Source organism: Sapajus apella, unplaced genomic scaffold (genome assembly GCF_009761245.1).
Source record: "Sapajus apella isolate SASKATOON/1434 unplaced genomic scaffold, GSC_monkey_1.0 scaffold4, whole genome shotgun sequence".
NCBI classification, from domain to species: Eukaryota; Metazoa; Chordata; class Mammalia; order Primates; family Cebidae; genus Sapajus; species Sapajus apella.
Window position 1 is genome coordinate 19,514,426 of NW_022436944.1, and position 144,179 is coordinate 19,658,604.

At 35.4% G+C, this 144,179-nt stretch overlaps 2 long non-coding RNA genes across 2 annotated transcripts; one reads left to right on the forward strand and one right to left on the reverse strand.

Annotated features, from left to right (window-relative positions):
* Positions 1-43,360: 43,360 nt before the first annotated feature.
* LOC116540382 lies at positions 43,361-50,139 on the reverse strand. The gene is made up of 3 exons (XR_004264413.1): positions 49,818-50,139; positions 44,904-44,976; positions 43,361-43,598 (listed from the first exon to the last, which is right to left on the reverse strand). It is a non-coding gene; the product is annotated as an uncharacterized LOC116540382 (long non-coding RNA).
* Positions 43,593-112,549, forward strand: LOC116540376. Its single transcript, XR_004264411.1, has 3 exons — positions 43,593-44,560; positions 45,118-45,199; positions 111,091-112,549. It is a non-coding gene; the product is annotated as an uncharacterized LOC116540376 (long non-coding RNA).
* The last annotated feature ends 31,630 nt before the right edge of the window (positions 112,550-144,179 follow it).

Below are 144,179 nucleotides of genomic sequence, written 5' to 3' on the forward strand. Positions count from 1 at the left end.
TCAGGGAATATCAAAATGCATGTTCTCTGAGTTTTAATGAGGCAAGAAAGAGCTGTAATCTCTGCAAGAAGGGCAAGTGACAGAGGATATTATGAGAACAACATGCTCTGTACTTGAGTAATGCTACAGAAATATTGCCTTCTTGTCATAGACTCTGAATTGCTGTTTATACAGGAAATAGGATTAAAATACATGCTGGCCATCTACACTGCACATGTAAACTCATTTCAACTCAAGATGATTAATTATTACAATAAAATATTATTTTGTATATAAGCAAAGGAAATTTCTTTTTCTCCATAATTACATTTAGGCACTTAAACATGGCAAGTTTCAATTATAAAAGGAAGAGTTCAACCATTTCTATCTCATTTGGAACTGTGTTGTTATTTTAGTAGTATTTTATTCTGGCAACTAAACAAATGGAGACAGTTGTGTGCTCACTAAGTGGAGACAAACAAATTTTGTGTATAATATTTCAGAGTACTTTTGAGACATGAGTTATTGTGCTAACCACATAACGTGCTGTTTTACCACAGAATAAGATAGTTATCTTCCCTACACGATGCCAGTTAGGGCAATAGAAACTTTACATTGCTTTGAATTATATGTTGAAAAAATATGTGTGTGTGTCTTTTAAATAATAGGTAGGTAAAATCCAAATGAATAAAAATGTTATAAGTAAGCATGTAAATAATGATGTTTTAATTTCAACACTTCAGGGTAGAATACTCGCTCCTGATAAAATTTCTGTTGGCTTTTGCCATTGGAAACACAGATCATGAGTGTTTTCCTTTAAACAGTTTAAATTTTTAACAAGTTTACTTGAATGACTGAAATGCAATAGGAGTTTTGAGGATCTTGACTATTTGGGATGTCTGAGGGCAGACTGAACTTTTGAGCAAATTCTAAAAAGGGCATTGAACCTGTGTTCTGTAGAAGTTTCTTATCAAATAATTAGGCTTTTTTTGTCCTCAATGGTTTACGTTAGTATCAACCAGTTTCTTAAGCCAAGTGAGAAATCACAGTGACATTTAACTATGTTTTATGTTCAAATTAGTAAATATTAAAATAATTTTGGTGAGATGATTTGAAGTGATACTTTCATTTGTTGGTAACACATAAACTAATGTATTAGACCTTTTATGCTGCTATAATAGAATACCTGAGACTGGGTAATTTATATTGAATAGAAGTTTGCTGGCTCACAGTTCTGGAGGCTGGAAAGTCTAAGATCAAGGTGCCACCATCTGAGGACGGCCTTCTTGCTGGGCATGGTGGTGCGTGCCTGTAATCCCATGGCAGAAGGCAAGAAAGCAAGAGCAGACCACACTAGACCTTGTCTATGAGCACCAATTTCATCTCTGAGAGTGGAGCCCATATGGCCTAATCACCTCTTAAAGTTTTCACCTCTTAATACTGTTACAATGGCAATTAAATTTGAACATGAGTTTTGGAGGGGACAACATAACAACTGGTGTAAACTTTATCAAAATCAATTTGGTAACAAAAAAAGGAGGCTTAAAAATATTTGTACCCTTTTATTTATTTGTTGTGCTTTTCATAATCTAACCTAAGATAAAATCATAAACATAAAAAAATTTAAGGCAGAAAAATGGCAGAAAAGTTGGGTTAAAAAAATTGAGCACTGCTAAAGTAAACTGTTGCATAGCCAATTTGTAATGCATTATGAACCCATGTAAAGGAAGTTTATGAACAACCATGTACTAACATTGAAACAACCTAAATAATTAAAATAGCATAAAAAGATTTAAACAGGCCAGGTGCGGTGGCTCACGCCTGTAATCCCAGCACTTTGGGAGGCCGGGGTGGGTGGATCACAAGGTCAAGAGATTGAGACCATCCTGGTCAACATGGCGAAACCCCATCTCTACTAAAAATACAAAAAATTAGCTGGGCATGGTGGTGCGTGCCTGTAATCCCAGCTGCTCAGGAGGCTGAGGCAGGAGAATTGCCTGAACCCAGGAGGCGGAGGTTGTGGTGAGCCGAGATCGTGCCATTGCACTCCAGCCTGGGTAACAAAAGCGAAACTCAGTCTCAAAAAAAAAAAAAGTGCAATTAACTCTTCCCCAATCCCCCAAAAAATAATAAACAGGAAAGAAGATTAATAAACACTGACATAATAATAACTGTCTCTGGATAGTGGGAGTATATATGATTAGGTTTTACATTATTCTGTATTTTCTGACTTATATATAATGGGGATATGTTATTTCATAACAAAACAAGTCTCTTTGAACCCTGTTTTAGATAGAAAAATCCAAATCAACACCATGTTAAAACAACACAGAAAGTTTGCAAGGTTTTTGATATTGTATTGATATAATATGATTTCAAAATGATGAACCACTAAGTATATGCAAGAAAAAATGTTTATTTTATATATTTAGATTATGCTCTTTTTCCTATCGGATGCTAGACTATTTTTTCCTCACACTGCTTAGTTTGCATTTGCCAGAAATGGGGAAATGGTTGATGGTAGTCCTGTGTGTAAACCATTCAGCTAATCCAGCGTACACTGAAATTTACGAGTCCCATGAGATGAAAATTTGTCTTTAAACTTACCAATGACTAACATTTTCAGCAATGGTTGCATTTTATAACATAGATTTTTTTGTTTTCATGTTCACAAAATGTTCTGGGATGAGTTTCTGATATTGAATTTCCCCCAACAGCTATGAATGGAAACTTAAATTCGGCGTCAAGAAGTTGTTCTCTTTTATATTCCAAATGACACTAAATATCATTTCAGTGACCATGATGACCTACTTGTATCTATAGCTCTTAAAAGCTATGGTTTTTTGTTCTTGTTCTAATGTTTCCTGTGTTTGCTGTCAAGAGCAACCAGGTTGATAAATTGCCTTTAAACATTCAAATGGGAAAACAGGGAGAAAAAGAAATAGTTGTTTATGGAAGAGGAAGAAGAAAGTATCTTGTTAAGTACACTGCAGTAAAGGTAACATGAAAGTACCACTTTCAAATTATATATCATTTGGAGATATTTGTTTTACACTAAGGAGAGGAAAAGGCAAGTAAGTTTAGATTAAATCAATACTGAAGAGTCTATAAATTTAAAATGAAGAACCAACAAGATGCATTTGAACCAAATTAAATTTGACTCTCAAATACTCTAAGCATATAATTTTCAATAAACATGGTTTTCAGTCATGTGTATAGCACCACAATAACAACTGTTAATAACATTTAACTGAAGCTAACATTAAGATGAGCTTCAAAATCCAAAGAACTTGTGAAATAACCAATGGTAGAAGAGGCAGAATAAGAATTATATTCTCTATAGAAGCATAGAGAAATCAACATGGGAGTAGAAATTGGGAGGCAACTGAGAGTTTAACAGGATATTTTCTAAAGGTTATCCTAGATATAATATGGTTGACATCAGTAAAGCATTCATAGGTCTCCATTTACCATTTAAAATCTAAGCCTACACTAGGCGCATAAAAACACTGGGCGCGGTGGCTCACCCTTGTAATCTCAGCACTTTGGGAGGCCGAGGTGGGTGGATCACAAGGTCAGGAGATCAAGGCCAACACGCTGAAACCCCATCTCTACTAAAAATACAAAAATTAGCTCGGTGTGGTGGTGTGCACCTGTAATCCCAGTTACCTGGGAGGCTGAGGGGGGAGAATTGCTCGAACCCAGGAGGTGGAGATTGTAGTGAGCTGAGATCGCGCTATTGTACTCCAGCCTAGCAACAGAGCAAGATTCAGTCTCAAGGAAAAAAAAAAATCTGAGCCTATTAAAATATATTGGGCACGTTATTTTTCTTTGTCTTTTCTTTATCACATATCAACATCTTCCTTTCTTAGTTCTATTCTACCCAAATGTGTCCCTGTAATGCAATTTTTGTATAACTTCTTGCTAGATGGGTTGGCCTAAGTTACTATTCGAAAGGCTTCTAAACTATCCTGCATTGACCACCTGAAATTTTCCTTTGTAATGGCACTTTACTTGAAAATATGATCAAAACATAATTTTAGTTAATTTTTCTTAAAATGTAGATGTAGTTGAATGTTATCGCTTATTTAAATTTTAACGTAAATTTTAAAAATCAGATGTCCTGTTGGTCTAAACTTTTGAAATTGAAGTTTAATATACACAGAGTCAAACTGCAGAGATCTTATATATATAAGTTGCTATCTTTTCAAAGTGAATTTACATATTTAAAGCCCCAAATTTCCCTCTAAGTACTGCTTTGGCTGCATTCCACACATTTTGATTGGTCATATTTACATTATTGATTTCAAAGAATTTTCTAGTTCTCACGGCAATTTCTTTTTTGCTCCAAGATTATATGTGTAGCTTATTCCAAATTTTTTTTCTTGTTGATTTATAGCTTATTCTACTGAAGCCAGAGAATATATTCTGTATGACTTCAATCTTTTGAGATTTGTTAAGACTTGTTTCATGGTCCAGATTATTTCTTCTAGTGAATGTTCCATGTTCACTTGAAAAAAATGCTTCTTTTATGTTACGAGGGTTGTGTTGGTGGCATCTCCTCTATTTTTTTCTGTTTGTTGACTTGTGCAACATCCTTGACCAGTGGGTGTCTCTGTGATAAAGGAGGTTCAAGAGGCTGTACTTTCCAGGTGATATTCTATAGGAGTGTTTAATTTCTTTCTGCTCCATCTAGTTCTTGCATTTGAAGCAAAGGCATTACTTTGTAATTTGCCCTGTTATTTGATCTAAATTTGAAGGGTTTAGAGTTTTTGACCTGATCTGTAGAGCAGGGAGGTTGAAAGCACTTAAAACTCTTCTTCAGTTCCTACATTGCCTTACTGCCTGAATATCTGTCTCTTTTCCATAAACTTTTCTTTTCAGTTCATGTAGCTCTTCAATAGAAAGCTACTATTATGTATATTGAAATTTATGAAGGCGGCTGGAGGGTCACAGCTTTACCTGTGACAGGTTTTGCCCAAGGTTTTAGTAAATGTCCTTCAGGGTATCTCAAAGTAAGTTGTTCTCCCACTATTTTCCTTTCCCTGTGCCCTAGCATTCCTTTTACAATGCTGTGAAAATGTTCTGCTTCTCAGATGAATGGGTACTATCTGTTTTGTTTCTAAATGGCCAACTCTGAGGATAAAATGGGAAGATATAATTGCTTCTTTTATACCTATTTGTACACTCTGGTGGGAGGGAGTCCTTATATTTATGTACACGCTCATGGAAGGGAGTCCTTATATTTAGTTTCAAAATATATTACTTTCTTGGATTTTCTTCCTAACTTTTTCTAAGTTTGGGTCCAGTTTTTTTTCATTGCCTCCTTTCCCAGGCAGCTCTATTCTTGCAGAGCCATGGCAGGACATATTAAAATTCCAATAGGAAACACTGAAGGAAAGTCTGTAGAATCACTAGTGACTAATTACAGGAAAGCTATTTGCTCAGTCTTACTTCATGTTACGTTCTTTGTGTTCTCAAGTTGATAGTATATTATGTATTTGGATTCTTGAAAAATGGAAAATGTTTAAGATATGTGTATAAAGTATATTCTATATTGATGTAATAGTGGTGATTTTCATTAAAACAGTAATAAAAAGAGAAATATTCACATGTGTGTTCAGACTTCAACAATACTTGCTACATTCTTATGACATGGTGTGTTGGAGTAGACAAATTCAGATATATCATGTTAGTGTGGCCATGACTTTTAGCCAAGAGTTAATGATATTCTTAGGCTTTGCTAAGAACTAGAGTGGTCTACAACATTTTCACTGAGTGAAGCTTTTAAAGAAAAAAGAAAATAATGAGATGACTAGGTTGGAACTCGGGGGATAAAACAGAATATCAATTGTGGTAGAAGGGCCGGGGGATAGTCAAGCAGCCAGAAATGAAGTATATGTTGTCGAGTGTGTGTGTGTGTGTGTGTATGTTGTCGAGTGTGTGTGTGTGTGTGTGTGTGTGTGTGTGTGTGTGTGTAGAAGGTAAGTAAATCAGAGGACCATTTAAAGCCATTTCTGGCTCAGGTTGTGGACTAAGGTCTCTATTTTGTTTTATTGGAGCAGAGGTAAACACAAATAAGATGGCTGTACTTAAATGAATCTTCAATCAGAACAAAACAGCCTATGTATAGATGTTTTTCCATTTTTTATCTACTTTTGTCAATTTTAGTAAAGTTGCAAAACACACTAACAAGTGTTCAGGAGTATCATCAATCTCATTAACTGTGGTGAAAGTATATCAAAACCATATGGAGATATCACCTTATGCCAGTTAGAATGGCAATCATTAAAAAATCAGGAGACAGATGCTGGAGAGGATGTGGAGAAATAGAAACACTTTTACACTGTTGGTGGGAGTGTAAATTAATTCAACCATTGTGGAAGACAGTGTAGATTCCTCAAGGACCTAGAAATAGGAATACCATTTGACCCAGCAATCCCATTACTGGGTAGTTACCCAAAGGATTATAAATCATTCTGTTATAAAGACACATGCACACGTATGTTTATTGTGGCACTGTTCATAATAGCAAAGACTTGGAACCAACCCAAATGCCCATCAATGATAAACTGGATAAAGAAGATGTGGCACATATACAGCATGGAATACTATGCAGCCATACAAAAGAGTGAGTTCATGTCCTTTGCAGGGACATGGATGAAACTGGAAACTATCATTCTCAGCAAACTGACACAAGAACAGAAAACCAAACACTGCATGTCCTCACTCATAAGTGGCTGTTGAACAATGAGAACACATGGACACAAGGAGAGGAACATCACACACTGGGACCTGGGGGGTGGGGTATTAGGGAGGGATTGCATTAGGAGAAATACCTTATGTAGATGACGGGGCAAAGGATGCAGCAAACCACTACCTTGGCACATATATACCTGTGTAACAAACCTGCATGATCTGCACATGTGCCCAGAACTTAAAGTGTAATATATAACAAAAAAAGTATAAATTGGTAGACAATTTTAAAGAAACCCATCTCTATCTATCTATCTATCCATCCATCCATCCATCCATCCATCCATCCATCTATCCATCTATCTATCCATACATCCATCTACCTACCTATCGATCTGACTATCATCTATAAGAACTTTAGGAGAATATTTATTCCATTTGATGCAGTAATTCCAACTTTTAGGGATTTATATTAAGGAAATTAGATAAAGATTTATTTACAAAGATGTTCAATGCATTGCTATTCTTATTTTTTATTTTTTTTATTTTTTGAGAGGGAGTCTGGTACTGTCGCCCAGGCTGTAGTGCAGTGGCGCGATCTTGGCTCACTGCAATCTCCACCTCCTGGGTTCAAGCAATTCTCCTGCCTCAGCCTCCTGAGTAGCTGGGACTACAGGCCTGTGCCTCCACACCCAGCTAATTTTTTTGTATTTTTAGTAGAGACGGGGTTTCACCATGTTGGCCAGGAAGGTCTTGATCTCCTGACCTTGTGATCTGCCTGCCTTGGCCTCCCAAAGGGCTGAGATTATGGGCATGAGCCACCACACCCAGCCTATTCTTAATCTTTTTCAAAAAATTGGCAAATATAACACAAATGATGGAAACTACATAAAACATATAACAATTATAAAGCAAGCACATATATGAATATCACATAAATCCAGACAGAATAGGGCCAACACACAAAAAAACCTCTTTCCTACTTGCCCCAAAGATAACCACTATACTGAATTTTATTTTAGCACCAAGCAGGCATCCTTAAATAACATGGGTTTCACTGGTTTTTAAATCTTAAGTGAATGGAATAATTCTGTATATATGTGTTTGTGTCTTGCTTCTTTAACTCAATGTTATGTTTATAAAATGTATACATAAATCTATAGGTTATTTTTATTATTGTGTAGTATTATAATATTTGTATATACTACCAATTATGAATATGTTATCAGTTATTTATCCATTTTATTTAACTTTATTGATGAATGTTTATATTATTTCTTTTACCTTACTTTGATTTATTTTAATCCTTTTATCTCGTCCCCTTCTTTCATTTCTTTGCTTCCTCTTTCTTTCCTTTAACGTTTCCCTCTGTCTCATCCTTTTCCTCAGCCATCCTTTCTTTCTTTGGCTACTACAAAATAAAATCAATGCCGCCATAAGTAATCTGTATATGCATGCTGCATTCATGTTCATGCATATCTCAACTGCTGCTTGAACGTTCCTTTTCTTGCACAATTAACAATATTTGGTACTGTAATGCTTATATTTTTGCCAATTAGATGACTGTATTAGTCAGGGTTCTTCAGAGAAGCAGGACAAATAGGACACAGACACACACACACCCCCTACAGATGTATTAAAAGAAATTGGCTCACACAATTATGAAGACTGCGAAGTCTTACAGCCTGCCATCTGCAAGGCAGTGATCCAGGAAAGGTGGTGGTATACTTCCAGTTTGAGTCCAGAGGCCCAAGAACCTGGAGACCTGATGATGTAAGTAGTAGTACAAATCTGAAGGCTCAAGTACCAAGATTACTGATGGTTTAAGTTCTAGCCAAGGGCAAGAGAACACCATTGTTATAATTTAAGCAATTAGGAAAGAGAGCAAATTTTCCCTTTTGTTCTATTAGGTCTCCAATGAATTGAAAGATGTCCACCAATACTGGGGAGAGCAAGCTGCTTTACCTCCTCTACTTATTTAAATGTTAATGTCATCCAGAAACACGTTCACAAACACACCTAGAATGTTTAACCAAATCTCTGGGCACCCCATGTCCCAATAAGTTCACATATAACAGTTGTTGTATATGGTATTTTCTTGTGGTTTACCTTTGAATTTCTCTGAGCAATTTTTTTGTGTATATGGACCATTAAAAATCCCTCTTTTGAGAAGCGCCTATTTCCCTTTGGGTCATATGTCTTTTTGGGGTCATATGTAACTTATGCTGATAAGTTACAGATGAGCCTTTGTCATTTACATATCATGTAAATGTCTGCAACAGGAAGGAGGAAGAGAATGAGAGGAATGGGAAGGGAGATGAAAAGAAGGGAAGGAGGTAGAAACAAAGGATGACAAGAAGAAAAGGGAAAAGAGAAAATAAAAAGAAGGAAATAAATAAAAAAAAATAATAGCATAAAAAGAAAATATCTCTGTCATTTGTCTTGTAACTTGTTTAATGTTGTTTTTTTTGATACAGAGACATTTTAAATTTGAATGAAAACACCAGTTTTTAACAACCTCTTTAGTACTTGGTATCATTTTAGTTTAAAAATATTTCATTACTTCAAGATGATAGAGATATGCTTTTATTTTATCTTCTAGAAGGATCCTAGTTATGCTATTGACTTTCAGATCAATAATCCACCTGGAATTATTTTATAAGCCATAAACTATGAGTGAGTGAATTTTGTATTTTTTCCAGTTTGATTGCAAACTGATGTAGCACTTTCATTGAAAAAAAATCTATTTCCTATTACCCTGTTCGTATCTTGCTGGTAAATCAATTGTTTATTATATGTGTATTAGTTTCCTGATCTTTATTCTTTCCATTGGTTTGTTATTATTTCTTATCTCTGTGTTAGTGCTCAATAGCTTTAATTACTTGAGTATTAATACCTAATAGTGTAAGTTCCTGCTGGAATAATTTATTTTAAAAGCATCTTGTATAATTGGCCCTTTCAATTTCCATATAAATCAATTACAATAAAAAACTTTTAATATACTTAAAAATATCCGTTGGGATTTTTGGGTGGAGAATTGCCATATATGGACAGCACTGTCTATAAATAGCACATATCTCAGTTTATTTAGGACTTCTCTACTGTCTCTTTTAAAATTTGTAGAACTTGCCTGTTATAGGTTTTATACATTTTAATATTGTTTTCTAGTTAATAGACATATTTGGTATCTTTTTAAATGTTTTTTTTTCTTTTTTTTGTTTTTGCTTTGTGCATTTTGAAATAAAATTATCTTTTATGGTAACTTTGCATCTACCAATCTTACTAAACCCCTTTTTAATTATAAATTTTTGCCTATATGTTTTGAATATTTAACACATTTAAAGATATATTCTGGGAATAATTGAAATTTTCTTTTTTTCTTTTTTTTTTTTTTCACACTTTTTATTCACTCTTTTCCCATAGTACTGTGAAAAAATTCCATGAATGAAAGTAGTGATAAGGGACATTCTTGTCCTGTTCTACATATCAAAGAGAGAAACATTTTGATGATTTGCTATTAATTAGGATGTTCCTAGTAGTTCATTTTGTCATATCCTGTTTATCATATTAAGAAAGTTTCCTTTGATTACAGACTTGCTTACGAGTTTATATAATAAATATATATTTTCTGTGTGTGTGTGTGTGTGTGTGTGTGTGTGTGTGCATGGGCATTTTTAAAATTGTATCACTTTTCCTACAGTTATTGAGAAAATTATAAGAATTTAAAAAAATCTATTAAATCAGTGATTCTGTTGACTATTTTTGATTAAACCAAACTTGTCTTCCTATAATAAATGTAGCTGATTCAATTAGATTTTTATGTGTTGCTCAATGCAGCTTGCTAATATTTCATTTAGAACTTTTGCATGTGTTCATGAGTGAAATTGGTCTGTAGCTTTCCATTTTTATTGCCATTTTCAGAACATTGGTATCAAGGTTGTGCTAACTTCATAAAATCATATGTAATATGTATTCATATATTATGTATTATAAGTATATATAAATAATATATATAAGTATACATAATAACTTCATTTTGTATTTTTTTTTACCAGTATTTCTCTAGAATTAGAATTTTATTTCTTTTTTGAATGTTTGTTAACACTCACTGATTACTACATCTAACTTTGAGGTAATCACTGTGCAAAGAGTTCGATTACCAATTCATTTAATGTTTATAGTACTAGTCAGGCTTTCTAGTCCTTCTAGAGTCAGTTCCAGTAAGTTATATTTTTCAAAGAATTGCACATTTATCAACATTTTCAGAATTACCATGAAGTTGTTCATGAAATTTGGTTATTTGTTTAATGTCCTTATTTTTTTTTCACTCTTATTCTCACCCCATTTCTTCTTATTATTTCTCTCTCTTGCTCTTTTTTTTTTCAAGTTAACATTGTTAGCCTTCTCATAAACTCTGTTTTGTTTCAATGATTCCTTTTATTGTATACTTTTTTTCTATTTTGTTTGTTCTACTTTCTTCGGGTTTACTTTGCCATTCATTTTTCAACCTTTGGGGTAAATGTTTACCTTAAGCATTTTCAGTCGTCTTTCTACTAATGTATAAATAAAGCTTGTGAAATTTCATTTGTGCAATGCTTTGGCTGCATTCTACAAGTTTGTAATGTACTATTTTTTTTTTACTATTTGGGTGAACATATTTAATTATCAGTTTAATATCTTCTTTAGCATATGATTTATTTAGATTTAATTTTTTATTTCTAAAAATACACAGAATTTAAAATAATCTTATTGTTATAGATTTGTGGTGAGAATATACTATATATTTAAAGTTTAGAAATTTTATGAGATATGATTTATTTATACCTATACACTAATTTTTAAAATAAATCTTACATCTGGGCTTGAAAAGAACATGTTTTACAGTCGTTAGATACGGTGTTTCATAGATATATAGAAGGTAACATTTACTAATTTTATTTTCAAATCTGTATCTTTTCTAATCTGTCTTCTGTCATTTACTGAGAGAAGTGTGGTAAATTCTCCAATGTGATTCCTGGAATTATATTTTTCTTTATGATTCTATTATATTTTCATTTTATGTATTTTGAGATCATGTAATTAGGTATGCACATTTATAGCTGTCCTATTTTCCCATTTAATTATATTATTACAGTTTTACCCTCTTTATTTGTAGATATGACTACCTTAAAGACTATTCCTTTTGATGAGTATTTGTATAGCCTATATCAGTTTGAATCATATGAAATTTTTTATATTATATTAATTTCATATGGTTCAAACTAAAATTGATTATGAAAATACCATCCAAAATAAATGATCCTTAAAGCATTTTTTTTTCCAGAGAAAAGTCAATAATAGTTGTCAACTCTTTTAGTTTTAGACTTCTTCCATGATTACCTTATAAATGTGTATTTTATAAGCAGCTTACATTTAGGTTCTGCCTCACTTAACAGTCTTTTTCTTTTAAGTGAAACATTATTCATCTGTGTCTAATATAATTATTAACCATTTGAGTTTAAAACTATCTTATGCTTTTTATTTATCACTTCTCTATTATAGCTCTCTGTCCTTCTTTTAGGATTCTTTGAGCACTTTTTTCATTTCATTTATTTTCCCTCAACTACTTTGGAAGAAAACACACACAGACACACACACACACACACACACACACACACACACACACTCACATTAGTGGTGACTCAAGAAAACACAATATGCATCCTTAACCTATTAAAGACTAATCTTAAACAATATTTTACCCTTCTTCTGAAAATTACCATGGACCTTAGGATACTTTAACCAACATTAATTCACAAACTGTTGTCACAGTGTACTTTAATCACTGTTTTAAAAAGACTACATTAATCATTAGATGTACCCAGCCATTTTCTATTTTCTTTGTTCTACATTCTTTTTTGCATCTCAGACCATCTCCTATACTGGAATATTTTTCTTCTGCCAGTAGAATGCACTTTAGTGCAGAACAATTTGTGGCAAACTTTCTCAGCTTTTGTTCATTAAACATTATCATTCAGGTTTCATTTGTGTAGGATAATTTTCCTAGATATAAAATTTGAGGTTAGCAGGGTTTTTTAGTCCATAAAAAAAGTTATTCCATTCTTCTAGTCATGTCATATTGTGATGGGTGGATTTAAAAAAATTATTTTGCTAGGAATTGGTTGGGTTTCTTTAGTCTTTTACTTGGAGGCTATAGTAGGCAGAATTCTAAAAATGGACCCCTCCTCCCTCCAGATTCCATACCCTAATCTCCAAAACCTGTGAATATGATGAAATATTATTCCTAAAAACTATGTGATACATAATTGTCTTTATAATAGAAACATTATATGAGAGGCCTATTTAATCACATGAACTATTAAAAGCAAAGTATGTTTTCTGTCTGGTGGTGGAGGGGGAAATCAGAGATATCTGAAGTGTTCAGAAGGACTCAACATAGTCATAGCTGCTTTGAAGATGGAGGATGCTACATGAGAAGGATATGGGTAGTATCCAGGAGTTTAGGTTAGCCAGTCAGCAAGGAAAGGAGCCCTAGACTTCAGTCACAATGAAAAAGTAGTAATTAAAATTGCACATAGTCTATATTCCCAATTTTGTTGAAACTGAAACGTGTATAAAAACAACTAAAATAATGTATATTAATAGTTTAATGATATATATGTGTTCTCAAACTATAGATGATATTTTTTCTTTTCATGTTTTCCTAATTTTTAAAGTTTTATATAATAAAAATAAGTGATTTAGAAATTATTGATATTTGAAACTTGAAAGGATGATTTGAACTTAATTTTAGTTAGCCAAGAATTAAGTCTGTTTTATCCACAGTGAGAAAGAACTTGAAATTCAGTTTCATCCACAAAATAGTTTTATGTTTCCTCTAGCTTTATAATAGTAATCAACATCATAGAGTGATGTCTTATGAAGTTGATATTTGACATGTGATTCACATACACTATCTAATTTAAGCCCCACAAACAACTTTATGAAGAAGCTAATGTTTTCTATTCACATTTTTCACAGGAGAAGATAGAGAGTTGGCAAAGTCCCAGAGTTATTTAGTGCGAGAGCTGGGATTTTAACCTGAGTTGTTAATAAATTATCCTAGGCTGAATAATTAATATTTATCTTCATATTTTCAAGACATAAAATATGATAGAAGAAATCCTCTTTTAAGCATAAGCATCACTTTTGTAAAAATATCTCTTTTATTTTGCTTTTTATTCTCTGTTGTGATTCTAGCAACCAGAGATTCTTTTTGGATTGAATAATACAAAGATCTCAGTTTCTGTAGACATAGGAGGCTCTCCAAAAATACTCTGAGGCTAAACTCTATTAAATAAAATAATGAAACTGTTTTTTCTTGATAAGATTACACTAGATATTCTCTTCCAAGATAGAAGTAATTACGATCCTATGTAATACAATCAGTTAGGATGAGCCCCCCTCTTTAAATACAATAGTCATACTCTACGTATAGTGTGTAATTCAGAATATTTATTTTTAAGAATTGGCCGGGCGCGGTGGCTCAAGCCTGTAATCCCAGCACTTTGGGAGGCTGAGGCGGGTGGATCACGAGGTCAAGAGATCGAGACCATCCTGGTCAACATGGTGAAACCCCGTCTCTACTAAAAGTACAAAAAATTAGCTGGGCATGGTGGCACGTGCCTGTAGTCCCAGCTACTCAGGAGGCTGAGGCAGGAGAATTGCCTGAACCCGGGAGGCGGAGGTTGCGGTGAGCCGAGATCGCGCCATTGCACTCCAGCCTGGGTAGCAAGAGCGAAACTCCATCTCAAAAAAAAAAAAAAAAAAAAGAATAATTGTATAAACCATCGATTAAGTATGTGTCTGGCCTTAAATAAAAATTAAAAATGATGATAAGATATTGCTTTATAAACCTTCTCCACTCAGATGCAAAGATTTAATATACTTCCATTTGACTAACAAAGCAAAGCATAGCTGATCAATATCTAATTTCATCCACATCTGCATCTTTAACCATTTTCTAGCTCATTTGGAATGCATATCTCTGGTGTGTACAAAGTGTTTTCTTCTTAAACACAAAATAAGTACCATATACTGTTGGAATCTTGCCTTAATCTTTTTAGCATCTTAGCATTATAGTACTTTACAAGTAGAGCTCTAACTGCCTAATGACTTTCTGTGGTTTCTAGAGTCTCTTCTACTCACTAGCAACTCAGGCCGAAAGTCTTAGAAAATTAATAACTCCCAGAAACATCCTTTAATGTATAACTGATGGAAAATGTGTAATACTTCAGTTCTTTTGACCACTGATTACTATAATTTAGAGCTGCTTGCTCCCCATTGAATCTCAGAATCTCACATTGGATGTCTTAGTTTGTATTCTGCTGCTAAAACAGAATACCCAAGGCAGAATTATTTATACTGAACAGAAATGTATTGGTTCATAGTTCTGAAGGCTTGGAATTCTACTATCAAGCTACCAGCATTTGACAAAGGGCCTTTTCTTGCTAAATAACAGTATGGTGGAAGACATCACTTAGTGGAAGAGAAAAGAGATGGCAAGAGAGAAAGAGCAAAAGAGTGCAAACCCATTTCTGTGATAACCAACCCACTCTCATATAATAGCACTAGTCTATTTGTGAGGGTAGAGCCCTCATGACCTAAATACCTTTTAAAGGTCCCACCTCTCAATACCATCACAATGGCAGTTAAATTTCATCATGAGTTTTGAAGGTGACAAACTTTCAAACCATAGCAGGGCCCTTCAGGGGAATTAAACTACAGTGACTGCCTCGGTGTTACGAGCAACTGTGTTTGTTGCCTTTCCTTCTTTATCTCTAGTTCTCCTGTTACTACTAGTGTTTCCTGAGGCCCACTCCAAAATAAACTACTTGCACCAGAATCCTTGTTACAGAATCTACTTACAGCAAAATCCAAATGAAGATATTTTGTTATAGAATGAGTTTAATGTAGCAAACTTATAATGGGAGTTTAAACACTTGCAAGCGAAATAACAAAAAAGGACCTAATGTTAGTGAAAAAGGATGGTGATGAATCCTGTTGTTAAAACATCAAAACTACTAATTATAGTGGTGACTATTATTGAACTTCTCATCTGTAGTGAATTGAAATGGAGTTCAGAAGAAAGGAGATACATTGGCTTGTGTAATATATTTAGTATTGGGGTGCTGTGACTAACGACTGTGGAACTGATTGACTATTGTTAGGTGCCATTGATGTCTGAGGAAAGAAAATGGCAAGCTCAAGTCAGACAGTTTACTTAGGGCATGGCATCCCTTGTAGCTGAAGAGCAGACTGTGCTGAAGATTTTGGATTGTTATCATGGTAGAATTACAAAGAAAGGTGATTCATAGTCCTACCAAATCGCTATATAAAGTCAAGAGGCATGCAAGTAGGACTAGGGTCTTGTGACCTGAGATCTCATTAGTGGATGAGCTTAGAGTGGGCACTATAATTTGTCAGAGAACGTTTTAGCAGCCAGAGAAATTCCTCTTGTCAGAGATTAATAAGGCTTCTATTGCCTGAAGACCATGCAAAGTTCACACTGAGGTAGATGCACTGAGAGGTGTTGCTGTGAACAATCAGTGAGGACCTCAGGACTGCCAACAACCATGTGAGTGAGCCTGGAAGTAGATCCTTAGTCCCTTCTATTACCAAATTCTCCTGCATTGACCACCTGAAATTTTCCAGTTTTCAATGGCATTTTGCTTGAAGGAATGACAAAAAATCCTTTTAGTCAGATAATTATTTCTTAAAGGGTGGAAATAGTTGAATTTTATCACTTATTTGTATTTTAGAGTGACTTTCTGCATCTTTGGCCAATGTCTTGACTGCAATATCCTGAAAGACCTTGAGCCAGAACTACCTAGTTAAGCTGCTCCTAGATTTCTGACACAGTAACTATGAGATAATAATGGTTGGTCAATAAATAACAAAATACAGTGAGTGAGCAAAATGCTTCATTGGAAAAATTGTAATTCATTGACCAGTTTCCAGACCAGAGTCAGTTCTATGATAGAAAACCCACCATTTGAAGAAAAAACCAGTTCTTCTATAGTGGCACAGCAGGATTCCTTAATTCTTCTGTAATAGTATTTAGGGATATTTACTCGAGAAAGGGAGATATCTAGATTTTTAAAGCATTGTTGAATCTAGGGTCCAAACTCATGTAGATTCAAAATACCATCATGGAACCCTTGTAAGAATGAGGAAGTATGAAGTCCCTGTGATAAAGATCCACGTTTGTTTCACAATGCGCCCAATATGGGTCTATGGCCTCATGCTATGCTCATTTTATTATCATTTGAGGGCCTAATTAAGGTGGATATACTTAGCAGGTGGGAAAAACTCATGCATTATTTACTTGACCTGTGGAGTAAAAACTGTAATTATAGAAAAGGCCAACTGGAAGCTTCTGAAAGTGTCCCACCCCAAATGAAATTAGCATATTATAAACAATCCTTAGTGCATGGTGGGTGGAATGGCAGGGATTAGTGGCCTCAGTGATTTCATGGATGCAGGGTTGGTGGTCCTTATCACATGAATTCTTATGGAACCAGTAGAGTCTCTGAAAAAAATGGACCCAGAAAACTTATGGCAAATGTTGGTGGACTATTATAAATTTAACCAAATAACCCCAATTATAGCTGCTATTTAAAATATTATTTACTAGGACAAATCAATGCAGACTCTGCCATGTATATGTACTTATTTACCCTATAAATGAATAATTTCAAAACTCATAAACATTCATTTTAGAATCAGCTCACATTCACTGAGAATGAACAGCAGCACATATTCATAATCTTGTTTGAGACTGTGTTAATTCTCCTGTTCTGTCACAATATGGTCTTAAGAGACCTTGGTTACAGGGAAATCTTATAGGATATTTTACCAGTTCAGTATATTGGTGACATTATGTTAATCAGATCTGATGACCAGGAACTTGTAAGTAATCTGAACGTTTGTTCACAATGTTGGAGAAAAACCCAATAAAAATTAGGGGGCCTCCCCCTTTGAATAAAGTTTAAGAGATCAGATGATCTGAGTCATGCTGAGACATATCCTTTAATGTAAAGTTTGAAACATTATACTTGCATTTCCTCTTACTAAGAAAGAGATGTCATATTTGGTAGCTCTCTGAATTTGAAGGAAACACATACCACTTTGATTATACTGATCCATCTTATTTATTGGGTTACTCAGAAAATTGCTAGTTTTGAGTGAGGTCCAGAAACAGGAGAAGTTTTTATAGCAGGTTTAAGCTGCAACATTGTTTGGATCATATAATCTGACAGGAGCTACATGGAGTTTTTCTAAGCTCCAATAAAAGAGCCATAGAACCCTTCCTCCAGACTTTTGACTGTCAGCCAAGCCACACTGCCACGAGTTCGTGGATATCTTTAACTCAACAGCTCATCCCTCTGCATGATGACAAGTATACTTTTGGTATCTATTGTACATAAGGATGCTATGTGAAATCTCTTCTAGCTTCAGTAAGAAAGTCATCATATCCACTCCTTAGGTTCTAGAGCAAAGTCATCTAATCTGCAGCAGAGAAAAATATTCAAAGCTTGAAAAACAACTTGTATAATGCCATTGTTCCCTGATCATAGGACAGGAAGTTCCTGACCATAGAACATTAAGTAATTATGCAACCAGAGGTGCCCATCACAAGATGAATACATCATATCCACCAAATCATAATATCAGGAAGCAACAGCAACAATCCATTTTACAACGGAAATGGTATATTCAGGATGGGGCTCAAGAGGTTCTGAAGTCCATAAGCAAGTGACACAACAGGGGACCAGAGCCCCATGTCACATGTCCCTGTTGCACCAATGCCTTTTCTTTCACTTGCAGCTATGGTCTTGTTAGGGGATACCTGAAACTAAGTGATATATAAAGAAACAAAACAAAACACTCAAGCTTGTATCTCTCAGATGGGTTGACTATGTTGATAAAAGCCAAAAATGGACTTCTGCCACATTCTAGTCCAAATCAAAAGTGGCTCCGAAAGATAGTAGATAATACATTCTTCCAAGTGGGCAGACCTTAAAGCAGTGCACCTGGTAATAAACTTTATGCAAAAGGAGAAGTTGGGTTAATGATATACATGAACACACTGGCAGTGATGAACAGCTGGGCTGGTGGTCAAAGGTTTGGAAGAAGCAACACTGAGAGATGGGAGTCAATCTGGAGAAAGCATGTGGAAGAACCTGCAGGAGCGTGTCTGTGATTAATGCCTATAAAAGTATTAACCACAGAATAGCTACCTGGATAAAATGACTCAGCAAGTGGATATCAGCTGGACTCATTTTTCAGTTATTTAAATGCTAGTATAGGGACTCACACATGGAATAGCTGAAATAGAGATTATGGATAGGATCAAAAGCATGAGATGTTTCTCACCAAGCCTAATATAGCTACTGTTAATTCTGAGTGTTCAACCTGTCAGCAGCAGAGACTTATAAGCAGACTTACACTATGCTCTCAATTCAGTCTTCTCTGAAGAGGCCAACAAACCTGGCCTCACGTCAATAGCATTATATTTTTTTTCCATCCTAGAAGGACAGCAATTGTCCTCACTGAGGTTAATATTCTAATTAAGCTTATCCTTCATACCGTAGTTTCCTTGCCATCACCAAATTCTGAGGTTTCAGTGTGTTTGACTTTTATCACAGCATCACATATATTATCTTAGATCAAATAATCCACTTTATAGAAAATGAAGTATAAACATGGCACATGTTTAAGAGCTCCATTGATCTCACCAGTTACAGCACCTAAATGCTTCCAGGCTAATAAAATGCTGCTTAGAGCCAATGGGAATTATATGGTGCTTTTTCCCTGGTAGGTAAAACATCTGCATGTAGGAAACAAAAGGTGAAAGTTGGAGTGCCTTCTCCATTATTATTCCCCATGGCCCACTTGGTGAATGTGTGCTGGACTGGTGGTCTTGCTTTCAAAGTGGATTATTATTCTAAGTTTTCTCTAAATCTAAGCTAACCACTGCCCAGTACTGTGAGGGCTGTCATGCCAGTAGATAAGTTTCTATACTATTATAATTGGTGTAATTATGCAGTAATAAATACACAACATGAGTACCATGAGGAAATACCGTTGCTACATATTACGTAATGTGGGCAGAGAGCGATATATCTGGAACCAAGAGATGCATTAGGTCATAGGTCACATCCTAGTGCTTCTATGGTCATCGATCACTGTGAATATGCAATTACAGCCATCATCACCTAACAGGATACCTGCAGTGCAGACTCCGCTGCCTGGGTTATCCCAATAGACAAGCAATTTAGTTTGTCAGAAATGTTGATTTAAAGTGAAAGGAAACTAGAATGGGTAATAGAGGAGAGAGATAATGAATGTCAGTTGTGGTCCCAAGACCAACTGCAATAACCAGGATTAATTTTTCTCCACCATTTTTCCCCCAAAATTGTATCTGGTTACCATTTTGAAGAGGCTTTGCCAGGTCGGATGAAGTGAACTTGACTTGGGGCACAGAGAGATCTGAAGAAATAGTTGACTATAACAGGTGTTGTCTGTGCTCCTCCCATATCATTGCAGTGCAAAATGGTCTGTGACTTTTAACTGGGTGAGGGCTTTCTCATATACCAGAACTTGCCTTGTATGGCAGCTTGAAGTACTGGAGAATTCAAATCCCCTGAGGGATCCTTCAACCAGTTGAGTAATGGAAGTCTGTGCATAAATATCTTAGCTTTCTGCACCCCCAGTGTGTTGAGTCTGAGGGTCTTGTTTTACGTTCAGTTGACAACATGACCAATCTCCAGTTACCAATAGTGGTAAACTGACTTAACAACACTTTCTTCATTGGCTGCCCTCAAATTTCTGTCTCAGTTCTCCATCACCTGACTGGCATTTCCTTAGCTTGTCTCCCTAATAAATAAACTTTTCCATTTGAATTCTTAACTCACAGTCTGCTTCTGGGAAACACAAATGACAAAAGCATGCATCGCCCCTTTTGGCTTTGAGCTTTACCTCACCAGTGCAAAAATATTCAGCACCCAGATGAGGCAATGTCTTCCCATCCTTTCATTTGCAAGGGTTTTATAGTTTACAAAAGCTGCAGTGGCACGGAGCATTTGTACACAATTAAATTGCATGGATTACATGAAGTAATGTAAAGGCTAGCATTTCATTCTTGAGGTTATCTAATGCCCTTTGGATTATCAGGACGTACAGGGCTACTTGCTTCGAATTCCAGCAGTTTGAGAGTCTTAGGCTTGTTACGAATAATACTTATCAAGTGTTTAATATATTCTGAAAACTGTTCCAAGTGCTTTACATATATTAGTTAGCTTAATTTTTGGCAATCCTATGAAGTAATATGAAGTATCTATGGGGGAAAATTAGTTTTCTTGATGCTGAATCCATGATCATGCCACTGGTCTGCTCCTTCTCACTCATATCTACCTCTTCTAATATACATGCCTGAGGGACCAGATGGATAAGCTTATTAGAACTCTGCACAAGATAAAAATAAATGTCATTGGCAAGTGTCACTCAATTTTGTTAATACCTGTTTAGTTTCTTCAGATGATTTTTCTGATGTCTTCATACAGTGAAGTTGCTAGATAAGTGACTTATGGAAACATATATATGTTTCATATGAATTGCAACCCCTATTTAATTAATTTGCCTCTTTGTGCTTCTGTTTTCATATTCCCTCACCATGATGTTAGAATTAATTCTAGTTTTTTAAATTTGTGAGCTTTAGTCTCAATTTAAATCAAATTCTTTGGGCACATGTAGATAAATTCATGTTCAAATTTACTTAAGATGTATTTGTTATTGTTATGTGCTCCAAAACTTAGAGTAACTAGAAGCGCATATATTTAGTGAAAGAGCAGACTTTCAAACTGTAAACCAAAAACTGTTAATATGAGTTAGTTGTTTAAAAGAGTGAATCATTTGGAGGCATATATTTGAAGTGATTATCTGAAATATAAACCTTTAACCAGATTTTAAAATATTATATTTTAAATTTAAAACACGACTTTGAAATGTGACTTTGTAAAATTCAATAAATAAATAGATAAATAAATAATTGTATCCTCAGTTCTTTTCTCATTGAAGACAGGCTGGCTTTAGGTAGACTTATTAACTAAGTTATATATGTTATTATTACATACTTTCCCTTCTTGCAGTTGCAGCCCTTCTAATTCTATCTTTATTAGTCAAAATTATGACTTATTTTATGTAATATGTTTGCCGTTTGATGTATGGTGCTATAAAAATTTGTAATCAGACTAAATATTTACTTCAGTGAGGTATGATAGAATTAGGACAATTCACTGAGAAAGGCACTATTTAGAAGAGAATATATTAAAATTGTATAGCATTTTAGCTGGATAACTATATCATTATCTTCATATTTATGCATATTCTTTGGTATTCTTTCTGAAGAGAGTCAGCAGCCTGAGATTTGGCCCAACAGCTACTGACAAGGGAGCTTTCTGCAGGGATAAAAGCTTTGAAAATCACTACAAATAAAGCATCTTGTTTTCCATTAAGTTACATTCAAATATCCATGTACTGTACCCTGTAATTAAGTCAAATATCAATTTTAATCACTGCATCTTCAGTACATAATTTCTGTAATGCAATTGCAACAGTATAATATGGAACAGCTAAAATGCCCTTGTTAAATGGAATTTTAACTGCAGGAAATTGAGATACAAAGAAAATCATCATACCTTCACTCAAGCAGTTAAGCTGAGAGATTTATGTTTAGGAAAGTAGGGGAAGAGAGACTGGTTTAATTCACAAATGATTTTTAAAATATATTGTAAAGCCTATTTACAATGTCTCTACTAGTCTACATCTATGATTCTGAAATCAGAATACTGACTATGCTTTGATTTTAGAGAGTATCTGAAGAAGTTCCTTAAAGATAGGACTCCTATTCTATTAGTTAATAAACTGATCCTACAATTAAGTTTGAATATTTTATCTTAATAGATAGCAACGTTATTTTGGGGGAAGAAAAGTACCTTCCTTTTGCTAGCTTTAGAAGAAAGGAGCTTGTGTGAGGAAAAGGTTTATTATTATCTAAAGTACAAGTTGCAGCTCTTCAATTAGGAGTAATTTCAAATCTCAGATTTAAAGTCTGTGTAACATCTCACATAAATGTAGCAATTGCCTTGTATATCACTTGGGAATAGTTTAACTCTCTTTAAGACTGGAAGACAATATTTTGAGTAGAAATAGAAATGACAAAATAACTACTAATGTCATCATGTTTTCTTTATATTGGCACATTAGAATATTAGAAAAAAAAAGTCTGGTCATATATGGATAGTGGCAAGCTTAAAACTCTTGCTCCTTTCTTCAGTGAGCTGGCTCAACATTCATACTGGCATTGCTCCAAGAAATGGAAATCATCTGAGGTGTCATTATGCAGCTAGTGGTTCTAGATCCCTGATAGAATATTTACAATTAAAAAAGACAAAGTTTTGAAAATCCATGAATAATTTATCTGACCATTTACACAAAACATTCAGCTGAAATATTCCAGTATTGTATATACAAGTGCATGCTTAAGCTACTCCTTTTTCTTTATGCTGAGAGGGAAATAGTTTGCTGCGAACAGCCTTCTTGTCAATGGTGCAAATTCTTTTAGAATCCAACTTTGAAACTGCCATTTGGATTAGGTTCATGTTCACAGCTTTTGAATTATTGATTTTATGAAGGCCAGGGCATCCCAATCTGTGTCATAGATGCATAATTTATCATAATATTTAAAAGCATGTGTATCTTAAAGGCTTCTGGAACTTTATTTCAATGCCTAATGACAACACATCTGGAGCTTTTTATGTTTTCAAAGTCTTGGCAAAAAGACAGGACCTTCTGGTGCTGTGGCCTCACGTGACAGCTCAGTACCTTTTAATGTTCCCTTTCTGTCTTTGAATTTTATACTTTTCCTTTCTGATTTGGTTCTTCTCCCCACCCCCAGTCCTTCACATCACTAATTCTTTCTTTGGTCTTTGCATATTTTTAAGACTCTATTTCACAGGCCCCTCCATGGTGCCCACATGTTTTCTTTGCATCTCTCTTCTTTATGTTCTTCTTTTGTGCATTCTGCCTTTTTTGATTTCTGCTGCTTGAGAAAACCCTTTCAGTCATTTACTTCTTATTTTTTGTGTTATTTTTTCTTTGTAGGAAGAGGCTAGTTAATTTATTATTGGTCTGAAGTTTGTCTCAGATGCCTCTAATATTTGCCGCACCACAGTGAAGAAAAGGGGTGGATAATGGCAGACTTCCTTTAACTTCTGTTGTTAGAATGATAAAAGTTGAGTCGGGTGATTTCAAAGCTGGGGGTGCTTCAAGCCTTCCTCTTCTTCAGAGGTCAAGTCAGCCACTACCACAATGAGGCTGCCACCTTCCCACTTCCTTGCTCTTAACCCCAACCATGACAATCGTCACTCAGTCAGAAACTGAGGGAAATTCCAACTTGCAGAGTCGGAAAAGAAAAAGGGGCCAAGGATTGCTGGTGAGATGGAAGAAGCTTGAAGTGCAGACATATGCTTAAAGGGAAACTGTTTGATAAAAAACACCCCATTTTTCAATTTTAAATGCCTTTTCAGTTTTTGTCTCAATTATTTTATTGTGTCTTCTAAAGCGAGTTTTGAGTAATCTTTCTTAGAATGTAATCTTTATTGGTCCCTGAATTAAGTCAGATTATTATGAAGAGTAATTGTTTTATGTATGGGATACAAATCAGAATTTATGTTTTCCTACTGTTTTTGAGAAATGTGACTTCTGCCTAGAATAAGAGATCATCATAAAAGGGTATTGTTAATAGAGATAAATGTAATGGCATATTGAAGCCTTTCTTCATATTTTTTAGGTAAAATTAAATACACTTATGAGGACATCTTAGGGGATACATTTAGAAATAAGATTTAAAATTTGATTCAACATTTCTATATACTTTATGTAACCTGCCTGTGAAAGAACCCTAGGGTTGCTGAAGATAACAAACTAGCAATGTGATATCACTTATTAAAATTTCTATATGTAGTTGTTTTATTTCAGAAGATCCAATTTGATCCTTGGTGTTTCAAAATCAATCTACTGCAGGTTTTCTCCTTCTAACAGGAACAGGTTATCTATGAGCTGGATATTCCATTTTATTATCCTATTAAATATCCTTCAGACTTCCAGAGTTTAGCTCCTTTACCACTTGTTATTGACGTCTTACTGCTCTTCACATCTAAGCCAAGGGATAGAGTTTTCTTCTATATTAACTCAAAGGTTGTTTAAGATCCGTGCACACAGGCTCTATTTCACACTTTGACTAAGGTTATTGGGATGCCTTCCAGTCCCCAAAATAGACAATGGCTGAGCTGTCAGCTTTTCCATTAAAGGGGTCAAACTTGAGTTTTCCTATGACAGCTTTCTCAGCAAATTCCTAAGGAGGCAAAATTGGCTACTCATGGATTTGGTTCTCTGTATCCTGCTCATTTTTCAATAACAGCCCCTAGAACACATTAGGGCAGCTGAGGTTGTGCTTGATACAAAATAGGCATTCAATATCTATAAACTGGCATCAATATTGACACAGACTGATGGAATGACTGATTAGTTAGATATCTAATCACTTGCAGTTCCCTCTTCAAGCCCATGGTGGATTAATTCACACTTCCATACTTTTGCATATGCTTTCTCTCTGGTCAGTCTTGACTAGCTGACTTACTAAGGTAAAAAGAAAATGAGGAGAAATAGCCAACATTTACCAAGAACCTGCTGAACCTGGTACTGTGCTAAGCACTTTCCATTAATAAGTTAATTTAACTTCTCAATCACCAAATGAGGCAGGAACTATTATCATTCCCATTTGACAATACAGAAAACTGAAACCAGGAGATCAATGAACTTTCCCACAGCTACACAACTAGTGTGGAAATTGGACTCAGTTTCTGTCTCTATGACTGTAGCTCTCAAGCTATTAGGTTGGTGCAAAAGTAATCACAGTTTTTGACTTTTTTTTTTTTTAAGGCCAAAACTGCAATTATTTTGCGCTTACTAAATGATAACCATAAATCATTCTATTTTATCTAGGTAGTATATACAAAGTTGTTTTACAAAATCTTTGCAGCTAACCATTTCTCCAAGGAGCAGAGCCTGGCATGGCAGTCATTTCAATGTTTCCCCTTTGTGCAGAGTTAGATGAGATTATTACTACATGACTATTCGGATTTGTGTTTTTCCTGTTCCTTGAAGGCATGGACGATGTCATCTCATCTCCTGTGCTTGGACATTTCCTGAGTTCTAGTTGAATAAATGAATGAATGTCCTTATTGTACAAATTTTTATCAGAGTTATATGCATTGCAGTTATTTATTTTATAATCTTATAATCTTTTTCCTGGCCTTACTTCTGATGTTGTTCAGAAACATCTGCTGAGTGAATGAAAGAATGAAAAAGTGAAGTTATGAATAAACACAAGTGATTGTGGTGTGGAAAGCCTGTTTCCAAATCTTACTTGCCAAACTCTTAAACATTTATTTGTTCTCGTCTTATCTGCTTGGATAATTCCAACTCAAATGTCGAGATTCAAGATATGCATCTTTTCCTCAGAAAACCCCACTCCCCTCAATATTTACACCCAGGGGACACCGAGACTGACAGAGAGAAACAGCTCTTTGCTGGAGCCTCTAGCTCTGACCAGAATTGGATGATGGCACTTCCCATGTTGTAATGCAACTCTTTTTTGGGTCTCGGTCTTCTAATAGACTTAAGACCTAGAGATGAATGTTTTAACTGTATATCTTTAATGTCTTAGCATGTGGCCAACAGTTACAACAGTTACAACAGTAACTGCTATTTGTTGAATGAATGTGTCATTTTGTATATTTATAAATGGGGGTGGGAACCCAAAAAACTAAAAAAAAAATCTAAAGTTACACTTTTTTTTTCCGAAGGTTTTTGGTGAACAGGTGCTATTTGGTTACATGAGTAAATTCTGTAGCGGTGATTTGTGAGATTATGGTGCACCCATCACCCAAGCAGTATACACTAAACCCAATTTGTAGTCTTTCATCCCTCACCCACCTCCCACCCTTTCCTGAATCCTCAAAGTCCATTGTATCAGGCGTTGTCGTCTCCTCCGTCGTCGTCTTCTCCTCCTCCCCTCCCTCCCTTCCTTCCTTCCTTCCTTCCTTCCATTTTCTTCTTTCTTTTTCTTCTTTTTTTTTTGCTCTGTTGCCAGGCTGGAGTGCAGTGGTGTGATCTCGGCTCCCTGCAACCTCCGCCTCCCAGGTTCAAGCTATTCTCCTGCCTCAGCTTTCCACGTACAGGTGCGTGCCACCATGCCCAGGTAATTTTTTGTATTTTAAGTAGAGATGGGGTTTCGCCATGTTGGACAGGATTGTCTAGATTTCTTGGTCTCGTGATCTACCCACCCCGGCCTCTGAAAGTGTTGGGATTACAGGCGTGAGCCTCCGCACCTGGCCCATTGTATCATTCTTATGCCTTTGTACCCTCATAGTTTAACTCCCACTCATGAGTGATAACATACAATGTTTGGTTTTCCATTCCTGAGTCACTTTACTTAGAATAATAGTCTCCAGTTCCATCCAGATTGCTGCAAATGCTGTTAATTTGTTCCTTTTTTATGACTGAGTAGTATTCCATTGTATATACATATATGTTACAATTTCTTTATCCACTCATTGATTGGTGGGCTTGGGCTGGTTCATATTTTTTTTCTTTTCTTTTCTTTTTTTTTTTTTTTTGAGATGGAGTTTCGCTCTTGTTACCCAGGCTGGAGTGCAATGGCGCGATCTCGGCTCACCGCAACCTCCGCCTCCTGGGTTCAAGCAATTCTCCTGCCTCAGCCTCCTGAGTAGCTGGGACTACAGGCATGCGCCACCATGCCCAGCTAATTTTTGTATCTTCAGTAGAGACGGGGTTTGACCATGTTGACCAGGATGGCCTCGATCTCTTGACCTCATGATCCACCCGCCTCGGCCTCCCAAAGTGCTGGGATTATAGGCATGAGGCACCACACCCGGCCTGGTTCATATTTTTATAATTGTGACTTGTGCTGCTACAAACATGTATGTGCAAATGTCTTTTTTGTATAATGACTTATTTTCCTCTGGGTAGATACCTAGTAGTGGAATTGCTAGATCAAATGGTAGTTCTACTTTTAGTTCTTTAAGGAACCTCCGCACTGTTTTCCATAATCATTGTACTAGTTTACATTCCCACCAGCAGTGTAGAAGTGTTCTTTTATCATTGCATCTATGCCAACATCTATTATTTTTTAATATTTTTTGTTATGGCTATTCTTGCAGGAGTAAGGTGCTATTGCATTGTGGTTTTGATTTGCATTTCCCTGATCACTAGTGATGTTGAGCATTTTTTCATATGTTTGTTGGCCATTTGTATAATGTCTTTTGAGAATGGTGTATTCATATTCTTAGCCCAGTTTTTGATGGGACTGTTTTTTTCTTGCTAAGTTGTTTGAGTTCATTGTAGATTCTGAATATTAGTTCTTCAAATGTATAGATTGTGATGATTTTCTTCCTCTCTGTGGGTTGTCTGTTTACCCTTTTGACTGTTCCTTTTGTTGTGCAGAAGCTGTTTAGTTTAATTAAGTCCCAACTATTTATCTTTTTTGTTGTTGCATATGCTTTTGAGTTCTTGATCATGCAGTCTTTGCCTGAGCCAATGTCTAGAAGGGTTTTTCTGATGTTATCTTCTATAATTTTTATGGTTTCAGGTCTTAAATTTAAGTCCTTAATCCATCTTGAGGGGATTTTCTGTTAGGTGAGAGATGAGGATCCAGTTTCATTCTTTGACATGTGGCTTGCCAATTGGCACCGTTTGTTGAAGATCAGTTGGCTGTAGGTATTTGGGTTTATTTTTGGGTTCTCTATTGTGTTTGATTGGTCTATGTCCCTATTTTTATACCAGTATCATGCTGTTTTCATTACTATGGCCTTGTAGTATAGGTTGAAGTCAGGTAATCTGCCTCCAGATTTGTTCTTATTGCTTAGTCTTGCTTTGGTTATGCAGGCTTTTGTTTTTTTCCTTCTTTCTTTCTTTTTTTTTTTGTTCCATATAAACTTTAGGATTGTTTTTGCTAGTTCTGTGAACAACAATGGTGGTATTTTGACAGGAATTGCATTGAATTTGTAAATTGCTTTTGACAATATGGTCATTTTCACAATATTGATCCTACTCATCCATGAGCATGGGATGTGTTTCCATTTGTTTGTGTCATTTGTGATTTATTTCAGCAGTGTTTTATAGGTTTCCTTTTAGGAGTCTTTCACCTCTTTGGTTAGGTATATTCCTAAGTATTTTATTGCAGCTATTTAAAAAGGGGTTGAGTTCTTGAGTCTCAGCTTGGTTGCTGTTGGTGTATAGCAGAGCTGCTGATTTGCATATATTAATTTTGTATCCTGAAACTTTGCTGTATTCATTTATCAGTTCTAGGAGGTTTTTGGAGGAGTCTTTAGGGTTTCTAGGTACATGATTCAATCGTCAGCAAACTAACAGTTTGACTTCTTTACCAATTTGGATGCTGTTTTTTCTTTCTCTTGTCTGGTTCTCTGTCTAGGACTGGGTTGAATAGAAGTACTATGTTGAATAGAAATGGTAAGAGTGGTCATCCTTATGCTGTTCCAGTTCTTAGAAGGAATGTTTTCAACTTTTCCCCATTCAATATTATGTTTGCTGTGGGTTTGTCATAGATGGCTTTTAATACATTGAGGTATGTTCCTTGTATGCCAATTTTGCTGAAGGTTTTAATCATAAAGTGATGCTGGATTTTGTCAAATTCCTTTTCTGTGTCTATGGAAATAATCATGTGATTTTTGTTTTTAATTCTGTTTATGTTGTATATCACATTTATTGACTTGTCTATGTTAAGCCATCCCTGCATCCCTGTATCCCTGCATCTCTGATATGAAACCCACTTTATTGTGGTAGATTATCTTTTTGATATCCTGTTGGATTTGGTTAGCTAGTATTTTGTTAAGGATTTTTGCATCTATGTTTATGGGTGATATTGGTCTGTAGTTTTCTTTTTTTGTTATGTCCTTTCCTGGTTTTGGCATTAGGGTGATACTGGCTTCATAGAATAAATTAGGGAGGATTCCCTCTTTTTCTATCTTGTGCAATAGTGTCAGTAGGATTGGTACCAAACTCCATTTCACTCCCCTGCCACCATCACTGGAGCAGGTGCTGGTATCCATGGCTGAGAGACCTGAAGACGGTTCATGTAACGCGACCCTGTGCAGAAGCCTCCAGTACCAGCCCAGAGCCTGGTAGCCCTGCTGGGTGGCTGGATTAAGAAGAGAAATAAAAACCACTATAGTTCAGTTCTCAGGAAGCCACACTACATCCCTAGGAAAAGGGTAAGACTACCATATCAAGGGATGACCCCATGGGATAAAAGAATCTGAACAGTAGCCTTGAGCCCCAGACCTTCCCTCTGACATAGCCTACCCAAATGAGAAGAAACCAGAAAAACAATTCTAGTAATATGATAAAACAAGATTATCTAACAAACCCCAAAAATCACACTAGCTCATCAGCAATGGATCTAAACCAAGAAGAAATCCCTGAATTGCCAGAAAAAGAATTCAGAAGGTTGATTATTAAACTAATCAAGGAGACACCAGAGAAAGGTGAAGTCCAACTTAAGGAAATAAAACAAAATGATACAAGATATGAGGGAAGAAGTCTTCAGTGAAATAGATATGTTTTTTTTTTTTTTCTCAGTTTGTATGACTTGTAAGGAGGGGGAGATTGCACCTACCAGTAAACTTCCCTTTGGATATAGTCACTTAGTGCTGTTAAAAAGTATATAATAAAAACCACTTTAGGCCAATAGTTGTAAAAATGCAACCTGGGGCTTCCAAAATTTTGGCAACAATATTCTTAAATTCCAGCAGATGGTGGTGGTGTTATGGGAATCTGCCATGCTTGGTTAGCTAAAATGAAACACTTCTCACTTTTCATAAAAGCAGTTTTGTTTTTTTTCCTTAGAAAAATGAAGAGAAAAGAGGGTGCCCAATCACTCTTTTCTAGAAGCTTTAAGTAAGAAATAAAACTTAAAATAAAAGTGGTCACTGTTGGTCCACGGCAGAAGAATTATAAAAAAGTATATTTTTCATAATGGATGGTATATAGATATATATGGATGATACATGTTATATATAAACATAAATGTATATATTTTAGAATACAATTATGTCATAGAAATGTCATAAAAGATGTATTGTTTGGTCACTGTTTAATGTAATTATATGTATATAATTGCACATATCATACACATAATTTTTTTCTATATTTGCTATTCAGGCTTGGAGAAGAAACAATGATCCCCTTCCCCACATTTACAACTATAAACACCTCAAAATATGGTTAAAAAGGACTCTAGTTATTTAAAAATAGAATAATGTATGTTTCCATGGATGGGATGTCCATGTTTGTATTACCTTGACATCAAATTCTGAATTATGGGAATATTTCTCTTTTGCCTTAGTCCAACCCTACATTTATTAGTCCAAAATTAAAATGTGTATTAACTTTTGACTGGTCAGTGAAATGAGTTCAAGTCAAAGACTACAAAGGATTTCAAGAAAGACTTCAGAATGTCTGAGTACTGTACAAGCAAACAAGATTTTGGTTTAGATCATTTCTTAATACTTCCTAAAGTTAAGCAATTTCCTGTAGAACAACTGAATGATTTCCTGAAGTGACACATACTTCTGCTGTTGTAGAAAAGGAAGATAATTAATTTTCTTTTTAAATATCCTTATTCTTTTTATGCTTGCACCCCTTTAGTATACAAATCAGAGGGATAAAAAATTGATGTACAAATGGTTCCCAATGGTTTGACTTGACTTTTTGACTTTACAGTTGTGCAAAATCCATACACGTTCAATAGAAAATGGTAAGATACTTTCTGGTGATGCTGCAACTCCCAGTCAGCCATGACATCATGAGGATAATCAACTGGTACTACATAGTACTCCATACTGTCCTGTGTTGCCAGGTTGTTTTGACCAACTGTAGCCTAATTAAAGGTGTCTGAGCATGTTTAAGGTAGCCTAGGCTAAGTTACAATGTTTAGTAGTTTAGGTGTATTAAAGGCATTTTTAAGTTATGATATTTGCAACTTACAGGGGTTAATGGAGATGTAAACATATGTTAAATCAAGGAGCATCTGTATAAGCAGGATCATAATCCTTATATTAATGAGATCAAAAAAGAGAAGTGTCACTAAGATGATTTCTTTCTTTTAGTACTATTTTCTTGATAAGGAAAAAAGACAAAAAAAGTTGAACAAATTTTTAAAAATTTACATTTTATATATTTTAAGCATATCAATTTTATACAAACCACCTAAATATTCTGAGGGCATTTTTATATTTATGTAAACATGTACAATAGACATTTACATATATACATTTACATACATATATATTGTTATCTTTACATCTTTGAAATTAGTATTGAAATATGCAAGAAAACAGGATTTTTTTGTGTGTGCTCATATTACCCTGTATAGCTGTGTAAAATCTTTTTCATTGTGGAAAATGATTGGGTGGTATTATGTAGAATTATTTTACAGCTGGTGACATAAGGGGTGATTTTTTTCAAAAAATTCCTTTACTATTTTGAAGTATCCTTTTAAAAGAATGATACTTTTTATAACAATAATAAAAATAATTATTGTGATATAAAATTTAATGTCCAAAGACATCAGGAACACACTGATTATTGAAAATATAGTTTGTCTCATACATTAACTAAATTAAAATTTATTCTTATTAATCTAGGTCATAACTGATTTTGGAATATCATGAAACATATGAAGGACTTCACTCCAAGTGAAAAATCATTCAGTAGCATCAAACTATAGTGTTTTCCAAAGGAATTTCCTTTTAATGACTTGCAGATGTTGTTGTGTTTAATATCAATAAAAAGTTGAATTCAGTTTTTGGACATAAAAATTTACATGAAATACATCCCCTGAGTACACTAAGTGTTTTCACATTCATGAAAAAGAACATTTGGAAAAGAGTAAAAACAGATATTTTAAAAAATTATTACTAAAAATGTTTGTTAAATATTGTAATGACTTTTCTATAGCAGACCCTTAAACTGAAAACCTAAGAAAATAATCAATTTTATTTTAGAGAGTGAGTGTTTTAGGATTGAGAAAAAAATTACTTCTTAATATTTCAAAATCCTGAAGATGTTAAGGATTTCTAATCCAAAAATTTGAAATCTGAAATGCTTCAAAATCTAAAACTTTTGAGTGCCAATTTGATGCCACAAGTGGAAAATACTACAGTTGACCTCACATGACAGGTTGCAATCAAAACACAGGCACACAGCAGACCAGTGATCATGATAACAGTGATGAGGAAGATGACTGACATTGTTTTTTTTTTTTTTTTTTTTGAGACGGAGTTTCGCTCTTGTTACCCAGGCTGGAGTGCAATGGCGCAATCTCGGCTCACCGCAACATCCGCCTCCCGGGTTCAGGCAATTCTCCTGCCCGAGCCTCCTGAGTAGCTGGGATTACAGGCACGCGCCACCATGCCCAGCTAATTTTTTGTATTTTTAGTAGAGACGGGGTTTCACCATGTTGACCAGGATGGTCTCGATCTCTTGACCTCGTGATCCACCCGCCTCGGCCTCCCACAGTGCTGGGATTACAGGCTTGAGCCACCGCGCCCGGCCGACATTGTTAACACTGCAGAAAAAGTGCCTATAGATGGCACGGGGAAAATGTGTGATGGGCTTATTGAAGGACTAGGGCAGCATGCGTTCATCACAGAACAGGAAATCATGTAAGTTATAAAATCAAAGAATTCTAAGACACAAAAACTAAAAAGTTTTTTAAAAGTTGTTAATGAGGCAGATGATGCTCTGGAAGAAACATTTTAAAAAGCCGTCTGGTAGGATGCTTGTTCTGCTCCTGAAGACCTACTTTCTGGTTCCTCAAATGCTTCTGATTAATGTAAACACAGACTTGCAGGTTGAGACTAAAAGTCTGCCACTGCTTGTGGATGTTGCTGTTAACAGCTGATACAGGCATTCTGGTGATGCTACTGTGCTGCTTAGTTACCTCAAACACATTTTTTTTTTTACTGTATTAATGGTGTGTCCTCTTTTTTACAATTAAGTACCTATGTGTCCATAAGTGTAAGAAAATGATTGCTTATTAATAGCATATAAATTCAGAGTCAGGAATGAATGGTAATGCCAAGAAAATCCCCCCCAGATTGTCCACATGAATGGCTGAGATAGTGACACTTAGGCTTCCTGATGAGTCAGTGTACACAAACTTTGTTTCATGCTCAAATTTGTTTAAAAATATTGTAGAAAATTACATTCAGGCAATGTGTACAAGGTGCATATGAAACATAAATAAATGTTGTGTTGTGACTTGCTTTCCATCCCCAAGATGTTTCAATTATGTATATGCAAATATACCAAAATTTGAAAAACTCCAAAACACTTCTTGTCCCAAGCTTGTTGGATAAGGGATATTCAACATGTATTTGTTTTTTTCAATCTGCATTTTAAATTTTGAGATAAAATATATGGAAAAAACAACATCTATAAAAAAATAAGCACTCCTTTTAAAGGCATAAAATTTCGATTTCAAATATATGTTAGTAATTCACAAAGTGATCTTCTAATAACAGCATCACAATCAGCTGGAGATTCCTGTTGAAATAATTTGGGTGGAGCTTAGGGATATACGGCCCAAGGTGCCTCGTCATAGGGAGACCACAGTGGCTGAAAAACATGCTAGCATCTCATTCCCACCAGCTCCTTAGCTCTTCTTACCAAGGCCCATGTAGCCATGTAGTGATGGTGAAGGTGGCTGCCAGTAAGATGCCACTAAAAGACTGGTTTAAACCTTTGAAGAAAGAATTTTGTGATGTGGAAAAATTCATTTAGAATAGGCTCTTAATTATTTTAACTGTTAGAATCTACTTTACAAAATGCAGGTGGTGCCTAAGCCCCGTCACAAGGCTCCCAAATTAGAATATGACTTGGTCTCAGCAGCTTCTGGAATCTTACCTCTGTATTTTTCCAATCCGTTTGGTGCTCTGAGTTCTAGTTTAACTGAATTTTTTTCTTTCAGTGTATCATTTACTCTTTTCCTTCTAGGCCTCCACATATAATGTCTCTTCTGCCTAAAATACTCTTCTTTATCCCCCTCCCCATCTCTATGCCTCCTTTATCTTCTTGGCTAACAAGGACTCTCTGAAGAGAAGGTGCCCAGATGTCTGGTTCTCTAGAAATTTGCCCTTTTCTCTGACGTAATACTTGCAATTGACTCTTGTTTACTTTCTTTGCTAGATTGCAAGCTTCTTGAATTCAGCTAATGACTCATTAGCTCACCATGCCATTTCAGTGCCCAGCACAATGCTAGGCCCTCAAGAATTATTTATTGAATGAAGAATCCAGACTTTTTTTTTTTAATTTCGTGAGTACATAGTATGTGTATATCTTTATGGGGTAATAAGATATTTTGATACAGGCATGCAATGTGAAATAAGCACATTATGGGGAATGGAGTATCCATCCCCTCAAGCATTTATCCTTTGAGTTACAAGCAATCTAATTATATTCTTCAAATTATTAAAAATGTACAATTGAGTTATTATTGACTATAGTCACCCTATCGTGCTATCAAATAGTATTATTCACTGTTTTTATTTTTTCATGCTCCTTAACCATCCCCAACGCCCCACTCTAAAGAACCAGATTTTTAAACTCTCTCCCCATATTTTTTTAAAAAGCTTATTTTATTTTTATTTCCTAAGGGTGCTAAAATTCTGACAAATTATTCAGAAGTAATAGAATCACAATATTAGCATTTATTTTGTCATCTATCAAGTTGTTCTCCCACCCCCAGAATTAGGGCATGTGGGTGAACTCTTAGGAGCCTGCGACTTTTTTTTTTTTTTTTTTTTTTTTTTCATTTTAAAGGGGCTAGGCACATCATATCAAGTTGCGCCTTGGCATTTTAAACACTATTAACTTTAGACTTAAGACGTCCTCTAAATGAAGTACCAATTACTAGTCACTGGTTCAAAATTCGAAGGGGAAGAAGAAAGGAGTTGAGGGTGAAGTCGATAAGTAGTGTTCTACCCTGGACTCTGAATCTGCGCCCTGCTTTGTCCTCATTCCTCTCCTCCGCACACCCACCCCACCTATGAAGTCAGTTCTGCTCGGGAATCTTCGACAAATCCTAGCTTCAGTGTAGAGGAATTTAAGTATTTGTAACTGAGTTCTCAAAGAGACTCAATCTTGAATCCATGTTTCTTTGGTTTTACTCTGACCTTCTGCTATATTTCTAGAAGATGCAATTCTTTTCCTTGTAATGAGATCAGTTCCTCAACTCATACTGCATTCGTGGAAACTAGGTTTGGGGCAGCATCTCAGCAATTCCTTCCAACCTGGGGTTCTCTCTCTCATCTGCTGGTAATGATTCCATAATTGGTGGTCAGGCAATCACAAACACATTCCACTTTTGAGAAATGTGAGCACATGCTTCTCTGCCCCTTCCCAAAATTCTGCTTTGGATATAAAACATATCCCTGGGTAGCTCTTTTTCTGTCATCACTTTTGCCAGATGCTGATTGCAGAATTCCTGTTTGTTTATTATTAATATCAATTTCAGGAGATGTGTTACCCTCTGTCCAGTACATGAAGTACTTGACTTGTATCTATCTTGCTAATGATCTGTATTTCATTTGCACATGGTCCAAGATAAAAAAAATTCAAGCACTATAATTATAAATTTTGGCATTTCAGTCATCTGACCCCTAATTTTTTTCACTTAATATTAGGAATTGATTCAATTTACAATGATTGCTGCCTATGTAATTATTTCTTTGTAACACAATATTTTAAGAGCATATTAACTCATGCATTATGAGATTGAGTATATCATAATCACACAAAGCAGCAACTTGATCAAGAGTTATAAAAAAGAATGTCATTACCTTTTAAGCATGACTTTATCTCAGATCTATTTATTGTCAGACTCATGAACTCTGGGTATCTTTATTTTGTGTCACAAATAGAAAAAGAAAAAAATGTTCAGTTCAGAGCTCAAATTCCTTTTAGAAAAAAAATACAATTGTATGGTAAAACTGTTTAGAGTAAGAAAAACATTGTTTTTTTTCTTTTTTTTAAGACTACACATAGTTTGTAAACAAGTGTGTATAAAACCCCTTTTGGGCCTTTGTGACCTTCAAAAATACCCTTGATTATCAACAAATAAATTAGGCACATATACCAACTTTTTCTCTTGTAAAGCAACACTGGTGAAATTGTCTTAAACTTGACAGGATTTCTGTATAAATGATACTTCAGTGCCAATAATGTTGTTTCTCTGATAACCTTACTAAAAGGCTAAATTTGTTGGTGATATTATTTCTCACCATGATACAGATTGCACTTTTAATTTTGCAAATATTTTTGAGTGGCTACTATGACCTTGATATTATACTAGACACTAGGCAATCAGGGGTTGATACTGGCTGTAAAGGAATCACAGGTGTTTTATTTGCAGCCAACTAGAGTCCTCTTTAACTCTGATTCCTGTCTAAATTAGTTGGAAAAATCTAGGATGGCAAAAACAGAAAAGAGCAGGAAAAGCATGTTTCATGAAGAATCATTCTGCAAAGGATTCTTTATTTTTCTCTTTCCTTCTTTTTTGAAGGGGCCAAGCTCAGATAAATAGATTGGATTTGATTTATTATTTGACATTGGTTTATTTTTTGCTGATAACCTACAGTTCACATCTCACAATTTACTTTAAAAGTAAACAGGCTTCCAAATTAACCCACCTTGGGAAGGTCTTGTGATTCATGACAACATCCTGCCCACGAGTAAAGAATCTTATCCTGAGCTTTCAAAATGTCGATGTACTGATAAATGCTTACCCTACTGACCTGAAAAGAAAACTGTTTCTGAATTATAAAATTTTACTGACTGTGTTGCATGTAGACATTCTAGCCTGTATGTTGCATTCTGTGTCCAAGGATTACAATCTCTGTATTTGTACCCTTCAATAAAAAAAGGACAGGTCCCATATGAGGAGTCCTCCTTCCCTTCTAAGCTTTCTGATAAACACATTCCAACTTGTCATAATCTTCCAATTTTGGTGTTGTTTTCCCAGGTTGATCTGCACATTTGTCTTCCAATGAACCTTTATCAAATTATTTCTGCCTCAACAGCCTTAGGTTTTGTGGACATTGCCAATGCTACTATTTTGCGAACATACTCTACTATTTATTTAGCCACAGTCTATTTACTCTAATGTATGAGTGCATCAAAGTTACATGGCTTTGAAGTTGAGTGCTGTGATATATAACTCTTCATCTCCCTCATTTTTTTTTTTTTTTACTTCTCTCCTTCCTCAATTACTCTTAATTATTTTCAGGCAGATAATGGTCAGATAAACTTACCTCTTCAGGTATATTAGATTTTTAGCACTGATGTATATGATAATTTCTATATAAGTTCTAGTTAATATCATATAAATTTTGCATAGTGTGAATATATTATAAGCAAATGCTGTAGCTGGAAGTAGGAACTAGGAGGTTGAAGCGTTAGGACAAATGTTTGTCACATACAGCTAGATGAGAAAAATATTTGCTTACAAGAGATTATAAAACGAAGTTATCTTTGTCTATTAGTAACACTGACATGTTTGTACATGTAAAAAGAGTTATTATTTTAGTTTTTAAATGATAAAAACTCAACTTTTTTTCAATTCATGTAAAAAAACTCAACTTTTTTTCAATTCATGTCAGACTCCATGAATGTTTTGCAAGATTATCTTTCTTTATAGATATACGTATATAGATACGTAGATAGATAGATAGATAGATAGATAGATACGTGTGTTTAAACAAACAAATGAATAGCTTTGTAAATAGAAGTAGGCAAGGACAATTAATGAATCTCTTAATTTCTTAATTGTTCTTTCCTGCTGTGGACTTTTCCCAGTGATTTTTTATTTTAAGTAACAGTTAATTCAGTTAAATGAATTGGGTCTTTTCAGCCAACAGCTATTTCGGCCTCACCCTGTGTCTGAGGCACTGAGTCAGGGGTGGGGATTAATCACTTGGTCAGAGAAAATTTCAAAAACAATTGTTAATGTCTAGAATCACAGAAGATATTTCCTCATGATGATGTAGTATTGAGAGGGCAGAGTTGTCATGTTAAATTATAAGCTGCAGAAGTAGGAAACTAGCATCAATTACAAATTTATCCATTTGCTAGATAATCTAAAACTTGGTAGAGAAACAGCCCAAACTATTATTCTGTGTGCCATTTATATGGTTTTAAGACAGAAATGTTTACAGACAGGATGCTAAAATTTCTGCTTTTTAAAATTACCTGATGTCTCATGGGAATTCTGGAAATAAGAAAATTACCTGAATTTGCCTAGGACAAATCTTATTTGACAATAAAGCCATACACACCAATAAATCAACTGATTGGGGGTAAAGATTTTAACCGTCAGCTTTCTCTGTGGTGATTTTGCATTTTCATTATGTTATGAGAGTAAGCTATAGCTTAGGCCAGAAGCCCATGGCTTTGGGCTAGAAAGCTGAGAATTTAATGAGGTAGAAAACATATACACAAATTGCAACGTCAATGATGATATCCTTATAGCTTAACATGCCCGCATAACTACATTATAAACAGAGATATAAAAAGATAAAGCATGTTGACATCAACTTGTAAATCAGAAACCCAAGGGCCTAAGAGCTTCACAACCTTGGAGCAGAGTCAGTTTGCATGTTTTCTTCAAAACTATTTGGAATGTGCAACACATGTAGAGGACAGCTCTTTTTTCTTTCTTTCTTTCTTTCTTTTTTTTGTAAAGTCTTACTCTAAAAGGAAAGCTGAGCTTCTGTGTTAAAATGAAACAATGCGGGTCTTAGAGACAGAATGATGTATACATATAATTTTTTTCACTTTAAAAGTTAAGTGACAATGAGAAGCCATTTCTTCCTTGTTATTATTAAAAGCTGACAGAAAGTGATGGGAAAAAGAAAATGGTGGTGGAAAGGGAAGGCGACTGGTTTCAAGTAAAGGGACTGCCACCAATCTAGTCTGCTTCCTCAGTTTAGTCAAGAGATCTCTGTAAATATTCCAGCCAAATTTATGTTACAACTTTAAGACTCTTGAGAATATCTTTCTATGCCTTTTGTTAGTTCTGAAAGTCAGTTCTATTTAATGACATACCAATCTTTTTCCTTCTGCTCTTAAGTTTAAAGGTGGCAGCAGCAGTAGTTTGCTCTATGTCCCAGACAGTCTCTGCCGTACCAGGGCTTCATATCCCCTCAAACACAGAGTTGTTAACTTTTCTAAATTTTTACCCCCCAAACAGGAAAAAAATTAAGACACTATGATGGAAACTGTGTTAGTTTGTTCTTGCATTGCTATTAAGGAATACTTAAAGCTGGATAATTTATAAAGAGAAGAAGTTTCATTTTGGCTCATGGTTCTGCAGACTGTACAGGAAACATGGAGCCAGCCTCTGCTCCTGGTGAGGGACTCAGGAAGTTTGCAATTATGGCAGAAGTCCAAAGGGGGAGCCAGTGCAACACACGGTGAGAGAGGGACAGAGAGCAGGGGGAGGAGCCAAACTCCTTTAAACAACCAGCTCTCACTTGAACTAACAGAGCAAGAACTCACTTATTAACATAGGAAGGGCACCACACCATTCATGAGGGATCCACTCCTATGACCCAAACACTTCCCACTAGGCCCCTCCTCCAACACTGGGGATTACATTTCAACATGAGATTTGGAGGAAACAAATATCCAAACCATATCAGATAGCAACTTAATAATGTTTGTATTTTATCGGTATACTTAGGAGAAGATTAAAGATAAAGTAGCAGTAGGACATAGGTTTTTTTTTTTTTTTTTTGAGTTAAGACTTCCTATGTTCAAGTCCAAGATCTACTACTTAAAATATGTAGCCTTGAATTATTTATTTTCAGTAAACTTCATCTCTTCATTTATAAAATGGTAATTATAATGATAATGATGGCTGTCTCGACTTGGCGTTTTTACCTAGAATAAAACTTAGCACGAGTAGCACATTCCTTATAGGGAATTAAACTTTTGACAGTGCAGCTCTTTTCTGAAATCCTTCCCTAATTAATCAGAAATACAGACGTACACCTATGTCTGTGTATTTCACATGAATTAAAAATGTGTTTATCATAATTTTTGAAGCTTGACTCCTTCATACATATTAATGACAAATAGGGAAAAACCTACTTTGAAGACAAAATGTTAATATCTAAGGTGGCAGTAGTCCTCTTAGAATGTGTTTTCTGTTGAACATTGGAGGCTGTCTTTTGTTAAAAAGAAAGCACATCCACTCCCAAGATTTATACCTAAGTTAAAAACTAAAAAAACATTTGATTGTCAAAAGTTCCATTAACTATCAAAACTAGAACATTTATTTATTTATTTTTATTTCAATAGCTTTAGGGGTACAGGAGGTTTTTGGTTACATACGTGAGTTGTATTGTGGAGAAGTCTAAAATTTTAGTGCACCTGTCAACTGAATAGTGTACATTGTACCTAATATGTAGTTTTTTGGGTTTTTTTCTAATGTGTAGTTTTTTATTCCTCACCTCCCTCTCACCCTACCCCCTTCTGTGTCTCTAATGTCCAATATACTACTCTATATGCCTTTTTGTATCCATAGCTTCACTCCCACTTATAAATGAGAACATGTAGTATTTGATTTTTCATTCCTGAGTTACTTCCTTTAGAATAATGGCTTCCAGTTCCACCCAAATCAATACAAAAGGTACTATTTTGTTCTTTTTTATGGCCAAGTAGTATTCCAATGTGTATATATACCACATTTTCTTTTTCTACTCATCAGTTGATGGGCACTCAGGTTTGTTCCATATCTTTGCAATTGTGAATTGTGGTGCAATAAACATATGCATGCAGGTATCTCTTTGATATAATGACTTATTTTCTTTTGGGTAGATACCCACTAGTGGGATTGCTGGATCAAATGGCAAATCTACTTTGTTATTTCCATCCGTTTTTCATACTGTTTTCCATAGAAGCTATACTAATTTAAATTCCACCAACAGCATATAGACATAATCTTTTCACTGCATCCACACCAACATCTGTTGTTTTTTGACTTTTTAATAATGGTCATTCTGGCTGGGGTAAGGTGATATCTTATTGTGGTTTTAATTTGAATTTCCCTGATGATTAGTGATGTTGAACATTTTTTCATGCTTCTTGGCCATTTGTATATCTTCTTTTGAGAATTGTCTATTCATGTAATTTGCCTGTATTTTAATGGGCTTTTTTTTTTCTTGCTTATTTGTTTGAGTTTTTTGTAGACTCAAAGGATATTAGTCCTTTGGTTGGATGCATAGTTTGCAAATATTTTCTCCCATTCTGTAGTCTGTCTGTTTACTCAAATAATGATTTCTCTTTTTGTTCAGAAATTTTTCAGCTTAATTAAGTCCCATTTATTTTTGTTTTTGTAAAACTAGAACAGTTACAAGAATTTGTTTTATGGAAAAAAATATCAAGTTTAGTTTTTAACCACCTGAGCTAATAGGCAGAAATTTAATATTTTATTAATTTTGGTAGTTATCTTTATGTTTCAGTATGTGGGAAAAATAGACATTTTCTATATACACCAACATAACTAAATGAAATTTAATTTAAAAATCAAAATATACATTTCATTATTTTCCATTCTTGTCTGATGTTAAGCATCACCCACCCAGAGTTCTTTGTGATAATTCAGATTCCTAGGGTTTATTCTGGAGCCATCAAATCAGAAACTCTAAGCCTGAAATAACACTCAAGGTTATTCTTATGATCAGATAAGTATGTGAAGAAGTAATGCAAATATTTCTCTGAGTTAAGCACATCTTTTAAGATTTTTAATCATTGCCAAACAACGTGGACCTGCTAAGAAAGAGGTTTTTATAAAAAATAATGCAACCGAATTTGAATAGTAATAAAGTTTACATTTTGTAAACAAAACCAAATTCAATTATCTTAATTTCTTTTAATCATCTCACACTATTCAGATCAGTAACATTTAAATTCATGAATTTCTCAGGTTCATAAGGTGCTTTGATTCTCTGAGAGTCAGAAAATAAGAAGTGCAAATCATTAGGTAAGGAGATTTTTAAGTATATAGCTCTATTGTTGCTGGTTTAATTTGTGAAGAGGTTTTAAATATTGATATTTTTTTCTTCAACAAATGATTTAAACTGTCTGCATATTGGTGCATGCCAAGCTATTGTGTGAAATTTTACCAGCTGGGAATTATCCCCTCATTCGCTGGTGTGATTAACACTTCCAGCTGTAGAATAATTAAAATGTCAATCAGTTCTGAAACAGAGCAAAACAGTTTCTCATTTGATCCGTCAGTTGGAAGGCTAAATGAAGGAGCACATCAGGTGTCTAGCTCTTCTCACAACAAGAGTTCACGTCCCACCTCTCTCTGTTTTCCTTTACCTCCCCTCTTCTGCCTTCACATACACAAACACACACTGTGGACTCTGGGTTTTGGTTGTGTTCAAATTTTGTTCTTTGATATGTCATCAGTCTTTCAAAATTTGTTGTATTGATTATCTTTAAGAAAAACTTTGGGGAATAATGAGAGCAGAAGGTTAGGAGGTTCTTGGATTTAAATGTGTTTTCTGCATGGTATGTGTTCCTCAAACCATGTAAACACACACTCCATTAGTTTTGAAACTTCTTTCTTCCTCATCTTACAGCACTGACATGATGTGCTTCATCATCACTTAGAACCAGAACATGAAGGAATGATAAAGCTTCTAGACCTATAAAAAACAAAGTGATGGGAAAGAAAATAGTCACAGCATGTTATTGATGTCTAATGTTTCTGAGTGTTTTAGAGTCTGTAGACTCTTGCACATAGTGGCTGGAAAATACAATATGGATGCATAAATTTAAATCAATACATCTCTGAAAGCCCCAGCCCCACTTCTGCTTCTTAAATTCTTTTTATAGGTCTCGATGCCTAGAGTCAGCAGCAGCAGCAGCGTGGCTTTTACATTTTTCGGTTAGAGTTCCTTTTAACTTAATTAAAGCTTTAATAGAAGTTTTATTTCCCTTAGAGGGTTACTCTAAGGTTTAAAGTGGCCTTAAAAATAAGTACCCCAAATACCTGTTCATCAAACATCCTTTTGAACTTTTTGCTTTACTCAGAAAAATATTACTAATCAGATAAAAATGAACTCTTTCAGATGAATATGATACTCTAGATAATAATCCCTAAGACTTCTATAGTGGTTGTTTTAGTAGTTCCTTTGAAGTCTTAAGAAGAGGTGATAGCAACATGTAAGTGAAAGGGTGTCAAATTGGTAGAAGCTAAAAAAGGTTGGGGTTCTGAGTGATGTCCTCTCATTTGAAGAAACCTTGAGCAACTCTTTAGGCAACACCTGCTGTGCTGGCAGGCCGAACCTCAGATCACATGGTGATATTACTGATTCATATGATCAAGTTCATACCACCCACAATACATTTACACGTATAGGCTTAACCTTTTAAATACCTTTGTCGTTTCCTTCCTTCTAAAGCAGTTGTGCACACAGTGCAATTTACTGAATGTTGGGATAGCACAAAATATTTGCTCTTTTCACTAATTTTCTTTTTTTCTCCCTTTTCAACACCCTAAACCTTTTCAAAGATTCCAGAGGAGTAAAAGCTGCTATAATCTTGATTCACTGTTATGGGCAATAGAATTATTTTGCTGATTGCTGGAATCATTGTTCGTATACATGTTAGAAAAATAATCTTTTCCCCCAATTAATGTGTATTCATTGAGAGGCTGAGATTGCATCAGCAAGGGCTAGTCCTCTACCCCCAAATATTCATACTTAAAAAGGAAATTTGGGATCCAATAAGAGAGATGAGACTATGATTCAATTAAAGAAATTGTCTTTAAAAAGGATGATGAAATTCCTTCAAGTACAAGATTTGCTCTTTGAGTTGTTATAAACTTCTTATTGTTGGAATTTTACTCTGGGTAGCAGAAATTTTAATGTTGATGAATCCCAAATGCAATTCCCTGGGCTGTTTTTGAAGACTATGGAACATTAGAGAGCAAAAAAATATAAACTTACCCAAAAAAGTCAGCACTGCATCTGAATGGGTTCAAAACAAAATCAGTCCATATCTTGATGCTGTGTGCATTCTCTGAGAACACAATAAACACAAATGGTGCCAGAGGGAAAAGAGAAAGGGCTTCTGTTGACTTCAAATAAAGGCGGTATCTGACAAAAGGGGAAGCAAATGATACCTTGATATGCCATTAACAAATGCCTTGTATATCTACAGCTGCATTCTATGAGCACTTTGGAAATTAAAGGATTGCCAGCTTTTCCACTTTGGGACAAAAAACATTTGTGCTAAACAGCCGGTAAGTAAATGCAGTAAACATATTTTTACAGTGAATAGAATTGGTTTATATTTTGGGGACTGATTGTGAATTTCTACTGCTTCTTGATTAGCAAACATTTGGCAGTTCCCGAGTCTTTAGACATTAAAATGCCAAAACAGATTTTTATTCTCAGACTGAGCTCCTATATTTTTTTCATTCCTCTAACAATTATCCTCAAAACATTTGAAAGCACTAAAATAAAACGTGTTCTGAAAACACATTCGGAAATGTTTTACCTGTGTGACTTTAATAAGCATGTAAATAAGAGAAAATACTGGGTTGCTGTCTAACTTCCTTAGGGCAAAGATGAGAACACAGTACATACGTAATGATTGTTGGAAATGTTGGTGGGCATTTCCTGGGGCCTTGCCTTGGGACAATGGAAGGTTTTATTGCTGAACATCAAAGCTGGTAAAAACAGATGTCTGTGCACAGTCTCTTGGGTGTATCTCCTAGTAGTAATGTTCCTGCTAATTTTTAAAAATCAATAAATTTCTAAGAGGTTTAAAACTTCTCAGTAATGATTTCTATCTCTTTTTAAGAGTCATGTCCTTACACATTTTTTGTGTTGTTACATTGAAATTATTGGAGGTTTTTTCTTTTAAATGATCATTTTAAGTATCTTACACTTTTACGTTAAAAAATTTAAGATTAGGAGATTGATTATATTTGTTTTGCATTCATCCATTGATTGTAATTTTTAGTTGAGTAATTACATAGAAACCAATGTTTTAATCTGCCAACTTTATATAAAACTTGAAATTTCAGAGAAAACAAGTAGGCAAAATAGCATAATTTTTACACTGGCTCACATCTTGGTTGCAATGCAGGATTTTGCATTCTTCTATGATTGAGTGTGTATGTGCATGTGTATTGCGTGTGTGTGTGTAATTTTGTGTATGTGCATAAGTGGAGGTTGTGATTTTATCATTATAATTAAACTTTTAAATTAAAATGTAATGGCATGTATTAATTTTCTATTGCTTCTGTAACAAATTACTACAAATTTAATGGCTTAAAACAATACACATTATCTTATAGTCCTGGAGGTGATCAGTCTGAAATGAGTTTCACTGGGTTAAAACGAAGTATTGATGGGATTGCATTTATTCTAGAGGCTTTAAGAGAGAATCCTTTGTTTTTCCTTTTCTGTATTCTAGAGGCTACTTGTTTGTATTCCTTGGTTTTCAGGGAATCTTCAAAACCAGCCACTCCATCACTCTGACCTCTGTTTTCATTAGCACATTTCTTTCTCAGACTCTGATTCCTCCTGCATCCCTCTGACAAGGACTCCTGTAATTACATTGGTCACATCTGGATACAGAGCCATCATTCTGACTGCTACTGGCATAAAATTTACTAAAATAAAATCCTTGCTACTCACCTCTCCCTTCAGTAAATCTTCCCATGATTTCTTATCTCTCCTGAACTCCAGTATTTTTATCCATATAGTTCTCCTATTTACTTAAGGAAATTATTCTTGAGTATACATGAAATTTATGCTAATGTAACTTGCTCAACCTTCCCCAACATGCCTACTTTATAAACTTTGGACTTTTCCTTGCCCCCTTCCCTGTGTGAGTTCGGAGCATTACTTCCAGCACAAACTTCTTCTACTCACATCTTTTTTTCTAGTGCTGCTTCAATTTCCTGAAATGGAAGCACAACTTTCTCCTGGAGGTTCCATTTCTCTAGAGGACCTTCCACTGGAAGTAAATTCTTTTCTACTTCTTCAACTTAAGGTGCATGGAAGGAGGTGCCTTATTCTTTATTCCTTGACGCCTCTTCCACATCATTATTCTGCAACCACCATCTAACACCACATCATTATTCTACAACTACCATCTAACAATCCCTCCTCCTTTGAAGTTGATGATATCTGGTGGTTGCTTTTCTTTCCTCATTTTCGACATGATATGCTAGCTTCACATTCACCATATATTCCTCATTTTATTTATTATTTTATTCTTATGATTTATAGGAATCATTCCTTAGACACTTTGTTGTCCATATTGCTATCATCTACCAAACTAGTTTCACCTTTAACATCAATAGCCTTTATTATCACCTCCCCATATTGTCCCTTACATATGACAATATTCAAATCTTGAAATTACTCGGATATAATGAGATGAAAGATGAACTCTAACGTTCCACTTTGAGACTCTACCTTTCTTCTCTTCCAACTCTTCCCTTTTCCTTTATTTTTTCCTGACCCTGTTTTTCAATTTTGCCTGATTCCCTGTCTCTAAACTTCTCTATTTTCTCTATCTTTTGGCCTCTCCTATGAGTCCGTATTCATATTCTGGAGCAGTACTTCTGAAACTATCTGTGAGGTAAAGGACCAGTTTTCATTTCCCAACCCACTGTCAACTGATGTTTCATTAAAATATAATAATCATTAATTTTACTTGAGAATTGAAAAAGACAAGTACATACAAAATGCAAATAATATTTTTAGAGTCAACAGATGTAAATTTTCTGTTACGATAATCAAAACAAATAGAGTAGAATAAAATAATTATAAAAATCACACATAACACATTGAAAATGTGCTTGTAAGTGACTAATATAGCCATTTTACTTATGTTTGTATGATATTCTTCAATCATAACCAACTGGAATTTCATTGAGATTGCACTGAATTTATAGATTAAGTTAGTAAAAACTGATATCTTGACAATACTGAGTTTTCCTATCTATGAACATGGAATACCTCTCCCCTTATTTTGTTTCTTCCTTAATTTCTTTTATTAGGGTTTATAGTTTTTCTCATATATATTTTGTTTACATTAGATTTATATCTAAGTATTTCATTTTAGTGTGCTAATATAAATGGTATTCTATTTTTATTTTCAAATTCCACTTATGCATTGCTGGTTTATAGGAAACTAATTTATTTTTGTATACTAACCTTGTATTCTGCAATCTTGCTATAATCACTTACTAGTTCCAGTTTTTTTTTTGTTTTAAATTTTATACATAGATTATGTCATCTATGAACAAAGAGTTTTATGTCTGTGTTCCTAGTCTGTATACCTTCCTCAAGAAGGTTTCCTAAGAAAAGTACACATAAGTCTAAAACCCACCAGCCTTCATACTAAATACCTGCATGCTTTCTTCAATTTTCTCCTATGTTTTAGTCATTTTTATTCAAACACAGAATGATATTTAATTTACCCCCTCTAATTACTTTCCTCTTTTCTTTACTGACTTCTATTCCCTGCCTCCTGCTTCCACATTTCTTTCTGTTCTTTATTCTGTTCTTTAATAAGATACGAATATGACAACTTTAATATGTAATCTGTGTGGGTAAATTAGTATTTTTAATTAGGACCTCTACATTTCATTCCATCTTATTTTTAATTCCTCTGGGCAATTCTTCTTATGTTTTTATTATTTTAATAAAAGTATGAACATCTGTTTTCCCAAGCCTATTTATGTTCATTTCTTGTCCCGTTTCACTAGTACCTGCATGTCCTCAGTCAGCTAGGATAAGTATCTAGGCCTGTGGTTTTTTTTTTTTTTTTTCTTTTTGTATAGGCAGAATTCTAAAATGATGTCTGTGATTCTTGCTCCTGAAATACAAAACTTTTTGTAATCTCCTTTTGCATGCAATTGAAACTTGTAACTCACTTGTAACCAGTAGAATACAGCAAAGGTGAAGGGAAAGCTTAGGTGTATCTAAGGTCTTCAGTTAGTTGATTTTGAGTTAATAAAAGGGAGATTATCCTTGGTTGGCCCTACTTAATCATGTGAGCCCTTTAAAAGAGGCTCTAAGCCTTTTCCAAAATAAGACACAGGAAATAGCAGATACTCTCTCCCTTTCTGATACTGGAGAAGTAAGCTACCATGAATTTTACAGCCAAACAAAAATGAATTCTTTCAACAACCCGAGGAAGCTTGGAAGTGAATACTTCCTAGTGAGCTTTCAGATGAGAATACATCCCAATCACCATTTTGATTTCAGCTTTGTGAAACCTTGAGCAGAGTACCCAGTGAAGCTGTGCCCAAACTTCTGACCTACAGAAACTTTGAAATAATAAATATGTTTTGTTTTAAGCCACTAAATTTGTGGTAATTTGTTATGCAGCAGTAGAAAACTAAAAGACTAATTTCTTTCAATTTCCACATTCACTCTTAAACTAATTTCTGTCTCTTCTACCTACACAATATCTCTTACTCCCATCTTTCACCTTCTCATCACTACCACTTTGGTTTATTTATTTATTTATTTTATTTTCTATTACTAAAATGGCCTTTTGAACAATCTCTGTCCTCTCCAGCCAGTTCACTCTAAGAACCACTAGAAGCACTAATTATGCCATTCTAGCTGTGAGAGAAGATGCTCACTGTGGTTATAAGTAGAGAGGTTGATCTAGTGGTCTTGGCAGAAGAGCATGATTAGATGAAATTTCCAGGGAAGAACTATTAGAACAGGTGGCTGGAATGGAGATGGTAGGACTCTGAAGAAAGTTAAGGAATTGAGAAATCACTGTGACTATGTTGCATAGGCTATCCAAGTAGACATCAAAAATAAAATATGCTGATTATTTTAACATTACAAATATAACAAGCTGAGAACAAATGAAATTACTCATTTTATGTTGTTTCTCATGCCTTCTTTCATAGAAACTTAGTAAAATTTTCCCTTTGGCCTTTTGAGAAGAAAGTTTTAAAAATGTGCACTTATATAACTCAGTACAACTTACAAAAGTCATGTATTACAAAGCCCATGCAGAAAGTTGATATCACATTAAAAAATTCTGTAATTATCAAGCCTTCCAACCAAAAGTGAGTCAGTCAAGCTCTTTTATACAAAAGCTTATTTCCACTAGGAAAAAGCAAATGCCAGTGTTAATCAAACCAGCATGGAATTTAATTAGAACCCCAAGAACAAGCGGATAGGCTTAGCACCTTGGACACATGAATATCTTGTTTCTAAAGATGACCTCAAAAGATTGCATAAAAATCAAGCCCAGCACAAGTCAGAAGTAACTAATTAACTTCCCATTTTTCCCTTAGTAATTTAGTCTTCCTCTTTAAAAATATTTCTAAACTGAGAAATCCCCATTAATTGCTGCATATTGGTTGTTTAAATGTGGGTAATGATCCTTTACTTGATTGTATATGTCCATCATTTAATTTATTATTTATATGTGCTTTATAAACAACTGTCAAACATGAAGCAACTTTAGTTGATGGCCTCATTAAATTTGATTGTAGATATAGAATTTTAGAGACTGGAAAACTTTCTGACACTGCATGGAAAATATTTTCTTATCAACCTTGCAATTAGGGGAGAAACTGTGCTTACCGCTCCCCCAGATATTATTGAGGGTGGCTGCTTCATGATCTCAAACCTCTGGAGGCTCATAGTGGAAATGGTTGGGAAGAAGGCACTACATCCAAGCAGACTTTCTTGTCAATAATTACTTTGATGTTTTTGGTTCTGCTCTCACCTATTTTAGATGTGAGTTCTGCCTACTTAGTGGTTACCCAGCCCCAGCCCTGATGAAAGGGAGGTTAGAGGTTGCCTCAGACGTTGCTTTGGCAGTTTGTTTGTTTCGTAGAATTGGTCAATCTACTGATGTCCTACAATTCTCTTCACTGACCTGAACAAATTAGACTCTGCTCTTCCTTTAAATTTCTGTATAGAACCCTGAAAACTGTTCTACACTTTGTCTTTTGATTTCCCCCATGCTTCTAAGTTTCTTATGACCTCTGGATTCTCCCTTTGGCTTTGCAGAACACCACTACTTCCAAACTCTAGAGTAAAATTCCTGTGAAGACTGATACCTCAGAAGTGACTGCTTCACAGATAGACATCTCATTTTTTAATTGAGATTTCAACTATTTAACACTTATCATGTTAACTCATGATACTCGCCTCCATTTGCTCATAAACAACAAAACAATAACAAAAATGATTGGTCACTGAGTGCTAACAAGAGGCAAACTATTAGAGATATAGACATAATGAATAGGACTCTGACCTTAAGCGGTTGGTAAATAAAACAGAAATTTAAAAAATGAAATAAATAAGTAAGGTTACTGCTATAGAAATAGATCACAGGCTACAAATTACAACTGGCCCTGGGAAACAGAAAGGCAGCACAGGTATAGCAAGGGACCTTTTACATATAGGTAGAACCTTGTTGGAGGTAATGGTGAAAGCCCATGAGCCCTTGCTTTGGGCTGCTCTGGTGAATTGGCACTCCCCTTCACTGTTTCGCTGACTAGATGACTAGAGAGGCCTTATGGAACTGTGTCCCCTTTTCTACTTGCGTGAATCATTTACATTGCTTGTTTGTGAATTTTAGCAAAATAAACTGAATGCAAACAATGCCATGTCCAAGTAATCTCGCTTGACAATGTTTGAATCTCTATCAGACTTTGCAGTCTGCCTACTTTATTCCTTCTTTCAGTTCAACCCCAGAAAAGACACAGAAGTTACATTGACAAAAAGTGTAGGCCTGAAGAACTAAAGCAAGACTGTTAGAAACCATTGGGCAGGGAGAGGTGGATTTGTGCTTGTGTGGAGGGAAATAGCTGGCAGGGCTGAAAAGGTTTGCATGCACAGCATGGAGACTGCTTAGGAGAAGAGCTTTCAATTGTGCTCTTTTCTCATAGTGCCACACTGGCTTGCATAGATGTTTACTTCCTCCTCATTTTTGACAGAAAAGCAGCTGTGACTATGTAGGGCTACTGGAGTCAGTAGGATGACTTCAGAGAGGCTCAAGACCAAACAGACTGGGAGGCTAGCTTCTGAATAAGCCCTGATCCACTCCCCTCCTGCCACCACCCTCACCCAGCTTGAAATAACCAAACAATAGAGGAAGGCTCTGGGAGAGAGCTGTGTCATAGCAGAGGCTTCCCTGAAAGCCAATGCCATCTGTTGGGTTGGGGGCAGACTATGGCTCCTCAGCCTCTGCCCTGTAATATATCTATCTCTCCCACCTTTAACTAGGCCAGGAGCAGTACATGCTCTACCTCATACACATTGCCAGTGAGATACTGGATATGCCCAGGGAAGACATGCTGGCAAAAAACTCAGACTTTTGAGGGGCAGAGTCATGAAATAGGAGAGTCAACAAAATGAGCAAATCAGACTAGATAAACCAGATTTAATTAAAGCTTCAAATCAAGAATTAAAAATAAGAACACTATCCTCTAATAATATAGAATAATAACAAAATGAGGGAAATACAAGCCATTTTAAAGAAACACAAAGTAGAAAACTTGGATGTAGAAAGAAAATAAAAGGTTAAAAATGAATAATTATACTTGAAAATGCATAAATGAGAGGATGAGGTCAAGAAACTCTCATGAAAAGAATAGGCAGGAATTAAGAGAGAAAAATTTGAAAAGTTAAGGTATGAAAAATTTAGTACTAGAAGCATCAATATCTAAATATTAGTAAACAAAAGAGGAGGAAATATTGGATGGAGAGGAAATTGTTAAATAATCATGCATAATTTTTCAGAATTAGAGCAAAATAAATAAATCATGTTGAAGAGATTCCTAGTATGACAAATAGGATAAATAAGGAAACATTTACATCTAGACATATTTTAATTAACATCAACCATATCAAGGATATTTCAAAAGCTTGTGGATAGAGCAGGATCTTCATAAAAGAGAAAGACTTAGATTGACTTTAGATTTCTCTTAGTGACACAAGAAGCAAGAAATGAGGTCACAATTGCAAAGGAAAATAATTTAAACATGGGATTTTATTCTGGTTTTTATTGTCAAATATTTGTGACAAACAAAAAGATAAAGAATAATAAACATATCTACTATAGATTTATGAAATAATAAATCATTACTTTTTCGTGGGAGCATTTTGCTTGCCCACACCAATCACATTCCTTCCCAGTATTTTGAGTTTGATGGTCATCTTTCCATGCATGTGTTTATATGTTTAGTTGTTGTGGATGCATTTCTAGAAAATGTGTCATTTTTTGCACATTTTTAAAAATAAAGCAGCCAGGTATTTTATTATCATTAAGCTATCATTTCTTTGGTGGCAGGGAGGTTTCTTCATTTGTATAAAACAGCAGTCGTCAAAGAGTTACATGGAAAAATTAAGGTAATATTGATTATCTTCTCATGCAAGCAGCTAAACAAAATTTATTTCCACTGTAATTATTTCCAATGAACACTTCCTTAATATGCTGATAGAAACTCAGTAATAGATAAGTATAGTAGTTGCAATATCATTTATGGCCTTTACAATACAACTGTAGTCTTAAAATTACATGTTGTTAGAGCTATTTTTCACCACAGATAGTACTAGAAACTCTGAGCCTTTTGCTAGACTCTAATTTGAATATCACCCACTGATTGCGCAAAAGATGTAAATTGTGTTTATGTACAATCATTGATAGGCTAATGAAACTTTTCTTCCAATATCATAGTTCTAAAAACAGACACATAGATTAATGAAACAAAATAGAGAATCCAGAAACAAATCCATACACCTACAATGAACTTTTTCAACAAAGATGACAAGAATATATAGTCTCTGCAATAAATAGTGGTAAAGACAGTCTGCTTAATAAACAGTTTTGGCAAAACTGAATATCCATAAACAGAAAAATAAAACTAGATGCTTATAACTCACCATACACAAAAATCAAATCAGAATGAATTAGAGAATGATGGTTTCCAGCTTCATCCATTTCCCTGTAAAGGACATGAATTCATCCTCACACAGCAAACTAACACAGGAACAAAAAATCAAACACCACATGTTCTCACTTATAAGTGGGAATTGAACAATGTGAACACATGGACACATGGAGGACACATCACATGCCAGGGCCTGTTGGGGGATGGGGACCTAGGGGAGGGATAGCATTAGGAGAAATACCTAATGTAGATGACAGGCTGATGGGTGCAGCAAACCAGCATGGCACATGTATACTTATGTAACAAACCTGCACGTTCTGCTCATGTATCCCAGAACTTAAAGTATATTTAAAAAACTAAAAAAATGAATTAGAAACTTAAATCTAAGATGTCAAACTATGAAACTACTATAAGAAGACATTGAGGAGAATCTTCAGGACATTGGTCTGGGGAAAAATTATTGAGCAATACCCCACAAACACAGGCAACCAAAGTAAAACTGGACAAACGGGATCATATTAAGTTAAAAAGCTTCTGCATGGCAAAAGATACAATCAACATGAAGAGAAAACCCACATAAAGGGAGAAAATATTTGCAAACTACCTATCTGACAAAGGATTAATAACCAGAATGTATAAGGAACTCAACTGTATAGGAAACAATCTATTAATCTCATTTAAAAATGGGCAAAAAAACCCCTGAACAGACATTTCTCAAAAGAAGACATACAAATTTCAAACAGGCTTATGAAAAGGAACTCAACATCATTCATCATCAGAGAAATGCAAATCTAAACTGTAATGATATATTATTTCACCCCAGTTAAAATGTCTTAGATACAAAGACAGGCAATAACAAATGCTGGTGAGTATGCAGAGAAAAGGGAACCCTTGGGCACTACTGGTGGGAATTGAGTGCACCCTCTATGGAGAACAATTTGGAGGTTCCTCAGAGAACTAAAAATTGAGATGCCATATGATCCATCAATCCCACTGCTGGATATATACCCAAAAGAAAGAGAATCAGTGTATCTAAGAGAGATCTGCATTCCTATGTTTGTTGCAGCACTATTTACAATAGCTAAGATTTGGAAGCAACCTAAGTGTCCATAAACAGAGGAATGGACAAAGAAAATGTGGTATACACAATGGGGTATTATTTAGCCATAAAAATGAGATCCAGTCATTTGCAACAACATGGATGGAACTGGAGATCATTATGTTAAGTGAAATAAGCCAGGTACAGAAAGACAAACATTGCATGGTCACACTTATATGTGGAATCTAAAAATTAAAACAATTGAACTCGTGAACATAGAGAGTAGAAGGGTGGCTACCAGAGGCTGGGAAGGTTATTGGGGGTTGTAGGGGAGGTACAGAAGGCTAATAGTTACCAAAAATAAATAGAATGAGTAAGATCTACTATTTGATGGCACAACAGGGTGACTATTGTCAATAATAATTGTACATTTTAAAATAACTAAAAGAATGTAATTGGCTTGCTTATAACTCAACAGATAAATGCTCGAGGAGATGGATACTACATTTTCCATGATGTGCTTATTTCACATGGCATGCTTGTATCAAAACATCTCACATACCCGTAAATATATATACCTACCATGTACCCATACAAAGTTTTTAAATGATAATTTAAAATAAAAAATAAATAGATCTTATAAATATCAGTATTTACGTTTACAGAGAAAAAAGCCAATAAAATGAAATGATACAATACACAATGGAAAAAAAATAAAATATTTTTTATTGTGCTAAGATATAAAATAAAATTTACTATATTGACCAATTTTAAGCATACAGTTCAATATTGTTAAGTACATTCACATTATTGTGCAACCATTACTGCCATCTATCTCCATAACTTTTTCGTCTTCTCAAAATGAAGCACTGTGTGCATTCAGCCCTGACACTCTATTCCTTCCTTTCCCAAACCCTTGGCCACCACCAATCTACTTTCTGTCTCTGTTAATTTGACTACTCTAGGTACTTTGTATAAGTAGAATTGAACTATCTTTGTCCTTTCATGACTGGCTTATTTCACTTAACATAATGTCTTCAAGGTTCATTCATTTTGTAGCATGTGTCAGAATTTCCTTTTTTTTTTGATCTGGAAAATATTCTATTGTATATTTATATCACATTTTATTTATCCTTTTATTCATCAATGGATACCTGGATTGCTTTCACATTTTGGCTATTATGAATAATACTGTTATAAACTGCATGTACAAATATCTCTTCAAGTCCCTGCTTTCAGTTCTTTTAGACATATACCCAGAAGTGAAATTGGTAAATCGTATGTTTCATATTTTGAGCAAATGCCATACAGTGGCTGCACTGTTGTACATTTTCACCTGCAATGCACAAGGGTTCCATTTTCTCCACATCCTCACCAACACTTGTTAGTTTCCAATTTTTAAGTAATTGCCATACTAATGTTTGTAAAGTAGTATCTTATGGTTCTGATTTTTATTTCCCTAATGATTAGGGATGCCAAGCATCTTTACATTTACTTATGGACCATTTGTATATCTTTTTTGGAGAAGCATCTATCCATGTTCTTTGCTCATTTTTAAAATCAGGTTGTTTGTTTTTTGTTGTTAAGTTAGAGTTATTTATATAGTCAATATATTAATTTCTGATCAGATATATGATTTGCTAAAAGTTTTTATTTTAATATATAATTCATAAAAGTTTTTAATTTTATTAAAGTCCAATTTATCTACTTTGATGGGAATAGACAGCTTCAAGAAGGAGGGTATGCATCATCTTTGCAAGAGAAATAACAATGAAAAGGTTTGAGTCTAGGTTTCAGTGGAATGAGTTGGGATGATGGGGCATGGGGCAATGGTAATTGCAAGTTTAGATTATAGCTAAGATGTTTAAAAGAAAGAAGCAAAAGAGAGAGTGGTAGGAAAAAGGTACTAGATCAAGGAAGCAAATTTCTCCCTGCCTCTTCATCACCTTCCCTGTCCTCTCCAAATCCTGGTGCAAACATGAGTACTGTAAAATAAAATTCCAGCCAACATTTTCATCTTTATGAAAGAAAACTTTGTTTTTCTTTTTATTATGGGTATGACCTGAGTATATTAATAGGTTTTAGAAAGAAATCAGGGAAAAGGGGAGGGTCAGAAGATAGAAGAAAGAGGGGGAAATTGTTTAGTCAGGTCCTAATCCAAAAGTGAGGGAATGGAAGGAGAATAAAGGCAAAGGATTATTAGGCCTAGCCAACGAATAGGATTATCTTCTACTTCAAATAAGATAAACATAAAAAATAGAGGAAGAGAAAATTTATGTGTGATAGAGGGAAGTTAAAGAAATTCATGTTGTAGAATTTCTCTTATATCTCTGTGAATTAGGAAACAAAATCATCTGCCAAAGGTAAGGTGTTGGGTTAGGAGTTGGAAACAGAAATAAAAGAAACAGGCTGGTCATGGTGACTCACGCCTGTAATCTCAGCACTTTGGGAGGCCAAGGTGGGTGGATCACCCGAAGTTGGGAGTTCGAGACCAGCTTGACCAACATGGAGAAACCCCATCTCTATTAAAAATCAAAATTAGCCTGGCATGGTGGCACATACCTGTAATCCCAGCTACTCGGGAGGCTGAGGCAGGAGAATTGCTTGAACCCGGGAAGCAGACGGTGCCGTGAGCCAAGATCATGCCATTGCACTCCAGCCTGGGCAACAAAAGCAAAACTCTGTCTCAAGAAAAAAAGAAAAGAAACAGAATTACCAAAAAATGGCATTTTTCCCTTGTTTTGGAATAGAACCAGCTTTAGTATGTTTTAGTAAATTGCTGTATCTCAACTACCTGAACTGCCTTCCCTGTTGTAAATCTCTCTTTACAAGTAGAAACCATGGCAAGCAACCTGTTACAGAATTCCAACTGAGTACTAAATGCATTTTATTCTTTAAAACCTACTCAATGATCACTAAACAGATGGCCTTTCACAGTTAGCTTCACCAGAACATCTTGTCTGGCCAAGCCTGTTTAGCTTTGAAGATGGCATAAGTCATAGCAGTTTTCACATTGGCCTGTTTCTCTCTTGTAGGTCTGTTTAGCTAGTAATTATTTATATGAGCCTAATAGCTTTTTAAAAAGCCAAGTTAATGAGGACAAGATGACTGCCAATTTTCTTCTAATTTCTTCTTTTACTAAATATATTACTTCTAAAATATAACTCTGATTACTCTACTTTCTTACTTAAAATGTGTCCTAGGCTGCATATCTTAAGTTGGAATGAAGCCATTGCTTTTTATGACCCTCAGGTCATTATGAGAGGCCCTCAATGTCTCTGCATGACTGGACCTCTGTCCACGCTGCAATCCTATTCTGTGGTGGAGAGCCTTACTCTCCAAGTCATGCATCCCAGTTGTGTCTTGGAGCCTTCATGCAGGCTACCCTCTATACCTATATCACTCAACTCTTTGCACATTATCAATACTAATTTGTTATCATGTTTCATGTCTCAGCTTTGATATCACTGTTTCTAATGGCTTAAAGCTCCTATTATGTGCTCTCACAGTATGTTCTTTTTTTTTAATTGCCTCCATTTTTTCCATCTCTTTCTGTATTTTAGCCACAGAAGTCCATGAACCACATCTGAAGGGTCACTGTTCTCTCTGTATGCCTTATACATAGTGCCTGGCATATAGCATGAATTAAGCCATGATTTTACTATTTCCTATATTTGAAAAAAGATTTTATAGAAACAAATTAGAGCTTGGAGAAATTATCCAATTTTGTTGCCCTTTTTACTACCTATGTCGACTTGTGATATTATTTAAATTTCTTTGACCCTTATTTTTCTTAGCTGTAAAATGAAATTGTCTACCTACCTTCCTCATTGTTGTAAGATATAAATAAGGTCTAGTACAATGAATAGCATAAACAGGGAAAAATAAATGATAGATTCTATCTTATTTTTTCCAATTAAAATATGAACGCCAACATTGTATCATTGTTTTTCTCCTTTATTTCTTTTTTTTTAATTGCATTTTAGGTTTTGGGGTGCATGTGAAGATCATGCAAGATTGTTGCATAGGTACACACATGGCAGTGTGATTTGCTGCCTTCTTCCCCTTCACCTATATCTGGCATTTCTCCCCATGCTATCTCTCCTTATTTCCTTTTTATTAATTCTATCAAGATGGCAGCACTGGTGCATTCAAAAAGAGCTACTTACATAATTAGTTGAGATAGAAATAACAACTAAAACTAGCTAACATTTATTAAGCAGTTACTCTGTGCTTGGTATTGTGCTAAGCAGTTTATACATACTATATTGCTAGTGCTTATTTGTATCATTTTATTTTCTTTCCTTTTTTTTTTTTTTTTTTTTTTTTTTCTGAGGCGGAGTTTCGCTCTTGTTATCCAGGCTGGAGTGCAATGGCATGATCTCGGCTCACCGCAACCTCCGTCTCCTGGGTTCAAGCAATTCTCCTGCCTCAGCCTCCCGAGTAGCTGGGACTACAGGCGTGTGCCACCATGCCCAGCTAATTTTTGTATTCTTAGTAGAGATGGGGTTTCACCATGTTGACCAGGATGGTCTCGATTTCTTGACCTCGTGATCCACCCGTCTCGGCCTCCAAAAGTGCTGGGATTATAGGCGTGAGCCACCGCGCCCGGCCTCATTTTCTTTATAATATTTGGGATTGTGAAGGATGTAGCCTCCTGCTTATCCTGCAGTCAACAATGGCAATGGAAGATGAGACAGAATCTTCTTAGTTATCTTGACATTCAGATGGATATTCATTAGCGCATGCCTATTTTTTTTTTTTTTTTTTTTTTTTGTATTCTGTATCTTTTTCAGAGTTTTAGTGCACAGTAAGAAGAGAAAAGATCTATTTGGAGAAATGGACTGTCAGCTGCTCCCGTCCCACACTTCTTACCCACAAAATACACCAATTCTAAAGCTATTACCAGTATGTCTTTTTCTTATCAAAGATATCACCAATTTCTGGGCCGTTATTTTCTTGGAAGTCCTATAAACACACTGGATATTTTAATATCACTAAGATTTCTCATTGTGTATGGGATGTGTGTGTATTATACATATGTATGTATATGTAATATGCATATGTATAATATGTGTGTGTATTATACATATATAGGTATACATGCATATGTATATATATGTGTGTGTGTATTATATACACATATACATAAAATATTCTGCTTATTGTTTTTTCTGTTTTTTTCTTCTGTTACTACTGTAGGTTTTTAGTTTCTTAAAGGCAAGAACTATGTCTTTTTTGCATTCCTATCCTCAGAACCTAGTATTGTACCAGAAACATAGTAGACTCCCCAAAATTATTGTTGAAAGAATACATTTTGAATAAATCATTCCCCTTTACTTGTACACATGTGTGTACACACACATGAATACTTTACATAATTGATAGGACTGTCACAATTTTGCTAAGACATGTACTTGAAGAGTATTTGTATCTTATAGAGATTTACACAGATTAAGTAAAAGACACTGTGTGAGCAGTGATGACCCCTGAGGAAAGTTGCTGCTCTGAGAACAGCTGGGAGAACAAGGGATTTCAAAATAAATAGTTGTGCTTCTGTGTTGAAGATCAGATGGATGAACAAAAGTGGAACTAAATTTGCCAAGAATGACCTTGGCTTTTTATTCTGGACTTTGAACTAACCTTATTCTCCTATCTCAGTCAAAATAATTTTCTCAATTAAGGTCTGTCAAATAGACACGCAAAAAATGACCTTCACGGGGTAGTCCTTAGGAAAAGCTAATAAATGATTGCAAAACTCTGAGACGAGGAAAGACACTCAGTGAATCTTGAATAATAAATCAGAACCTTTCTGAGCTAAGTCAAACTAAGAGGCATTTAATTTGGAATCTTCCAACGTTTGGCTATCTGCTCAAGGAAAAAGATTTGCAATAAATGTATATATGAAAGAAAAGCTGACAGTTGAAAAACTAAAATGAAAAATAATGACATAATGTTAGGAGATGCCTTCAAGGAGACAAGTTCTCAGAAAGTTGAGATCTCAATTTAGAACATTTCCTTCTCTCTAATTGTTGTTCTGTGTGCTGCTGCAATATGATGAAATGGCCATAAACTTAGTGTGATAGGCTTGCAGAATAATTTAATTATAATTTAACATTTACTTTTATGCTATGCAATTACTTACATTGCTTTTTGCTGAAGACAATACATTTAAGCAGCTGCACACAATGAAAAAATAGCTGACAGGGTCAATTCTAAAGTTATACTAAGGTTTAGTTACATTCCTTTTTTACCCAGTGGACTTAACAAATTAGGCAACATGAGAAAGAAAATAGACAAGTATTCCGGAGCCCTTGATTCTATTCTAAACCAGCTCTTTGAGTTTTGTAGATTCTGTAATCTTTAATGGGGTAAGTGGCTTTAAAAAAAATCTATAAATATTATCATTGTATGGTCGATATTTCTTTCAATCACTAACATTCTGTGAGAATGATACATGCTGATGTGGCTTATTGAATCAAAGAAATGCTGTGTCATTTATGAGATTAAATTTGTCTCCCAAGCCAGTCATCTGCACATATTGGGTGTCTACTCTATGGTAATGGGCAAGACTAGTCCATGATGTTAGACTTTTATTCTGTATTCTAGGTTTCTTTATATTATTTCTCTTCCTGGAAGTCTGAATCACAAGTGATTTTTACATGAGCAGTTTTACTGCAAGATACTTGTTCTCTGGTTATAATGTCAATATGACCATTTGAAACATCACTGAAGACTTTTTGTTAAATACTATTTTCATACTCACTCTTGTGACTTCAGTATTAAAGATTCTATGTTAATTTAAAAATTAACAGGGATGGATGTATTTTACTACCAACTTATCAATTTTGACTTGTATAATTTAGAATTTGGGGTTATTCTGAAAGTAAGCAGGCTTTGTTAGAATTAGAAGTTCCAAGTAAAGGGCATAATGTAGAGGCTGATAATTTTAAAGCTTTCTGGAGACGGAATTTATTTAGTGTATTCTTAGAGTACACTAACAGCTTTGTTTTAAATAGCGTTATTAAGATATAATTAACATAAAAACTCACTCATTTACACTGTACAATTTAAGTTTTTGTCGTCGTAGTGTTTCTAGAGATAAGGAAGGTTAAGAGTGACCTTCCTGCTTCTGCTGTTTTCTGTTTCCAAGGTGTCATGTTTTGGAGTAGGATTTTCCTGTACTCCATCACTAAAGTATTTATTAATTTAGTGTATAACAAAAGTTAACATTTCAGTTATTTCAGTTCAGCAGGAAAGAATGTTTTTGTTTTGTTTCTGTTCTTTTTTTTGGGGGGGGGCAGAGATGGGGTCCTCACTCTGTCACACAGTCTAGAATGTATGATCAGGGTCATTGCAGCCTCAAATTTCTGGGCCTGAGTGATCCTCATGCCTCAGCCTCTCAAGTAGCTAGGACTGTAGGTATGTGCCACCGTGCAGGCTATTTTTCAAAAAAAAATTTTGTAGAGATGGAGTCTTGCTCAGGCTAGTCTTGAACTCCCAGTCTCAAATAATCCTCCTGCCTTGGCCTCTCAAAGCACTGGGACAACAGGCATGAACCACCAGCTCAGCCCCTAATGTTAAGTTTTAAGAATATTGATGTAGTTACGTAGCTATCACCACGACATAATTTTAGAACATTTTGGAAGTCCTAGCCAGAAAAAGCAGGCAAGAGAAAGAAGCAAATGGTGTCAAAATACCACGACCTAATTTTAGAACATTTTGGAAGTCTTAGCCAGAAAAATCAGGCAAGGGAAGGAAGCAAATGATGTCAAAATAGGAAAAGAAGTCAAACTATCTCTCTTCATGGATGGCATGGTTCTATACCTAGACAAATCCTAAAGACTCCACCAAAAGTCTCCTGGAAATAATCAACAACTTCAGTAAAGTTTCAGGATACAAAACCAATGTACAAAAATCAGTACCATTTCTGTATACCAATAATGTTCAAGCTGAGAGCCAAATCAAGAACTCATCCCAGCTACAATAGCCACCAGAAAAGTAAAATACCTAAGAATATATGTATATATATAAGCTAAGATGAAAGAGCTGTGCAAGGAGAACTACAAAACACTGATGAAAGACATGATAAATAACACAAACTGAAAATCATTCCAGGCTCATGAATTGGTTGTATCAAAGTTGTGAAAATGGTCATGTTGTACAAAGCAATCTATGGATTGAACTCGATTCCTGCCAAACTACCAATGTTATTTTTTACAGTATTAAAACAAAAAAACTATTCTAAAATTCATATGAAACCAAAAAAGCACTTGAATAGCCAAAGCAATCCTTAGCAAAAGAACAAAGCCAGAGGCATATATTATCCAACTTCAAACTATACTTTAAAGCTACGGCAACCAAAACGGCATGATACTGGTACAAAAACAGACACATAGACCAGTCAAACAGAATAGAGAATCCAGAAATAAGGTCACACACCTACAGCCATTTGATCTTCAACAAAGTCACCAAAAATAAGCAATAGCAAAAAGACTCCCTATTCAATAAATGGTGCTGGGATAGCTGGTTAGTTGTATCAAGAAGGATGAAATTGGACGCCTACCTTTCATCATATACAAAAACTAACTCAAAATGGATAAAAGATTTAAATGTAAGATTTCAAACTATGAGAGTCCTAGAAGAAAACCTAGAAAACGCCATCATGGACATTGGCCTTGGGAAATAATTTTTGACTAAGTCCTCAAAAGCAATTGCAACAAAATCAAAAATTGATATGTGAGACCTAATTAAAGAGCTTCTATACACCAAAAACAAAACAAAACAAACAACAACAACAAAAAAAACAACCAAAAAACCAAAACTATCAACAGTGTAAACAAACATGTAGAATGGGAGAAAATATTCATAAACTAGTTATCCAACAAAGGTCTGATACCCAGAATCTATAAGGAACTTAAATAATTAAACAAGCAAAAACCAAAAACCCCATTAAAGAGTGGGCAAAGGTTATGAACAGTTCTCAAAAGAAGACATACGTGCAGCCAACAAACGTACGAAAAAATAACATCATGAGTTAATGCAGGAAAAGAAAGCCAAATACTACATGTTCTCTAGTATAAGAGAGAGCTAAACATTGGGTACTCATGGCAACAATAACAATAGGGACTACTAGAGGGAGAAGGAAAGAAGGGCAAGGTTTGAAAACCTAACCATTGGGTACTATGCTTACTACCTGGGTGACAGAAACACTCATATCTCAAACCTCAGCCTACACAATATGCCTGTGTGACAAACCTGCACATGTATCCCCTGAATCTAAAATAAAAGTTGAAATTGCATTAAAAAATTTTTTAAATTAAGTATTTATCGACATAGGAGAATAAATATTTAGAAAGTTTTCATCCCTTGGAAAAGAAACCTTATACCATCAGCCTTAAGCAATCAATTCCCATCTACTCTCCCCACTCCCACCCTTGCTTCTAAGCAAACCTTAATTGACTTTGGGTCTCTATGGATTTGCTTATACTGAATTTCAAATAAATGAGACAAAAAATATGTGGATTTGATCCTTTTACTTAGCAAAATGCTTTCAAGTGTTAGTTATGTGGTAGCATGTTATCAGTACTTCATTTTATTTCCAAATTATATACAAGGAATAGATATTCTAAATTTCATTTATATATAAATCAGTTTGTTAACATTTGAGTTGTTTCCAGTTTTTGGCTATTAGGAAATATTGCTGTAAACATTGTTTATAACCTTTTGTAAGAATCTGTGTTTTTCATTTAATTATGTTTAATATTTTGAGGAAGGACTAAACTGTTTGTCAAAGCAGCTGCACAATTTTGCATTCCCGGTAGCAATGTATGAGGGTTCTGATTTCTCTACATTTGTCCAGTACTTATTGTATTTTTAATGATCACCATTCACTGGGGATGAGGTGATATCTCTTTATGCCTTTGATTTGCATATCCCTATGAATAATGGCTTTGAGCATCTTTTCATATACTCATTGGCCATTTATATATATTCTTTGGAGAAATGTCTTAAGTCCTTTGTCCATTTTAAAAAAATTATGTTGTCAGGCCAGTCATGGTGGCTCATGCCTGTAATCCCAACACTGTGGGAGGCCAAGGTGGGTGGATCACCTGAGGTCAGGGGTTTGAGACCAGCCTAGCCAATGTGATCTCTACTAAAAATACAAAAAATTAGCTGGGTGTGGTGGTGGTTGCCTGTAATATGAGCCACTTGGGAGGCTGAGGCAGGAGAATTGCTTGAACCTGGAAGGCAGAGGTTGCAGTAAGCCGAGATTGTGCCATTGCACTCCAGCCTGGGTGATAAGAATGAGACTGTGTATCAAAAAAAAAAAAAATTGTATTGTCTTTTATTATTAAAATGTAGAAGTTTCTTATATATTACATTTGTTATTTTCCAGTTGTTTTTATGATAACCATGTTAGCTGATATGAAATGGTATTTCATTGTGGGTTTTTTGGCATTTCTCTAATGACTAATGATATTGACTATCTTTTCATTGGTTTATTGTCCATTTATATATCTTTGGAGAAATGCCTGTTCAAGTCTTTTGCCAATCCTTGAATTGGATTGTTTATTTGATGTAGAGTTGTTGTTCTTTATATATTCTGGATAATAAGCTATTAACAGATATATGGATTGCAAAAATTTTCTTTCATTCTGTTTGTCATCTTTTCACTTTCTTGATAATTTCCTTTGAGACACAAAGTTTTCTAATTTTGATGAAGTCCAGCTTACCTATGTTTTTCTTATTCAACTTACCTATGTATTTATTTTATTGCTTATTTTTATTGTTGTATCTAAGAATCAATTGTCAAATCCAAATTCATGAAGATTTACCTCCATGTTTTCCTGAGTTTTGTGCTTTTAGCTCTTATATTTAGGTTATTCATCTATTCTAAACTAATTTTTGTATATATTGTTGAGTAGAATTTCATTAAAATCACTTCAGATAACTTCATTATTTAGCAGGTAGACATTTAGTTGCTTCAATATCACCTGTTGAAGAGACAATTCTTTCCCAATGGAAAGAAATTAACACCTTGTCAAATTTACATGCATGGATTGGTAATACATGCATGGATTTATTTTTGGACTCTCAATTCCATTTGTCTATATTTTTATATGTGCATGTGTATGCCAATAGTGCACTGTTCCAATTACTGTGTGTGTATACAACTTGCATTGTAACACAGACCATTTGCAATCCATATGAATTTGAGAACAAATTTTTTTATTTCTTTAAAAAAAGGCTTCTGAAATTTTGATAGGAATTGCATAAATTCTGTAGATTCCTTTGAGTAGTATTGAAATCTTAACAACATTAAGTTTTCAATTTATAAACATAGGCTATCTTTCTATTTATTCCTTTAGCAATGTTTTGCAGTTTTTGGTGTACAAGTCTTTCACCTTCTTGGTTAAATTTATTCTTAGGTGTTTTATTCTTTTAAGTGCTATTGCAAAGGAATTGCCTTCTTAATTTACTTTTCAGATTTTTCATGGATGACGTATCAGAACAACTGATTTTTGTGTGTTGATCTTGTATTTTGTGACGTTGAAGGATTTATTTATCAGCTCTTTCAATTTCTATAGATTCTTTTGGGATTTCCCCTATATATGGTCACTTCTGTGAATAGATATAATTTTATTTCATTCTTTCCAATTTGAATGCCTTTTACTTTTTGTCTAATTGCTCTGCCTAAAACTTCCAGTATAATGTTCAATGGCAGTGGTGAAAGCAGACATCCTTGTCTTGTTCTTGATTTTAAACGGGGAAATCTTTACGTCTCTCAACACTGAGTATGATGTTAGCTGTAGGTTTTTCATAAGTGCCTCTTTCTCATGTTAAAAAACTTACCTTTTAATTCTGGTAAGGTTATAATTTTTGCTTTCAGCCGTCATATATTTTAAAGAACTCAGAAGAAGAAAAATAGTCTATCTCCCCATATAGTTACCATTTCTCTTGTTCTTCTTTTATTCTTGAAGTTGTCATTTTCCTTATGTTCATGACCATGTTGCTTGTAGAGGAGCCCCACAATTCTAGTATCATTTTTCTTCTCTCTCAAGTTACTCCTTTAGCATTTTTTAGGACAGATATACTGGTAGCAAATTATCTTAGGCCTCCTGTATCTGAGAATGTGCCTATCGCAACTTTATTCCTTAATATTATTTTCTCTGAATATTGATACTTCTTTTACTTTAAAAATATCGTCGGGGAGAAATGCCAGATGTAGGTGATGGGGAGGAAGGCAGCAAATCACACTGCCACGTGTGTTCCTATGCAACAATTTTGCATGTTCTTCACATGTACCCCAAAACCTAAAATGCAATAAAATAAATAAATGGGAAAAAAAAATATATCGTCCCAATACCCTTTGGACTCCATCGTTTCTAATGAGAAATCCACTGTCATTTAAATCATTGTCTCCTATAAATAATATGTCATTTCTTTCTGTTTGCTTTTAATATTTCTTTGTAGTTAATTTTCAGAAATTTGTGATATTTCTGGGCATGGATTTATGTGTGTTTATTTTAGTTGAGGTTAGCTGAGCTTCTTGAATCTGCAAGTTTATGTTCCTAATCAAATTCGGTTACACTTTCAGCCATAATTTCTTCACCTTTTCCCCTACACTTTGTTTTCTTCTTTCTTCTGGCACTCTGATTAAATAGATATTACACCAGTTGTAGTCTGACAGATCCATGAGCCTCTGTTTAATTTTTTCGATCTTTTTGTTGTTGTTCTGAGTGGATAATTTTATTAAGCTATCTTCAATTCATTGACTCATTGTCTTCTTTATTTGGCTATTGAGTCTTTCTGGGAAATTTTTGTTTTAGTTTTTGTGCCTTTCTTTTTAAAAATTCTTATTTTTTTAAATATTTATTTCCTGGCAAAGATATTCTATATTTCCGTCACTTTAAAAAATATTCACCTTTACTTCTTGAAGCTTGACTATAATAGTTGCTTTAAAGTCTTCATCAGTTAATTCCAACATCTGCATCATGTCAGGATTGGCATTTGCTGATTCCTACTTCTTATGCTGACTAGTTTTGCATTGCATTTTGGACACTTAATATACTGTGTTATGAAACTCTGGGTCTTATTTAAGTCTTATGGAGATTATTGGAGAGAGAGAGAGAGAGAGAGAGAGAGAGAGAGAGAGAGAGAGAGAGATCAGTTCATAGACTTGGAGGTTTAAACTAAAAGTACCAAACCACTTTTTGTAAGCGAGGGTTCTAAGTGGGTTCGATTTTCAGAGTCTGCAGTGTTATTTGGCTCTCTCCCATGTGTATGCCATTCAGAAGCCAGTCTGAGACCTTGGGGATGGCCTGCCTATCAGTTCTCAGAGTCTTTGGTTAGGCTTATGTTCATGCCCATGTTGCTTGTAGAGGAGCCCCACAATTCAGACACCACTTTATGGGATTACTTTCTTGAATTATCTCTTCCTTGCAGCTTTCATGACACTTTTTGGTTCTGAAAGGCTCTGACTTTGCTCTTCTGTCTAGAAGGGTAGGGCTTTAGTTTTCCCTCTTGCTGTGAACATTCCACAACTATGTCTGACACTGAAACCAAGTAGCAGGACATAGAGAGAAAGAAATAATTGGGATATTCCCTCACATTCTTAGAATCATGGTCCCTCCTGTCAGAGGGAAGGGCCCCTTTCCCTCCGAGTTTTAAGTACCTGCCAGCTACCATTGTGATGTTAACACCTCTGTAACAGGACTGCCATAGATTTCCTGGGCCTGGGATGGAAAAAACTAAAAGCAAAACAGTCGAATTTGTATACTTTTCCCAGGAACTGACCCTAGGGACTCCTTTTTCTGACTGAGACCAGAAATTGAGGTCTTCTCTTACAGCTCTTTCAGCCTACACTCAGTCCACAGTTTTGAAGTTTGTGATGCATTTCAGTCCACACTGGGAAATACCTGAGGCAAAAGGCAAGAAACTCACCCTTAAATTGGTCTTATTTTGAGTGCTCATTTTCTTATTTCATTCTACCTGCTACCATTTAACATTTCAGAGTCGTTAGATAGCTGCTTAATACATCTGTTTTAGTCTTTTGTTGTACTCAGTAGGAGAGACAGTGACGTACGCTTACTTTTATCTGAACTGGAGCCACAATCTTAAATATATATCAAAAAGATTATATTAGATAATTTTTTATTTATGTATATCTTATTTACTTCTCCCCCCATACGTTTTTAGGCTTAAATGTCCTAAGTCATTCTGGGCAAATAGCACAAATCCCCCGTTTTTTGTTCTTTTTTTTTGAGACAAAGTCTCGCTTTGCTGCCCAGGCTAGAGTGCAGTGGCGCTATCTCAGCTCACTGCAACTTCCACCTCCTGGGTTCAAGCAATTCTCTACCTCAGCCTGCCGAGTAGCTGGGATTACAGGTACTTGCCACCATGCCCAGCAAATTTTTTGTATTTTTAGTAGAGACGGGGTTTCAGCACTTGGCCAGGATGGTCTTGAACTCCTGACCTCGTGACCCACCTGCCTTGGCCTCCCAAAGTGCTGGGATTACAGGCATTAGCAACCATGCCAGGCCACAAATCCTTTTTTAAAAAGCCCCTCTAAGTGTATTCCAGAACCTCAGTTAGTATCTAGCCTCATTATTTCTTTGTATTATTCCATTAAATTTTAAGTCAGTTTTCTTTAGTTTTAACTATGGTATATCATTTTCCAAATAACATGTTGCTATGTAAATATCTAGGAGAATTAGAAACTTTAATAACTCAATTTAAATAAAAATTATTGTGGGGGTATATATACATTTTAAAATAATTACACAATAAAGGGAAAGAAAGCAAAATTTTAATAACTATTTCTCTCATTAGAGGAGCAGAACAAATTTTTACCTGTTGGATGCACATTTACAGTTTGCTGAATACGCACTTCAAAATGACATACATATATAGAATGTAATTTTTAGAGGAACTCTTACTTCTGATTGGCCTGACATAAACCCTAAAAGGTGTTTTCTCTCTGTTCTTATGGTCATCACATTAGGGAAGGTAGTTATGCAGACATGAGCGGGGTCGGAGAAGGGCTCCCCAACAAGGAACGTCAGCCAATCATCAAGTGTTGGTCAGTCAGTTGTTAAACTGTCACTTTAAAAGCATAACTGATTGTAGACAGTGCCAGGCAAAGGCAGTTTCCAATAAATAGAAAATATCTGAAGCTGGTGATCAGCAGCTTCTCGATAAGATCTCAAGAATTGGGCAAGTGGGCTCAAGCATGCGCACTAAGAGGCAAAATGGTAGTGTTTAACTGGTATATATTGGTACCTCTATGAAAGCTTAACTGGTAAGGAAGAGATGCCTCAAGTAAGCATATGCACAACTTCAGCAAGCACACTGTGCATGTGGCCCTCCTAAGTGCTAGCAGGTTACTATGCATGTGGACAGCCTGCTTCAAGGGAAGAATCAAGGGAGAAACCACCCCCACAAATTCTGGAGCCATGCCAATGTATAAAACCCCAAGTCAAGGGCTGAACAGAGCACTTGGATCTCTCAAGTCCCCTATTTGACCTTCTTCCAAGTGTACTTTACATCCTTTTGTTCCTGGTATAAAAGTTTTTAATAACCTTTCATTTCTGCTTTAAAATGCCTTGGTCTCTCCCTCTGTCTTAAATCTATTTTTGCCCCTTGGCCCAATTCTTGCCCCCGAGGAGATGTACAGATTCGCTGCTGGCAGCAATCACAACTCATTATATATTTCCACTTAAGAATTATAGGCATATTGAAACTTTTGTTGTGTTTAATAAGAAGAATGGAGGTAAGTTCAGGTTTACCTATTGAGTAAGTATAAAAACACTGGGGTGACGTAGGAGTGGAAGCTATAACTCATCCTTGAAAATAATTATATATACCTGACCCTATATGCATTCAAAAAAATCAAATAATAACTAATAATAAGCTAGTAAAGGAAGAGGTAAAGACTTTTCACAATGAGAAATGAAAAGAACAAAAAAGCGTTATGTTTCCCTAAGGTAGATCTTTTTGTGGTAGACTATAACAAGGCAATAAAGGAATCGGCAATACTTGCATACCCAGTGGGCTATTTAAATATTACTGTGACTGAGAACAAAAGACTTCAAAATTTCCCTAGCTCTCTTGTTTAAATCTATATGGGAATACAGATTTAGAGCTAAATAGAGCACAATCACACAGAGAGCCTTTGGAGGCTACAAGGACTATGAATATTGATGGGAATTCACTTCTGTGTTGTGCTCTGAACAAATGACAACAGAGTAGTAAACAACCATTTCCTTGGAGATGCAAATAGATTCCATAGGCTGTGAACTGAAACTCTTTCTCACTCAGATCTTATTCAAAGCAAACAGTGTATTTAGAAGGGTACACATACCCTAACAATTAGGCTGGATATGGCAAACTAGAAACAAAGAAACAGAATTAGTTCCAACTCCTTATAACTACAAAGTTTTTTTTTTCTCTCTTTCTCTCACCAAACAAGCTAGAGATGGTATTATTTTTATTTCATATTTTTAGAAACAAATGAATTCATTCTATGAAAGCTGCCTTTGAGTATCTATCAAATCTTGCTGGATCTCAACTCTACAAATGCCATCTTTCAGAGCGATACAGTATTTCCCGGAGGATTGTTGCTAATATCATTTTTACTAATGTTGAAAAACTGTGTTTTCCAAATAGATAAATTTCTCTTTGAGGTCTGCAGAGGTTCATAAGTGACTTCCAGATACAACCATTGGAAGTTAAGGGGATAACAAAAAAAAAAATCACAATAGTTTATGCAAAACCTGAATAATAATTTTTTCAAAAGAGGAAAATAGGATTCTTTCTTTTTGCATAGTAAAGCAGCAAAGGCTACTGTATGGAAATTCAGAGAAGGAAAAATGTACTAGCAAAAAAAAAAAAAAAATGTACTAAGCCTGAGCATGGATGAGCAAATTATCAGAAATAATGGGGTCAAATAATAAAACTGTCCTTATAGAATTTAGCATGATATCTATAAATAATTATTATTAAGTATTAGCTTAAAGAACAACAGTTTTTAAAGGGCAGGGAAATTTAGGTTGTTTACGAAACAGACAGCAAAAGTAAATTTGTGTGTTTCCTCATTTCTGTGGGGTAAAAACAGTCTCAAAGTCTATTTTGGAATACCTGTGAGTTCCCTGAGGGCGAGGCTACATATGATTCTCCTTTGTGTGCCAGGATTCAAGTTGAACTCTAAATTCAGAGGCAAATCAGCAGTCTGTTTTAATGGAAAGCCCGAAGATGGCAGTCTATCAGGGGTGCTCAGATATCACTGGAAAGAAATGCAGCAGGATGGAAAAAAAATGTATTTTCCTGATTTCCTCTTATGAAGACCATTGCATTCTGTTTGAAAAGATTTTTCATATGTCCTTGGTGTAGGGAGTGAGACCTCAATGAGTATGCTCAAGTGATAAAAAATGACTAACTAATTGCCTTCTGAGGAGCATGTTTTTTTTTTTAATTTATGTAATTTATTTTATTTTATTTACCTGTAGGCTTTTAGTGTTTTTCAGTGAAAGGCACAAGTTTGCCAAAGGGCAGAGTAACAGGAGAGCAAAGAGCAAGCAAGAAGTGGGGTGTAAATTCTATCATCAATAGGTCTCATTTTCTTCCTCATATGAGACTTAGTTTTCTCTCTAAATAAATATTTAAAACTATTCACACAAACTTTGTTAAAGGAGGCAGCAAAGTGTTAGCATCCTTGGGACAGGCACCCACATGATTCAGCCTGGATCTGTTTATAAATCACTATCACAGGCACTACACAATGAATGCTACTTGTTTCCTATCTTGTTACAGGATGTTCTTGCTAACAGAGAGTGGGAAAAGCAGGATCTTTTCTCCATCCAAACATTCATGAATTAGGTGCTAGATTTTGCAGAAACTGTTGGAACCTATCAATTTCATCAAAATTTCCTGAAACATTATACTATCTGATATGGTTTGGCTCTGTGTCCACACCCAAATCCCACCTTGCCTTGTAATAATCCCCACGTGTTGTGGGAGGGACTCACTAGGAGGTAACTGAATTATGGGATGGGTTTTTCCCATGCTGTTCTTGTGATAGTAAGTAAGACTCAGGAGATTTGATGGTTTTATAAAAGGGCAGTTCCCCTCCACATCCCCTCTTGCCTGCTGCCATGTAAGACATGTCTTGCTTCCCTTTTGCCTTTCATCATGATTGTGAGGTCTCCCAGCTATGTGGAACTCTGAGTTAATCAAACCTCTTTTCTTTATAAATTACCTAGTCTCCATATGTCTTTCTTAGCAGTGTGAGAATAGATTGGGGATGGGTGTGGTGGCTCATGCTTGTAATCCCAGTACTTTGAGAGGCCAAAGCGGGTGGATCACCTGAGATCAGCAGTTTGAGACCTGGTGAAACTGGTCTGGCCAACATGGTGAAACCCCGTCTCTACAAAAAATAGAAAAATTACCCGGCCATGGTGGCAGATGCCTGTAATCCCAGCTACTCGGGAGGCTCAGGCAGGAGAATCACTTGAACCTGGGAGGTGGAGGTTGCAGTGGGCCAAGATGGTTATTAAAAGTAACGCTTATTTCCTATCACTCATAGACATATCTGAATTCTGTCTGTGGATATACAGTCCTGTACAATAGAAGTATGATATTACTTTGCCTTCTCCTAACACTGGGGCTATTTACTTTTCTTCATGGTTCCAACTTTTAATATATTTGCAAATACCCTTTATGTTTTTATCTGTCCCAATACTCATTCACACCTCTCCTTTTTCCACATTTCAACATTTCTATCAACAATCTGTGAGGGTCTCCCATGACCCTTTTATGTGTTCCACTTACCCATATATCCTTGACTCAAGTCATCATCCCTGAGAAGCCGTACTTTAGATGTTTTCCTTCCCTGTGGTTTATCCTTATTAGGCTGTTACATAGCCATTACATTTGAAGGAAAATATCTTGCCTCTGAGTATATTTGATAATAGCAATAATTTTTCTTGTCCGCTAAACTTCTGGATATCAATTTCTCTTAAGTCTAAAATGCATATAAGACCAGTTCTAGAACTGCTTCCCTGGATAAATGTGTCAAGATACTTTTCTCCTAAGCTTCCTACTGCTTTTATCTCATCAATAAACTTTTTGATGTAATAATTAAATCTAGAGCAGTAGCCACCTTTGTTAATTCTACTGTCTCATCGGACATAAAAAGTTAGCAAGATTACTTCATAACAATTGCTTTGCTTTCGTTAGTATAAGATTTCCAGACAAATCTAAGTAAGTAAAATTCCCCAATTCTTAGTAGGCTACTTTGCTATTATAAAACAATCTGTTCACACCTGTAATCCCAGCACTTTGGGAGGCCAAGGCAGGTAGATCATCTGAGGTCAGGTGTTTAAGACCAGCCTGGCAAACATTGCGAAACACCGTCTCTACTACTAACACACACACACGCACACAAATTAGCTGGACATGGTGGTGTACACCTGTAGTCCCAGCTACTTGAAAGGCTGAGGCATGAGAATCGCCTGAACCTGGGAGGCGAAGGTTGCAATGAGCTGAGATCACGCCATTGCATTCCAGCTTGAGCAACAGAGAGAGACTGTCTTAAAAAAAAAAAAAAAAAGAAAGAAAAGAAAAATCTATATTAGAAAATATATTTTATTTGCTCAGTGTGCTCATAGTCAGTAGCATCCAAAAATATTCTTGATGAAATAGTGTTCTTTTACAGAGTCAGATCAGTGTATAAGCCTTGATATCAGTTTCCTCTTACCAGCACCATTGCCTTTAGTAATAACTAGTCTTCTCAGAGTCTTTTTACCTACTACAAGATGAAATCAAATGGCATAATGTGAAAAAGTATTTTTAAAATATAGAAGTTATTTTAATAAAAATAATTCCAGCATGCTTTGTGTTTTTCTTCCCCTTTGATATCTTTATTTAAATGAATATCCACTAAGCTAAAATCAGATAGGCCTTAAGTGGTCATTTGTGTTGTTTATTTTGCCTTCATGTTAAACACTAGCTTAAATGAGTATTACAGAACTTTGTTATTCCACCAAAGGTCGAGTCAAATATGTTGATGTGTATTTTTATGTGTCACAATTTAAGATAACACAATATTTTACTAACCCAAAGATTACTTGTATGCCTTACTTGTCTCATAGAGCAATTGTCACGGCAAATATGTTTCCTTAGGACTTAATCATATATAGAACTCTGTAGTTCTATAAAATCATGACATTCTTTCAAATATTTATATAAAATAATTTATAAGCTTATATGCCTTGGTATCAGACCAACTTGTGTTTGAATTTCGGCTCTAAAAATACTAGTTATGTGATGTTAGGCAAGAAGTAATTTTAACTCTTTGAGGCTCTGTGAATTTATCTAAAAATAGTGATAAAAATTGTTACTTGCTGACTGTTGAAAATAAGGTATTGTGATATATTGTGTATTTGAGGTTCTTTATTACCTACTAATTTCCATAATCATTCTTAAAAATGCCGTAGCGTACCATTATAAAATTAGGAGTCCATGGAAAGCTGTGCAACAGTGCTGTACAACTTCAGTGCAAATGGTATTTCAATAGCATTTCACGTATGTGGCAGGCCCTATAGTTGCATTAAGTCTTGGATTTGAACTCAAGTATTTTATCCCATTGTCTCCAGATTCTACTAATTCAACAAATATATATAAGTATTCATATCTAGTCAGAGACTGGCACTGGGTTAGAGGTGGGAAAACAAAGACAAATGAGAACACCATCCCTTTTTAATACAGAATATCATTTAACAAAAATAGTACATAATTATGTTAGGGAAAAAAAAAAAAGAATCAAGACCCTTTGTTTTCACCTGCAGCTCTTTAGTACATGTTAGAGAAAGACTTCTTCTCTGGGTGGAGAAGTTGGAAAAAGCTGTTCTTGAAGAGTGGGATGGGACAAAATGCAAGTTTCGTGCCACAGCCCCGTAGATGGAAGAAGGAAACCCAAGCTCACTTAAGATCCTAATCATGTTTCCTTAGCAAGGTAACTTTGTGCAGGGCGCAGCCTGCACAACTGTACTTGGAGATGCTAAGTTTACAGCAATAAAAAGAGGATGCATGTTACTTTGGATATATTATCACAAAAAATTCACAATGACACAAATTAATGGAACGTCAACATTTTACATTATTTGCATAAAGTCAAATTAACATGTCTTGGCTCATTATTGGATTTAATGAAATATGAGTCTTGTATTTACAATAAACAAAAATTTAAATCTTTATTGTAGTCTTTGGATAAATGCCAAGAGATGTTGAATTTGTAGAGTAGAACTTCTTTTTGTAAATGTCATTCTCTTTCAATATCTTATATCCATGGACAAGTCAGAATGGAAGAAATATTCTTCCTGTCCTACTTGCTTAAGACCATAGATTTTTATAGAAATTGGCTTTATTTACAGGTAAAATGAATATAAGTGTTGTATTATCATGTGATGTTATAAAAATTCTCATTTGCAGACATTGTTGAAGTCCACATAGTGAGTTATCTGGCATCTATATTTCTTTTATCCAACACTAGACAAAGTTAGTAGTCTTGTATTACAAATTGCTTTTCTCTCAAAACTCTTGTAAAATATATCACAAACTAAAGTTTAAATAAAACCAATTGCTGTACTTCCTTTTGACTCATAACCCTAAAAGCTCAGGAAAAATATATACACTTTGGGATAGGGAACAGATAATTAATGGTTGCCTGTAATTCTGAAGCAGAGCATGTTCAATCTGGGTAATTACACCAAATCAGGCAGAAACTCTATTATCAGCTTTTAAATGCTATTGTGCCACTAGGGTTTTTACCTTTGTTTTTCCACTTGAAATGAAACATGACACCATAATTGAATATATCCTGAAGTTGATGACAAATTTTAAAATATACAAAGTACTTTCCCCCTACTGAGTACTCAAGAACAGTTCTAAAAGTAGCTGGGACCAATCTCACAAGTCTAAAGATAACAATGTATTTTAACCTGATCTTTCTGAATTTTCTTCTGGAGGGGCACCAAATACCTTTATATTTATAATTCCAATATGAAGCTTTTAAAAATGCTTTCAAATAAACTTTTATCTATTTTATTGGTACTCTTTGACTGTTCTGAGAGGAGCAGAGAGCAAGGTCTGAGAACAAGCTGAAGAAGCAGAACATCCTAGAATTAGAATTAATAATTAGAATTACTAAGTATGTGAGGAGTTGTTTTGCCCACAACCCCAATTTTCAGATAAGGACATTGAAACTAATTGAATTTAGTATTTTTTTTTAAAGTTGTCCAGATTGCTTATGGCCTATCAAGAAATGATACCTGATTCCCATTAGGAGAGTGCTTTCACAACTCCAGGAGTATTAGGTTTCAGAGCTAAATCTAATGTCAGCTATTTAATAAGAATTAAGAAAATAAAACTATTCAAACTATTTTATTGATTGATTGAGATAGGGTCTCACTCTGTCTCCCCGGTCGAAGTGCAGCGGCACTATCATTGCTCACTTTAGCCTTGTTCTCCTGGGCTCAAGTGATCCTCTCATCTCAGTCTCCTGAGCAGCTGGGACTACATTTTGCAGTGATCATTTTATGTCCATCATTTAGCTGCAACATTGTTAAATAATAGTAGTAACCTTGAAAACATGTGACACAACAGTTGGGATAAGCAAGCAAGAGAGAGAGAGAGAGAGAAAGAGAAAGTGAAAGACAGAGAGAGCACGCAATAGATGTATAATTTCAGTATCTTCCAAAAGTGGTTTTTGATCAATAGAACATATATTTTTCTTTATTACGTTTACTGTCAACATGGATATAGGGAAGATGGAGATTAACTCAGGAGGAAAGTACAAGTTGCTTTTCCAATTACTCTTTTTAGTAATTTTTAAACCCTTATTTTTAAAAGAATTTTCGGATAAAGTAAAATCAGGTTTTTCTTCAAAGCTCTTTATTCAAAAGATTTGGAAATATTTAGATCAAGAGTATAATACAACATAAAAATTATGTCTTTATCACTTCATCTGTTAATGTTTATTCCTAAAAAAAAAAAAAAATAAAGTTCTAGTTTGTGGAAAGAAGAGAAAGAAGCTAAAGTCATTGAAAATGGATCAAAGAACCATTTCAGATACAATACTGGTTTGAGAAAAATTTATTGTTTTGGATTTTATAGATTTTTAACTTACAGTGATGCTAAGACATCTAATTGAAATGGACTCATAAGCTGGGAGAGATCTGGCTCATAATCTCATAAGTTCTAGTTAGTCATTTAGATTGTGCAAGTTTCCCGAGGGATAGTTAAGCAAAAAGAGGACAAAGGGTCAAGAAGTAGACCTCAGAGAATTCTCATGTTTAAAAATGAGATTAAAAAAACTGAGAAATCAGAAAAGAGTAATCAACACAAGAAGCAAAGGAATTAAAAGGGTAGATGAAAGTCTAGATAATGTAGTATTTCTAAAAGCAAGGAAGAAAAGCAGCTTTAGAAAAACTACCCTTAAATGAGTCTGCATGGTGTGGAAGTTCAATGAAGACAATTAACCCAGTGTATCTGAGAGTCTCTTGAGCCTTCATGATGTGTCTCTCACTCCCATCTCCCTATACAACTTGAGAATTTTAATTTATGGATTTGCTTTGAGCCCCATCCCCCAAATTCTGGCATCACATATGGTAGAAATAAAGGATCACATGTGTATTCTCAAAAGTGGTTTACCCTTGTTTACCCTTTGTTTGGATATGGTCTGTCCCCCTAAAAACTCATGTTAAAATTTGTTTCCCACTGTGGCAATGTTAGGTGGTAGAATCTGTAAGACATAGAGCCTAAGGGTGGTGTTTGAGTCATGGGTGCTCCACCCTCATGGATGGCTTGGTGCTATTCTCCCAGTAGTCAGTGAGTGAGTTTTTTCTCCGGCAAGACCAGATTAGTTCTCTCAAGAATGAATTAGTCCTCCAAGAGTGGGTTGTTATAAAGCCAAAATGCCCCTCAGGTTTTGCCTGTTAGCACAGGTCTGCTCCCACTTTGACCTGCCATGTTGTGATTTAAGCATGACAGCCCTCAACAGAAACCAAGATGATGCTGGTGTCCTGCTTCTTGAACTTTCCATCCTGCAGAACCTATGAGTTAAATAATCTCTTTTCTTTATAAGTTATCCAGTTTTAGGTATTCTGTTATGGCAATATAGAATGGATTAAGATGACCCTAAATGGTTGTAGACAGTTACATAAGGATGAGTAATCGGCATTGAAACAATTGTATCTATAATTAAATATACAGTTTTTTTTTTTTTTTTTGCTGCTTATTCCTCTCCCTGGGTGATTATTTTCTTAATTGATATACTGACTTTTCCAATCTGAGTTCTTCTTTCATAGTCTATTACTCCAATGCTGCCAAGACTGTATGCATGTTTTCATCTTAGATTTTTAGATCTCAGGGGTAGCATGGGCATCACTCCATATATAGCCTTATTTCGTGGGAAAGAAGCAGATAAAAACAGGGTTAGCACTTTGCCAAAAGATACAACTAATTGGCTTCAGAGACTAGTATAAAGTTTCCAAAATGCCATTATGAGTTAACTACAATTTCTCATATTTTAAGCAAACTTTATGGTATATTAAGGACAGAGATATTTTATTAGACTATAATAAAGGCTAGATCTCATCTTTTCCAGAAGTGTGTGAATTTGCATAAGTTACTTCAGTTTTCAGACCCTCAATATTCTCATATATAAAATAAGCATAATAATAGTACTTTTAAAAATAGGGTTGTTATAAAGTTTAAAAATGAACACATATAAACTCTTAGAACATGTCTCCAAGTAGGAAGCAGTCAATGTATGTTATATTGTTGTTGTTGTTGTTCTTTGGTATATGCAAAACACACTTTGAACCTCTTCTTGAGGAAAGCATACTACTGTGTGCAATTGATTAAATAAAATTTAACTTAAAATATGTTCCTAAGAAATTTGTGGACTTAAAAATGTTTAGTTTGATTCTAACTCTGGTAGTTCTTATCTAACGACACTTGGGAAAGTCATTTAAATTCTCTGGGTCTCAGGTTCTTCTTTTGTAAAAGAAAGCTCAAAAAAATTTTGTCTCATGAAGTTACTGTGAAGATCAAGCAAATAATGAATATGAAAGAATAAATTATAAAGTGCTATATATATGCAAGACACTGTTTTTCTTATTTGACCCCTCATGAGAGACTAAATCCAATGGAACCCTATCCTACAAAACTATTGCTTAAGATAGAATGCGGAAACAAGTTGTGATAACACCATTTATTTTCTCTTGTTTGTATATATCCATTTCCTTTCTTTCCTTGCTTCCCTTTTGTTCCCTTCTTTCTTCCTTTTTCCTTCTACCCAATATTTTGAATGCTACTCCATGCCAGGTTCTGTGCTACATATTGCAAATAATGAAATATATTTTCCCTAAAAAGATCTCATTGTCTAGTATGGGAAACACACTTACAAAAAAGTAATGAATTGTAAGTGCAACAAATAAATATATGAACTGAATAGGAAAGTTTAGTTACACAATTATTGTTTCTTTTTTAGGACTGTGTTTTCATCAATTTGCTTTCTTTTTTTAGTACAGAATCTTAAAACAGAAAACAAAAGTCTTAAACATGGAGCCATAAGTACCTTGAAATAACAGTTATTATATATTTAGGATATTGAATGTATAATAAAATAAGAAAGTATAATAGTTGTCAGATACATTGAGTTTATTATAGTTGAATAGCTTAATCTGAGCAGAACTGCAAAAAGAATTCCAGAAAATATTTCAAATGAGCCTTTAATCTTTTCTTTGCATCCTATCCTTATAGTTATTATTTTTTGGTTATTTGTGGTAATTGGGCCATATCATAACCTTTTCCACCTTCTTAGCTGCGTCATCACTGAATACCTTCCTGTGTGCTCCAGTCTTTTCATCCACCCATCTGTCTGACTGCTCCATTCACCTCCTGCTGTGTCTCATTCCAGTTGACTTCTAGTTCAACTTTGCTCCCACCCACCCCTTCCTTTTATGGTCCAAAGCACAGTGAGCTCAAAATGGCATCAAACTGATCTCCCGTTACTTGAAGGATCACAGTATCATTGCTGCAAAACATAGGAAGTTTCTAAGTTGATTCAGCTTTCTTGTCTGTCTGCTAGTTAAATGTCATTTTAAAAATAATTCAAATTGCTTAATTCAGACTGTATCATTCTGAGTAACTCTTCTTTTGTGGAACTTGAAGATTTGTTTCTAGCTCTTCTTAGATTGAATATGATGTGACATGACATATCATATCATATTACATTCACACAAACTTACTGTCAGTAAGATTTATTTAAAGCATATTTTCATATATAATTCCATAACTACTTTCCAAAATAAATATTACCTTAAGTAGTAAAAATATTTGTAGAAAATAAGTAGTCAGAACTATACTTAAAACTTTTAAAAGCATATTTTTCTCCATAATGTCCTTGACCTAACAGAACAGTTATCAGCTTGTTGGTTATTATGTCTGACTGAATTGACTAAATTTGGGAGAGAGGAAGGAAAAACATAATACAAATAGTTAGATAACAAAAGGCAGTTATGATAGCCATGAAGCTTATTGACTGTAATGATAGCTAACATAATTGAGCCGTATGTGTCATGCACTGCTTTAAGTGATTTATATGTACCTATTCTCTAGGTAGGTACCACTAGTATACACATCTTACAAATGAGAAAACTGGGACTGTAGATTATAAGTAACATGTCTAAAATGAGCTAGTAAGAGGCCTTTTCAGGGTTTGAGCTCAGGCACTCATGTTTCCAGACCCCACTCACTTAACCTACAATATTAAACCCTCCATCCACCTTATATATATATATTTTGCATAGAATCTAATAAATGAGCTTAGCCAGAGGCAATCAATATCCCATGTCTGAAATACGTATTTTCATACTAACATTCCAAAAAGCAGACTAAAGTCCAATAGAGTTGGCTGATGAGCTTGTATAATCATAACTTTGTTTCCTCAGGAGGCTATATAATTCCTGTGGGCCTCAGTGTTTCTGGGTGTATAATGAGAAAAATTATAGGCTATCTTGTTGGGTTGTTTAATGGATTGCATGAAGTATTAACACAGTGGGCACACAGTAGGCATCTAACAAATAGCAGCTTTTTTTTTTAAGTGTTATTATCTACTAGTAAATGAAACAAGTTTAAATAGCAGTCTTTAAAAAAATTCATCTGTTTTGTTTTTGTAAGTCCAGCATCATTTAGCTGTTTGCAGAGAAGATACTGAATTTAAGACCATAGGCTTTCAAGAGCTGTTCTTTCTAAGAACATCTGTTTCCAAATTTGCAAATGTGGAAATTTTTGTAGAAGTTCTCAGCTTTTCCATCTCTTTTTGTTAAGTCATGTGTTTCCTGCGTGTTTTCTCATAAACAATTTAATTATTTCTTTTCTTTCCCTTTTTCACTGACACTTCTATCTTTTCTTATGGACATTTTTATCAAAAGACAAATGCTAATAAATGTTAATAAATGAATACTACTAACACAAGATGGGTAGAAAAACCACAATGTTACATTGAAATGTAGATACAAGGAATTTGTTTCCTGACTTATATTTGTAGTTTAGAAAAACTGATAATTACAGCATGTCATTGATCTTTCAGATTAGTAAAAAAAAAAAAAAAGTAGAAACTCAAAGTTAAATCTTCAAATGCTACAAGCCTAGAAAATTCACTATACATTTGGTACTACAAAATGACTAGGTAGTCCTAATATGTGATTGAAGTTATAGCACACCACAAGTATTCAGTACATTACATTCTATTTTCAAGTGGAAAAAAGATACATATGTTCGGTTTCTACAACTTTTATTCAGATTGTTATGTATAGCAAAATTTGAACTATATTTTGCTAATATTTTCTATTTAAACAAAACAGAAAACAGTTTGTCCATTGGACAAAATAAAATTCATCTGTTTATGATTAATTCATGGACAGTCACTGAAAAACTGCTTATGAAATTAACTACCTGATATCCAAGAAGGCTTTTGGCTGTTTAGAAGCTCTCTTATAAAAACAGGAAGTCATATTATTCTGAGGATAAACAAATGAAATTCCCCAAAGATTTAAAGCCAGTTCAAAAAGGTCAGATGGGTTCTAATATTGGCAAAATCATATTTTCCAGATGCAGTTTAACAAACGTAACAGTTGCTTGTTTTTTTTGTAAATAGAAATCCCTTAGCCTGTCAATATCCAAATAACTGAATATTAATATATAATTTAAATAGTTTTAATTGTATAACATTATCCCCAAAGTAAAAATTTTAAACATGAAGCCACCCCAGTGACATGTTTGGAAAACTTAAGTTAAAAAAAGAAAGATACAGGTTTGTCTCAAATTCTCAAAATTGCTTATTTAAACTTCCCTAAATATCTAATATACTAAAGGCAATATATTAGACTTTTATTTCTATTTTACTTTAATAGTACTCATTTAATCTAAGGCATGAAATCAATTAAAAATAAATGTACTGTGTGAGAGCTTTAGACTAAGAGATGCAACTTTATATTATTTATCTTACTTTGCATTGCATATTATATATTATATAACTTTAAAATGTAAACTTTCATTTGATTAGTATACATATGTGTTATATAATTTTTATAAATATGCCACAAGTAATGGTCTATAATACACTTACAGCTTGTGTATCCATGAAATTATGCCTTTTATTTTTTGGCAAGGAAAAAGTTATCATCAGTGTTGTATCAAGGTTGTACTAATAATTTGTCAAGGATTTAAGTTTCCCTTTACTGTTTAAATCATAGAAAAAAAGTCACTATTCTCTATTTACTTCCTCAGTTTCTGTTTTATGTTTAGTGCCTAAAAATGTATCCATTTTTCTTCTTTTTCACAGAAGCTGAGATTATGGTTAACTATAATGTCCTACTTGCCATACAGCCTACTGTTTTCATCTTTCCCTATTTCCTGTGGTAATTGCCATTACTATCTTTCTTTTACAATATTACTGAGGATTCAGTTACACCACACCTCTAGTTTTTCTTTATATTCTTCTGGCTGTTGCTTCTCAATTTGATTGATTAATTCATCTTCTTCTGTAGCCCATTAAATGCTCATGTTACACAGGATTCCTCTTCAGCACTGTTTTTATTTTTAGTCTCTTCTTAACTTTAATCAGGCTCAACTTTCTCTAGGGCATCAATGACTACATAAATTCTCATGACACCCAATTTTTATCTCCATCTTAGATTTCTATCTTTAACTCTAAATCTATTTATTCAACCATTAGTTGGAATCCTGTAACTGGAACTTGCTTCACATTTAACAAATTTAAAATAAATTCAACACCATTCTTCTCAAATCTGACATTTCTTTCACTCTCAAATCTCCATTAATAATCCTACCTGGTTGCTTTAATAAGAAACCTGGGGATCATATGAGACTTATTCTCCCCTATTTGCTACATCCAATCAATCACCAGGTCATGTTGATTCTACCTATAAGAATTTATTGCTTCTCTTCTGACCTTTTGCCCCCACCATCTTCCCTTAAAAACACATCGTCAATTGTCTAGACCATTGTGGTACCTTGTTTCCAGTCTTCCTCATTCTAGTCTTTTCTCCTTTCCATTCACTTTCTTTAAAGATCTTCTTAATCTGTTTCTCACCTCTGTTTAGCATCAGCTCCTTCCTGCATATACTTTGAACTCTCAAAATACTGAATTTCATGTACCTTTCAAAGAAGCCATGCTCTGTCATCCTCCTTTGTAATGGCATAAGCTGTTTTTTCTGTATTTCTATTCTATGTCCAATGCCTATCCTCTATTATATTTCAAGCTCCCAAAATGAACCCACTTTCCCTCTTTTTCACTAAAATTTCTTTTATTTTTAGATCTCTCTATTGTTCTATCTAATATATCCATGTATAGGCTTATATCAGTATTTTGTCTAAATATGTGTTATAGATTCATTAGAATTTTATTTAATTAATATTTATTTGATGCACACAATACAATGTTGTGTGCTCAACATTGCATTAGATATAAGTATCAGAAGTAAACAGGAAGGATTCCTGCTCTCAGAAGCTAGTTTTGCTGGTAAATCTTAACTCATGTATTATTCATCTTCTCTGAAGAGCTTTCTGACTTCCACCTCTCCAACAAGTCAGATTTAGATAACTGTCACCAAGCTTTCAAAGTATCATGCATTTAGCCTTGTTGTATAAAGTATATTTTATTATTTTACCTGTACTACGTTGTAGGTCATTTAGGTTCAGGGAATTTGTCCCTTATCTCTCAATTCTTAATTTATAAGAGCAACTCAGTAAGTAGTTTTCTTAATGAACAAATGAATGCAAAACTTTGGAAACGTTTACAGAACTCTGAGCTATTTAAATTGTATTATATAAGACTTTAGGTTTTGATTTTGTATACCTTTGATTTTTTTATTTGATTTTAGTTTTAAATATTTTTTTAATTTAAAATATACCTAAATATAATTAGTAAATCATTTCCTTTGAACTTTACCAGTTATTTATTGTAAATGAACACTTCAATATGTATAAGCAAGACAAAATAGAAATCAAGGCCATTGTTCTTGAGAAGCCCATATTCTAATAAGGAAGACAACAGTTCTTCATGTTTCTATTCTGGATTTGTTAAAATTTTATTTAATAAATTTTGAGGAGTGTCTACTATATGTTGGACACTATGCTAGATATTCTGGATTTTTAGAGTAAAATATGGTTCCCAAGTTAAGAATGTTGTTTTACAAATAAAGAACTAATATTGCTTGCTCATGTCTACAGCAAAGAAATAAATTATGGAATCATTAACGGTGCTTTGTGAACACTTCTGTTATTATACATTTAATTTAATGAAGGCCTTTTACCTAGATCAAAGGTGTTAACTTGGTTTCTAATACGGTTTGGCTGTTTCCCTACACAAAATCTCATCTTGAATTGTAATCTCCATTATCTCCATGTGTCAAGGGTGGCACCAGGTGGAGGTAATTGGATTGGAGTCGGGGTGGTTCTCCCATGCTATTCTCATGGTAATGAGTGAGTCTCAGGAGACATGATAGTTTTATAAGTGTCTGGGATTTTCCCTGCTTGCACTTTATCCAGCTGTCCTGTGAAGAAGGTGCCTATTTTTCCTTTGCCTTCTGCCATGAATGTAAGTTTCCTGAGGCCTCCCCAGCCATGCTGAATTGTGAGTCAATTAAACCTCTTTCCTTTATAAATTACTCAGTCTTGTATATTTCTACATAGCAGCTTGAGAATAGACTAATACAGCTTCCTTATGTGAAATGTAAGGCTTGTGAAATAATAACCACTTGCCTTTAACCAAGTCCTATGTTTAAAAGAGGACTTCTTATTTAAACAATTAACTTTGATAATGGAAGTGTAAAAACAAATGCTGGAGACATTAGTAATAATGGTGGCAGAATATGCCACCCCCAAAAAAGCCACTTTGCTGTAAGAATTATTTTGAGCTAAAAGCACTTGAAAAATAGCAGATACTGACATTCTGCCCTTTATGTTCCAGGAGAAAAGAAACACTCTTATCACCAAAGACACGAGAAAGCTACGATGTGAAAGATGTTCTGCTGTTCTAGGAGGTATGTCTCTGTACCATCTTGTCACCAGAAATGGGAGATTAAGGCAGAGAAACATTTATACAAACAAGCTTTGTTAAAATAGCTTACCTTTCTTCAGCCTCCTCAATCATTTCACTTTTTCACAATTGCTACTCTTTGTTCAACCTAGCATAGAAGCATATAGTTTTTACTGTTTCTTTGGGTGTTTACTATTCTGTGGGGATTCCCACATATGGTAAAAATCTATATGCTTTTCTCTTGGTAATCTATTTTAGTTTAATTTTCAGGCCCAGCCAGAGACTCTAAGAGCATAGAAGTAAATTTTTCTCTCTCTGCCATATGCATAGTGAAAACTGAAAAAAAAAAAGTAAAAACAAATAATTAGCTATATTATATATTAGCTATGTTACATATTTAGAGGTATGAAAGCATAATAAGTTTGGAGAAATAAATTGCATTTGACATACATTCTTGAGTCTTACCACTGTATAAGATATTCTGTTTCTTTCTTTCCTATTTTGTTTTCTTCTTCTTTTTCAGCATCTTACTCTGCTTCCCAGGCTGGAGTATAGTGGAATGAACATGGCTCACTGTAGTCTTGAACTTCCTAGTTCAAGTAATCCTTTCACCTCAGCCTCCTGAGTAGCTGAGTCTACAGGTGTGCACAACCACACCTGGTTAAATTTTTAGATGATTTTTCCTTTTTTTTTTTTTAATGTAGAGGTGGGGTCTCACTGTTTTCATCTGGGTGGTCTTGAACTCCTGGGCTCAAGTGATCCTTCTACCTCGGCCTCCCAAAGTGCTGGGATTATAGGCATAAGCCACTGTGCCTGAACAATATACGCTGTCATGTAGCATTTTTATTAAATATGCTGGCACTCATTTGGTTTTAGGTTAGAAAATAAACAACCAAAGAGCCTTAATTTAAAAGAAAATCTATGTTATATTATGACATGTATGGCTACCAAACACAATGAAATTTTGTGCCAGGCTATATTTGCTCATAGTCGTGGATATATTAAAAACAATATGAGATGTGTCTTAGAATGTTAATATCTATTATTGCAAAAATGAACAGAGATTCATATAGTGAAATAATAGCTCTGTGTGTGTGTGTGTGTGTGTGTGTGTGTGTGTATGTGTGTGTGTGTGTTTGTTAAGTAGGATGTGGAAACTACAAAAATGTAAAAGATTAACATTTCAAACAACAGTGTATAAATTTGATATTCCATGAAGAATCATTTTTTAAAAGTGAAGTTTTATTTCAATACATGAACATTTTTAAAAACTGAGTTTATGTAAAAGTAGCTCATCTTATGAGGAAATATTACAAAGACAAACTTCTCAAATTTTAAGTTTTCAGTATTAAAAACGTAGTAAGTATGGTGGGAGTTATAGTCCTGTTTTTACTATTGTAAATGCAGTGTAACTTGGAGTACCTCTGGTTAAATGACAAAGTTAAAATGGTATTCAATATTTCCTGTGAATTCATGTTAATTTGTGGTTTTAATTTGTTGCCATTCACAGCAAAACAATTTCCTCACAAGGTTTCCTCATTAAAAAGAATTCTTAATTTTCCAGAGCTCCTACCACACAATCTTTAGAAGTAGAGACGCAAAACTGATTTTCAATAAAAAGGTAGATTACATCCTTGTACAATGTCCATTATCTCTAAAAGAAATCTGTAGCTTATAATGCTATGGATTCAAATTACCTCATCACTCTTAGTTGCAACTATCTACCATGAAACATCTAGATATTTTTCTCATTACCAAGAGAAGAGAGAGCTCATTTAGGAATTGTTTTCTTGGCCACTGTTAGTTCCTAGAAACTAATTTTGTTACATAAACAAAATGGAGAAGGAAACAGGTATACATAAAAGAAAAACTTTTCAAAACGATTGAACCAAGGATGTTGGCTTTCCTCACTCCTAGTATCCGTCCAAAATGATTAAAAAATAAGGAACTGGGGGAATGAAATAGCAATGAGCAATGAAATAGAGGATAGTAGAAACTATTTCCTGTTAAACTTCAAACATTTTTTTCTAGATAGTCATACCAAGTTTAACATGACTCTCAGAACTGATATTTAGCTTCTCTTCTCAAGATATTAGAGCACTATTGTGAAAAATTACTGGGGAAAATTCCCTCAAATATCAATAAATTCCCTAATTAGGAGACCTCATAAAAAAGATTGAAGCTCCTTCTTCCACTCTAGATAAATAGCATCTCATGTCTAGTGCTAGAGTTGGAAGACAGAGGATCTGACCATGTCTCATTGTTTTCTCAAAGTTGTTAAAATTTTTTGATGCACTCTCCTTGTGGAAGGAAAACAAATATACAAACAAATAATAGTTTTTGCCATACATTGCCTTTCACACATTGCTATCAGTTTCCTTAGATTTATTGTCAATTTTAATGGTAAAGATGAAAAGAAAAGAGGCAAACTGGAGTACAAATCATAGATGTGTATCTGTGCTACCCACACTATCTCCAGAGCCCTTAAAATTAACTACCTCCTGTTCTTACTCCATTGCTTTGCTTTTTGGCTGTCCCAGGTGCAGCTCTGGCAAACTCTAGTAAAATGTGCACTGTGCCTAGCAAAGCTATGGGGGGATAGTTACCTCCACCTAGATTTCAAAGGATGGTTTGGAGAGCCACAAGATCCAGGCAGGAAACTGCAACAGAGATCCTCCAACAAGTCAATGCCCAACAGAACCTTACAGGCGGTGTCTCCTCCATTACCCTTGACTGGTAGAGCCACCTGTGTGGTATAGAATTCCACTGGAGAGAGCCACAAGCATGTGACTCCAACCTATGAGACTGCAATATGAGCTGTGTCCAGCAACTCTATGAAAGCAGGACCATCTAGAGCCAATCTTTGCTAGGCAATGATTCAGGACTAGAATCTCAGTACCAGTGTGTCCAGAAGGGAGGATCTCTGCCCCAGTAGAGCTGGAGGGCAGAATATTTAGCCAAAAGAGATTATTCCATTACTCCAAAGCCTTAAGATTTAATGTTGTGTGTATGCCCTGTTAAATTTTGGACTTGATTGGGGACCTGTCCTTCCTTTTTTTCCTATCTCCCTTTTAGAATGGGAATGCCCATCTTATGACTGTCCCATCATTATATTTTGGAAGCACATAATATTTTTGATCTCACAGGCTCAAGGCTAGAAAGCAATTTGCCTCAGAATGAATGACAGATTGAGTCTTACATCCAATTTTCAATGAATAGTTTGAAGATTCAGTCTCTGTATGTACTTTGTAAAATGCATGCTCTGCAAGATACGCCTTGGAGATCAGCAGTTATCAGTTTTGCTGTGTCACGTTTGGTAAATAGCATATGCCCTGATTCAGTTTTCCAAGATATGGTTTGGGTAAAAATTCCATATTTTTTTGTTAGCATTGTACAATCCTTGTGAAGGAAAATGGGCAATTGATATACAGTATTGTGTGCACATTGGGTATAGTTTTTCAGAAAGGAGACAGTCCAAGATTTCACAGAATTTGGTATGACTGTGGAGAAATGTAAAATAAATTACCTTTTACAACAGTGGCTCAATAACAGAAAAGTGGAGAAACACCAACTGAAAGCCTTATACTGCAAACCTTTTATTCTATCAAATGTGTTGCCAAAATGGCTGCCTTATTCCAATGCAGGGCAGTCATCCGAAATTGAAGTGGATTTTCCAATGATTATGAAATGATTTCTTCACCCTTTTTTAGGCTGGTGGACCCCTGTTGTAAAAGTTTCAGCAAATACAGGGAAAAGGCAAACAGAGACAAAATTAGTCCATTCCCACAACTATAAATGACTTTGCACCAATTTCTTAATTAATGTTATTAACAATATGAGTCTACATTATATTTTAAATTAGTAGTGAATTTCGCCTAAAAAACCATCAAGTTTTAGTGTTAAACAAAAGAAAAATAACAAATAAAGCCTTGGACATGACCTACCCCACGAGAAAATGAGATAAAAATTGAACAGATGACATAAAATTATAATGATTTATATATTCCATGATTACATACTGAGAAAACCAAGGTGCTAGAATTAAAATTAGTAAATAAACTGAAGAAAATATACAAAAATAATAACTATTTTAAAAGCAAATAATCACTTTTAAAATACAATTAAATAAAGATATAATCCAAAGTATATAAACTTATCAAGAACTATGCAAAACATACATAAAAAGAAAATACTGAGGATCATTAAAAATGGCAAGTAATAGAGAAATATCACATGGTCTTGGGTAGAAATAATTTGTTGACAAATTTTTCCCAATTAGGCTATGTATTTTGTACAACAGCAATCAAAATTACAAAGGGTTTTTAATTGAAAAATTTATAAAAATATATCTTGAAAAACAAGTGGACAAAAATATCCAGCCAAATTCTGAAAAGGCTGTGTAATGAAGGACACTAACCTTATCAAATATGAAAGTGTCATTTAAACTAGATTGATTGAAACTATAGTGAGAATCCAAGAATAGATCAATTAAAAAGAATAAAGTCTCTACTAATTAGCAGAAGAATTAAATACCTGACAAGAGTAGCTTTTTGAATAACTGAGCAAGATTCTAGTTATACAAAAAAAAAAGTAAGAAGAAATTGGATACATATTTGAAGACCAAAATAGAGAAAACAAATAGAGATTTTAGTCATGCCTCATATAAGCATAAATTCCAAATGTGTTAATGATGTAATATAAGTACTAGAAAATATATTAGATTGATATTTTAAAAATTTTGGTATTCAAAAACCCTCTAAGTACATATCAATGGTAAAATACACAGAAATATTGATATACTTGATTAAGCACAAATTAACACATTGTGCTTGGCAAATAAACTATAAAATATTAGAAAAATGCTAGAAATATATATTTATGAAATATCTAGTTTAGTAATGTTGTTAGTTACAAAAACAACAGAAAATTACTGGTTAACATTAGCCTAAAGTTTGTTTAGGGAGTTCCTCACAGAACCAACAGGAAGGCTTGAGAAGCAAGTTTAATCAGAAGCAAGATAGAACAAGTACAGCAAAGGCACTGCACCAAAATGACATATTTTCACTAAGAGGTCATGATGAAGCTTTGGGGCTTTTTAATTTATTACGGCTATCTCAAATTATCTCTGAAAGACTCTCTATATTGAAATACCTCCTCTAGAGTCAATATCCCCAGCAGATGCATCTGATTGGCCATTTGTAGAGCATTTGACTCTCATATACTTGCTATACCAGGTTGGAGAGGGAAAATGGCATGTCCCATTTGGCTTCCTGAGTGGGAGGCAGCGTGGAATTTTCTCATATTAAAAAGGATATTTATTTGTTGGGCAGTCTGAACAATTATTCTCTACTAAAAGAAGTTTCTACTTCTTTTCATTTGTAAATCAAATAAGGAAAAAATAACCAAATAGGAAAAAAAAAATGAGCAAACGGCACAAAAATGCAGTGTAGAAGTAGAAATACAATGCTTAATAAGCCTATCACATGTCTAACTTCCCTGGTAATCAAAGTGCAAATTATTAAAATAAGCAAAAAAAAATTGATTATCCAAAAGTATAAAAGTTTTGAAATATCCAGTGAAGCTAGTGAAGATAAGAGGAAATGGACACTTTGACATGGTGTTGGTGAGAATATAAGTTAATTGAATCATCTCAACTGTATTTGCACAACTACATTAGCTTCATAAGAGCTGCCGTTCTTTCCTGTTTTGCTTATTGCCATATTCGCAAGGACTACAATAGTGCCTAAGAAACATTGTAAGTTCTTTCTTAATAAATACTTGTTCTATATATTAATATCAACATTTAAAATCTAATAGTCTTTGCCATATAATTCCACTCCTAAAAGTTTACCCAAAGGATGTAAACAGTGTCTTAGCCTGTTTTGTGCTGTTATAACAGACTGTCACAAACTGGGTAGTTTATAAAACACAAAAAAATATTTCTCAAACTTCTGGAGGCTAGGAAGTGTAAGATCAAGATGCTGGCAGGTTTGACTGGTAAGAGTTTCATTTTCCAGATGGGAAGAACATTGTATCCTCACCTGGCAGAAGGTGGAAGGGCAAGCTACCAAACACTCTGCAAAGATCCTTTTATAAGGGTCCTTTTTTTTTGAAATGGAGTCTTGCTCTGTTGCCAGGCTGTAGTGCAGTGACTTAATCTCAGCTTACTGCAACCTCTGCGTCCTGGATTCAAACAATTCTCCTGCCTCAGCCTTCCGAGTTGCTGAGATTACAGGTGCATGCCACCATGTCCAACTAATTTTTTTATTTTTAGTACACATGGGGTTTCACCATGTTGGCCTGGATGGTCTCGATCTCTTGACCTCGTGATCCGCCCACCTTGGCCTTTCAACGTGCTGGAATTACAGGCATGAGCCACTGCGCCTGGCCTATAAGGGTCTTAATCCCATTCATGAGTAATGATCCCAAATGACCTAATCATCTCTTACAGACTCTACCTCTTCATACTTTCACATTGGCAAAGCCTGATTTTGGAGGGAATATATTCAAACCATAGCAACAAGTATGCAAAATAGAAATGCAGGTATATACAGATATTACTTTGTCCTTTAAAGTATGAGAAGAACAATTTGAATGTTCAACAATCAGTTACTAATTAACTATATTATGGTTTCTACAAATAGTGAAATGCTATATAGTTTTAAAAATATGTATCTATATTTGTTAACATGAAATAATGTCCATGACACATTACTGAGTGCAAGAAAACCAGTTTGCAAATGTTATCCCATTAGATCTAATTTTTATTTTTTCAAAAGGAAGGCTCTATAGGCGCATACTTATAAAGCCTGCTAATTATATACATCAAAACAGTAACAGTGGCACATCGTCTATCCCTCTTCTTCTCTTCCCCTCCTGAATAATTCAGTCCAAAACCCATTAAGCAGGGTGTCAATAAAGGTAAGAAAACGACACCAGACAGTAGTTGCAATCCCTCCACAATCCTCATTTCCAAAATAAAACAAACAAACAAACAAAAACACTCCTGACTAGTACTTCTTATTTTTCCAGGCTTATTCATCCTGGTTCCCTGATCCTCAAAATTTTTTGTGATGTACAAATCAAAGACTATTCTACTTTTACTGCCTGACATCTCTGCCCCTCCAAGATATTCTTCTTTCCTTCCTTATTAGCTTAAATTCCATCACTTTCCAGCATACATCCTCAGCTTCCTCTTCCATCCCTTTCTTAACAACCATTCTTTCTTCTTGGGAAATACTAGCAAAAAGCAATCCTTACATTAGGTAAGTTATGTCAGGTAATGTTAACTGCCATGGAGAAAAATAAAGTATGGATGTAATTTTATATAGTTCTCTTATAGATAGGTGGCATCTTAGAAAAAGACTGAAGGAAAATGGAGGAGCAAGCTATGTAAGTATTTGGGTAAAGAAAATTCTAAGTTTAAGAATCAGCCAGAATAAAGATTTGGAGGCAGTTGTGTGCCTGATGTGTTAAAGGAACAGCACCGTGGCTGGAGCAGGATACTGTTGTGAGGAGTGAGAGAGGCAATAGTAAAAGATTATCTGGGAGAGTTACAGGTGGCCAGACATATAGGCCCTTAAGTTATACCTGAAATCCTAACCTCTCTTAACATTTTGACATATTTTCTTCTAGTTTTGTTCTTACTTAAATGTTTTGTGCAGTTGAGATTGTATCAGCTATCTTATTTTCTTGAACGGAGCCTTTTATAACATTACGCCTTTAGCATTTTTTCCAATGGCACAACAACAGTTCCAACATATTTTAAATTATTGCCATATATATATATATATAATGTCATTATTACGTACTAGTCATTGAAATTATTCACAGGCAGAAAGAAGATAAGGAGCAACAGTCTAATGATTCTTTAACTCAGCAGCAGGCCTCTTTATTTTGACTCTCTCCTGACTCTGTAGAACAGTTCTTGTCTCATTTGCAAGACTATGTACACCTTCCCTCTTTCTTTTCTTTCTTTGTCTTTAAAAAAAATCTAACCCATAACAGAATCCATATCTTGATAAGATTATTGGTTTTTTTTTGTTTGTTTCTGGGGCTAAACCTCTGCAGTTCTGATAGTTTCTATAAAAATAAATCACTCATTTATTTAGACCTATTTCTTAGACAAAATACAGATTTTATATTTTGGACTTGTTATATATTAATACAATATTCCACAAGTCTATGATAAAACATAACACATAGTCAACTTGCAATTTTTCAGTTATGAAATGCCAATATAATGTTTGGAGTAAAATAAGAAAGATACATGGTTTTTATAACTTCAAATAATTTAACTCACCTAAACAATGGGAGAAATATGCTATACTGAGGATCTTATTAGTTCATTATGATTCAAGAATTTTTAAAACAATGCATGGGTCCTTTGCACCACACAGCTGGAATATGGCTGGAGGTGCTCTGAATCGTGGGGAATCCAGAAAGAGAAGTATAGAATAAAGATTGACAGGGAATACACCCAGCAGATGTTTTATCTCTTGCTTTTGGGGATAATTCTAGAGATTATCACAAAATGGTGTGTGGGAGGTGGAGAGAGAACAGGTAACTGGGATGACCCTGAAGTAGCTGGAAAACACCATGTATTTAGCACAAAGCTCTGTCAATAACACCAATCACTGGCTTTCAGTTATAAAGACCCTGCTAGGTCAGCATCTTCTGCACTGCCTTACTGAATCAGGATTTAGTAACATAACTTGAATCTTCATCCCAAAAGTGATCAAAAGATTTGCATCATCAGATCAGCTTTTACTAAGTATCAGCTGCATATAGGATGTGATGCTGAGAAGCTTCTTTCTGGTTCTTAAGAATCTTGGTGCTTTAGTGAGATAAACCAGTTACTGCTACTTGGCTTTTAAAATGGCCATGGATATTAGTAATGTACTTACCATTACTTAAGTAGCATAACAAATGCAGCTGAATTTTCTCTAACCATAACCTGCCTCCTGCTATCTTTGCTGTATTTGTAGGTATGTGTGTGTGTGAGAGGCATATTTGAAAAGCACAATACTGTGAATATATAGTCTGTTCACTTCTTACTTTAATTCAGAAAATGAAACCTCAAGGAGAAGAAACATTTTAAACCCAGATAAATGCCATTTTGTCTTTCAAGCTTATGGAAAAGTTTCCTCCCTAAATCTTCCCCATTGCATCCAGATTATGGCTTCTGGTGGAGCTGCCTAATCACACAGTGGGAAAGATACATTAATGGAAGTCAGAAGTAGGGTATTGAATGGACTAATGGAAGCTTTTTAAGAATTCCAAGTACTCTTCATATTAGAACCTTTGTCATAAAGGTGACAATATTAACAATAATAATCCTCTCTAACAAAAGACTAATATCAGGCCTGGCTCCATAAGAGCCACTGGTTCCCCTGTGCTCTGTCCATAGATGCCCTGATTTCCATTTCTAGTCCTGAGTACATATTGTTCAATTTAATAACTTAAATTTTCACAAGTAAAACAGATCTTCAGAATGAATTCAGTAATTAGCTTCCCCGTTAGGGGGCTCATTTAATTTCAAAGCTAATGCTATCCACATTTCCGTTTCTAATTAATCGAAATATAGAAATGCTATAGTAACCAGACAACATGTTCTTTGAAGAGCTGAAGCTATGACATTTTCATGACATCAGCAGACTTTCATTAGTAATATGATTTTAGAACACACTTTAAAACAAATGGAATATTTTCTTGAATTATTGGTTTTGTTTTGTGATTTTAAAATGTTTGAGACCTCTCCCAGTCTGACTTAAGAAGTTTTTAACTATTTATAAACAAGTTAAATGTTTTCATAAGATTCACAATAGAAGGATAGATGTTGAGATTACTTTAAGATCAATGTCCTTGAGAAATTTAAGGTATGGAAAGTTTCCTTGAGAAGTATTAGATAGAAATATACACTACCTGGCAGCATAAAGCATCAGATTCCATTTGATTAGAGGATTTGGCATATGTGAAATTATGTATTGCTAGAATCCTACCTTTACTTATTTCTAGGAATATTTATAGATATTTATAATTTGTATATTTTTGTGTTATATGTAGATGCACATATATGTGTACATATATATCCCTATTTGAAGCTATATTTAGTTATTCTTCTAGTAAAAATGTTGTTAAATGGAATATGGCATTGGGCTGTTTCCTGACCATCCATAAGGAGGATTATTTAAATGTGGTTAACTCTGTGTAAGTCACATTTTCATACATTGTCGAGGTTATCCATAGGAAGGATGAAATGAGAGATTTACCATTAGGTAAATATATTAATATAAATAATGACATGTTATATATGTTCATACTTATGTAGGAAGCAAAATAAAATAAATAAATAATAATTGGTTAGCTGAAGGAGAGTCAAACTCGTCCTAACCATTTATCTGGAGGTCAATCTGGCAGATTTTGTCTGGAAAAAGTCTGATTGGTTCACAGAAACAATAGGGTTGAGACAACCCCAAGAAAAATGTAAAAACTATCTGATCAAAAGGATCACAAACAGAGAAAATGAAAAGAAGCAATCAGTGAGAGATCCAAGACCTACTGACATCAAAATTACTGTTGAGCACAGTGAGATAAATTGGATCCTCCCTGAGTGGTTGGAATTATGATTCGGACAGCTTTCTAAGAATGATATTTTAAAATGATTTGGATGAGGTTTTCAAGTGAGAATGAGACTTTAACAGTTTTTAAAACCTTCAAGAAAAATGGTCAAGCTGTAAGTATGTTTGACCTCTGCTTCCTAGAACCAAAGTGAAGACAGGCTGTTTCATAAGAACAGAGCACCACCTTGTGTTAGTAAGTTATTACACCTCCTTGGGACACCTAAGGGAGGCTCTTTCCATCGTATTAAGTGAGAGCCTGTCAGTAAAGCTCTTGAGTACAACGAGCAAGTGTCATAGCTTCTTACCATTTAAGCTCTAAGCCTTATGTAGTGTCTGTGTTTGTGTTCCTAGGAAGATAGAGAAAATGATGTAGAGAGGTGATGAATCAGCCAAAACAAAAATATTTTGTATTTTTTTTTAATACAAATGCTTTTATCTCAGGAAATAATATGTAAGTTAAATTCGTAGCACTGATACCACATTGTACATTTAACACATCATATTCATTGTTTCTTAACATGATCTAATTTAAGTCTCAAATCTCAATGAAGCAATTTTGAATTGAGAATAATTTAGAAGTGCATTATTTCTGGAGTCTTCAACAAATAATTGTTAAGGAACAATGAAAGATCTAAAAATCCTAAGATGAAAGTAAAATCGCCTTAAATATTTCTAATAAAGACACAACATTTATAAAGCAAGAAGAAACATTAGTCAAATAGCATTAAAAACCTTCACTTTCCTAGAATTGCTGCCCTAAAAATTTTATCTTTTACATAAAGAGAAATTTAGAGCCATGCAACAAATGCAAATATCTTTCGCATTCTTCAAAATTAAACTCAAATCTTAACAAACAGTCTTCTGTGGTCACTAGTGTTCTTGTGGCACTTGATTTGTGAAATTAAAACTGTTTTATATTAAAATGGCTTTTGTTCATGTCTCATCTCCTCTAGCATATCTTCAGTTCTTTGTATACAGAGTACTGTCCTCAACATTTTTTTTGTGGTCCCAAACTATCTAGAAGAGTTATTGTCCTATAAAATTTTCTACTTTCTGGACTATCCAATATGGTAATCACTGGCTACATGTGGCTATAGAGCAACTTAAATGTAGCTAGTGTGACTGAGGGACAAAATTTTATTTTATTTTTTTGAGCCAGAGTCTTGCTCTGTCGCCCAGGCTGGAGTGCAATGGTGTGATCTCAACTCCCAGGCTGCAGATCCATGGCAACCTCTGCCTCCCAGACTCAAGTTAAAGCGATTCTTGTCCCTCAGCCTCCTGAGTAGCTGGGACTATAGGTGTGCACCACCACATCCAGCTAATTTTTGTATTTTTAACAGAGACAGAATTTCGCCACATTGGCCAGGCTGCCTGGAACTCCTGGCATCAAGTGAACCCACCGCATCAGCCTCCCAATGTGCTGAGATTACAGGTGTGAGTCACTGTGCCTGGCATGATTTTAAAAATTTTAATCAATATAAACTTAAATAGTCTCATGTGTCTAGTTGCTACTGTATGGACAGAATGGTCCTACAAAAATACCTTAGAAAGACACATATTGAATGAATAAATATCAAGTTATTAGAACATTATGTGTTAAATTATTTCTACTTTTTTGGTGTAGAAAATAATTACAATTCTTAGCTTCGTGTTTTATGTCTTATCAAAAATAAAACTTGAGAACTCTGTAACTCATTCATATGAGAATTTTCTATAACCTAAATTACTGATATAGTTTTGCTTCCCTCCTATACTCACCTTCTGTTCTTTATTCTCATATATTTTTTTTAAGTTTTGCCTTTTAATTCTGGATAAATTCTGAAAAAACAATGAATTTAAGTATAGGAGAGCTTTTAAGCATATATGTAAGTGAGCTTGAAATCTATATGAGTAGATTTAAATTTCAACACAATCTTGTCCAACTGTCAAAAGTAAAGTCACAGAGAAGCCTTATCTTATTAAGTCCTTCTCTCCCTCCATCCTGACTAATGGCTTAAAATAATCAACATCCTGAAAAGCTTTTCTGGATGGTACCCTGCAAGTATATAGGCATATAGCAATATTTTACATTCAACTCCCAACTTTATTTTCATTTAATTTACTCATAAAATATTTATTATTTCTATATTATATGTCAGTCACTTTGCAAAGTACTGAGGCAGATGCACAGGCAAGCTTTCTATGTAATACATTCTTGTTTTCAGTTTGGGGCCAGGCAGCAGTTAGTTTTAACAGTTATTACTATATATTGAACACTTAATTCTTTCATGATCTCTGTGGTGGTATCATTAACCTCATTTTATAAATGATAAAAAGTAAGCCGTGGAGAGGTTAAGTAACTTCTTTAAAGCAATACTGTAAAGCTGGCAAATGAAAAAGCCATAATTTGATTTCAGGTCCTATTACTTGCAAGTCAGACAATGATAGCCATCATGTTTTATTAAATTTTTAATAAATATTTTAAATAAATCATTATGAGTGCTTTAAGAGTTTGGTGGAAAATGTTACTAGAACTCAGTATTTTTCTCACAAATTCAAATAAATCAAGTATATACTTCTTTGATTATCAGAGATGTGGATTCAAACATAAAGGAGGGAGAATTTTGTCTCATAACCAGATAAACACATATTTATCAAGTAATATGTAATTTGAGCTAGACACAAAACAGATCCCTTAATTATGTAGTTGTGTATTTGTTAATGTGCAGACATTTCTGATCATGAAATTTTATTCATCTACAGCATTCTCTGAATCACTATCTGATAAAAAAACCTAAAACTTAATTAGATGGTGTTTTGTGTTTAATTATGAAATATGAAATGGGAAACACATTTGTATTATCTTAGCATAGTAGGGATAGGAGGGCATAGCACACTTTTACTTGAAATATGGATGTTTAATATTTTATTTAATATGAAACACATATGCCTTACCTTTTAAAAGTAAGAAAATTCTGCATTTTTTAAAATGTATTTTTTCTTAGTTTTTTTTTAGATGTGTAAACACAAAATTTTGTTAGCTTTTTGAGTTGTTGTAGAGATCGTGACTTTGCTTTGTAGAAAAACATTATTTTCAAGCATATGTAATCTACATTTCTGAGGTTAAATGTGAGAATTTGATTATAGATTCATATAGCTTCATGTCAAAATAGCTGATATTTATTGTTTTGAACCTATTTCTTCCATGTTTCTTATATAAACTTTTCTTCTTTCTAATGTCTCAAAATTAAATTTTGGGAAATATTAAAATTTCTGGTAAATTATTACTACCTTATTCACGTTATTTTATTTCTCTTTTTTATTATTTGACAAAGCTGAATTTCATTGCTAACCAGTTATGCTTATGATGAAGTACATTTGTACTATATTCAAAACATTAATTAGTTCTTCAGTTATTTCTTTTAACTTATTGACAATCATGTATCTCATTCATCAATTGGAAAGTCCATCTTTTTGAGCATTTTCAGTATATCCAGCACATATTTATCAAGTAATATATAATTTGTAGCAAGGAACACAGAATAAGAGAGAAATATGGTTTATGTCCTCATAGGACTGCAGTTTTGCTTGAGTGCCAGAATTAACAAATGTCATCAATATTATTAGATAAAATAAAGATAAAGCATTAGGTCAATGAATGCAAGAGAAATTAAAATAAACAAGGTTAGTTTGGGTTCAGTATTCTCTTTACCATATTCTTGAGACAGTACTGATTATTTCATTTCATTCTGCAGACGAGGAAACTAGGTATTAGGAAGGCTCAAGGGCTGTTCACCATGAAAATTTAACTCCAAAGCTTATCTTTTTTTCTGTTGTGTTACCATTTTAGAGAAAACTGGAGGTAGTACTCATGCTGGGTTTCCAAAAATGTGTTGGGTTAAGGGCAGGGGTAAAGCAACAGAATCCCAGTGTGTGAATGAACATGGCAGATGAGAAGGCTTGATCTGATGAGCCAGAAGTATGTTTTATAGATTAAGATGAGTAAGGCTGTGGGCTGGAAACAGATGCACATTAAATAGTTGATTCTTTTTGTAATAGATTTTGGAGGAGGGAGTTGCATATTTAAATGCCATTTTAGAAAAGCAAAGATGGATGAGTGGGAATAGTTGCAATCAGGAAGGCAACTTGTCTGAAAGAAATTGTAAAGAAAATATTGCACTGGACACAGGCTTAGCACAAGAAACCTCTTCCTAGTCTTCTAAACTTTGAGCTTCTAGAACGAGTAGTGTATTGCCTCTTTTCAGACATCTCCTGCTTTCTCCTCAGCCAACTCAATATGCCTTCCATAACTCCTGTTTCCAGTTATATTGCTCAGCGATAGAATAATTTGCAAGGGACCATTTGTTTATTGTAGGTCTTCTCCACAATAATTTTAGTGCTATGAAGAAAGAAAGTGTATCTTGCTCATCCCAGTATTCCTTGAACCTTGAATATACCTGAGAACATAGAAGGTTCTCTAGGAGTGTGCTTTTGAATTTTTATTGGCTTTTCTTTGAATCATTATAAAATCATTCAAGTTTAGTTTGTGGTCATGGCAGAAATGGAAATAGATATTATGCAATGTACAACAAAAGTGCTCATGGGAGAAAGGCATACTGGACTGTAACTAGGTTTAAAATGATGGTGGCCTATTTCCAGTTACTCAGAAGGTGATTAGTTTGCGAATTGTCCACTATCTCCTGCTTCTCTTTCATCTGATTGCTGCCAACTTTTGGCTAATTTTATGCTCATTAACACTTCCTCTAGAGCATGGGCAAGGCAAGGGTGTGACTTTTGAGTCTGTCCGTTTTGCTGTTTATTAACAAATTTGGATGATTTGGTGGAATAGAGATTAAAACTATTGACAAAGATGAACATTTTATTTTATTATGTATAGGTTTTGTTTACTGATGTTATTATTCCTTGTTTATACATGATCTATTTGAAAGATTAATGTGTAATGTGAATATAGTACAAACAATATTCTCTTTGATCATGAACATTTGCAGACACATCCAGACGTATGGATTATAAAGAAAATTGAGCTTTAAATACAAAGGTTAAATTCAAACAGTTGTCATGACAGAGTTATTCAGTATAATGGTGTGTATCTTTTATATCTCCTAATGTTCAAAAGTTAGACAACCTATGTAATTTCATAAATAAATATTTGTTTTAATTAGAAGAGCCATGCATATTTTAAGGAGAGTCACAGAGCTATTTAATGGCTTAATTTGGCCACAACCCATTTATAGTTAGTAAATATGCCACATTCTCTGATGAATTACAATGAATTGCAAAATAATATAGAAATAAAGACATCAATAAGTTGATTACAAGTTATAGTTTTAGATATGAAGAAACATTAACACAAAAATAAATTGTAAATATAAAAATTCATAAGATAAAGTTGAGAATCAGTCAAGGAAAAAATATGTAACAATGTAAAAAATTTACTGCAGGACTCATGGGTTTAAAATACGTCTAATAGTTGCATACTCTAAAGAAATACAGTAAAAATGCCCTACTATATAGACATATTCAGTTGTTTGATGAAATCCCTCCCCTATACAGTACAAATTATTCTTCTGTGTTTCTGGGTTTAGTTGGAATTTGCTACTAAAAGAATCCATTATTTTAATTAGCACCAGTGTTTATATGATAAACAGAGGTCAAGGATTATGTAAATACAGAGATCAAATTGGATCTTTTACCTTTACCTTTAAGAAAAGCACAGATGGAAATAAAAACATTATAAATCACATTATTTACTACTTTTGAAAAATTAAATGAATTTAGGCTCAAAATTTTATATAGAGGCACAGCAAAATAATATAGACAAAAATAAAGGGTCTGGCCTGACTGAATGGAAAAAGTTATAGAACATTTGTAAATGTGTTTTATTGCCTTTGCTGGTCATCATTTGAATTAACTTTAAATGGGCACTGATAAGTAAAATTAAATTGTTTATCCACATTGTACTTACAGCATATATTTCTGAGTATAACTCAAATATACTTGTCTCAAGCTATGCCATCTTTTACTGAATATGTTTTCTAGAATTGTTAACTGCAGTCAGTGAACTTCTTATTCATCAGATTATATGGTCTTTTCAAAGTTTACATAAAACGAAGTGAGATATAAATAAATGTATTTCAGAAATAAATAGGCTTGCTAATGTTGGAATTCTTAATTTCAAGTGCATCAAAGCTACTATATTTCTATCAGCTACTTGCCAGTCTGTTATCACCATAATTCTATTTGTATGAAAAACTGAGGGAGGGGACAAGTTTTTTTAAGCACAATGTGTATTTATGCCTTTTGCCCATTTAAAAATCTGCCAGAGAAGTATAGATATGCCGGTGATTTATTGATCCCTTTTCTATTTTTTGTTTTGTACTAATTTTTCATGGAGAGTTGTAAACAGGACTGGCATTTTCTTGCTATCTACCAGTACTAGTTGTTTATGGATGGCATCTGTTCTTGAGTCCATGCCAAACACATACTAGCTGTTAAATATTTTGAATATTATCCTAGTTGTAAATACAATTTTATTGGATTGTGCATGTGAAAACAAGAATTTTGCCAGTTAGCAAATAATTTTTAAAAAATTAGTTCAGGTTTAGAAAATAAGTCATGTTTACATGTTTAACTGTGTAACAAACTTGCATATCCTGCACATGTACCTCTGAACTTAAATAAAAGTTGGGAATTTTTAGAAGCCATGTTGTTAGTTTTCTTAGAAGTTCACTTTATAAATACATGATAATCACAAAGGCAGTATTGTGATTGACAGAAAGACACCAACAGATGCTTTTGAAAGACATACAGTTTTTTAAATAATATGAGATACAGATATCTTTGCAGAGATTAAGTAGGAGCAGTTGATAGCACAGCATGCTCCCTGAGAGAGAAGCTGCCTTACAGGCCTCAGAGGTTCCCACAAGCACAGTCAGCTGTTCACGAGGCCACCTGTGTGGAATGAGGAAGCTATCATGTGCTGGGAGCGCTCTCTTTTACAGGATGTTATGTCCTCCTGAGAAATCCTCCCAACTGCAGAGGGATGTTGTTCCACTTTTACAGGATGTTATGTCCTCCTGAGAAATCGTCCCAACTGCAGAAGGATGGTGACAACATGCTTGCCTGCCACCAGGCACAGAAGCCAAGCAACCTTACCACATTTCTCAGTCATTTCTTTATCACTGTGTGAAACTGAGATCAACTTTTCAGGAGCTGCCCTCAACTTGCCCATGCCTCAAGTCTCAGAAATTTTCATGGATTTAGGTAAAATTTTTTATCACTTAACTTGGAATATCTATTTTGATGATGTAAAATGTAAATTATCATTTTAACAATATTAATTCCTCTACTTTATGAACATGGAATATCTTTTCATTTTTTTTTTGGTATGCCCTCTTCAATTTCTGTCGTCAGTGTTTTACAGTTTTCCTTTGATAGATCTTCCACTTCTTTGGTTAAATGAATTCTGCTTTCTTGATTTATTTTTCAGATTGTTCTCTTTTCATATATAAATGTTACTGATTTTCATATGTTGATTTTGTATACTGCAACTTTACTGAGTGCATTTATAATAGTATGTTGAACAAAAGCAATGAAGTCTGGCATCCTTGTCTTGTTCCAATCTTAGAGGAAAGGTCTTCAATTTTTCCCTATTCAGTACAATGTTAGCTGTGGGTTTGTCATATATAGCCTTTATTATTTTGAGTTATGTTCCTTTTATATCCAAGTTTTTGAAGTGTTTTTTTTTTTAGTCATAAAGGGATGTTAAATGTTATTAAATATCCTTTGACATCTATTTAAATAGTCATAATTTTTGTTCTTAGTTTTGTTAATGTGCTATACTATTTTGTGTATGTTGAACATCCTTGCTCCCTGGGATGAATCCCACTTGATCATGTGGGATCAAGTGTTTTTTAATGTGTTGTTGAATTTGATTTGCTAGTATTTTGTTGAGGATTTTTTTTTGCATCTGTGTTCACTTACGATATTGGCCTGTAGTTTCCTTTTTTGTTTTGTTTGACTTTGGTATCAGGGTAATGTTGGCCTTATAGAATGAGTTTGAAACTATTCCCTTTTCTTTATTTTTTTTTTTTTTTTTTTTTTTTTTTTTTTTTAAGACAGTTTCACTCTGTCACCCAGGCTGGAGTGCAGTGGTATAATCTCAGCTCACTACACCTCTGTCTACCGGGTTGAAGCAATTCTCCTGCCTCAGCCTCCCGAGTAGCTGGGGTTGTGGGTGAACTCCTGACCTCAGGTGATCCACCCACCTCAGCCTTCCAAAGTGCTGGGATTACAGGTGTGAGCCATCACACCTGGCCTGTTTCTTCAATTTTTAAAAGAATTTGAAGGTCGGGCGCGGTGGCTCAAGCCTGTAATCCCAGCACTTTGGGAGGCCGAGGCGGGTGGATCACGAGGTCAAGAGATCGAGACCATCCTGGTCAATATGGTGAAACCCCGTCTCTACTAAAAATACAAAAAAAAATTAGCTGGGCATGGTGGTGTGTGCCTGTAATCCCAGCTACTCAGGAGGCTGAGGCAGGAGAATTGCCTGAACCCAGGATGCGGAGGTTGCGGTGAGCCGAGATCGCGCCATTGCACTCCAGCCTGGGTAACATGAGTGAAACTCCGTCTCAAAAAAAAAAAAAAAAAAAAAAAAAAATTTGAGTACAATTGGTATCAATTCTTTAAATATTCGTAAAATTTATCAGTGAAACCATCAGGTGCCAGGTTTTTCTTTGATAGGAGGTATTTTATTATAGCTTCAATATTGTTATTTATTAGTTTGTTGAGGTTTTCTTTTTCTTTATGGTTCAGTCTTAGTTGATTGTATGTGTCCACGAATTTTTCCATTTTATCTAGGTTTTTCAATTTGTTGCATATGGTTGTCTCTAATGAGTCTTTGTATTTTTGTGGTCTCAGTTGTTATATCTCTGTTCCCATTGGTCACTCAGAAGTATGTTGTTTGATTTTCATGTGTTTGTCAAGTTTTTGAGGTTCTTTTTGTTACTGATTTCTAGTTTCATTTCATTGTGTTCAGAAAAGATACTTAATATGATTGCTACCTTTTTGAATTTGTTCGGACTTGTTTTGTGACCTAAGATAATATCTATTCTGGAGAACCTTTCTTTCACGTGTTGTTGAAGAAAATGTGAATTTTGTGGCAGTTGGGTGAAATGTTTTATAAATGTCAGTAAGGTCTATCAGATCTCATGTGTAGTTAAATTCCAACTTTTTTTGTTGTTTTTCTGTCTGGATAATCTGTTCATTATTGCAAGTGGGGTGTTAAAGTCCCCTACTATTATAGTATTGCTGTCTATCTTTCCCTTTAGATCTACTAATGTTTGCTTTATATAGTTGGGAGCTCCAGTGTTGGGTGCACAGATATTTATAATTATCATATTTTCCTATTGAAGTGACCCCTTTATCCCTATATAGTGACATTTTGTGTCTTTTTAGAGTTTTTGCTATGTAGTTCATTTTATCTGATACAATTATAGCTACTCCTGTTCTTTTTTGGTTTCCAGTTGCATGATATATCTTTTCCCACCCCTTCACTTTCAGCTTATGTGTATTTTTATAGGTAAAGTAGGACCTGCTTTTAAAAATGAATTCAAGGCCATCTGTCTCTTTTGAGATTTTTAAATTACAAATGGTCAAATAACTAAAAGATAATGAAAAAATTGCTAACTATTCCCTCCTGTTCTATTAGCCCCAAATTCCACGCCTCAGATATAACTAACCTTTTGAGATCTTTCCATATCCTTTTTATACAAACCTTATCCTTACATGTTTTCTTTCTCTCTTTCTCTTTCCTCTCTTTCTCTCACCTCTCTTTTTGTCTCTCTCCCTTTTCTTTTGCTCTGATTAAACAGATACAGGATTCCAGTAGAAAAATTAGTGTGAAGCTGACTTTTTAATTTAATATATCATGGATGCCCTTGTCAGTCAATATACAGAGCTCTGACTTTCTTTCATATAACTACATAACATTTCATAGTGTAGACTTCCTGGAAGATATTTCACCAATCTTCTACAAGTGGGCATAATTTGTCATTGTTATTTTCCAATATTTGTGATGCTCAAGGAAAGCTCCAATAAGTACCTACCTCCATGTATCCTTACATATTGGCAGCACTTTTATTTCTGTATTGTAGATTTCCACAAGTGATACTGCTGGGTCAATTAATGTGTATATGTCTTGTTTTCATTTATAATGCTATATTATTTTTTAAAAGTTTTAAGAATTTATGCCCCTACTAGTTATATTCACTAATACTGGTTATTTTAGTTCTTTTAATTTTTGTTAATTCAATGATTCTTTATACTTTGTGTTGTTTAAAATATGTTTTTTTTCCTGACTACTAGTGAGGTTGAGTATCTTATTTTATGCTTATTGTGCATGTGTATTTCTTCTTCTGTGAATTGTTTCCTTATCAGTATGTAAGCAGTTAATAACTTTATAGCTATTAACCTTTTATCAGATGTGTTGCAGATATTTTTATTTATGGTGTTTGTTGTAACATGCAGTTTAGTTCTTATATAGTTATGTATATTTATCTTTTTTATTATCATTTTTCATTGAGATTGATTTTATTGAGTTTCATTGTTTGCTTTAAGAATATCCTCTTTACTCTAAGATCAAATAATTTCCTGGTATTAGAAAAATACCAGGAACAAATTTTTCTAATTTGTTCTCTAAGCTTTAGAACTTTATTCTATTTGGAGTTATTTTTATGGTATCTGGTAGACGTTCTAATATGAATATACAGCTATAAGAATCTTGAAACAGAATGCCGTCTATGTTATTTAGTGTTTTTCTAAACATTATTTTCTGTTTAGGGATCTCTGAATCTGTTCCAGTGGGTTATTTTTCTACTCAGGTGCTTATAACTATTATTTTGTTACACTGGCCTCATGGTAGGTTTCGGTATTTGGTAAGGTCCATCTTGAAAAACTGTCTTTTATTTGTCTGTGCTTTTATTTTTCACTGTGAACTTTAATATAATCCTATTAACTTTGATATAATTTTGTGTGGAACATATATATCTTTTAAAATATGATATATTCTCATTAAGAAACATTATGTTCTTTAATAAAATTTTACAGCTTTAAGAAATAGATCCTATACATTGCTTTGTGAAATTTCCTCTGATTATTTATATATTTTTGTTTGCTTATGTAAATAGATTTTTTTCTCTCATTTTCAAGATTTGGTGTTTTAAGTTAGAGGCACATAGCTAATTAGCATACTATTGTATAATCATCAATATTTTGTATAAGAGCATGTAATTTTCTTCTGTCTTGAAGAATTCACAATTCAATATAAGAAAAAATAAGGCTGGGCATGGTGGCTCACACCTGTAATCCCAGCACTTTGGAAGGCCAAGGCAGGCGGATCACAAGGTCAGGAGATCGAGACCATCCTGGCTAACATGGTGAAACCCCATCTCTACTAAAAATACAAAAAATTAGCCAGGCATGGTGGCCTGCACCTGTAGTCCCTGCTGAGGCAGGAGGACTGCTTGAACCATGGAGGCAGAGGTTGCAGTGAGCCAAGATTGTGCCACTGCACTCCAACCTGGGTGACAGAGTGAGACTGTGTCTCAAAACCTAACAAAACAAAGAAACACCTCTAGACCAGCCACATATGTACCCTTGTCTAAAAAGCAGGGATTCCTATCTGGGCAGAATAATTCATCAACCAACTGCCAAAAGTTGAATACAATGAACAAAACGTGGGGAAATAAAGGGAACAACTCCTAACCAATGAGTTCATTGGACTAAATCCTGGAAGTCAATGAGACAAATATCATGCTCAAGAAACTCTCCTCTTATTCAGGAATGGAATCAGACTTCCACATAAAAATAATAGTTGGGAAAAATAACTCAAATCTCAATTTTAAAGTTAGCTCTATGTAAGAACCAGAAAAAATGTAATTATCATTTCCTATGCTTATTTTCAATGGAGTTTGTCTAGAATATCAATTAGTGTAATCATATTGGATATATACTTTGAATTTTGAAATTTAAATGAAAGTATTTTGGATATAAGGGTAATCAATTTGTTATTTTAATTCTTCAATTGAAATGGATTTTTATAGCAAGTTAGATATACATAGCTTACAATGATGGAGTCAATACATATGTTATCATTCTCTTTCAAACTACCGTGTCTTCTTTCCCAGCTGTTAAAAGTTTCAGTGTCGGCAAATTTTCAAAATATAATCAAAGGCCATAACCTATAGCTTTAGTTACATTAAATAAAAATTTTTATCTTTAATGTAGCAAATTTTATGATGGGACACAATTACTTGATCATATACAATAACAAAATATGATGAGCACTGATACTTTTTTGCTTTTTAAAATAAACTTAATCACAAAATGAGTATCTATCATCTTTTTGACCCTTGTCTATGAATGCTCTATTAGACAGGCGAATTCAATTTATGATCACTTAACTTTTGTGTCCTTTCTCTAGAATAAAATTTACATAAATTAAATAATGGTTTTCAGTAGTTAGGGTTGCATATGAATTACAAAAATGGATTTCCAATCTTGTTGCAGCAGTTTTCAGTAACTGTTCTCAAGAACCTGTAGTAGAATTAGCCATACCTTCTGTTAATTGCCCAATCTTAATACTCAACAGATTTTTTTTTAAGCCTGCTTGGGTGAATTTTAATTGTAAACTTCCAAAAAAGCAAGCATTCTGGTCTTATACTGGGTATCTAGCAAAACAAAATATAAGTTGAAGACTGAAGCCAAACATTGAAAACATTTTATTGTAGGCAGATGTCACAGTTTTAAAACATAGCCCCAAAATTCTTTTATACTCCCCCTATTGAGGTGTGGGATCTACATCCTGAACCGCCTCTGGAATTTGGGCCCTGAGACTGCTTGACCAATTGAGCATAGAAGTTATGCTGGACTAGTTTCTAGAACTTAAAAAAAACCCTAACATTTCTACTTCCTGTCTATTTGGCACTCAAGTTTGGAGCCCTGAGCACCATGTAAGAAATGCAAGGCTGCCTGCTATGAAGTGACCACAAAGAGAGGTGTTGGTGTTCTGTGTAGGTGTTCTGGCTGAGCATAGCTGAGGTCCTTGCTGGCAACCAGCATAAACTATCAGATATGTGATTGATGGAGTCTTTGAGAAGATTCCAGCCCCCAGCCTTCAGGTCCTTCCAGCTGAGGCCCCAAACATAATGGAGTAGACACTCCACCATGATGAACTCTTTCCAGATTCTTGAAGCATAAATTCAGCAAGTCTAATAAAATATAGTAGTTGTTTTAAGTTTCTAAGTTGTGAGGCAACATGCTACATACGGAATAGTAACTAGAACAGCAAGCAATCCTAAAACATACCAGCCTCAGTTTCAGTGCCTCAGCACAACAACAATCATTAAATTTCAGAGGACACTGAATTGGGGGTGTAGGGTGGGATGCAATTTGAAAATAACTTCAGATAATTCAGATATGTCCCTTGCCCAGAGGTATGTTCATCCTTTGATGAACAAATACAGCCATATTTTGAATTGCTGTATTAACACTACAGGTGTCCTTCTAAGTTCATATGCTTAGCATTTTGTGAAACCTATTTGGATGTTGTGCTATGAGAGCTACTTCTGTTTTGGGATTGTCCTAAGCTGTTTTATAAGAGATATACCTTACTGATACTGAGCCTTGAACTTGGGATGAAAAAAAAAACATGATTAGTAGTATAATTTTATAACCATGGTTATCAGACAAGTTTCAGAACAGTTTGGTCCAGCTTGTCAGTAGAGGCTGTTAGTAACAGCAAGATTGATAGTTTATACCCTGTCTAAGTGTGATTCCAGTGGGTTCCGCCATTATGGCAAGTCACATAACAGTGATGACCCTTTGTATCAGTGGAACATGATAAGACCTAACCAAGACTTTATTTTGAGCCCCTGTTTTCTAGGTGTTCCATGCACATGTTGGATGTCACTGATGCAAGCAAGAAAGTGCATCCAGTATGGCCTTGCAGAAAGGAGGACAATTGGAGCCTGCATCAGACCACTATGGACTCCTTGCGGTAAGACAGCCTTTGGCTATGGTGCACATTCTTACTATAATGCTGATGCTATATTTTATCCTTCTCATTCAGTAAAGTGTAGATTTGTAAGAATTGTAGTTAAGACTTGTGAGTCTTCTTTAATGTCTTTTTTTCAGTCTTTTGCAGGGAAATAAAGACTTTATCATCCTAGGTTTGGTAGCTCGGTGTACAAACAAAACAAAAAGCAAAAACTGAAAGCAGGCAGATTAATAAGAAAAAGGCATACAGTTTTATTAATTTTTAATATGTGCACAAGGGAATTACAAAAAAAACCTAAAATCCCCCAAAACCATTTGAGAGTTCACATACCATCTTAATAGGAAAAGGGAAGAGACATGTTGGTTACTTAGGAAAGAATAAATGATTTGAGGAAAGATGAATGGGTTCTTAGAAGAATAGATGAGAGATAATGATAGATTCAAAGTTTGTTAGTGTGGCGTTAACTTCTAGTTTCTGCTTCTGTAATAAGAGTTAGTCTTCGTAGTTGATGAAACTCCTGGGAAGATGGTTTATGACAATTGAGTTTCTTTTGGAGGATCTGTCTTTAGGAAGGCAAAGGGAGTTCTAAGAAACACTCTCCTTCCATTTGCTGTTTTTCAAAATGCCTCAACCTCAAAATAGTCAGTATGCTACAACTGTATATTTTGGGTATATTATGGGGTGCCATCTGCTGAACTTCATCACAGTCATATTTAGCGGTGGTATATTCTTATTTATAACACTTCTTTAGTATCTAATTGGCATAATTAGTATGGAGTTCTTAAGTATATTTTTGTGCTGGTTTGACAAAACACTAACACATACACATAACATGCTCACCTCATTAGCCATTTTACTGGCTAAGCTACTCCTTTTCTTACCCCATTTTATGGTGACTTCTACTCTTTACTATTTCTGAAATTCACTATAGTTTTGACTGGGATCAAAGGTTGAAAAGGCTACTGTTAAGAAACTACAATTTTGAAGTTGAAAAGATAAATACCACAGTTCTGTGTACTACTAGGAAAATACCATAGGCCATTGTAGGAAATGGCTTTTTAGTGACAAGGCCAAAGAACACATTTCCAGAGACTCAAAGAGACGTATTGGTATTCAATATTCCCTCGCCCCTAGGCAGTTCCCCAGTGAAGTTTTCCATTTTAGACAAATCTTCTTGTGTTGGTCATTAAAACAGCGCCAAAGTACTAAAACATATATAGTTGTTTCTTAGTATCCTAGTTATTCTCTTTCTGGCTGTCATTCTCCATCAGTTTGAACTTAGACATAAGCATATGACTTTTTCTTTCAATGAAATGTCACCTAAAGTAATATAAGTCACTTTTGGATAGAAGTAATAGACAGCAAATATTTTTCACAGTTCCCTCTGCAGGTAAGGAAAACACATGACAAGATGGAATCTCTTTCAGCCTGGGTTCCTGAGTAATTGTAGTAAGCATTAGTCCCTAGGTGACAATGCCAAACATATAATGTAAGCAAGAAATAAACTTTTGTATGTTGAGCTATTGGTGGGTATTTGTTACTGTAGCATAACCTAGCCTAACTGAGGTAATGGAGTATCCCTACCTTACCTCTGATTTCTGAGATATTGTGCCGTATGTAAATTCTAGGATAAATGATTTGTTGACTGGTTCTTTCATAAAAATTCATCTTCCAAATTTTAAAAACATATCCTGTTTTATTCACAGGTTTGAAATGACATCTTTATGATTAATGCTTCAGTTGTGTGTTTATATCGCGTAACTAGAAAAGAATCTTCCCCAAAATCTGTGTGTTGAATTCTAAGATTAAAAAGAAACATATGTACTCCTTGAAGAAGCCATTTATTTCTTCTCTTGATTTTCCTGCAATGATGTGGCAGCTATGCTTTCGATCAATACCCTACTTCAGTGGTTACTGGTTACACCCATTTTTGCATGATTACAAAAGGAATACAAGCAACAATAATTTTGAAATTCATTACAATGCCAGGGTTTATATGCTCTCATTAAGCATTAATTGGTAGTTGACGGCTATTGCTATTTTTAACACCATTAGTTCATAGCAATATAATTAGTAACGCTAAGTACAGGAACCGCATTAATAGCATTACTAATTGTAAATCTGGAGATAGGAACACAACATGACTGGTTAATTTCCAGGCAATATCTCATGATAATTAGCTGTAGGACATTTGAACTGAACTAGAAAGGTAAGTAATTTAAATTTTTCTACAATTTTTTGTTGTTTGCAATACTAATATCACTCTTTAATGTATGGATCTCATTTCATCTTCTGATGTTAACATTCCTTTCTTTTAGATTCTCTTTTGGCGTATGCTAAGTAATGATTCATTTTTCTCCCACAAGGAAAATATAGTCATTTAAAAAAATGTATCATTCCATGTCAAGTCTTAGGAACAAAATATCTTAAATGACTTACTGCTTTTATTATATTGTAATTGATTTCCAATGTTTTGTGTTTGCCCAGTGTTTAGTTTGATACGCCAATTCTCTTTACTCATTACTCTAGCAGTAGCAAACTGGCCAACTTTATGTCTTTGCAAGTGAAATTTTATAATAATAGAATTAAGGAAATATTTTTTCCAAGCTATAATAAGTAAACTATAAGAAAAACTCCAACAACTAGCTATTCTGTACTTAAATGCATGCCGCTTGACATGCAGTGATTCTTTCTCTGGCTTCATTGTACGGGGTTTAACACTCTGTAGTGTCTACTTGTGTATAGTTCAGTACCTACAAGGGTGGAGAACACTTCTTTAATTGACATCGTATTTACTTGCTAAAGGACAGGGTTTAGAAAGCACTCCCTAATTTTGATTTTCTTTTCTGAAGAATTTTGGTGAAATATGTATGAGGTAATTGAAAACAATGAGACCCTTATAGTATTGGAATTATTTTGTAAAAAATTATAAAATAGATCATTTCATTTTTTATTAATCATTTTTTTCAGTTAAATTGAGAAGCTCTTCAGAGACTATTTTGGTAATATGCCATTTCAGGCACGTCTTTGTGTTTTTGCTTTTGAATTTTTAACAAACTAGATTACGCTTGAAATACCAATTTTCCTTTCTTGGTTTTCCTCATTCTTTTTATATCTGAGCCCATATGTATCTTGCTGCTTCATTGATAAAGAAAAAAAGAGCCCAAAATGATGATTTCAGCATTTTGGAACTGTGAATGTGGGTAGACTCTGATTTATAATTTGATAAAATTGGTAAAAAATAAGTTGATTACTGAATTAGTTTAGAATGTTAATTCAACTTTATATTTTTTGCTTTTATACAGTGAGGGCAAGAGGAAAAAGAAAAACACATGGTTGGTTAAAATCCTTGAAGAGTTTATTTTCTATATTGGCATTTGAGGATTTTGCGAGAGTAGTAGCTTTATTATTCTCTTTCTCAAGTTTCCAAATCTTAACAGAATGTGTGCTAACCTGTCAAAATGTGCACTGCTATTATTTAGTTGTAATTATTTAATGATTATGTTGTTTCTTTTGGCAAGACATGCCTTTAGCTGATGAAAGAGTCTTCTAGGCACTTACAAAATACATATATAAACAATAGGGAAAGCAATACTTGGAAGGCACATGATGATTCTTTATTTTCCATTACATTAGCACATTAATGTGTGGTGAGTTTAAAGAAGTGGCATGAATAAGTTACTACACTGTACTGTTGGCAATATTGACATTTATGGGCAATTTAATTTTAAGTCTACAATATGTGATTTAATACAGTGCTGCTTTTCCAAAGATGGAGTATGAAGGTAATCTTTGTTCATAAAACACCAAAAGAAAATAAATTATTTCATCCTCCTGGTGATGTTTGAGGTTAGTAGAAATAGTACTACTGGTTGCTTTACTTTCACCAAGTAGTCCTTTTTAAAGTAATTGGTGGTAGTTAATTAGTGCAGCTAATTATTACTGAAAAATAGTGTGTAGCTGAGTGAAAGACGAGTATTTCAACTTAATGATAGAGTTGAAATGATAAATTTTTCTTTGTAAAAAATTTAAAGGCCTTAATGTTAATTAGTTAACATTATTAAATTTATTTTACTTTTGTTTTTGCAATTTGGGAATGGATAAAGTGGCTTTTTCTTTTTTTCTTTTCAGACAATCAGGCGTATCTGGACAGCCAAGGCAGGTAACAGAACATGCGCTAGCTTATTGTGGGGAGTCTGTGTACTCCAAGTGCTGCAATTCTCATGCCGTCTGCCCCAGATTACATAGGCTTCCAGAAAGCCTGAGGTTTCCAGGATAATATGTGGTCATTTTTTTTTTTAAGTTAATACATGTGTGAATCTGTTGTCAGAAGAAAGTATATATATATATACACATATGTATGTATAAAATGAAGGCAAGTTTTATGTGACCTGAGAAGGATTAGACTGTGAAATGATACAATATTTAGAACTTTAATAGCCATTCACTATCTGAAACAGATGCATGTGAGCCTACAGCCTCAGAGGGATGCCCTGGGAAATACTCAGAAGACAGTATTTTATTGTTGCAGATCTTTATTTATCTACCAGCAGATGTCCCTATAAGGCAATAATATCTTAGAGCTAGGCCAGCTGATTATGAAAATCAGAAACGGAACCACTCATCATATTTCCAAAGATTAATGGGATTAAATCCACCATGTACTTCAAAATGTTTCCAGAGAGAGAGAAATGCAGTGCAGTGCAAAAGTAAATTTAGTTTACTTCTGAAAACTACGTGGAGCCAAAAGAAAAAATTTTAGGAGTTCCCAATCTTTATCAGCACTAAAACCACTTTCTAAAATAAAATAATTGATTATCTCTGTGTTTTCAGTTATTTAATTATTCATTTAGTTAAAAAATACTCAAGGTGAAAAAATGACTGAATTTAGTAAACTATTTCTTAACTGGGAATATTAGTTTTATACATTCTAAAGACTACATGCAAATTAATATGCTTCCATAAGACACATTATTCAACTTTCAAACAATTCAAAATCCACATATAGATTTATGGACTCTGGCAGTACCTCTGAGGCTTCCCAGGGGGTGTGTATATAAAAGTTGTGAACCAAAACTGTCCTCTATTCTACCTTTTTATTCAGTGATATGCTACTTCTTGATGGATGAAAAGCAGTGTCAAGAAAACTTGTTGCAAATAATAAAAACTGTCTTACAAAGTAATCTCTTCATTGAAAAAACATACTAAAAGACAAAGTTATTATCAGTACTCATTAGCATTTCTATTTTGATAACTAAAGAGCTTTGTTTGTCTCCATTTTTTTATTATAAGTTCTGGGATACATGTGCAGAATGTACAGGTTTCTTACATAGGTATACACATGACATGGTGGTTTGCCTGCACCCCATCATCAACCAGTCATCTATATTAGGTATTTCTCATAATGCTGCCCTTCCCCTATCCCTCCTATCCCCCAACAGACCCTGGTGTGTGATGTTCCCCTACTTGTGTCCATGTGTTTTTGTTCAACTCCCACTTTTATGAGAACATGCGGTGTTTGTGTTTTTTGTGTTACTTTGCTGAGAATGATGGTTTTCAGCTTCGTCCATGTCCCTGCAAAGGACATGAACTCATCCTTTTTTGTGGCTGCATAGTACTCCATGGTGTATATGTGCCACATTTTCTTTATCCTGTCTATCTTTGATGGGCATTTGGGTTGTTTCCAAATCTTTGCTATTGTGAACAGTGCTGCAATACACGTATGTGTGCGTGTGTCTTTGTCTCCATTTTTGAGATGCAATTGCAATAGAGGCCAGAGAACTAAACTAGATGCAATAAAAATTATGGATTTTAAACAAACTAAATTTCTAACTGTCTTTGCCACTTTCTACCAGTGTGTTAGGGTAAGGTGTTCAACATCTAGCATATGTGTCTTCATTTGAGAATAACACTAGAAATCTCATGGAAATAATACAACATTAAATAAGATGATTTATGAACATAGTGTCAGTCCCTTTACTTCACATTTCTCAATAAGTTTTTACATTTTATGATCTCAGTAAATATAGTTGCTTTTTTGGGGGGAAAAGGTGCAATTATTTCCTGTTATGGGACTTAAAGAATTGGTCATGATCATGGAAGAGGCAAAAGTGGTGCTGAACTTAGAAGCATTTTGTCAGGCAAGAAAAAAAATTCAAAAAAATTTTCAAATAGTAGAAATACTTTACAAAACAAGAGGTAGAATAAGCAATGACTGTTCTATTGCTGAGCTTCTCACTCTCCATGGTATTTATACACCCCAGGCTTCTTCTCTAGTGCTCAGCCAATATTGCAAGTCCTAGACCTATGTAGTGTTATGTTCATGAACAATCTATTTCCCTCAATGGCAAGTAATTTTAAAATAGTATCTTTTCTACTCCATAAAATAGAGTAGAAAACCAACTTGATAGGTATTTTTACATGAAAACAAATGTTTTTAAAGCCTGTTGACACTGAAAAAACTCAGAATATGCCACCCATGCCACCCTGGCTTATTGATTATTTTGCATTAAAAGAATTTGGAAAAGAGTAGATGGAAAAGGGCACTCTGATCTTCCTTCTTTGTTTCTGAAAGCAGGAGATAAAACTTCCATGTGAAAAATTTATTTCCTGCACCTGGGGAAACTAAAACATGTTCATCTCCAAAAATGAGGAGTGGAAATAAAGAGAAATCTATAAAAACAAACCTTGTTAAATTAAACTTTATCTTTCTAATTACTAGTTACTTTTTCACTATGAACTGTCTTAGCCCAAATCCGTTTGTCTTGTTACATTTTCATAATTTACTATTCTTTGTTTAACCCTGTCTGACAGTGTTTTGTTCTGTTTGAGTCTTTATTTTATCCTTAAGAATCCCCATGTACATGTAAAATTTTACTGAATAAAATGTGTATACTTTTCTCCTCTTCATCTGTTAATATCAGTTTAATTTTTAGGACCAGCCAGAAGCCCTAACAGGGTAGAAGAGAAATTTTCCATCTCCTGCATCATACACTCACTTCTGGGCACTTCTGTAGAGATGTTTTAGAAACACACATCGCAGAGTCGCATGAGAAAGAAAGAGAGCCTTTGGATGATCGTCGTTACTGGAATATTAGACACTATGGATTGTAGTTGAGGAAACACCTCGAGGAGGTGAGTGTCAACCCTGCACATCTCTAAAGAAGACAAGGTCAGGTAGGAGAATCTGGAAGTGGGAGTGTGCCTGGCACAGGCTTCCTGGTAATAAAACAGAGGGATTTCTGAGGTTGAGTGTACTTTCAATCAGTGAACAAACTGCTCAACAATATCTCTTAATAAAATAATGAATTTCTTAAGTGTGCTTCTTGAGGTATATCCCATTATGCCCTGTGGGCCTAACATTAGTGAACAGTTCCTTAGGAAAAGTTCTAGAATCACCCAAATAATGCTGTTCAGGAACAATGATTTCCAATTGACCATTTTCATATAAGATATAATTTAGCTTACTTGGGATAGCAGTGACTTGCCTTGATTCAGGGAATCTGTGTACTCACACTGACATGGGCTATGGTTTGAAAGTCCCCTCCAAAACTATTGTTGAAATGTAATTGCCATTGTCTTGATACTGAGAGATGGGACTATTAAGAGGTGATTAGGCCAGGAGGGCTCTGCCTTTATGAATGGATTAATGTCATTATCACAAGAGTAGGTTTGTTATTGTGAGAATGGGTTTTTTATTTATTTTTATTTTTGGTTTTGGGGTACATGTGAAGAACATGCAAGATTGTTGCATAGGTACCCACATGGCAGTGTGATTTGCTGCCTTCCTCCCCATCACCTATATCTGGCATTTCTTCCCATGCTATCTCTCCCCAACTCCCCACCCCCCCACTGTCCCTCCCCTATTTACCCCCGACAGACCCCAGTGTCTGATGCTCCCCTCCCTGTGTCCATGTGTTCTCGCCCACCTATGAGTGAGAAAATACGGTGTTTGATCTTCTGCTCTTCTGTCAGTTTGCTGAGAATGATGGGTTTCCAGGTTCATCCATATCACTACAAAGGACACGAACTCATTGTTTTTGATGGCTGCATAGTATTCCATGGTATACATGTGCCACATTTTCCCTGTCCAGTCTGTCATCGATGGGCACTTGGGTTGGTTCCGAGTCTCTGCTATTGTAAACAGTGCTGCAATGAACATTCGTGTGCATGTGTCCTTATAGTAGAATGATTTATAATCCTTTGGATATATACCCAGTAATGGGATTGCTGGGTCAAATGGAATTTCTATTTCTAGGTCCTTGAGGAATCGCCACACTGTCTTCCACAATGGTTGAGTTAATTTACACTCCCACCAACAGTGTACAAGTGTTCCTATTTCTCCACATCCTCTCCAGCATCTGTTGTCTCCAGATTTTTTAATGATTGCCATTCTAACTGGTATGAGATGGTATCTCAATGTAGTTTTGATTTGCATTTCTCTAATGACCAGTGATGATGAGCATTTTTTCATATGTTTGTTGCCTCATATATGTCTTCCTTTGTAAAGTGTCTGTTCATATACTTTGCCCACTTTTTGATGGTGATGTTTGTTTTTTTCTTGTAAATCTGTTTTAGTTCTTTGTAGATTTTGGATATTAGCCTTTTGTCAGATGGGTAGCTTGCAAAAATTTTTTCCCATTCTGTTGGTTGCCGATTCACTCTAATGACTGTTTCTTTTGCTGTGCAGAAGCTGTGGAATTTGATTAGGTCCCATTTGTCCATTTTGGCTTTTGTTGCCAATGCTTTTGGTGTTTTGGTCATGAAGTCCTTGCCTACACCTGTCCTGAATGGTTTTGCCTAGATTTTCTTCTAGGGTTTTTATGGTGTTAGGTCTTATGTTTAAGTCTTTAATCCATCTGGAGTTAATTTTTGTGTAAGGTGTCAGGAAGGGGTCCAGTTTCTGCTTTCTGCACATGGCTAGCCAGCTTTCCCAACACCATTTATTAAACAGGGAATCCTTTCCCCATTGCTTGTTTTTGTCAGATTTGTCAAAGATCAGATGGTTGTAGATATGTTGTGTTGCCTCCGAGACCTCTGTTCTGTTCCATTGATCTATATCTCTGTTTTGGTACCAGTACCATGCTGTTTTGATTGCTGTAGCCTTGTAGTATAGTTTGAAGTCTGGTAGTGTGATGCCTCCAGCTTTGCTCTTTTTGCTTAGAATTGACTTGGCTATGCGAGCTCTCTTTTGGTTTCATATGAAGTTTAGGGGTTTTTTTTCTAGTTCTGTGAAGAAGGTCATTGGTAGCTTGATGGGGATAGCATTAAATCTGTAAATTACTTTGGGCAGTATGGCCATTTTCACAATTCTTCCAAACCATGAGCATGGAATGTTTCTCCATCTGTTTGTGTCCTCTCTTATTTTGTTGAGCAGTGGCTTGTAGTTCTTGAAGATGTCCTTTATGTTCTTTGTTAGTTGTATTCCTAGGTATTTTATTCTCTTTGTAGCAATTGCCAATGACAGTTCATTCTTGATTTGGCTCTCTTTAAGTCTTTTATTGGTGTATAGGAATGTTTGTGATTTTTGCACATTAATTTTGTATCCTGAGACTTTGCTGAAGTTGCTTATCAGTTTCAGGAGATTTTGGGCTGAGACAATGGGGTCTTCTAAATATAGAATCCTGTCATCTGCAAATAGAGACAATTTGACTTCCTCCTTTCCTAATTGAATACCCTTTATTTCTTTTTCTTGCCTGATTGCTCTGGCTAGAAATTCCAATACTATACTGAATAGGAGTGGTGAGAGAGGGCATCCTTGTCTAGTGCCAGATTTCAAAGGGAATGCTTCCAGTTTTTGCCCATTCAGTATGATATTGGCTGTTGGTTTGTCATGAATAGGTTTTATTATTTTGAGATACGTTTCATCAATACCTAGTTTATTGAGGGTTTTTAGCAAAAAGGGCTGTTGAATTTTGTCAAACACCTTCTCTGTATCTATTGAGATAATCATTTGGTTTTTGTCTTTGGTTCTGTTTATATGGTGAATTATGTTTATAGACTTGTGTATGTTGAACCAGCCTTGCATCCCTGGGATGAAGCCTACTTGATCATGGTGGATAAGCTTTTTGATGTGCTGTTGCAGTTGGTTTGCCAGTATTTTACTGAAGATTTTTGCATCTATGTTAATCATGGATATTGGCCTGAAGTTTTTTTTTCTTGTTGAGTCTCTGCCGGGTTTTGGTATCAGGATGATGTTGGTCTCATAAAATGATTTGGGTAGGATTCCCTCTTTTTGGATTGTTTGGAATAGTTTCAGAAGGAATGGTACCAGCTCCTCTTTGTATGTCTGGTAGAATTAGGCTGTGAACCCATCTGGACTTGGACTTTTTTTTGGGTGATAGGCTCTTAATAGCTGCCTCAACTTCAGCCCTTGTTATTGGTCTATTCAGGGTTTATACTTCTTCCTGGTTTAGGCTCCAGAAGATGCAAGCGTCCAGGAATTTATCCATTTCTTCCAGGTTAACTAGTTTATGTGCATAGAGTTGTTGGTAATAATCTCTGATGATGGTTTGTATTTCTGTGGAATCTGTGGTGATATCCCCTTTATCATTTTTTATTGCATTTATTTGCTTATTCTCTGTTTTCCTTTTTTATTAATCTAGCTAGTGGTCTATTTTGTTGATCTTTTTGAAAAACCAGCTCCTGGATTTATTGATTTTTTTTGAAGGGTTTTTTTGTGTCTCTATTTCCTTCAGTTCTGCTCTGATTTTAATTATTTCTTGTCTTCTGCTAGGTTTTGAGCTTTTTTGATCTTGTTCCTCTAGCTCTTTCAATTTTGATGATAGGTTGTTGATTTTAGATCTTTCCTTGCATCTTATGTGGGCATTTATTGCTATCTATTTTCCTCTAGACACTGCTTTAAATGTGTCCTAGAGATTCTGGTATGTTGTGTCTTCGTTCTCATTGGTTTCAAAGAACATCTTTATTTCTGCCTTCGTTTCATTGTTTATCCAGTCAATATGTAAGAGCCAGTGGTTTAGTTTCCATGAAGTTGTGTGGTTCTGAGTTAGTTTCTGAATTCTGAATTCTAACTTGATTGCACTGTGGTCTGAGAGATTGTTTGTTATGATTTCTGTTCTTTTGCATTTGCTGAGGAGTGATTTACTTCCAATTATGTGGTCAGTTTTAGAGTAGGTGTGATGTGGTGCTGAGAAGAATGTATATTCTGTGGTTTTGGAGTGGAGAGTTCTGTAAATGTCTATTAGGTTTGCTTGGTCCAGGTCTGATTATAAGTCCTGGATATCCTTGCTAATTTTCTCTCTCATTGATCTAATATTGACAGTGGGGTGTAAGTCTCCCACTATTATTGTGTGGGAGTCTAAGTCTCTTTGGAAGTCATTAAGAACTTACTTTATGAATCTGGGCGCTCCTGTATTGGGTGCGTATATATTTAGGATTGTTAGCTCTTCTTGTTTCATGTATCCTTTTACTATTATTTAATGTCCTTCTTTATCTCTTTTGATATTTGTTGGTGTAAAGTCTCTTTTATCAGAGACTAGAATTGCAACTCCTGCTTTTTTTTTGCTCTCCATATGCTTGGCAACTCTTCCTCCATCCCTTTATTTTGAACCTTTGTGTATCCTTGCAAGTGAGATGGGTTTCCTGAATACAGCATACCGATGGGTTTTGACTTTTTATCAAATTTGCCAGTCTGTGTCTTTTGATTGGGGCATTTAGCCCATTTACATTTAGGGTTAATATTGTTATGTGTGAATTTGATCCTTCCATTTTGATGCTAGCTGGCTGTTTTGCATGTTAGTTGATGCAGTTTCTTCATTGTGTTGATGCTCTTTACCATTTAATATGTTTTTGGAGTGGCTGGTATTGCTTGTTCCTTTTTATGTTTAGTGCTGCTTTCAGGAGCTCTTGTAAAGCAGGCCTGGTGGTGATGAAATCTCTGAATAATTGCTTATTCATAAAGGATTTTATTTCTCCTTCACTTATGAAGCTTAGTTTGGCTGGATAGGATATTCTGGATTGAAAGTTCTTTTCTTTAAGGATATTGAATATTGGCCCCCACTCTCTTCTGGCTTGTAGGGTTTCTGCTGAGAGATCTGCTGTGAGTCTGATAGGCTTCCCTTTGTGGGTAACCTGACCTTTCTCTCTGGCTGCCCTTAGCATTTTCTCCTTCATTTCAACTCTGGTGAATCTGACGATTATGTGCCTTGGGGTTGCTCTTCTTGAGGAATATCCTTGTGGTGTTCTCTGTATTTCCTGGACTTGAATATTGGCCTGCCTTGCTAGGTTGGGGAAGTTTTCCTGGATAATATCCTGAAGAATATTTTCCATCTTGGATTCATTCTCTCCGTGACATTCAGGTACACCTATCAAACGTAGATTAGGTCTTTTCACATAGTCCCGTATTTCTTAGAGACTTTGTTCATTTCTTTTTACTCTTTTTTCTCTACTCTTGCCTTCTTGTTTTAGTTCATTGAGTTGATCTTCAACCTCTGATATCCTTTCTTCTGCTTGGTCAGTTCGGCTGTTGAAACTTGTGTATGCTTCATGAAGTTCTCGTTTTGTATTTTTCAGCTCCATCAATTCACTTATATTCCTCTCTAAGCTGTTTATTCTCATTAGCATTTTCAAACCTTTTTTCAAGGTTCTTAGTTTATCTGCATTGGGTTAGAACATGTTCTTTTTTTTTTTTTTTGAAATGGAGTTTCGCTCTGGTTACCCAGGCTGGAGTGCAATGGCGCGATCTCGGCTCACCGCAGCCTCCGTCTCCTGAGTTCAGGCAATTCTCCTGTCTCAGCCTCCTGAGTAGCTGGGATTACAGGCACGTGCCACCATGCCCAGCTGATTTTTTGTATTTTTAGTAGAGACGGGGTTTCACCATGTTGGCCAAGATGGTCTCGATCTCTTGACCTCGTGATCCACCTGCCTTGGCCTCCCAAAGTGCTGGGATTACAGGCGTGAGCCACCGCGCCCGGCCCAGAACATGTTCTTTTAGCTCAGATAAGTTTCTTATTACCCACCTTCTGAAGCCTGTTTCTGTCAATTCATCAGCCTCATTCTCCATCCAGCCTTGTTCCCTTGCTGGTGAGGAGTTGTGATCCCTTGGTGGAGGAGAAGCGTTCTTGTTTTGGGTGTTTTCATCCTTTTTGCACTGGTTTCTTCCCATCTTTGTAGATTTATCTACCTATCGTCTTTGTAGTTGTTGACTTTCCGATGGGGTCTCTGAGTGGATGTCCAGTTTGTTGATGATAAAGTTATTTCTTTCTGTTTCTTAGTTTTCCTTCTAACAGTCAGGCCCCTCTGCTGTAGGACTGCTGTGGTCCACTCCAGGCCCTGCTTGCCTGGGGATCACCTGCAGTGGCTTCAGAACAGTAAGGGTTACTGCCAGTTACTTCTTCCGCTGTCTTTGTCCCAGAAGGATACCCACCAGATGTCAGTCTGAGCTCTCCTTTATGAGGTGATTCTTTGGATATATGGGGATCAGGGAGCTGCTTGAGGAGACAGTCTGTCCTTTATAGGAGCTCAGGTGCTGAGTTGTGAGCTCCACTGTTCCATTCAGGGCTGCTGGGCAGGTATGTTTAAGTCTGCTGCAGCAGAACTCATAAACACCTTTTCTTTTTTTTCCCCCAGGTGCTCTGTCCCAGGGAGTTACGGCTTTATTTATAAGTTTGTGTCATGCTGCTGCCTTTTTTCAGGGCTGCCCTGCCCAGTGAGAAGGCAGCCTAGTCACAGTCTGCCTGCAGAGGCTTTGCTGAGCTGCTGTGGGCTCCACCCAGTGCCGTGTGAACTTCCCTGTTGTCCTATTTATAGGGGTATAGGTAGAACTGCCTCTGCAATGGCAGCCCACCTCTGTATTGGCAGACTCTCTCTGTAATGGCAGACTGCTTTGCTAATGGCTGACGCCCCTCACCCACAGAGTTGGACCATCTCAGGTTCAGCTGTGCTTGCTGTGAAACTCTCAATCCAGAGCATTTCAGATTGCTGTTTTTTATGGGGGTGGGACCAGCTGAGCCTGATCACCTGGCTCCCTGCCTCAGACTCCCTTTTTTTTTTTTTTTTTTTTTTTTTCAGTTGAATGGACAACTCTGTCTCCCAGGCGTCCCAACCAGTTGAAAAGGTGCCAGGATTTGTGCGAGATTTTGTGCAGAGACCTGCTGAGCTGGCTGAAACAGTTGCACTGGGGGCTAGTGGTGCTTTTTCACCTGGGAATCTCCTGGCCTGGCTCCTTGTTTCAGTCCCCCCCTTTTTTTTTTCAGTTGAATGGGCGACTCTATCTCCCAGGTGTTCCAGTTGTCTGTTGAAAAGGCACCCAGATCCGTGTGATTTCCTGAGTGGCAACCCCCTGTGCTGGCTGAAACAGCCATGCTGGAGATTCGTGGTGCTTTTTTGCCCAGGAATCTCCTGGCCTGGCTGCCTGTTTCAGTCCCCTTTTTATCAGTTGAATGAGTGACTCTGCCTCCCCGCAGCTCCAATCGCCAGCTAAAATGGCACCCAGACCCATGTATTTTGTGTGGAGACCTGCTGCACTGGCAACCCTTGGGGCTCCTCCAACTGAGAATCTCTTGGTCTGTGGGCAATAAAAATCCATCTGGAAATGCTGTGTCCACTCACCCTCTGCGCTTTCGCTGGGAGCTGCAATCCTGAGCTGCTCCTAATAGGCCATCTTAGAGCTGGAAATTTTGAGAATGGGTTGTTAAAAAGTGAATTTGGCCTCCTCTGTCTCTTGCTGTTGCCTTTCTTGCCCTTCTGAGTTCTGTCATGGAATGACACAGCTTGAAGGCTCTCGATAGATGCCAACACCCTGCTCTTGGACTTTCCAGTCTCTAGAGCTGTGAACTAAATAAACTCTACTGTTTATAAATTATGCGGTCTATGGTATTCTCTTATAGCAACACAAAACAGACTACAGCAGTATATGTTATGCAATGGTATGAATCTTTCTGGTGAAATGTTCCTAGTTTTAAGCAGATTCTTAAAGCAGCTCATGACTGCAACCAAAGGTATCCTCTTTCTCTGTTCTTTATCATATCACCCTCTTCTCAGTTACTAAGGATCAAAACCTCACTATATCTGGCAAATACATTTTTTTCTCTTTCCCCCATTTCTAATTGGTAACCATGGTTTCTTTCACTTCCACAATATTTTTTAGGTATATGCTCCTTTTCACCAATGCCTTTGCTTTTGTTCAGGTTCTCACCACCTCTGATTTGAATTTTGCAACTGATTTCTCAGCCAGTAGTCTCTTTCCCTCAATGTACCCAGTCAACCCAGTTTTCTGGAAGTAATACTTTGATCATAAAACTTCACTTATACTCCTTCCTCCAGGAAGTGGAGCTTGATTCAGCCCTCCACACCACCCCTTCAGCAGCCAACTCTTGACTACATTTAAAAACTTATTTCTAATGAACAGAGTATGGAAATGGAGAAATAGTAACTTTACAGTGGACTGATCTGGTAGACACTGCCTTCATCAAACAATTGAAGCTAATACCACCAGTGATGTTATGTTGGTATCATGTACTCTCTAACAGGATGTGAGAGAAAGATATTTTGCTTCTATAGTACTCCTTTCCAAAACCCATAACCTCAGTCTAAAAAAGAGGAAATTCTACATTGAGGATGTGATTCAAAATTCTCAAAGTTTTGAAAAACTGAGAAACTGCCACAGGCCAGTGGAGACTAAGGAGGCATGATGATTAAAAGTGTTATGGCATCCTGTATTGGATGCAGGAATATAAAAACACATTAGTAATTTACCAGTGTTATTTTTCTGGTTTTGACATGTGTGCCATGATTGTTGTATGAAATGTTAACATTAGGGGCAAATGAGTCAAGGTATATGAGCACTCAGTAGTATCATGCAAACTTATTCCAATGTAAAAACAAAAGTTTATTTAAAAAATCTCCGGTTCTTGATTCTCAAATATAGTTGTGTATAAGAACTATTTTAAGAACTTTTCGGGGATCAATCCAAGATGGCCGTTTAGGAGCAGCTCAGGATTGCAGCTCCCAGTGAAAGCGCAGAGGGTGAGTGGACGCCGCATTGTTATTGCCCACAGACTAGAAAATTCCCAGGCGGAGGAGAGCTCCACAGGCTGCCAGCGTGGCTGTTTCGGCCAGCGCAGCTGTGCCAACCGGCCCTGCTGCTTTGCCCCACGTGGCTACTTTGTCAGCACCCCAGAGCAGCAGTTCTCCATACAAAATACACCGGTCTGGGTGCCCTTTTGGCTGGCGATTGGAGCCACGGGAAGTCGCCCATTCGTCTGTTTAAAAAGGGGACTGAGCAGGTAGCCAGGACAGTAGATTCCAGGGCAAAAAAAGCGCCAGGAATCTCAGTGCTGCTGTTTAAGCCAGCACAGTGAGTTGTCGCACGGGAAAAAACACACACCGCGGCACCTCTTCAACAGGCGACTGGAACACCAACTTAAAAAAAAAAAAAAAGCTCTGAGGCAGGGAGCCAGGCGATCAGGCTCGGCTGGTCCCACCCCCACAAAAGAACAGCAATCAGAAACTCTCTGGATTGAGAGTTTCACAGCAAGTGCAGCTGAACCCGGGACGGTACAGCTCTGTGGGGGAGGGGTGTCTGCCATTACCGAGGCAGCCCACCGCTACGGAGGTAGTCAACCAATGCTGAGGCAGCCCGCCATTGCCAAGGCAACCCGCCATTGCTGAGGCAGCCTGCCATTGCCAAGGCAACCCACCACTACAGAGAGACTCAGCCTTAACAGAGGCAGGCCACCATTGCTGAGGCAGTTCTAACTACACCCATATAAACAGGACTGCAGGGAAGATCACTCAGCAGTGGGGCGGAGCCCACAGCAGCTCAGCAAAGCCTCTACAGGCAGACAGTGACTAGGCTGCCTCCTTGCTGGGCAGGGCAGCTCTGAAGAAAAAAAGAGACAAAGCAGCAGCATAACTGAAACTCATAAAGACCTATATCCCTGGGACAGAGCACCTGGGAACAAAAAGCAGTTTATGAGTTCTGCTGCAGCAGACGTAAATGTACCTGCCCAGCAGCTCTGAATGAACAACGGAGCTCACAGCTCAGCATTTGAGCTCCTATAAAGAAGAGACCGTCTCCTCAAGCAGCTCCCTGACCCCTATATATCCAAAGAGCCACCTCATAAAGGAGAGATCAGATTGACACTTGGCGGGTATCCTCCTGGGACAAAGATAGCAGAAGAAGAAAACTGGTAACCATGCTTACTGTTCAGCAGCTGCTGCAGGTGAACCCCAGGCAAGCAGGGCCTGGAGTGGACCTCAGCAGACCTACAGCAGAGGGGCCAGACTGTGAGGAGGAAAACCAAGAAACAGAAATAACCTCATCATCAACAAACAGAACGTCCACTCAGAGACCCAATCTGAAAGCCAGCAACTACAAAGTCAACAGGTGGATAAATCCATAAAGATGGGAAGAAACCAGCGCAAAAAGGATGAAAACACCCGAAACCAGAACACCTCTCCTCCTACAAGGGATCACAACTCCTCACCAGCAAGGGAACAAGGTTGGATGGAGAATGAGTGTGATGAAATGACAGAATCAGACTTCAGAAGGTGGGTAGTAAGAAACTCCTGTGAACTAAAAGAACATGTTCTAACCCAATGCAAAGAAACTAAGAAACTTGAAAAAAGATTTGATGAAATGCTAATGAGAATGGACAAAATAGAAAGGAATATAAATGAATTGATGGAGCTGAAAAATGCAACACAAGAACTTCGCGAAGCATGCACAAGTATCAACAGCCGAATAGACCAAGCAGAAGAAAGGATATCAGAGGTCGAAGATCAACTCAATGAAATAAAATGGGAAGGCAAGAATGGAGAAAAAAGAGTAAAAAGGAATGAACAAAGTCTCCAAGAAATGTGGGACTATGTGAAAAGACCTAATCTACGTTTGATAGGCGTACCTGAATGCGACGAAGAGAGTGAGTCCAAGCTGGAAAATACTCTGCAGGATATTATTCAGGAAAACATCCCCAACCTAGCAAGGCAGGCAAACATTTAAGTCCAGGAAATACAGAGAACACCACAAAGATATTCGTCATGAAGAGCAACCCCAAGGAACATAATTGTCAGATTCACCAGGGTTCAAATGAAGGAGAAAATACTAAGGGCAGCCAGAGAGAAAGGTCAGGTTACCCACAAAGGGAAGCCCATCAGACTCACAGCAGATCTCTCAGCAGAAACCCTACAAGCCAGAAGAGAGTGGGGGCCAATATTCAACATCCTTAAAGAAAAGAACTTTCAACCCAGAATCTCCTATCCAGCCAAACTAAGCTTCATAAGCGAAGGAAAAATAAAATCCTTTGTGAACATGCAAGTACTCAGAGATTTCGTCACCACCAGGCTAGCTTTACAAGAGCTCCTGAAAGAGGCTCTACACATATAAAGAAACAACCAGTACCAGCCACTCCAAAAACATATTAAATGGTAAAGAGCATCAACACAATGAAGAATCTGCATCAACTAACATGCAAAACAGCCAGCTAGCACCAAAATGGCAGTATCAAATTCACACATTACAATATTAACCCTAAATGTAAATGGACTAAATGCCCCAATCAAAAGACACAGACTGGCAAATTGGATAAAAAGTCAAAACCCATCGGTGTGCTGTATCCAGGAAACCCATCTCACATGCAAGGATACACAAAGGCTCAAAATAAAGGGATGGAGGAAGATTTACCAAGCAAATGGAGAGCAAAAAAAAGCAGGACTTGCAATTCTAATCTCTGACAAATTACACTTTAAAACAACAAAGATCAAAAGAGACAAAGAAGGACATTACATAATGGTAAAAGGATCAATGCAACAAGAAGAGCTAACGATCCTAAATATATACGCACCCAATACAGGAGCACCCAGATACATAAGGCAAGTTCTTAATGACTTACAAAGAGACTTAGACTCCCACACAAAAATAGTGGGAGACTTTAACACCCCATTGCCAATATTAGACAGATCAACCAGACAGAAAATTAACAAGGATATCCAGGACTTGAACTCAGGCCTGGACCAAGCAAACCTAACAGACATTTACAGAACTCTCCACCCCAAATCCACAGAATATACATTCTTCTCAGCACCACATCACACCTACTCTAAAATTGACCACATAATTGGGAGTAAATCACTCCTCAGCAAATGCAAAAGAATGGAAATCATAACAAACAGTCTCTCAGACCACAGTGCAATCAAGTTAGAACTCAGAATTCAAAAACTAACCCAGAACCACACAGCTTCATGGAAACTGAACAACTTGCTCTTGAATGTTGACTGGATAAACAATGAAATGAAGACAGAAATAAAGATGTTTTTCGAAACAAATGAGAATGACAACACAACATACCAGAATCCCTGGGACACATTTAAAGCAGTCTCTAGAGGAAAATATATAGCAATAAGTGCCCACATGAGAAGCAAGGAGAGATCAAAAATTGACACCCTATCATCAAAACTGAAAGAGCTAGAGGAGCAAGATCAAAAAAACTCAAAGCCTAGCTGAAGACAAGAAATAGCTAAGATCAGAGCAGAACTGAAGGAGATAGAGACACAAAAAACCCTTCAAAAAATCAATAAATCCAGGAGCTGGTTTTTTGAAATGATCAACAAAATAGACCACTAGCCAGATTAATAAAAAACAAAAGAGAGAATAACCAAATTGATACAATAAAAAATGATAAAGGGGATATCACCACAGATTCCACAGAAATTCAAACCATCATCAGAGATTATTACAAACAACTCTATGCACATAAACTAGTAAACCTGGGAGAAATGGATAAATTCCTGGACTCTTGCCTCCTCCCAAGGCTAAACCAGGAAGGAGCCGAAACCCTGAACAGACCCATAACAAGGTCTGAAGTTGAGGCAGCAATTAAGAGCTTACCACCCAAAAAAAGCCCAGGTCCAGAAGGGTTCACAGCCGAATTCTACCAGACATAAAAAGAGGAGCTGGTACCATTCCTTCTGAAACTATTCCAAACAATACAAAAAGAGGGAATTCTTCCCAAATCATTCTATGAGACCATCATCCTGATTCCAAAACCCGGCAGAGACTCAACAAGAAAAAAAAACTTCAGGCCAATATCCATGATTAACATAGATGCAAAAATCTTCAATAAAATACTGACAAGCCGATTGCAACAGCACGTCAAAAAGCTTATCCACCATGATCAAGTAGGCTTCATCCCAGGGATGCAAGGCTGGTTCAACATACACAAGTCTATAAACGTAATTCACCACATAAACAGAACCAAAGACAAAAACCACATGATTATCTCAATTGATGCAGAGAAGGCCTTTGACAAAATTCAACAGCCCTTTATGCTAAAAACACTCAATAAGCTAGGTGTTGACGGAACGTATCTCAAAATAATAAAACCTATTTATGACAAACCAACAGCCAATATCATACTGAATGGGCAAAAACTGGAAGCATTCCCCTTGAAATGTGACACCAGGCAAGGATGCCCTCTCTCACCACTCCTATTCAATATAGTACTAGAAGTTCTAGCCAGAGCAATCAGGCAAGAAAAACAAATAAAGGGCATTCAAACAGGAAAGGAGGAAGTCAAATTGTCTCTATTTGCAGACGACATGATTGTATATATAGAAGACCCCAACGTCTCAGCCCCAAATGTCCTGAAACTGATAAGCAACTTCAGCAAAATCTCAGGATACAAAATCAATGTGCAAAAATCACATGCATTCCTATACACCAATAACAGACTTAAAGAGAGCCAAATCAAGAACAAACTTCCATTCACAACTGCCACAAAGAGGATAAAATACCTAGGAATACAACTAACAAGGAACGTAAAGGACCTCTTCAAGGAGAACTACAAGCCACTGCTCAACAAAATAAGAGAGGACACAACCAGATGGAGAAACATTCCATGTTCATGGTTAGGAAGAATCAATATCATGAAAATGGCAATACTGCCCAAAGTAATTTACAGATTCAATGCTATCCTCATCAAGCTACCAATGACCTTCTTCACAGAACTGGAAAAAATCACCTTAAACTTCATATGGAACCAAAAGAGAGCCCGCATAGACAAGTCAATTCTAAGCAAAAAGAACAAAGCAGGAGGCATCACACTACCAGACTTCAAACTATACTACAAGGCTACAGCAATCAAAACAGCATGGTACTGGTACCAAAACAGAGATATAGACCAATGGAACAGAACAGAGGTCTCGGAGGCAACACAACATATCTACAACCATCTGATCTTTGACAAACCAGACAAAAACAAGCAATGGGGAAAGGATTCCCTGTTCAATAAATGGTGTTGGGAAAGCTGGCTAGCCATGTGCAGAAAGTAGAAACTGGACCCCTTCCTGACACCTTACACAAAAATTAACTCCAGATGGATTAAAGACTTAAACATAAGACCTAACACCATAAAAACCCTAGAAGAAAATCTAGGCAAAATCATTCAGGACATAGGTGTAGGCAAGGACTTCATGACCAAAACACCAAAAGCATTGACAACAAAAGCCAAAATAGACAAATGGGACCTAATCAAACTCCACAGCTTCTGCACAGCAAAAGAAACAGTCATTAGAGTGAATTGGCAACCAACAGAATGGGAAAAAATTTTTGCAGTTTACCCATCTGAGAAAGGGCTGATATCCAGAATCTACAAAGAACTAAAACAGATTTATAAGAAAAAAACTAATAAGCCCATTCAAAAGTGGGCAAAGGATATGAACAGACACTTTACAAAAGAAGACATACATAAGGCCAACAAACATATGAAAAAATGCTCATCATCACTGGTCATCAGAGAAATGCAAATCAAAACTACATTGAGATACCATCTCATGCCAGTTAGAATGGCGATCATTAAAAAATCTGGAAACAACAGATGCTGGAGAGGATGTGGAGAAATAGGAACACTTTTGCACTGTTGGTGGGAGTGTAAATTAACTCAACCATTGTGGAAGACAGTGTGGCTATTCCTCAAGGACCTAGAAATAGAAATTCCATTTGACCCAGCAATCCCATTACTGGGTATATATCCAAAGGATTATAAATAGTTCTAGTATAAGGACACGTGCACACGAATGTTCATTGCAGCACTGTTTACAATAGCAAAGACCTGGAAGCAACCCAAATGCCCATCGATGATAGACTGGATAGGAAAAATGTGGCACATATACACCATGTAATATTATGCAGCCATCAAAAACGATGAGTTTGTGTCCTTTGTAGGGACATGGATGAACCTGGAAACCATCATTCTCAGCAAACTGACAGAGGAGCAGATCAAACACCGCATGTTCTCACTCATAGGCGGGTGTTGAACAATGAGAACACATGGACACAGGGAGGGGAGCACTACACACTGGGGTCAGTTGGGGGGAAATAGGGGAGGGACGGTGGGGGGTGGGGAGTAGGGGAGAGATAGCAAGGGGAGAGATGCCAGATGTAGGTGATGGGGAGGAAGGCAGCAAATCACACTGCCACGTGTGTACCTATGCAACAATCTTGCATGTTCTTCACATGTACCCCAAAACCTAAAATGCAATAAAATAAATGGGGGAAAAAAAAAAAGAACTTTTCAAAAACATATATTTCAGGGCTATATCCTTGGAGATACTGATTCTGTTGTCCTGGACAGAGTTCAAGAAGCTGTACATTTTAAAAACAGTCTTCAAAAAGATTCTGATATGCTGCTAGGTTTGGGAATAAGAGTTCCACAGAATTAAACAGAGTAGATTGCACACTATCCCAGGAATTTGTGGGCAACTTGAGCCTTTAAGTACTCACATTCTTTCTTCACAACCAGAAAATAATTTCATCTTTGCTTAGCTCACAGGGCTTTCTGGAAGTCTTAGATTTTGCTTCATGTGTTACTCACCCATTATCTTTACTATTTCTCTCTCTCTCTTTTTCTTTTCTGTCTCTCTGGAAGGAAACACAAATTAAGATATATAGATTGTCAAATAGTGAATTTCCAGCCCATTCTAAACTTACTCTTTCACAGTGAGAAACCAGTACTTCTAATGGGACAACAGCCTAGTTTAAACGGACTAGATGTCTGAAAATAAAATTTTTATTTACTCCCAGTTTGTGGGTTCATTAAAGTACTGGTAAGTAAGTATTGTCCATCTCATGTGAGATGGACAATAAGCTGACCTTTAATTGATTTTAGGAAAATAGAAGGTGCTCTTCACTTAAGATAATACATAGTCCCTTGATAGGTTAAATAGTGCTTTGTTTTTTAAAAATTAAAATAGCAAAGCTTTCCATATATTTTATTTGATTTAATCCTCAGAAGAGTCCTGTGAAATAGGTAGTTTTCAACTCCACTTCACAAATGAGGAGATTTGGGCACAGAGAAGTTAATTTGCCCAAGGTCATACAGCTAGTAAGCAGTGAGGCCAGGTTTACATCCTGGGATGCTGATACTCAGGGACTACTTTCTGATCCACTCTGATGTACTGCTGCCCTAAAGAAATATGCTTGGCACAACTTTAAACTCGTGAAAATAATTTATTACTCCAGCTAGATCCAGACTGCTCTAAACACTAAAATGGTAAAATTGGTGTGCATGACTGTATACCATTTGCACAACAGTTAACTTTAGATTTCTATCATATTTTTTCACAGTTTATACTTTCTTATAAAATATGACCGATGTGTTTTGTGTGTGTGTGTGTCTGTGTGTGTGTGTGTGTGAGTGCGCGCGTGTGCGTGTGTGTGTCATTTTTTCTGTCAAGGCTCTTTGGTATGCTACATTTGTTTCTTATATACTAAGCAGCTAGTTCTGAGATTCTCCAAGGCTAGGAAGATCTGGGATCCAACACAGTGTTCTGTGAGTGTTAAGTGTCTGGAGGTAGGGAGTCACATTTTAAAAAGCAGCAACTTTTAAAGTGTCAAGAAGGTCAGGTAGAAATCATCACAGGCTGACATCAACTAAGCCTCTAACCCAAGGTCTCTACTCAAATAATTACACTAACCTCAAGTCTCTACAAAATGACTGGGTAGATTTGCTTGCTTGTAATGTGTTCTCGGTGAATTTCACAAAACAATTAACTAAAACAAGCCTGTGTTGTCACTTCTGGAAAACTCCAGTCTATTACAATGAAGAGAAAGCACCTATTTAAAAATACTCTGGGTGATAAATCACAGAAGGTTGCATTAATCAAGGCAGCCTAAAGTTGATAAGTGCAATTATGGATTTGTCACCCTAGGGAAATATCTTGATCAAGCCTCCTCAAACCCCAGCATAAACATCCCTGCAAACCTCAAATTCTTGCCCAAAGATGGCTGCACCTAATTTGGGGACTTTGCACATCTTATCCTTAGGGTATTGAAAGCCTCCTGGCAGAGCCTTATCCAATATCCACAGTAATGAAACCTTGTTCTGGTGAGATCTATTAATGGTGTAATGATGGAGTACCCCTACTACCAATTGGCAGCAGTCTTCACACATCACAAGTGAAGAGAAACAAAAAGCAAAACTTGGGTCCTGTCTTCTGTTTTCATATATCACAGGAATTTTACATAAATTAATAGACAGAAATTAGCTGGATCTCACCATTCAAAGAGAAGTCTACATTTACCTTAGTTGATTGTTTTTAAATGTTATAAAATAGAATTTTTAAGGCAATGTCATAATTCAAAAAGTATAAAAATATATTTAAGATCAAAATGTGAAGAATTAAGCAATCATTGTTGCATATTATTTTTAAATTGTGAATTTTTCATTGGCAGTTGATATCAGTTACTAGATGTGGTGTCATCAACAAAACATTTTCTTTTTTTTCTACATAAACAAAATTTGGAAATTCTGTTTGGATGCTGAAATATGCAGAGCTTCTAAATTCTGATGTTAATGACCTAACTTCATTTTAAGGGCTATGTCTGCTCCTTTCCACCAAAGTTTATTGTACACGTTGCAGGCTATACTGTTTTCATTCCTTCTAATATGAGACCATGTATCATCAGCTCCTTCTCCCATGTTTTTGTCTTGTCATCATAGACCCCATTGATCTCACATGGTATTGCTGCTTGGCATTGTTGGCTAATACTTTGTGTGTGCATCCCTATCACTTTCATCATCCCTATCATCCTATCACTTTCTAATAACTGATAAGTCCCTTTAGTATAGGAATTACCACATTCTTCTATTTTCAAAGTTCTTATTCCATCTTATACTCAACTTTTTGATAAGCAATAATGCTTTTTAAAAAAATGGTGCCACTTGTGCTTCTTGAATAATATGGAATTCTAAATTATAAGATGTAACATTTCCAGGAAGGAATGCCATTATAGGAGAGAAAAGCTTTCTTTCCTCACCCTTCACTAGGTTCATGGCTAAGACCCCTATAATAAAGGACAGATTAACAAAAGAAAAGCATACAAATTTATCTGATAGATGTTTTATGTGACATAGGCAACATCAGAAATGAAGACCCAAAGAAACAGAGAAAAGCTATATTTTTATGCTCAGATTTGATGAAGGGTGGGCAGTTGTGTACAAGTGTGGACTAAAGGGAGTGTGATCTAACAGTAATATACTGGGAGTAACAAACAGCAAGGCCTGTTTGTCCAGATTCTTGATGTCTCTGTATGACATTTCTCTTCTCAAGGTATCAGGAAGGACACTTGTCATAAGACAGTCTTTGGAGAGAAGGGGGGGGGAAGATCAGAAAGTGATCTTCCTAGTTTTTATGGCTTGCTTCAGGGGTGAAAGGTGAGGGGAAGATGACAGTGGCCTTCCAGTTTGTGCTGTTTTCTCACTTTCCGAAGTAGCATATTTCAGAGTAGTGTTTTCCTGCCTCCTCATCACCAGAATATTTATAAATTTAACATACAACAAAGGCTTAAATTTCAATTAAGCAGGAAAGAATGATTAATTTAATAAATGATATCAGCAAATTGCTATCTGTCTAATCTGTATAGAAAAAAAGTTCTATATAATTTTTTAAATGTTCGATTAAATTAAGTATCTAAATAGAAAAAAAATAATCTTATGTAAGTGATAATTTGACAACAGGGGAATGTTGTGATAATATTGATCAGGGGATATGAATGAAGTGATAATATTGATCGGGGGAAACTTTTACCCAAGGTAGAATATACAAACATTTTTAAAGGAAAGATAGACTTATATGAATAAATTGAATTTAGAACTTCTGCCAGACACCCCAAATTAGGAAGTAAATGACAGACTTTTGTAATAAAACCAAAACAACTCAACATATCTGTGTTGAACAAAAGGTTATGATCCATATTTAAAAGCTTATAAGAAAATAAACAATTTCTTAGAAAATAAGCAAAAACTAAATCCATGTAAATAAACCTTGTCAAAAATGCTCAAATATATAGTAGCAAGGAACATTTAAATTAAAGCAACAACGCTATATCATTTTATTCCCATCAAAACTTAAGTAGTGCTGCCAGGAATACTTAGAGAAGAGGGTACATTTTATCTAGTAATAATTACAGCCTTCTTGTAAAAAAAAAATGATAACATCTGTTAAAATCAAGATTACATATACTCTAATCCCTGTATGGAATTCCTGGGAATAGCTTTAATAAAAACAAAAACATCAGTAAATAAAAATATTCATACATGAATGTTTATTGCTGCATTGGTAAGGATGATGAAAACGCCAAAAATAATGAATCGGGCCCTATACTAGTTGATTTAGAGGGGGTCACCCTAGACATTATTAATTTTTAATTATTATTTTGGTTTTTTGGGGGGACAGGATATCTCTCTGTCACCTAGGTTGGAGGGCAGTGGTACAATCACGGCTCACTGCAGTCTCAATCATCTGGACTCAAGTGATCCCCCAACTTTAGCCTCTTGAATAGCTAGAACTACATGTGCATGCCACCATGCTTATCTAATTTTATTTTTATTTTTATTTTTTTGTAGAGACAGTTGCAGTATGTTGCTCAGCCTGGTCTCAAGTTTCTGGCCTCAAGCAATCCTCCCACCTCGGCTTCCCAAAGTGCTGAGATTATAGGCATCAGCTACCATACCCAATCATGTCCTAGGTATTGTTGATTAAAAAGTGTAGAATGAAGAAAAGTAGCCATGACATGATCCTGTATTTGTGAAAGAAGGACATAACTTCTTATATTTATAGATATTATAAGTAATGTTGGATAGATGTATGTTTCATGTAATGATATGAATATGAAAAACTATAAATGGATATGTAGTAGGTTATTTACATGGGACATTGTTCCCTGGGAAGAATATGAGAAGGAAAACAGAGAGGAATACATAAAAAAATGTTGTGCCTCCAAAACCAACAACATATGTCCAAGTGTTGTAGAGTGAACATGGAGGAGGTTTCTAGGTGAAGATGAGTGTCTGGTAGTGGCTGAAGAAAAGGGGATGCCATTTATATCATTATGTAAAATTATGTATACATGTATATTTATAGAGTGTTTTTAATGTAATGAAATATAGTGAATTTGGTCATTCTATAAAATGTCTCATCAGTGTCTTCATTAAATCACCAGTGGTTTCATTAACTGGTCACTCTAACTCATTAGTCCATCCTTCTCCTGAGTAGGAATAAAAGAAAGCTAAGAGTTCAGCCTAATTATTTTGATCTTTTTAATGCAAAGAAGAAGAGGCACCTTGAATGATAACCTCCTGGATACAGCATAATACAGTAGAAATAAACTGGGCATTGGAAGCAGACTTACTAAGGCTCAAAACCTAATCTAGTCACTAAATAGTTGTATGACCTTGGACAAGTTGCTTGATAATTCTTGCGTTCAGCTTATTCATTTATAAAATGGAGAGAAGGAAGCCTATAGGGGAGGACTGTGCTATCCACTGAATTATATGATGTGTGTGAACATGCCTAGCATAGGGCTTGGCATACTGCAGGACTCAGAAGGTTACACCACAATCAGTCCATATAATCTAGACACCTGGATAGGTTGGGAGCCAGAAAAATCATGTAGTGCTGAACTTAGTGGATATATTTGATGTGGAAGACATTTGAAAAATGATTATGCATAATTAGTCACTTCCATTCCCTGTAATATTAAGGTGCAATAAATAATCTTGGAACTGTCTGCACAGGACTTAGGTTTGCACAGTGGGATCTCTTCTCGCCTTGGCTGAGTTGCCCAGCCTGTTCTGAGTTGTTTTTATGTATGGTACAGACAGAACATGCTTTCAGATACACCAAGTTGTCCTTTACAAAGAAAGAATTTATGAAGTCCTGTGGTTTTCATTTCAAGAAAAGTGGATGTAATTTTTTTTAGATCATTCAGCTAAGATTATAGGTACTTTTACCTAATAGAATTTTCTTCTTATATATTGGCCTCATTTTTAAGAAAATAGGTTTACTTGTACACTAAATGCATCCAGAAAAACTGGAGGCTTTGCTATGTAGGAGCCAGATATATAAGAGAGCACTGAATTTAGTAGATATTTTTTATGTAGAAAGCTCTAAGAGACGTGATTATGCACAATTCATTTCTGAATGAAAACTTTCAATTACTCTGTAAACTATAAAAGGTAACATTTGGGGGCATTTTAAAATATTACAAAGTTTAAATTTTCTGAACACTGAGAGGAGTTTAGTGGCACCTTTATATATGCGTCCTATTTGATTTTAATTTATTCTATTTTAAAATTTTGCTATAATTCATAATTCAGACACCTTTATGATGTTCAGTTTTTCCACTTACAGAATCGTATCTACTTGTGGAATTTTAACAGTGACTTCTAGGATCTTTTAGTCTACTGTAAGTCATCAGTTAATCCAGTATCTTTCTTTTCTCTGCTTGCAATTATGATTTTCCTGTGCTATCATTGCTCCCAATCTGAAAAAGCTCCTTCTTTATATTTTTGTAATAACCTTACACTGTTTCAAAAATCTTTAAGCAACTCCTACAGAGCAACACCTACTGAACCAAAGAACTTGATAAGGCAACATCTGAAACAAATACTTTCTACCAAAACTAACCCTGACAATTCACAAAATCAATCTTTATTTCCTCATTTCATTTCACCATTTTTGGTAAAACAAATTAATCTACTCTGAATGGCCCTGTATGGCTAGGACAGGCTGATTAGCTCAGATTGCTACCTTAGACCAATACTGAATTGCTTGCTGTATACAAAAGAACCCTTATTTATTCCTGCACCATATATGCTTGTTTCTTTCTGCATGTCAAACTACTGCAAGGTGTTTGGTTCTTTTAAATGGCTGTCCAGTTTGATTTTAGGAAGCTCTTCTAAAATTCAGCTTTCAGAATAGGCTTCATGCATAATTACATCTTTTAAAAATGTACATGAATTCCTTTATATGATGGTTTTCAAATTACAAAATGTATACTTCTTTGTTGTAACAGGTGAAATAATATACGAGAATGCTGTGATTAAAATGCCCACTATCACATCCTTTTCACTCCCATTTTCATAAGATTACCAAGTTTACTCCTCTGTTGGTCACACAAGTGAATAAAAGCATTTAAGTGAAAAAGATGGAATTTTTGGTTCGTTGATTTGTTATTTTATTTTCAAATAGTAGAATAATATACAGATTTCATTTTAGCGTGCTTTTGCTTTTCTTCACTTCATACATCATGGATAACCCTATATCCCAGGAGATATTCATGTATGTTTTTCCTACTTTAATACATACACATAAAATTTTATAGAAATAGAAACAAATAATATAAGCTGGTTTGATATTTTTTAGAATAACATTCTTTTTTTGTTTAGATTTATGTCTCTTAATATGGCAATTACCTAACACATACTTCTCCCTTTATTGTATTTTCCAGCTTTATGGAGGTATAATTGAAAAATCAAAAATATATTTAAGGTATATAATGTGATGTTTTGATATGCATATGCATTGAGAAATTGTTACCACAATCAAGCTAATTAATAAATCTATCATTTCATATAGTTATCTTTTTTATGTGGTGAAAATACTTAAGATCTATATTCTTACCAAACTTTAAATGTGCAATACATTATTATGAAATATAGCCACCATGCTGTACTTCTTCTCCCTTAATCTTTATACAAATCTTGCCTGCTTTTTTTTAATCTCTACCTATATGCAATGATGAGCACACCTAATATTTGAATAATTATGCCAAAGATTTCTTACTGCTTTAAACAATGCCTCATTGTCTGAATTTTCAATTAATGTGATATGCCAGATGGCAATTAAATCACTCAAGAAATGAAACTGTCTCCCCCAGATTTTACATGATCAGCTTGCTAGTCTCCACATAGTACAGGTGCTTGATTAGCATCTCAGAGGTGAAACCTGAATGAGCTATTAAGATAACAAGAGGTCTGATAACTTGAATCCCCATGTACTTTTCAAGCTGCTTGACATGGAGGCCATGGTCTACTTTTTCCCCAAGGAATATCATGCTTGTGAATTATACATAGGGTCAGCTCAAATCAGTGAAAGGTTAACCTATGGGAATACCAATCCTAAGAAAATGGTTTACCTCACAAAATATTTATATTTCCTTTAGGTATTCTGAATATCTTTTTCTGAAGTTTTCTCTCATCTTCACATATGCTAAATGCAGGCATCTGTAATTGCAGAGGATACTGTGTTGTGCACTAACAGTTAGCCCTCTTCAGGAATTGTGTCAGCAGCCAGGAGAGCCACTTTGACCATGGCCATCCCCCTCATAGGTTTAAAGGGCCAGTCTTCTCACCCTAAAGCAGGGCCACTCTGAAGAATCATCTGGTATTCAGATCTTCACACAGGACCAGCTGACACTTCCAATGAGACCACACTGCACCTCAAATTCTCCAGCAGCCCAATATTCCTTAATTTTTATTCTTCCATCTGCCAGTACTTATATATGAAACTAAACTCATCTTTTCCCCTAAGCAGCCTCCTTGAACTTTGTTTTAAAAAGAAATATCTTTTATCTAGACTTGAAATCTCTTAATTGTCTTCAAAAGTTTATTTTCCCTTATGTCTTATGCCTGTCAATTAACAGGTTTTTCACATTTATTCCTCCACAATGTCTCTCACTGTGGTGTTTCCTTTCTTTTCCCCAGTTTGGATTTTTACTGCTACACCTAGACAGTTGTAATAACAGGCTTCCCTATCTCCAGATGAGCCCCTTTCTTTTATTTTGCATTGTACAACCAAGAATTTTTGCGGAACAAATTTTAAATTATATAATACAGTACCTGACCAAAAGCATCAGACATTCTAAGTGGTCATTAGTTTTCTTCATTAGTATTTCTGGTTCCCCTTCCTCTAAGCATATGGTATGGTTACTTTTTCCTCTTCTGTGAGATTAGATATAATCATGAAATTTGCTTTGGTGAATGAAATGTGAGTAGAATAGATATCACTTCTAGACGGTAGCCTCTAAAAGCCTTAGACCTTTGGTGCTACTAAAAGAATATAGCGTAGACTGGTTCTGAAGAACAGAAATTATTTTCAAACAGTTCTGGGGGCTAGAAAGTCCAAGATCAAGGCACCAGCAAGTCTGATGTCTGAGAAGGAACTTCTTGCTATATCTGCACATGGTGGAAGGGTGAACCTTGTGTCCTCACATGGGGTAAGGCAGAATGGCAAAATAGGGGAATGGACTTGCCCCTGCATGTCCTGATCCCTTCATGAATATGGAACTGCCATGGCCTAATCACCTCCTAAAAGGCCTCACCTCTTAATACTGTCATATTGAGGATTAAGTTTCAACATAAATTTTGTAGGGAACAAAAACATTCAAACGATAGCAGAACCTGTATGTGCATATCTTTTTCCTGTCCCACTTCCGTGGTGACATTTTAGATGGTGGAAACATTTTTGATGGTTCAGGCTGCATCTCTGATTGAGGACAACATGTAGTAAGAACCATCAAAACCTTTTTATTTTAGGAACTAAGATTTTTGTTTTAAACCTCATCATAACAGTCTATCCTGTGCAATACAGGTTGTTAATTAGCAATTGGGATAAAATAGAATCTTTTGAGGTTTTTGTTCAAAATTCTCTTTCTGGTTCTAACCCAACTTTCCAAGCCTGTCTTCCACTTTTTAATTAAATAGGTCTCTTTGTTGTTTCTTAAAACAGAGTTACTTTTGAGTATGTTTTTCTACTGCTTGGAATTTCCAACCCATTTTACTTTCCTAATTAAATTATTTGCTGCCTTCAAGTCAAGCTTAATCCTGCTTTTACATGAAGCTTGACATGAGTACCCCAATGGCCCAAGAGTTTGAAATCATGTGACCTTTTAAGTTGTGTGATACCATGTGAACTTTCCATCTTACTTCTGAATGCCTGTCTCTAAGTGGAAGATAGAACATGATTCTCCCTGAGAGAGATCCAAGATGGCTGATTAGCAGCAGCTCAGGATTGTAGCTCCCAGTGAAGGCGCAGGGAGTGAGTGGATGCCAGACTTCCAGACAAATTTTTGTTGCCTACGGACCAGGAGATTCCCAGCGGAGGAGCCCCATGGGTCACCAGTGCGACTCTTTTGGCCTACGCGGCTGTTTTGCTGGCATCCCGGCATGGCGGTTCTCAATGTGGAGTATGTGGGACTGGCTGCCCTTTTAGTTGGCATTTGGAGCTCTGGGAAGGCAGAGTCACCCATTCAGCTGAATGAAAAGGGGACTGAAGCCGGGAGCCAGACTGGGAGATTCCCAGGCAGAAAAGCGCCACAAATCTCATCGCTGCTGTTTCAGCTGGTGCGGTCACTGCATGGGAAATTGCATAGATCCCAGCACCTTTTCGGCAGGCGACTGGGGCATCTGGGAGAGAATCGACCACTCAATTAGGAAAAGAAAAAAAAGGGGGCTTGAAGGTGGGGAGCCAGGTGATTGGGCTCGGCTGGTCCCACCCTCACAAAAAGAAAAGCAATTGGAAACACTGACAGTTGAGTGTTTCACAGCAAGCACAGCTAAACCAAGGAAGGTCCAGCTCTGTTGGGGAAGGGCGTCTGCCGAAGGAAAATAAAGAAACAGAAATAACATCACCACCAACAAGCTGGACATCCACTCAGAGACCCAATCTGAAAGTCA